The sequence below is a fragment of the Caloenas nicobarica genome, chromosome 1 (genome assembly GCF_036013445.1).
Source record: "Caloenas nicobarica isolate bCalNic1 chromosome 1, bCalNic1.hap1, whole genome shotgun sequence".
NCBI lineage: Eukaryota > Metazoa > Chordata > Aves > Columbiformes > Columbidae > Caloenas > Caloenas nicobarica.
Window position 1 is genome coordinate 110,140,154 of NC_088245.1, and position 132,676 is coordinate 110,272,829.

Genomic DNA, 132,676 nt, shown 5'->3' on the forward strand with positions numbered 1-132,676 from the left:
CACCATTTCAAACTGCTATAGAAACTCATCCAAAGTTATCAAGAACGTTTTTATTCACAAATGGAAAGGCTTGTTTTCTTTACTGCAAAAGACAGGCCATCTAAAACTGCTGACTGCTTGTTCCTGACCTATTAAAGTAAGAGAGCTTCCATGGTGGAGATAAAAAGGGGCAAATGAGAGAACAGAAAGCATGCAAGGAAAGAAAAGAGATGAAAAGAACAGGGGGAAAGAGAGGCAAAGAAATAAGTGGAATGGGAAAAAAAGGCAGAAAAAGAAGGTAAAATATGCCTTAGTGATGCCCTTGGTAGAAAGGAAAAATCAGTAAAGAATAAAAAGAATATTGGGAAAATGCAGGGATGATACCAGATCTTAAAATAATTCTGAGAAAACAGAAAGTGATGTGAAATCCCAGTAATTGAATTTTTGCCTTGAAAAGCCAGTAACAGCTTTGCTTAAACGTTTAGCCACATAAAATCAAACTCCGCATCTCAATGAAGTCAACAAGAATCAATAGGAACAACAGCGTTCAAATCTATGTTGTTTTCATTATGTAAAATGTAAACACAACACTCTTTCCATACCTGCACCATTCTTCCTTCTCTTTGTAGCCTCTAACACACTCCTAATGTATGTCTATCCCAAAATCACAGTTGTTAGCCAGCCCCTATTGATGGTATCTAGCTGAAGAGAAGCCAGAAAGGGAGAGCTCACCTATTGTCTGTTCTTAATAAATAATCATTAGAAGATAGATCGGCAGCACTGCAACGTTCTCCAACACTTAGTCTATTTGCCTTGAGTCAGCTGCTCTGTACTTTCTCCCTGTTCTTGCATAATTGAATACAAGATCTTACCTTTTTTTTTTTCTTTTTCCTGTGCAAGGACTGCTCTCTGAAAAATTTTGTAAACTCATTCAAATTTCATGAATCCACACTGGACCTAGTGCAAACTAGCCAGGAAGTGGTACAGGAAAATCAAATAAATGAGTAAACCAACACCTCTCCACTAGCCATCAATAGCTCTTCTTTTGCTGTTTCTTTTGACTGCTACCCACACCTGCCTAGCCTCCCCCACCACCTTTGCAAAGTACACTGAAAAATTTATGAGTAGCCAAAACTTATTCATTTCATCCTCTTCAGACTTACAACATGCCGCATAAAGTGAGTATTCAAACGCTTGAATCGTCACGCTGAGACCACATTTCCTGGACCACTGATGTTTCCATCCATCCACCTGATGGGTCTGATAAGACAACCTGCAAACGGGGGCCAGACAAGGCAGCAATAGTGTCACATAAGAGTAAAGCTTCACTGATTGCACCAGTTCAAAAATTTCTTGACAGTTTAGACAAAAAGTAAACATTGCTACCCTAAGAGCCAATGAGCGAGCAGGTCTCCTTTCAGACACTTGTGAAACTCAGGTGTTGGTGGTGGAGGGCTGTGGGTAAGCACAGGGGGACACAGTGTCACGCGGGCTATGGACAGGGAGCCCACGAGGCCCGTGGCAATCTGGAGGGGGTGGCAGGTGGCCAGAAGGTTTCTGGAGTTTTTGGGGATGCCCTTTTCCCACCTTCCCGTTGACCTCACGGAGGCAGGAGCACAATCTCCCAGCTGATATCTCCCATGTGAGATGGGAAGACAGATAGTAGACAATCATGTTAATTAGCCAGAAGGAGTGACTTACAGTTTTGCGTACTCTGTGCTTCGAATTCTGACCACAGCTAAGCAAGGGAACAAATTCAGATATGTTCCTGAGTGGCCTATACAATCAAACATATCTATATCTAGGCCCTAAAACAGGAGGAAGATTTCTCTCCCTTTAAAAAATCAAGGTCTCCAAGCACATAATACTGAAGGAAAGAAAACTTAATATTTCCCTCTAGAAGTCTTTTAGCAAAAGAATATGTCACAATGATGTACAGCAGGTATGGCAAGAAAACAAATTTGATAGAATAAAAATACTGAATAAAGACTATTTTTAAGGACATAGTTCCGTAATATTTTTTGTTATGATGCAAAAGTATATCTTTGTTCTGCATGATATGAGCCTTTCCAGAAATACTGCATTAGTTGTAAAATGTTGGGCAGTAAAGCAGAATCATCCATCAAAAAGCAGAACAAGCAGGTTTCTTATTTAGAGAGGGATAGAGTTCACCAAAGCTATGAGGTCAGGTCAAATGAACAAGTAGAATTCTCTGGATTTTCCAGTCACTGGGGTTATGAGCAAAAACCCTTTCTGAATTGTTCCCCTTTATGTGCCTGATATGTACCTGCTCGAGGTTTCTTGTACACAGAAAGCAGGATGCATTAATCATGAGGAACAGAGGGCCTGGAGCTGCAGCGTGGCACTCCACATGAAAAACCTCTAAAATATGCTAGTGTCAGATCTGCTTGGGCTGAAAATTACGTACTGTACATAATGTGGCATCTGAAAAGAGTAAAATTAGTTGTATGCTCTCAGAAATTTTGCTGCACATCTACTCGCAATTTCTTTCCATTTCTGCGCTACCAGAGCATTGTTGTTTCAATCTCTGTTTCAAGCGTGTGCCTCCTGTATCTTTCACCAGACCTGCATGGGCCCTGCCTGCCTTTCTCGTGCAAGTTTACCTCAGTAAAATTACTGACACAAATGAGGTGAGCAAGATTTTCCCATTACCTCATGGGGAAGTCACTTGCTGAGGCTTCACTCTCTGAAATGTGCGGCTTCTGTTGCTGGCCCCCTCCACATGGTTACCCATCTAGGCACAACGATAATCTGACTTTTTGATGCACTGCTTTCTCTTCGTGTACACCTGCCAGATGGTGGTGTGTATTAGCTCTGAAGGCGAGCACTAAGCAATGAAGCCTGCTTGTTGTCATACTGGAGCAAGAGCAGCCTCAGTCACGTTCCCAAGCATCTACTCTTTGTCTGGAGTTCCTCAGATATTTCAGTGCCAGCCATACATCACAGCTTTAAGAGCTGAGGTGACAATTCAAAATATGAAAATCATTGCAGAGTAAATGAAGCAAATGATCATTTTTGACAAATACACATGAGTGTGGCACTCAGAAATCTGGCTTGAATGTCTCTAAATAATTAAATTTGTCTACCTCAGTAACTACATTTGAATTGCAAATTAATTCTCCAACTCAGCCCTGCCGTGTATGTGCGTACCTGCCGCTACCCTGAGCTCTCACCCGCTGCTCTTTCTAAGGTGCACGAGCACCTTTGGGCAAAAGCGTTTCAAAGCAGAGGGCACCCAAGGGCGAGGACACTTGGCACAGCTTGGCAGAAGCAAGTGAGCACCAACACATGGCATTTAGTCGGTCTCCCTCCTTGCACTTTCTTCTGGTGCCTTTAACTCAGTGCTGCATTGTGCAGTACAAGCATAACCCAAGGAGCAGCTGGTAGTGCTGAGCACAGGGCTCCCAAGGCAAGATGCCTTTGCAAACCTAGCTTAGCTCCATCACCTGTGTGTTGTGGTACCCTTTACCTGAGTGCCTATACACTGTCCTCTCCGCAACACTCCTGGCTTTTCTCTTTTTACACAGAATAGACAGGACATAGTTGCTCACCTGATATTCCTTGTAGGGAGAATGATGAAAGAGCATCTACCACTGTTAGAGTTAATTCCTTATATTGCTTCCATCTTTGTTCGGTGCTCCACTAACGCCTGCCTTATGACAAGTTGCTCAAATTCCATTGTAGAGACAGAATTATCCATCTCCCTATGTACTCCTCAGCATATGAGCATTTTCCCAAAAATTATGACTTTGTTCTCCCAAATGACCCATGAGATGAGGAGACTTCCTTACATCCATGTTACAAATAGAGGCTTGAGGCACAAATATACTAAGGTCAACAGGGTTAACTCATTTGAAGCATTTACAGTTTGACTTTTTTAGGGAACCTGGCATTTTATTGCACTATATTTCTCCAGAGCAAAGCAGAGCTCTCCTGGTCTCTACTGGAAACTCCAAGCATCCTTCATTTCATTTCAACAGATCAGACTGAAGGGCTCAGATAAGAAATCCAGAAACTGAGGAACACACAGACATCACCTGTGAAAAATGTCAGTGAAGTGAAGTGATTTAAATCCCTGTGGAATTCAGGCAGCATCAGGAAGGAAATCAAGTTCTCCAGGGCAGTATTTAACAGCACATCCCAGGAGACATCCCCTTTCTCCATCTTATTCACTGCACACTTTCCCAGTTCCTGCAGCAAATAATGCAGAGGTCCTGGAGGCGACAGCCTTTTTCTCCCCATAGCTATGATACATGCCCCAGCCCACATACACGGAACTATTTGCAAGTCTGTGGAAAATGCTGCGTGTGAACAGGTAACTCAAGACTGTACTTGCTACCATTCAGTTTAGCAAAGTCAGGTTTGCAGAAGCAACTCAGAAACTGATTTTTTTTATTGTCCCGTGTCTCCCTCTGGTGCTGTAAGCAACCCCCTTACAAGTGAGGAAGGGGCTAGGAGCTTCCCAGGCTGCATGCTTGCAGCCCCAAACTGTTCAATGAGGCAGGAATAATCCCCTGCTCAGGTGTCACGAAGATGCCAATGGGAAATGGCCACTGGTTTTTAGCGAAAGGAGCTACACTCGGCAATGGTAGTAAGTGAATTTTTACCCCTGCACACATTACCCTGACTTCTTCTATTTCTTGGGCCAGGTTCAACCCTCCTGGCAGCTCGTGACTTCTGGTGCCTCCTGCTCAGTCCCGCCTGAGACTCCTCTCCAGCCCACAGGGCTCAGTCCTGCCTCCTGCTCCTGCCCCCTCATTCCCATCCATCCCGCACCCACTCCCACATCCCTCCCTGCCATGGACACCCAGCCCCTGCATGCAGAATAAAATAAGACAACATAAACTATACTCTTTCGGGAGTATTTTCACAGGGAGAGGAAGGAACAAACCCTGACACAAGCCCAACTCCCCACCAAATTTCAGTCCTGCTCTAGAGCTCTGTCTGTGCTAAAATATTTGGAGCTTTTCCACTCAAGCAAGGCAGACATCACTTTCTTTCAAGCAGCCAGATTGTTTCAGAGAACAAAAATTGCACATGCGTTTTGACAATGAACACTTTAAATATAAACTCTTAAATTTTGGAAGTTCTAAAACAGAAAAATAATTATATGAATATTGCTCTATCCTAGAGTAAGCCTCGATTCAGCTTACTTTATTTAAGGAAAGCTTTTACAAACAGAATGAATATCCATATGGGCTCTGGATAACCAGATAAGCTCAGCTGACTGAATGACGACACTATCTAGTGTAATTTTCTCCATCAGGTAGCCAATCCTCTGCTAGTCAGAGATTGCGGGGTAAATTCTCTATATAATGCCCTTTCTCTGTATCTGAAAGTAAAACCCAAAGCTTTTTAACATCACTTCTAATTTATCCTCTCCACTAACAGGTATCACCCTCTCCAAAATCTTTTCATCTCTCTCCACAATACTAAATTACACGGACCTAATCCCAACTGAATCAGATGACTGTACCCATCTGTACTGTGGAGGGACTTACCAGCAGCTTCACCCAACATAAGCAGCATCTGTTCTGCAAACAACATACCTACTATCCACACCTAAAAGTGGTTACGGCTGACTGATGAACATAATTTTTATAATGTTAGTCCAACTGTATACTATTTATTTATATAATCTATTTTCTATGTATGTATGTATTTACTCATAATTAATAAATAATATATTAGAATAATATCATAGCATAATGAATTATCTGGTAGCTTTATTTATTTATTTGTATAATCAATTTATAATCTGTTAACCCATCTACAGATTTAGGTGTATATGAATGTATGGGGCAACTATAGGCTACGTGGTACCATCTATCATAGCTACTGATACCATGAGTTCTACAGAGGTCATGGATAGCTTTGGGGAGGGGAAGATGTTCATGTCTGTGTATTTTTAGGAGGAGTTTCATCAAATCTGTCAAATCCATCAAATGAAGAAAGGATGTTACGCTGATTCCAAGTGACGTCCTTACTGCAGCTGAGTACGAAGTGCTGGGCAGCCACACTGCCTGATCATGGCTCACACTCCTGTGCCAACCAGGTTGCAACATCACCTGTCAAACCCAGACAGACTCAGCTTTCTGCAGCACCTCTAGATCACCTTTTAGGCCCAAGCCTGAGGTGTGGGACCAGAAGCCAGCCTATCAATAGCCAAACTAATCAGCACCCACCCAGCTTAATACTAGCTGATGCTCCAGCTGTACCCGTGTGCCCACAGCTCCAGGTGGCCTCCAGCAGCACAAGGGAAGCTTTGGAAAATGGCTCAAGTTGGACAGACATCTGTGAGCAATACAACATGCAAGAAGCTGAAGGAGCTGCTGTCCCAACAGGGAGCTCCTTCTCACTCAGCTGGGATGCTGTGACCACCACTGAAACAGCTCAAACTCCTTAAACAGCTCCAAACACTTTCAAATGCCAGTACCCAAGCCCCAGGTTCACTCACAGCTGGTGTTTTCTGTCCCAGCACTGCAGGCGTATTGTTTAAGGAGATATTTCAAATTCCCTGTGTGTCGCCATGGGGGCTGGTCCAGCAGGAGCTGGAAGGCTCCACCCGTCCAGCAAAGACCTGCAGCCTTGGGCTGGCAGTCTGAGTGGGAAACCAGATGTGGGGTCTGCAGCCTGCTCTCAAATTCAGGGCAAACTTGCAGCGCATATTTCCCTGAATTATTACTGTAATGGCCCCAGCGCCAACTAATAATAGAAATGATGACACCTTGACTATGCTTATTATATGCAATAAATATGTGTCCCTTAATACTGGCCAGCTCTGGCTCTGCCACATTTCTGAGGATGGTGGGAGGAGGACTGCGTCGTAAGCACGGTAGCAAAGCCCAAGATGAGCCATGGCTGCAGGAGGGTGCCCCACATACCTCAGCCCTGACAGAGGCAGGGGGGCCAAGAGCAGGTATCAGGAGGTGCCCGGTGCTTTCCCGAGAGTTGTGACTGCCTGTTTGGCTCGGGGAACCAGCCCCACAGCCCCATGCTTGCAAAAATGACATATCGGGCCACACAAGATGGTCCTTCAGAATTACAGGATTTTTGAAATAGAATGCATTCATCTTCTTCTGCACTCTAATTTCTGAGTCTTTGGAGTCCCCCATCCAAGCTGGTCTCTTTGACTATGAAAACCTACCAATAACGCAATATAGTAACGTGACTTCGGATACGGAAGCTTCAAGGACAACACCAGAAGCTGCAACTCCCGCAGCAAAGCTCCCAGAGCTGGTGGCGCTGGGAAGGCATCGCAGGCAGACTCTCAGCACACTGTTCACCAAGGGCCACCCACAGCTCTGGCCGCCAGCCCCTTCACTTTTCTTCCAGTTCCACTTCACCGTCTCTCATCGAAGTGACAGGTGTGAGACCATGGATCTCAATTAACGTCTGTTAACTGCTTGGGTAGGAGTTGATAAAGTATGAAATGCTATCATTAAATGCATCAAAATAACTAAAGGGAGGCTGAAGTGCATATATATATATATAAACCCATATATTTCATATACATATATAATGTTTTTTCTCAATAAGCAAATGAAAAATTATTTGCTTTTATCCCCTCCTGAGATCGTTACTTTCTAATTAGGTATAGCATAGGCAATTATTCCACTACTTGTTATATGAAACACTAGAATGCTTCATATGTAAGTGATGGCTTTCTGGAAATAAATTATCTTTTTGATATAATGTTATGTATATTCTTCTTAGTTTAAGGATCCTGCAGGTTAATAAAATCAAGAGCCAAATGCCTTGAGACAAATTAGCTGTTTCCTGTCAATAAAATGTAGTGCTGCACACTTAATTTATAGGAAATACCGATGCCTTTAAATGCATTAGGCTGCCTTTGCTATTCATCCCAATGATTATTGCAGCCTTACTACTACATGGCATTAGTCCATAAGCACAGAAGAGTTTATCTGAATAAGAGCTTATCTAAATAAGAGCCACGAGCAATATAGGATGGTTCTGCACTGAAAGGATCCGTCTGACTTTCAATTTGCTTAGTCAGTCTTTAATTCATGCCTCATCTGCAGGATTCACTATATTCACTCATAGAACCAGGACGTTTTTACAAACGTTTGAATAAGGACAGTGCTCTGCAGCTGTTTGGTACTGCTTCTGAACTGGCATTCGTGTTGGTGAAGATGAGTCTCTGATGAGACTAAACGCCCATCTAAGCAACCACACAGTTGTTAATAGACAACTTGAGAGAAGAAACATTCTGAAAAAGGATAAAAAAGTATAAACCCTCCTATCATCCTATATTTTTCTTGCATATTTATAATTCATATAAGAGTCATTCCCTTCTGTAGACTTTATCTAAGAAACATTCATGCTCCAGAATAGTTTGAAATAAGTCCATGAGGTTCATTTGCAACTGGCACAATTAATTTTGGAAAACGTGTTGCCATGCCATGGTTAAGATACATTATGCTTTGTCATGTTGTTTAACATGTAAAACATGCAGTATCACCCTCAAATGTTTACCACATACTTTTTTAAAAACTTGACATTTATGAGACGTTCCACAAAAAACAGTAATTTAGGCTCTAAGTGCCAAGTAGTTAAAAATTAGTCAAAAAATCCCCATGTTTTGAGTTTCGTGATTTTTTGAAGCCCTTCTACCTTGTCAGAGACAAAACGGAGAAACAGAAAACATGTAAATACTGCAAGTTTGGTGGATTTTCAGTGGCTTTGCACTTGTGTTACTAACACAACTTCAACTTTCAGACTTTCAGCAATCAACCAACAGAAAATAAATCTTCTGACAGTTTCTCCCATGCTTCAACATAAGAAACCATCTTAACCAGGTCAAGAGAGAAGTATGATGGGACCCACTCACTCAGGACCCTCACTAAGGCTCCCTGCCTCCAAAGCCAAGTAGTCAAAAAGAACCTTCGCTGGGCTTTTTTTTTTTTAATCAAAAATATTGATGAGGGGACATTTGCTGCCAGATTTTTGAAGACAAGGTGGAAGACCTGAACTGGCTAGCAATAGGTTTAAAGGGAAATCAAGAAATCTGTTCATTCATCAAAACTTATGACTCTTGTGGAGTCCCCAGCCCACCCGCCCATTTCCCTTTGATTTATAGCACCTCAACTAGTGCCTTGAAACAGCTGGGTTCTTTGTCCTCCTGTCTTGAAATGACTGAACAATAACACCAGCCAATAAAAACAAACAAAAAATAATCCCCTTTTTTACACAGTAGTGACCTTTTCTCGAGAAAATAACAGTTTTGATAAAAGCTTATTGTTTTTCCCAGACTCCTGGTGACCAAGGAAGGAAAGGTCAAGTTCCCACTAGAGCATTTTTCATGTGAGCAGCCTTGAGAGGACAGAGAGCTCAGCTCGCTGAGGGGGAAGTCCCAGAGGTGACCACGTCACCCCGAGCGCTGCTTGCCACCAGTGGTCCAGCCCCCTCCCTCCAGCCCCGGTGCCACCACCGCCACCCCCCAGGCTGCCTCCCCTCCTACCGCAACATAAAGCAAACCCACCAAAATGCAACCTCTCCTGTGCCACCCTGCCAGAAAGCTCAATGAGAGTTTCCAACAGGGCAAAAGACCCTTTTTTTACACAGAACAGAATAGTCTGCTATGAACTGTGTGGCTCCATGAGGAAAACTGGACACTGGGCAAAAAAAAAATCCCAATTTTTTTTCCATCTAGTGATAGTTATGATAAAATGCCCCGACTTGAAAAATTACAGTATGTGGCAAAGATGTGGTACCATAATCCTTTCAAAAACATTGGTGGTCCTAGAAGGGACCTCCCAGAAGCCTGAGTTGACTCCCATCCTCCTCCCAGTTCTCCTATGCCCCCTTTACCCCTCCCATGGACTGGGATACCCCTTGTCACGGGCCATTCAGTGATGGACTCGTGATGGTTCATTTACCTTGATCTCGAGGTGCAAAATTAAGGCAACCAAAATGCCAAGGGGTTATAATTCAATCAAGCAGTGTTGCTTTATTAATTTGCCCGCAAAGCGGCACGCGATAGAAAGAGAGTAGAGGAAAAGGGAAAGGTAAAAAGAAAAGGCTGAAATGAGGTTGGGTTTACCACCGAACGAGCTCCAAAGGCGTCTCTCTGGTCTTGGGTCCCGTGACGAGAGTCCTGCCGGTCCTCCGTCGTGGTTCAGGATCCTCCGGTGGGGAGATCTCCATGATGTCCCGTCAGGAGTTGTCTTTTATGCTTCTTCACCCCGCCTCACTCCCGTAGGTCGAGGCCAATCTCCGCCTTTATTGCGCAATCCAGGCCTAACTGCACAGGCCCAAAAAGTCCCCGCTGCGCTTGCCAGGACCCGTCTGCGCCTGCGTCGCCTCGGTTCAGGGGTCTGTTGCTGGTCCGTTGGGTGACCTCAAGACCCTTGGCGAGCCTCTGCGCATGCTCTCCTTTGTTGGCCTTTGTTACAGGGAGGAGGTGGGGGGCAAGTCTGGCTCAAGCAACAGGTGAAAATCCATCTTCTGGACAGCAATTATTGTCCTCAGGTCGGAGAGGCCTTTGCAACACAGTTCCTCTCAGGTGGTGGGGGTGAGTTTGGCTCAGGCAGCAGGTAGAGTCCATACAGCACCTGTAGCCCCCAGGTCGGAGAGACCTGCACAACACGATTCCTTGCTTCAGGCCTCTCTCCAAATCTTGTCCAGTTCTTTCTCTCAGTCCATATGTTCTCCAAGTCCCTGATGGCGATGTTCAGGCAGAAACTGTTCTTCGGACCGACTGTCACACCCCTGTCCAACTCCCTGCTCCAATGCAGAGCACTCCCGCACCTTGCACTGGAAACAGCAACAGCAGAAGGCTTCCCAGCTCACCCACCTGAGCCCCGCAGCCTGGAAAACAAGGAAGAAAAGCAGGGATGAAGAATATAGCAATGTGGATGGAGCAGGTGAACATGGATATTAAATTGCAGGAGAATACATATTAAAAGTGGTTGAACCTGGTTTGGCACAGAAACTCATCCACTTCTATTGCTTCTGCGAAGTTGTATTGGGCCAATATGCTTGTAGTTTCTGGTAAAGTTTATTTATAGGCCACCTTTTGTTTTTTAATGCACAGTTATGAAGTGCTGATGGCTGAGTTGCAGCAAATGGAATTATAAACATCTTAAGGGTGGGTGTCAAGAGGATGGGGCCAGACTCCTTTCAGTGGTGCCCAATGATAGGATGAACGGCAACGGGCACAGACTGAAGCACAGGAGGTTCCATCTGAATACAAGGAGAAACTTCTTTACTCTGAGGGTGCCAGAGCCCTGGAACAGGCTGCCCAGAGAGGTTGTGGAGTCTCCTTCTCTGGAGACATTCAAGACCTGCCTGGACATATTCCTGTGTGATCTGCTCTGGGTGAATCTGCTTTAGCAGGTGGGTTGGACTAGATGATCTCCAGAGGTCCCCTCCAACCACAAGCCACTCCGTGATTCTGTGAGTTCAAACTGAAAGGCAAAATGCCTTGTAATATCCTGTGGAAAATGAGTTCCTGGTGTCTGCAGGAGGAAGCTTCTGTTCAGCACCTCTGCATGATGCATGATATGCTTTGCTGATAGGTGATTCCTTTCTACTGTTGTACCTCTGCCTTTTAAAGTTACTAGGGAAAGGAAAAAGCTTATCAGTGCATTTTACAAAATAACCGGCATTTATTTATAGAACCTGCTCACACCAGTCAAATTTCAGTATAAAAAATACATACACAACCCGACAGGTTGATTTCAAAAGTCCAGAAGTACACAAGGTACAAATGGAAAACATACGTATATTTGCTGCATGTTGTCACAGTGCTCAACTTGCTTCCAATTAAACTTTCCATTTTAAGGAAAATTAGAATGGGGTTTTAATTCAACAGCAACTCCAGAAAAAAAGATTTATACTTCATAGCTTCATATTTACCCTGTCGATGAGTAAAAACAAATTAGCATTGTCACATTCTGTCACTGAACAAAATGTCTTGAAAGCCAAATGACACATTTAGAATTTACAAATTTTTATTCCAGGAGAGAGGGAAACTGTTAAATACAACTAACAAAAAAGTAAATAAATCAAAGCAATGAAATGGGGGCAGGGAGAGGGGGACGGGCTTTATTAGCTCTAGAATTCCCACCTCTTCTATCCAACAGTCAGGGAGACAAAGACTTGCCATCTGCTGTCTTCACAAATCTGACCTGTAAATACAAACTGAGCACTTGATATGATGTTGAGGTATTTCTGTTTTCTATTTAATACTGTTTCATGTGTTTGTGCTAATAAAGGTCAAACTAGATGACCCTTCACACCACGCTCTACACTTTACCTGCCAGAGTTATAAAAGCCAAAGAAAATTGGTGCATTTAAATTGTGAAAAGAGGAAGACTCCAAACACTGTAGTGGAGTATGGTATTTGTTCTTGCGTATCATTTCAGCAGCAGTTGTTTACAACAAAAACACTTAGGCAGAACTGGATTTTTAAGATAAATCCTCATGTGTTACTAATGTTTTGCTGACATCAGTTTGATTCCCCTGGATCTTTCATTTCCTCCTGGTGAATCACCCTGCTCATAAAGCAAATTGCCTTGTCCCGACTTTGACTTTTAGTGTGGCTTCAGGTATATGCAGCAGTTTACCCCTGATAAAATTCAGCATAGTCATGCTAGCACAATCTTCATCCTAAATTAACAGGCACAACCATTGTACAAAGAATAAAATAAAATAAAATAAAATAAAATAAAATAAAATAAAATAAAATAAAATAAAATAAAATAAAATAAAATAAGGGGAAATTCATTCTTAAACACTTCCACTCTAGACCAGCCTTTTTGCCTCAGACTCCAAAAACAGAACCAGATGTGAAATAAGATAGACCACATAGCCACAGATGAGAAGCAGACAGAAGCTTATATTAAAATATCTGCTTGTCCCCCTTGACTTTACAGCCTTCCTTTCAGCCTCCCTAAAAGATCAGTTAGTCCTGCTTCATATTGCAAATACACCAGCTCCTTTTTAACACTCTAAGTGGTCTGAAATACACACCTAAAAACCCCTCTGTGGAGTCCCACAAAGAGCCCATAGGCAAAAAAGCAGCTGACTAAAGTCACCTCTTCAGATCTCCACATCCTTCAAAAGATAAGAGCAAGGTCATGAATGCAAATGGCTGCCTTGACTGAGAAGTGATCAATTTGGATTAGAAGTGTCATAAGGAAAAGATTTAATGACAACCTTTACAATACGTAGAAAAAATCTCAGGTTGCCCTATTGAGAGAAAGCCAACAAAAAACATGGATAGAGTAGCAGGGCTTAGCACAAGTGTTTCCACTGTTTCCCCAAATAATCTTTAGCTGAGGTGAACACAAACTAGCAGATCTTGATGTGTCCACCGATCAGGCTAGAGAAAGAGTTGTTATTATTATAGAATAAATGGTATTCTCCCTTGTGCAGAGTTGGCAAACAGCAGTCTACAGGGAAGCAAAAAAAAGCATGTCCATTGCAAACAAATTACAATAAAAACCCTTGTGTTACTATAATGTTTTGTGATCACACAGGATGAGCCAGCACCAATTAAAGGCCAAATTCTGCTTTGAAAGTACAATCTAGCCTCCCATTTACAGCAGCAACAACAAAAGAGGCAAATTTTGGCCATGACCTCATCTTTTATTATGTCCTAAGCACCAGTAGCCAGAATTACAAAGGTATTTTTTGAGCTAAAATTGCATACGGGCCCATTGAAACAAAAACAGGGATTTGCAGAAAATCCTTGCAGGATGCCTGAAGTGGTTTTTTTAAATTTTTAATCACAAACAAATGAATTGTGTTAGAAAAAGTACACACAAAGGGAACTATTACCATTGCCACCAGCACTGATAGTTTTAAGAAACCTGAATTAATCTTGCCGATTCTAAGCACTGGAAGTTCCTTCTCTCTGTCATTTGTATGCACAGATACAGTCTGACAGAACATCCCCAAAATTGAAACATAGATTAAAAATAAATAAATAAATAAATAAATGAAACTTACACAATGCCAATTGTTAGAAAAGTACAGTAAAATTATTCATTATTTTCTCTTCTTTTCAGTTTAATCTGAAAAATATACATCACATTAAGCCCTTCTCTCAATAAGTTTTCTGTATATTCAACATACAATAGGGACTACTCTCTTTTAGATATTTTAAGATCTACAATAGAGCTGAATCTGAGTTTTTCCAACATAATTATTCTGAACTACTTCCGTCCTTTTTCATACGAATATATTGACTTAAGCTGCCTTCTGCATTTGAATTGGAACAACTGAAATTGGAATTGAGTGAAACATTTAATTTTCTTAAGTCAACAGATTCTTAACACTTTCCAAATATGCTTCTATTATTTTAAGGGAACAATGTGAGCTATCCTTACTAACTCAGACTGGTCTGGTGATTTCCCTGTATGGCAGGCTAATCAGTGCCTCTTCAGTCTAGAAAAAAGCTCACCTTTTAAAATATTGAGTTATGTTGTTTGAATGATGTATTTTGTCGCATCACGCTGTTTTGGGGTTTTTTTGAAATGTCTTCTTTGAACACTTTTTGACCTAAGTTGGTAAACTGTAGATTATCTAGGTGTCTACTGTTGTCTGCATCCTTCTTTTTATTTATTGTAGTCTACAGATCGTGAGATTCTGCATTTGACAGCAGTACTGTTCATCCAGGCCACTTAGATAAAAAAAATATAAAACTACAAACTCTGAGGCTACAGCAATATCTTGAATCCGTGTCCTAGAGGGCTTTTGCATTTGTTTGCATAGCTATTGTTCTTTGGTTTGAGGTGGTGCCTGCAGTTCCCAACAGCAAACTGATCCCTTCTACGTAGCAGGTGATATGTAATGAAAACTGAAAGGGAAGTTGAGAATAATAACCTGTTGACTGGTATTTTTTTCCCGAGCTGTCATTTATGCCCACACCCAAGATTTTTTTTCCGTTTCCAAGTTAAATGTTTTAATTTCAACCAAGCTTGTGCTGAAATTCAACACAAATCTCTATTTAGGGCCAAATCTAACTCCTATTCAAGAAAGATTGATTTAATTTCTCTAAGACCTGGGTTCAGAATAGAAAATGTTCCTGTATTTCTGCTGAGACAATGGCCAGAGCAATATGTCAAGCTGCTACATTCAGTCATGTCAAAAGCATTCCCTGTGCATGTCTTAATAAGGCAGCATACTGATGAACCCAAAAGCCCTTTTCCCACACCAGTCCCATCCCAAGCTCCTCCTCACTCCTTCCTGACCCAAATCAGTTGCTCAGTCTTGTCCACATTTTTTCCATTTACTTTCCTTGTATTTACTGCCCAATTTAAACCAGGCTTGCAATGAAATGCTAGGAAAGCTAAGGCCTCCTTAGAGTTAAACCTGGCAAGAGGGGTCAAGGACAACACAAAGAGCTTCTTCAAATATATGGCAGATAAAACTAACACCAGAGGCAATGTAGGCCCACTGATGAATGGAGTGGGTGCCCTGGTGACAGAAGATACAGAGAAGGCAGAATTACTGAATGCCCTCTTTGTCTACTCTGCCGGAGGCTGTCCTGAGGAGCCCTGTACCCCTGAGCCCCCAGAGGAAGGCAGGGCAATGGAGGAGTTTGCCTTAGTTGATGAGGACTGGGTTAGGGAGCAATTAAGCAATCTGGACATCCATAAATCCATGGGTCCAGATGGGATGCACCCACGGGTGCTGAGGGAGCTGGCTGAAGTCATTGCTGGACCGCTCTCCATCATCTTTGCCAAGTCTTGGGAAATGGGAGAGGTGCCTGAGGACTGGAGGAAAGCAAATGTCACTCCGGTCTTCAAAAAGGGCAAGAAGGAGGACCCGGGCAACTATAGACCAGTGAGCCTCACCTCCATCCCTGGGAAAGTGATGGAACACCTTCTCCTTGGTGCCATCTTAAGACATATCAAGGATAAGAGGGTCATCAGGGGCAGTCAGCATGGCTTCACCAAGGGGAAGTCGTGCTTGACCAACCTCATAGCCTTTTATGAAGACATGACAAGGTGGATTGATGAAGGCAGAGCAGTGGATGTGGTCTACCTTGACTTCAGCAAAGCATTTGACACCGTCTCCCACAGCATCCTCACAGCAAAACTGAGGAAGTGTGGACTGGATGACCGGGTAGTGAGGTGGACTGCAAACTGGCTGAAGGAGAGAAGCCAGAGAGTTGTTGTCAATGGGGTGGAGTCTCGTTGGAGGCCTGTATGTAGTGGAGTGCCTCAAGGGTCAGTACTGGGACCAGTACTATTCAATATGTTCATCAACGACTTGGATGAGGGAATTGAGTGTACTATCAGCAAGTTTGCTGATGACACCAAGCTGGGAGGAGTGGCTGACACGCCAGAAGGCTGTGCTGCCATCCAGCGAGATCTGGACAGGCTAGAGAGTTGGGCAGGGAAAAATTTAATGAAATATAACAAGGGCAAGTGTAGAGTCTTGCATCTGGGCAGGAACAACCCCAGGTTCCAGTACAGGTTGGGGAACGACCTGTTGGAGAGCAGTGTAGGGGAAAGGGACCTGGGGGTCCTGGTGGACAGCAGGATGACCATGAGCCAGCACTGTGCCCTTGTGGCCAAGAAGGCCAATGGCATCCTGGGGTGTATTAGAAGGGGGGTGGTTAGTAGGTCCAGAGAGGTTCTCCTTCCCCTCTACTCTGCCCTGGCGAGACCTCATCTGGAATATTGTGTCCAGTTCTGGGCCCCTCAGTTCAAGAAGGACAGGGAACTGCTGGAGAGAGTCCAGCGCAGGGCCACAAAGATGATTAAGGGAGTGGAGCATCTCCCTTATGAGGAAAGGCTGAGGGAGCTGGGTCTCTTTAGCTTGGAGAAGAGGAGACTGAGGGGTGACCTCATCAATGTTTATAAATATATAAAGGGTGGGTGTCAGGAGGATGGAGCCAGGCTCTTCTCAGTGATGACCAACAATAAGACAAGGGGTAATGGGTTCAAGCTGGAACACAAGAGGTTCCACTTAAATTTGAGAAGAAACTTCTCAGTCAGGGTGACGGAACACTGGAACAGGCTGCCCAGGGAGGTTGTGGAGTCTTTTTCTCTGGAGACATTCAAAACCCGCCTGGACGCCTTCCTGTGTAACCTCACCTAGGTGTTCCTGCTCTGGCAGGGGGATTGGACTAGATGATCTTTTGAGGTCCCTTCCAATCCCTAACTTTCTGTGATTCTGTGAAGCTGGCCAAATGGCTCCCTTTTATCTTGAGAAGAACAAGGTGGGATTTTTTTGTAAATGATTTTTAAATGAACAATATTGACAGTCCTAGAGATGAACTGAAAAATCTACTGTAAGAACTGACAATTACAATTAGCAGCAGTTCTTAAATGAACTTGCTTGGGTTTATCGCTGGTGCTCTCTTCTTCCTTTTTCTCTCCTCTCTCATTTTCTCTGTCACCAGCACCAGCCATTTTCACTTCTGACATCACACTGTAATTTAAGAAAGCTCTTATTCTACTTTAAAAACCTATTTTTATGGCTGCAACTATTCAGATATATCTTCTTCAGGTCTTTGTGCTATAGCTATTGAAGCAAGTAGGAGTCTCAAAATGTCTCTGAAAAGTGCTTATTAAAATTGTTATATCTAAAAGAGACTTGCTAAGAAATCTTTCACAGGCTTTGATTCCATGAAGCATCCATGATCTTCCTCCAAAATGTGATGATCAGACTTTGAGACAAATTTAATAAAAAGGGAAGGGGGGGAATAAAAAAATACAATACAAAATAACACTACTCTGAAGCAGAGCTCACATCTCAACAAAGAAGAAACTCCAAGGATTTAATAAAATTTGAGAGAAACAGGGCAGCACCTGAATCCTTTATTTTAAGCATAGACTTAAGTATTGCCCCGCATCAGGCCGCACACCATCAGGGCAGCTCAGATCTTGACGGGGAGCCTGGGAGAGCCTTCTCACCATGCTGCATCAGAGGCTCCTTTCCACACCACAGGAGAGGTGCCCTTTGAGATACGATGGCAGGAAAGCTGATTGTGTCTCTTGCATGAAAAATGTTCAGCTCTTTAGTGACTATCCTGTCACATGTTATGAGTCTGCGAACTATGTATCCCTACATGTGAAAAATAACACGGAGTCAGAGTCTTGCGAAGCAGGAGCAAGAATCCCACGGCACAAGCGTCCCTCAGCCGTGGTCTCCCCACATTGCCAGAGCAACTTCTTCTGGATCCCAACCCAAAAGACAGTACCCCAGAAAGGAAGGTCTTCGAAGAAGCTCCCAGAGCAAACCAAAGCATCTGAGGAGATGAGGGAGAGGAGACCAGGCAGGTCCAAGTCCCCAGGTGCTCTGTGATCCCTGCATGCAAACTGAAGGAAATCCAGAGCTCACATCTACCTGCAGCCCCGTGTCCCCTGGTATCCTGCTACAGTGGGGCAGCTTTGCTCTGCACCTTGCACAGGTCTGCAAAGCCTCATCTGAAACAGTTAAGTACAACGAAGTATAATTTTAAGTTCTATCTGTAACTCACACTGAGCTATTATTAATTACTTATTAAAGGGGGAACATTATCCATATTATAAATGCTGCATGAGTAAACGAGGAATATGAATGAGTGAGATGTATTCATCTCAATGAGCACATCTCTCCCGGAGAGTGTTACAGAGCCACGGGATGTCTCCAAGTTTCAGATTTGCATTCCCACCTCCGGGTTAGATGAAAGACTTGCAAAAGCGTATGTATGTAGATAGCTCCTTAATGACTCTGTCTCTCAGGGGAGTTTTGTGCATTGCTTATGCAGGAGAAAGACGGCAATAGGTTGTGCCATGCACACTTACCAATAATAATTGCTATTTAAAGAGCTGTTTTCTTCTGAAAAAAAAAACCAAAAACTTAACAGTCGCCTACTGTCAGTCTCCAGAAAGAGGGAAAGCTACAGATCTTCCAAAGATACAGATAGGGAGCTGTGGGGTAGCAAATGAAACCATTTCTGCAGCCTAAGGCTGTTTCTACATCACAATTAGAAGATACATGTGGAGATAAACAGCTGGTGCCCAGGACCTAATGTCCACATTAATAAAAAAACGGGGAGGGCGGGAGGAGGTGGAATTTACTTCAAATGAGCTCTAGGCTGGTCTGTTGGACTGAATGATCATGAGCAGTGGGAGTGCTTGTCTCATTTTCATCCAAGAGGAGCCAAGTTCATGAGCTCTGAGATCGCCTTGTAAAGCAAACCAAATTACGGTAGTGCAAACAACTGGAAGAGCCGTTTCAAAATGCATTCCTGATCTGAACAAAACTACTAATGCAAATGCACACTTCTTCATCCTGTTCCTCAATGCCTTTGGAAACACCGAAATACGTCATGCACAAAGGCACAACTCAAAGGGAAGAAAGGTTGCACAGTCATTTCTCTTTTGCCCAAGCTCTTACACCGTTCATGTTGCTGAGCTACATGTTGCTGAGAGAACAAAAGTCTGAGGCAGAGCTATTCAGCTAAAATACACTACATTGCCTGGCTCTGAAGAAAGAAATTTCAAGCTTTCCTACCTTACCTATTGAGTATTCCAAGACAGAAAATCTTCTTTAATTTTAAATTTTTTTGGATTTTCCTCTGCTTTAATCAGACACTTCTAATTTTATTTCTCTCTAACAATTCAGCACTTTTCTCAAGGTAACCATTCCACTTTCAATTTCTTTAATATACCTATTTCTGCATGGCAGACAAGTGAGCTACTTTTTGTTAGGAAGTGTCTTTCCAGTAGATGCTGCCTCTGCAGTGCTGAGCACCTCTCACAGCAACATCGAACTCTTCTTCACAGACCTTCAGTGCCAAAGCTGTGCATTGATTTTGCTGCACCAGAATTAATGCTCCTGAAGAATCCTCCCTGAAGCATCAACAGGAGGACCTCTGTTCTAGTGCAGAAACTATAACAAGGGTGGGCAGAATTGCAGCCTCTCTCTCTCCTGGGTTGGTTGGAAGGGCAGGTACTTCATTTTGCACCTTTCTTAAACTACAAATTATTAAAAAAAAAAAAAGATACTTCTTCTTTTTCCAGTCTAGATGCTCACAGCAACACCATTTCTTGCAATATAGGGAAGGTAAATGACAGCTTTCAATCAAAGTGATTCTGTTTCAGACAAATACATTTGTTTTTTTCCCTGAAACTACTCACTTGCCCTTCCACATGCGCAGCCTGGTGGAGCGAGGTCAGGCAGTCGGTACAGAAAGTGCTCCCTGCCAGGAAGCTGAACCACGGGCAGATGCTTCCAGCCTGGCCAGCCACTGACCAGGGGAGAGAGCACAGAGGAGAGCAAGCACAGCAAAATCTGGTTGCAAACCACATCCAAGGGACCTTCAAAGGTCATCCAGTCCAACCCCCTGCACTGAGCAGGGACATCTTCAACTAGATCAGGTTGCTCAGAGCCCCGTCCAGCCTGGCCTGGAATGTCTCCAGGGATGGGGCATCCACCACCTCTCTGGGCAACCTGGGCCAGTGTTTCACCATACTCACTGTAAACAATTTCTTTCTCATGTCTGGCCTGAATCTCCCCTCTTTTATTTTAAAACCATCTACCATTGTCCTATCTCAACAGGCCCTGCTAAAAGGTCTGTCCACATCTTTCTTATAGGCCCCTTTTAAGTACTGAAATGCCACAATAAGGTCTCCCCAGAGCCTTCTCTTCTTCAGGCTGAACAACCCCAACTCTCTCAGCCTGTCCTCACAGAAGAGGTGTTCCAGCCCTCTGGTCATTTTTATGCCAAGCTAGATTAGAAAGTGAGGTGGAGAGTAGAGTGACATTTTCATCTAGGAGTCAAAGGAAGGGACAGGTTTGGCCCTGCTGTGAGAGAAGCAAAGGATGTGCACCGCCCTGTCACCAGGTCTCTCCGTGATGCCAGCCCGAGCTTTGCGAAGGAGTGGGGAACATCTCCACTGGCTTCACATGATCCCACCTCAGCATCCTAGGTCCAGCTTTTCTATGTTTTAAAAAAAAATAAATCGTTTTTATAGGATTGGTCTGTTTCTACTCCTTCATGATATGCATGGTAGCAACATGACAGAAATATAGTACATGCCCTTAATTTAGTCTCTGTAAAGCTCTCATGTTTCTGCTTAATGTAATCAATTACTGAGTAATCTAAACTGTGCCCACAAAATGAGCATAAATTGGCATCAAGACTAGGACAATGCAAGCAGTGTTGTTAATTCCCAGCCATCTATTGTAATCCTGTATTCGTTGGAGAGATTTCTCTCCTGGTAAAATTTAAAAGCTCTTTATACAAATGACAGCTTCCTTTGATGTGGAACAATAGGAAATATCTTTTTGTCACTAAAATTATAGAAAACACGCTATACATATATGTACACAAGCAGAACAGAACAAACAGTATTTACATAGATTCTGCACTCATTTCCTTGAGTGGATAAATACTGGGGTTCTTTAGGTAAAGCCTATATCCAAAAGTGCATGACATATCTGCATTATACACATTCCTTCAGTACAGAAAACCACCTTAGGATTTTTTTGGAATTGCACTTTGCATTAATTACAAAATAAGCCACATCACTTGCAGACGACAAACCGCAAGGGGGGAATGAATTGTGTTGTTGCAGAACAAAGTAAGGCGAGCAGCCTGGGAGCCCTGCTCTCCTCTCAGCTCCGTTGTCCCAGGGGAAAGGACGGAGCGGGTGATGTTGGGAAGATGACACGGCCGCACTCCCGCGCTCCCTCTTCCTCTCACTCTCTCCACTCTTTTCCTTCTCACGTCGCCGCAGAGCTTTCCAAATGAAGAAGCTGTTTCCATGACACCAAACCCTTAATTTGAAGCATACATATAAACAGCCTAGGATTGTGATCACAATGCACCATTTCACATTTACTTTATTCTTTTATGGTTCTTCTTTGAACAGAGACAGGCAATCCTTGTGACACCCAACAAAAATTACTGGTTATAACCAGGAAGCAGTTTTACCTTTAGTGTTTTACAAATACTTTGATTTTGCTCTCTATTAAATGCCTTGTCATGTTTAATAAACCTAAGAAGTAGACTAGTTGATCAGACTGCATTGTGTTAGTACTTTGTACTTATAGCCAGATCCATCTCCCTGGTGCTTTTTTCTTCTGGCAGGGTCTTAGCTCAGCACATCCTTTCTTCTTGGTGCTTACTTTTTCTTGAAAGTTATTTTTTGGTCACTGTCTTCTCCAGAAAGATATTTTACAGTCTTCTGTCATGGCAAGCATACAGTAAGAAACTGCAAATGTAAATATTATTTTATCTTATTTGTCTAAATATCTCTTTCTCTAAAAGACAAATAAAAGGACATTCTTCTTGCATATAAAAGCTGTAAGAAAATACATGCCACATTAAGAAAGACTTAATCTCGAACTGAGTCGTGAACTGCACTACCATCAATGGAATATACTGCAAAAAGCCACTTTATTTTTTAATTCCTTAATTGTATCTACTTAATCACACAGATTTCTTAGTTTCTTAAAGAATGACTTCAGTCAAAATATCCTCCGATTAAAACACTGTAATTGTTTAACTCCTAGCAGAAGCAGAAAGCAAAGATGGCAGGAGGATTAAGGTTTTGTGCATCCATAGCAGCATCCCCTCTCCGACCCAGCTATTGCTACAAGTAAACTGCGCTGGCAGAAGCATCATGCAATACCAGCTAAGTGTCACTCAAAACCTTAGCTTTGTTAACAAGCCTGAGACACCTGCAGCACAGACACAGTCCCCAGTGAGGGAAAGTGTGCATTTGCTAAATGCATTGTTTCCCATTGCTCGGCGCTGCCAAGGTGGCTGCCCGCGGGATGCCATGCCCTCCACTCGCTTCTCAAACACAGCAGCTCGAGTCCCACTGCTTCAGGGTATGAATTAGGCTGCGGCTGCAATTCACCTGGTGTTCCTGAGTACGCAGGGGGGAAGCAGGGAAAGCGATGGGGTGGCACATCTCCATCTGGCCTTCATTGGTATGCTTGCTGTGGAGTAGAAGCTTGTACCCTTGGGCCAGACGTTTTGCTGTCCTGGAAAACACGAACCAACAAAGAACAAAAACATTGGGAGCAGCATTTTAATATGAAGGCCTGGAGACTGCTTCCAAAAGCAGCACACAAAAGACAGCACTAAATAAATCAAGCAACTCAGTGTAAGAGCAAAATCAGCACTATTCCTTTCCTTGTCCCCAGATTATCATAGAATCACAGAATCATTTAGGTTGGAAAAGACCTTTCAGATCATCAAGTCCAATCGTAAATATAACATCCAGAAATTCCTGCACGCAAAGGAGCAAACTCCATGGCTTTATGCGGCAAGACAACCACTAACATACTTGCAAGCAGAGTGGCATATTCAGGTACAGAATGCAGGGGGATTTCAGAATTGGAACAATAAATTATTTAATCTTTTCCCTGTCCATGGGGACTTCCTTACAATATAGACTGTTCCCCAAGAATCAGCCGGTTCCAAAGGCCAAGGAAGGCAGCAAAACTCCCTGCACTGATGACACTGGACTTCCTACCAGGTGAAAAGTGCTGCATGTGACATGGGCAGGTGGCTGTGCCACCACCAAGTGCCCATCCACAGAGGCTTGCAGAAAGCAACAAGATGAGTAAAGCCTGAAATCCCCTAAATAGCAGAAAAAATGCAGGATGTAGAAATGCAAAACACAGGAGCAACCTGCAAAGCCTAGAGGATGACACCCAGAGCTGAAGGGGACAAAACAGGTAGGTGACCACCAGAGTACCTTCATGCTTGTGCATGATGGTGGCTACTTCAGCCAGGCACAATCTCCCCTCCAGCCCAGTCACAAAGAGGTGACAACAGTGGACAACATCGTCTAGTCCCAGTACTGTCACAGTGAGCCTGGCACTCGCCACCAAGGGGCATCTCTAATTTGATAACCTCTTTCCTAACACAGCACCTGCTTCCCTCTCCAAGGGGAGTTCCTTCAACCCCAGGAAAAAAAAGCTAGCCAGGAAAGAAATGGTCTTGGGATGGCAGCAATGGACCATCAGCCCCATCTCACCATCCCCTCACACAAGGGGCTGTATGGTCCCCAGACGCTGTTGTGGAAAAGGGTCAGTTAGGCACGATCTGGTGAGTCTATATCAGCAGCGTTGTCCTCTCCAGGCAATTCATGTCAAGCTAAAGGCTGGTGAGCCACTGGCCCAGTAAACATCACTCTCTAAACCTGTCCAGATCTGGGACACAATCACAAGTATTTCTGGGCATTGTTACCCTATATATATTGACAACTACTGGATTATTTAGCCACGGCTTTGTGGGAAGGCTAAAAGGAGAGGAAGAAGGTTGTGGTATTAATATTTAGGGCACTAACATCAGACCACGGAAGAGCCAGGCTCAAGCCCCACTGAGGGCTCTGAACACCAGGGCATGTGCTCAGGGCTTCTTCATCACTTGAGGAGAACAGAACAGTCTCTAAAGATAATTTGGGATGTGACAACAAAATGAGACAACAACACGTTTTGAAAGTCAGCTGTAGGAAAGAGACAGAGTGACTAAGGAAGGACAGAGTTACTTGCTGGATCGCACAGACAGGACAACACCAGAGATAAGAGATTTGAACTGCAGAAAAGGCCTTTTCAATTGTGGGTTAGGGTTCATAACATGAGGATGCTTCCATTCTGCATGTTATTCTTAGGGCTATTCATGCATCTCTATCTTTTAGTTGAATTATATTGTTTTCCTTTAATAAACTTGCTTATTAAGTCTCACTATCACACCGATGGAGTAATTTGGATTTAATTTATCTGCCTCCGTGTGCTTTCTGCAGCCATTGCTCCTATTACTTTTTCTCCTCTATCTGCCAGTCTTTTTAATTCTCTGTGTTTTGTGTGAGCCTTGTAGGGCAAGGATCATACCTACTTCTATTTTTGGAAACCACAACCAGGGAATAAATTATGGTAATTAAGTCCAGCAGAATTAGATTGTAGTGACTGCCAGACACGGAATAGTCACTGTCAGATATCCTCAGAACAAGATCATCTGGTTTTTGCCTTCAAGGAGGAAAGAAACAAAGAAGATGCACCAAGTCAGTATTATGAGAGTGCCTCTATCTCTAATCTCTGGAAAAGTACATGGTGAAAGCTGCCTACAGCCAGGGAATCACGGAGAGAGCTCCAGGCATTTGAGCTTTACCACAGAAAGGATATCATAATGTTAGTCACTGCTGAATTTAAAACTGAATTCTACTAAAGTTCCCATTTGAAGCTACACTTATTCCCTTGCTCAAGGTTCTGGGCAGGGTAAAAGGGTGGAAAAAAGCTTTGAACGCAATTTTCATTTCACACATTTCTGATATTTGAAATATTTCAGAATTATTGATGCTCTATGTCTGGCCTCAGTCCAAGCACTGGCTTATCTAATATTATGTTTAAGAAAAAATTGAAAATATGAACATACTATTTCCCATATAACTAAAATATGACCATTTATGTAACAGAAAAAATGGTCGAGTGTCTTAACATCAAAGTAAGTGTACGGCATAGACCTCTCAGAGGAAAAAAAAAAATAGATTCCTATGTGAAAGTGCTCAGTTCAGTAGTTTTAAGGTGAAGGATGCTGAAGCTGAACAGTGTCACATTTGACTCAGATACTTCAGGCTGCATCAGTGTGATGGTCTAGAGGTAAGGCAGTTTGAGAAGACAAGGTGCAGACTGAGTTACCCTAGCTTACTCTTGACTGCTTTAAGCACCTTTCCTCTCCTGGTGCCTCTAGATGTTTAAAGATGACCCATGAGGAGAAAAAAAAAAGGATGTTTGTGCCCTTTCCTTGCTTCTTCTTGATGTATTAAAGACAGCTTCAAGAGCTGGGAGTCTGGATTGTTTTCTGCTGGCTTTTTGTGTCAAGAATGCAGTTTTTGTTTCTTGTATGAGCGACAGTTGTTTGTAACCAGGGCCGTAAGAGTCCCGCCAACACCTGGAGCCTGGCTTTCAGAGCTGCAGAGCACACTGTTACCCTGCATGCAGAGCAGGTCTGGGTATCTGCACAGATGAAAATCAGATTATTCTGAATATGTTTTGCCTTTTTGTCTAACTGATGCAACCATGATAATGTGGATTAACATTTTTGTCTTCCTGTAGAAAGTATCAGTGTAAATTGCAGAGCTTCACAAGCCTTTACCATGGTGGGTCTGTTTCTGGGGCCTCTCTTCCCAGTTAAGGAACTAGTATCCCTGGAAGGGCTTTTCTTTCCAGTGACAAGCCACCCTGCCGCTGTAAAAGTGAAACACTCCGAGTATTTTTCTCTGTGGTGAGAATCAAGATACACAAGTGACATTATTGATGAAGCATCAGGAGAGGAGAAGGGAATAGACATGTCGCGTACGTGCCAGATCATCCTTTAGTCTGTGGCCTGCCAAGGGTGGCTCCTCTTCTTCACCAGAGCTCCACAGTGCAGTGCTCTGAATGAACCCAGGGTGGAGCGGTAACCACCTGGAGTCCTCCCAGCTCAAAGAAGCTGCCAATATCTGCCTAAAACCTAAAAACTTCTAAAAAAACAGAACAGATGGGGAGATGCATCTCTTTTCGCGCGGGATTTATATTGTCTTGCATTCATATTGCAAATGTTTTGTTGCAATCAACCCCTTTGAGATTTCTGTGATGGTTGAAATAGAGAGGATTTTGGGCGACACTTGACTGTTGAAATCAAGGGCCTAAACCCCACAGTCTCCAAGAGGTCAGCGCCTTCCCCTGTGGATCTGTGATTGATGGCAGATATTAACACCCCCTCAACTGCCCCTAATAGCCTTGAGTAAGGAAGCATTTCAAGACCCTCAGTAATTAGCCTCCTGTATCATCTCCTTTAAAGGGCATACACTGAGAAGGAGGCAAAAAAGAAGTTCAAATAAATCAGCCCTTTTTCCTATATGTTTTCTCGTTTCCTCAGGCCGGTCCTAAGGAAAAGACAAATTTCCAATTGATGGGTGACAATCCTCCAATGGTTGAACCTTTGGTCATCTACTGTTTTCCCTCTCTTAACGAGGATCTAGTTTTTTGGCACTTGTGTGATATGTCATAGATGTTTCTTTCAAGATCTCTTGGCTGAAATAGCCCTCCAATGTTTTCTTTCCTTATTCCAACATGCTTTCAGAATAGATTTGTGTACACCTGGTGAAGCAACGTGTACAGCCAAGCAGCTTGAATAGCTCTGCCCAGCAGCCCTCTCTTCATCACTACTTAGCATGGGGAAGTCTCCATGATATCTACAAGATACATATCACAAAGATTTTTACCTTATTTGTTAGTCAGGATTGGTGAGTAGTTTGGAGGAAAGCAGCCAAGGCTGAAGAGTTCAGTAAAAACTCCCCTGTTTAATGACAACTCTTTACCAATCAGAGATTTTGGAATCACTCTGTTTTTTCTGTCTTAATCCATCTTCTGGCTCCATATAAGCCCAGCTAAAAAAGCCTATATTGGATACGAACAATGTATATAAGCAAACAATACATCTTACTACAACATCATAGTTTGCATGTGTTTGCAGATAAGGAGCTGCAAGAAACGTGACATACAATTGATAAGAAAGCAGCAGCATCCCCACACTGTGCACACAAACACTCTCTCTTCGGAAACAGGAATCCCCAAGATGCCATCGTGTGAGGAACCCACAGCTCAGGCTCTGTGAGAAAACTGTGTGAAAATCTGTTTTCTCAAGAAGCTGATACAGTGTCACTCCCATAATGGAGCTATTAAGTGGCAGCTACCTGTCTGGTGAGCAGCACCAACTGCATTTTTACACTACGAAACCGTATGGTTTTTTAATTAAAAAAATAGTTGTCTGCTGAGGCCATTTGTATCCATATTTCCTATGCGAATTTTAACAGCCAAGCAGCAAACAACTAGATAAAGAGATTTATAATAGACCACTAACTATCCTAAACCTGCATTATAGCAAGCCTGTATTATAGCAAACCTGTATAGAAGTTTCTGCACCCACAGAATTTCTGTCTAAGCCCAGCTCTCTGGACTGCTGTATTCCACTTTTCAAAGAAAATGTAACAATTATCTGGATACAGAAGGATAAACCTAGACAAGTTACATGAACATTTTAATTAAAGTACATCTTGACACAAGATCAAGAAGAGAATAGTGAGTTAACATCCATATCAAAAGTGCGGAGAGAGCTCTGATATATTTTCCAGTCGTAGAAAAGGTAATTGGATGAAGTGAAGGGGAAACAAATTCAATGTGATAAATGTAATAGATATTTATTACTACAAAAGATTAGCTGAAATTACCTTCAAGCATGAGCTTGATGCTAGATTTGATAATTTGATAAGTAGAAACTGCCTTTCCCTTTCATACTATATAAACTTATTTTATTATGATGTACCATAAAGAGAGGAAAAACAAAACAAAACACCACATTATGGATTTGCTTCTACAACTTTTTTTCAGATCTCCAGGATGGGACCAAAATAGTGTTGAAAGTACGTGGAAGACTGAGATGAGGCAGAATTCTGTGTGATCTTCAGAGTGTGACCTTTTCTTTGTGTAGAGAAAGCTGCTGTGACCTCTGCTCACCGGGAGTGAAGGCACAAATGGAAGTGCCTAAAGGGAGGAGAGAAAAAAACATACCCAGAAAGACAGCAAAACTTTCTCAGCCATGAGCATTCCTTATTGAATGAGAAAGTGTTAATTTAAAATATCTATACGTACTATGTGTATGTAAATACGGGTGATATATTCATTTCATACCTATACTAGTTCCTTTCCACAGGTTGTAGTGAAGCATGTCGCATTTGCCATTGTAAATGACTCGTGCTATCTATAGCAGAGAAGGGTGGCACAGTAACTACAAATATGGAACAAATGTGTGGGGTTTATAATTTCTGTCTTCTTATAACTATCCTCTTCTGCTCTCCTTCAAGCAAAAAGTCATAAGTAGTAGTTTTGCCTAAACAAGGAGTGTTATAAACAAGTGTTACAAACAAGGAGTGTTATAAAGAGTTGAGAACCTACATTTTATCAGCAAAAGACTCTTGCTGACATCTATAACATTACAAAGTAAATGGAACCTTTCTAGACTGCAGGTTGTGCAAAGATGGGACCTGTGTCTGTAAGACTGTCCCTGGCACAGTGGAGTTGCTTCTACAATATTAATAACAAACTATATACATAGCCCAAAGGGTCAGACCTTTTCATTAAACTGAAAAAAAACACAGAACAAGGGTATGACACCATCAGACACACTCACTCCAATTTGTTCTAACTCAGTATTGACATTTTTCTCCATTATCCATCCCATCCGTGATATTTTAATATAATTATTTCAGAACATTGCTAAGCTCTTGTCTGTTCTTGGAAATATACCAAAATAGCTACAATTATTCTGAGACGGTTTATTTCAATTTAAATCCCAAAGCGGGCACTCTTATTCCAAAATAAGAGTTCCTATTTCCAATTTAATTTAATCTAGTTCTAAAATATCCTCCTGGGAGCTTATTCTGGAATAGCTATTTTGGTACATTTCCAGATGTAGGCAGGCCCAAAGTCAGGGATTGGAGACTGGAGTTTGCTGAAGAGGAAACTCTGTTTCCACTTAAAAAAAAAATCCAAACCAAATAAGCTTAAGAAATCCATCCATTTCAGAAATACAAGCCCTTACATAAATAGGATAGAGATCCTCTTTCAATAATAGCAGCTACTTAACTGTGCACATGTTGATATCAATTAATGTTTCACAACAAAGATCCTCATCAAAGGAGCCACTCACAAACCCCCACCAACCCCTTTTTTTCATCCATACATCTACTGTCAAAGAAAAAGCAGAAGAGCAAAAAATAAGAGACTAGGAAACTCAACCAATAATAATCTACATCAGACAGTCTTCTGACCCTGAGAAAAGAGAAATGCCAAAATCTCCACTACCTCAGCCAAGGCCTTCACATCAGGTGCTAATTTTACACAAAAGGGATCCAAACACTGAAATGCTAGGCAGTATACAAAACCTACAATAGAAAATCTTTAAAAAGAGTAGAATGAAGCTTATACACCTAAGTGGAAAAGAAAGGATATTTGTTGCTTTTGAAAAACAACTATAACTTTTACTGCACTGAAGCCTAAACTTTCTAAAATGTCTAGAATACAAAAAGGAACTTGCGGAAGATCTCATTTTCTGTATTAGCAGAAGACTTTTGCACTAACTTAATTTCTCATACAACCCTTCTAAAGTCTGTAGAAAGTCATAAGGTATTAAGTTAAATATTAGGCACTATTTCTCTAGGATTTCCACTATATTGCATACTTCAGACATTTAAACAAGCAAGCAAACAAAAAGAAATCGACAGAGCTTCTTAATTCACTACGCTATTTCTATTACATCTGTCCCACAGATGTTACTAAGAGCCATGATCTATCCTTTATGGATTTTGAAGACTGGTAACAACACACCTGTTTTGTTCATTTTCTACTCATCAGCCTAACAAGATAATTCAATGCTTTCTTATTTTCTTTAGAGCTTTTTCTACAGCCTGACCGTGGACAAAACATGCACAGCGGCCTTAACCAACACTGTCACCAGCACCCCACAGAGCCAGAACACATCAGATCTATCCTGCATCCCATGGTCAGCTTTGAAATCTCTCCTGGGTACCACCGATGTGTGGATCCCCTGTGCTTGTGCCTGTGCTCTTCCCTGGGACTTCCCGAAGCCCACCCTGAGCCAGTGGGTCCGCAAGGGCCTGCAAAGGCAGCAGTGCCGCCCCTGTGAGCCAGCCTTCTCAGCAGCCCGGCTGCACCCTGGGTCATGGGCAGTCAAGACCGTGGTGTCGGGGAAGGAGTCTCCTGCTGTGAACGATGTCCCCCTTGGCAAGCCAAACACGTGGAAAGGAAAGGAGAACAAAGAGTAGCTTCAGGTCCCTTCCCCATCCCAGAAAATACATTAATGACACCTGCAGCAGCAATGCTTCAGGTTCCACAAAGGCAACATGCCATGGCCTTGATTGTCCCTCTTCCGTGGGCAAGATTTGTCCCTTTTTCCTCCAGCTGCAGAGGAAGTGCAATGGTTGTCTCCTCCCCCATGATACTGAGCTGTGTTTCACAGCCCGAAGAGAGACCTCAGCATGTCCTGAGTTGCACAGACCACCTCTGTCTAAGACGGAGACCGAAGAGTGAGAAATAAAAAAAAAAAAGTGCAGGCTGCCCCACAAGTCCCATGTGACACCCTCTAATCAATCCCCTCCTTGGGATGTCACCGTCCCTCCTTGGGATAACTTTAACCCAGAGTTACCACCACCTCACGGTTTGCTACTGGGCTAAATGTCTCAGGAACATCAACCACTTCGCCGAAGCTCTATGGGGTACAAAGACTTGCAAAGTGAGCAAATATCCCCATCTAGCGTCCCTGGGCACTAAAGTGCCTACTCTGCTCGCTTCTGTCTCTTTTATCCCTTTGCAGCTGCCCTGAGTCTTGGTAAGAAGGAAGTCGGTGGATTTTTCTTCTCATCAAATGAGAGACTAAAAACTACCACTGCCCACCAGATGGGCACTGTGCAAGCTCTGGGTGTGCGAACAGCTCGGCCAGCGCGTTGCTAATTACATTTCTGCAGGTCTAATCCGAGCTTTCTCTTGAGCAACAGCCGCTTATTACTCCATCTCACATGGTCGATCTCTGTGAGGTTTCTTTCTTGGCTCCATTCTGCTAATCTGACCACAAGGAATTGGCAAATTAGTTCTAGAGGATAAATCAAAGGGGGTTTTCATGTGCCCCTTGCCCCCTGTTTTGCATACAGTGCTTCCAGCTCATGACCGTCTCCTCAGTTCTTCTAGAAAAGCTCGCTGGCTACAGTACCATGTTATTTGAGGGTGAAATGCATTAGCCTCTGTTTGCTCCAAATTTAATTCATCTATTTAAATAATTTAATACAGCATCCATCAGTATGAAAGCTGGGCAAATTGAATCCAACGGATTTGAAGACACATAGATTAAATAAACTACCTTCAAATCCTGGCTCTCAAATTATCACTGTCCCTGGATTAATACTACCTTAATTAGACCAGATAATCTTCTCAAACTGATTAAATTAGTGAAATAAAGATGAAATAAACATAAAGCAAAAGCAAATGGAATATAAACAGCCAGAAAGCATATGCCGTAATACAGAGCCTTAAATCATACACCGAAACTCATTCCGTTTAGGTCGTCATTATAGTTCTATAAAATCATGAGTGGCATGAAGTAGATGAATAAGGAATTTTATTTCTCAAAATACAAGAACTAGGAGGGGCATCACATGAAATCTTCAGCTGGAGCTTTAAAACAAACAAAAGCTAGAGATTTCTGACAGAGCAAATCATTAAATTGTCAAACCCACTGCCACAAAATTCTGCAGATGCTGAAAGCATAAGTAGGATTTGAGAGAAGAAAAGTTCTCAAAGGGTTATTAAACACAAAGATCAGAAAGGCCATAAACTGCGGAGGGGTGGGAGAGCATATTGGGGAAATATCACTCAACACTTTCCTTGCTGTTACACCCTTTCCTTAATTATCAGCTATGGTCAGAAACGGGATACTGACCTCGATGGGCCTTCGGTCCAGCATAATGGAGCTATTCTTATAATCGGACAAGTCCTGACTTGGATATACTTTAAAATGTTGACACTGGCTTCAGAGTCTTATATCAGAAGGTGACTAAAGAGCATCCAAGCTAAACTCAGCTAATGGAGTTCAGGATAACAATTAGTCCTTCAGGCTTATCTAACTTGCAAGAGTTGTTCATGTTGCAACTCCAGTTAATTGTCAAATCAATTAAGTATCACTATTGTAAATGTTAAGGCAGGCATTTTTTCTATGGCAATGGCTCATGATGACAGCTAGTCAGCACATTACAACAGAAAAGATAACATTACTCTAGAAAAGGTCCCAGGCAAGCAGCTCTATCATCAACAATGAGTTTCAGGACAAAAAAAAAAAAAAAAAAAAGAAAAGTAGTAGTATCTTCAAAAAGACCCCACAATTTGAGGACAGCATCAGAAATACGTTTGTGCAATCCAGCCCTCAGAAATTAGAGGCAGAGCAGGTCACCACATAAGAAGACAGGGTAGCCTCAGTACTAAATTTAAAGAGATGTAAGGAAATGGTCCATTTTTACACCTCTGCAGTTAAGTGGCGTAGGCCTACACCCCATCACTTAACAGGCACCACCACCTGGCACACCTATCTTCCCCTCTTTGACCCCCAATGCCAAAACTATAAGGCAGTAAACACCAAGACAGCTCAGTTTTAAGTGAGCTAGCCTAGATAACACTAGCAGGAGAGTTGCTGGGACTCTGAGAGCTTGCAGAAATATCTGTCCTGCTTTTACAATCTGTGCTGAGTTCCTTCTTACTGTGCACCTTGCCAGCTGTACCTGAGCTTGCTGAAGCATGGACTTACAACCGGCTCCAGTGTGGGAACATCATATGACTGAATTGCAACCAGTTGATTATTTTGGTCAAGGAGAAAAAGTTTTTCAGTCCAGGGATGACTCTGAGAGGATGCAAACCACACAGTGCTCCCTCAAACCACAAAATGGCCTGAGAACAAATGCAGCGGCTGATAATCAATAGTGCCATGCCCGAGGTCTCCTGCCAGAGTTGGATCACCACAGCAGCTGCATTTTTCAGAAAAGCCAATGCTTCCATTTCAGTTGCTAGAAAAAAATTGCATATAATAGGAAAAACCCCTAGCTTGGTGCAGCCTGCAGGCTTGATTCAGTTCTCATTCTCTTCAACAGAAAGACCAGGATACTCTCCCAGGACTGGAGTTCAACCTTCAGAGTCACCTGGAAACATAAAACCTGACAGGACTATTCAGATACTGAAGCTGCTCTCAGAGGCCAGATGAGGACAGTCCCAGGCCTCCTCAAAGCACATGGAGAAAGAGTGATTACCAGGAGCACCAAAATGAGCTCACTGCCCTTTTTGCCCACATCAAGAGTCCTCAAAACCCAGGCAGGCGAGTGTTCCCGAAGGCGGCATTGGGGGCTGCAGGCTGATGGCTGCTATGGGGTGAGCACCTCACCACTCTGACACATGTTCGCAGCGGCAGCAAAACAAGCTTTTTCTCCTGGTTTTCACTTCTTCCTTCCTCGATTCCCTATGCAAGGTCTGTGCCCACGTTCTACCACCATCTTGCCATAGCAAGAACAGCCAAATACCTTAGCCCGGAGCCAGCAAAATATAATATAATGCCTACCCTGCTGACTGCCCTGAGTCAGCTCTCTCCTTGCATCTTCCTTGGGGTAACAATTCTCAGCCATACACCTTTCCTCCACCAGACCAAGCACCACTCTTACTGGTACTCACCCCTCCTCTTGAAACAGCCTTCAAAACCCTTATCAAAGGCTTCCCTCTATCAATCACCATCCCGACCCCTATTCACACAGCCTTAAAATGACAAAGCCTGAATCCCTGCCAGCTCAAATAATGCAGATCCAAATGACTTTAAACCTCTCTTTTTTTCTCCCTGCATTTTCCATCCAGGGCGTTAAGATCCACAAAAGAAAAGTCTGTCTCCCTGCATTTTTCTGTAATTTGCAATGCCACCCACCAAATGGTAAAGTAGAAATAGTTAATCATACAGGCTTGGGATATGCATAAGCTGTGCTAATAGATATATTTGAATTCAAAAGCGATCTGAGAGGCAGAAAATAATACCTTATTAGTATGCTACATGTGTGTGCAAAGCAGCAGCCTGTTCTCTAAAATATGTGAACAAATAGTAGAATCAAAGCTTTCAGCCTCTCCTGTAAGAACTCATTAAAATCTGTAATCTTTATCACTTTTCTCATTAAAATTATTAAATTCATTGATTTCCATATCACATCATTTTGGACCATTGCAAAAGCATTACACATAGTAAATCTGCATTTCTGTATGTTCACAACCACTCATATCTATTTCTGGGTCCAGCCTCAGGTATCAGTATCTCACTGTTTCCAAACACCTTGAAGTTTTTCAGACATTTAGTGAAATGTGTTGAACCTGGATCAGCATAGGAATCGAGCCCTCAAAATGAGCTGTTAGTTCATCTTCTGAATACGGACTGAAAGAACGCAGCACAGTTTCATCTTCAACTTCGTTACGTTTTTTTCCGAGAACAGATGTTTTCCTCAAATAAGCTTAATTTATGTGAACTCCTGTATCTGTCTTCAACATGCTTCTGGTTTGAAGGTCATTTTCTCTTATTCTCTTTGCTCATTGCAAGAGCAACAGCCTGCACGGGACATTTCCAATTGCATGTATGACTGAGAGCCCATTTTAAGGGGTCAGGGACAGAAGTTCTCCATGGAGGTATGTGACAATAACAGTAGAGCACGTGAATTATGGTAAGGCAGGATCCTAAGTAAAAAAAATAAATTAGACAAAAGCAGTATACCCAAGCAACTAAACCAAGTTTCATTATGACTACTTAATGTGCTCTTGTTAGTCAACTCAGTACATCCATCACATCCATCACATTTACATCTCAGCTACAGGATATGGAAATGATTCTGCAAGATACAATTTGAAAAAGAAGTGACCATTTCTTTTTAAATTTTGATGCCTGAGGGGGAGGATAAATACTAGGTTATTTGTACTTAAAGAGATGTTTTCGTCGACATTGGGAGGCATAGGATTTCAATGTGTTCTCTTTTTCAGCTGAATTTCACCATGAAAAATGGATAAATGGATTGTGCCACCCACTGTCACAGCACACAGTGGGGACGAGGAGCATGACTGAATTAAAAAAAGCATTAGGATAGTGCTGCCTCTAGATATTCTCCACCCTCAACCAGTTCTCTAATGTGCAAACTGGTACAATGAAACATGCCATAGAGATGGTGTCTCCACAAGGAAGGGGTTACTCTTGCAGTAATCCCTCTTGGGTAATCAGGTCTCAGACAGCAAACCCAGGAGAACTGAAGGTTGCTCCCATGGGCCTCTACATTTGTTGTACTTGCATTTGTACCTAAATAAGTAAAACAAAACAAAGCAAATCCCCTCAGACATATTCCAATCTCTTAGCCAAATCCACTTCTATTTGGGCTGTTCATCATCTGATCTCCCAGGTTCTTTAACATGAGTCGCACTAAGCAACCTCTACCAAGACGGCTGGAAGACACGTGTGCCATGAGGCTGCTGTGCAGCATCTCCAGGGCTCATAGGAAGACACGACGGACCCAGTTCCATTTCAGATGCGTTGTGCACGGAGGACAGACACATCACTAACACTGCAGCCCAACTCTGGCTTTGCAAGCCCAATCTTTCAACCTAACATTGTCTGGAACAGCAAGGAGTTTGTATCCATGTTGTATCTCATACACTAGCTGCCTCAGGGATACCAGAGCAAAAAGATAACAAAAACAGAAAGGCAAAATATCTGTAACAAACACTTTCATTTCTGTAATCACAAAAGCTGTAGAGAATTCGGAGCTCTAGAAAGTGAAGCTTCCAGTTCATCCTTATCTCCTGGAAACAAGGTGGAGCTTCAGCAAAGCATACAGCACACTTTACATGAAAGGCAGAGTCACACACTAGATGGATAATATGAAGCACAAGCTTCTACTCCGTTCTCCAGAGATCAAAACATCCATTCCCTTCTCCATATCCTTTTTGTAAGGAAAAATCATGCCTGTAGCAATTGTGTTTTCATTAATTAACACTGAATCTGTCTTTCGTGATTGATGGGGAAAAACAAAACAAAACACAAATTCGTTTTTAAAATTATGATTAAAAAACTCTGCTTTTCTGCAGGACATTTAAACCTTGCCTAATCACGTGCAAAACTCTAACATTTACATAATGCTTGACTTATCACTTTTTTAATTATTCAGGCAATTAAAAATTTTATTCTTCCTATACTGGGTCCTCTGCATCACCTTCGGAGAGTATTCCACAAAGTATGAGTGAGTGTGTGTATATTCTAAACATACTCGCATAAAACCTGTAGTGCAAAACACAAAACTCTCAAAACTTGTTCGTGTACATATGGGTTTTCAGAGTTGACCTTTATAAAATCCCAGGAGAAATGCAAAACACTGAAGACTTGCTTACTACTTTTGCATTAGTACAGCTTCCAGGAAGATGCAATATTTCCCATTAGTATTTTTCAGTTGAATCTTTATTGGCAACATTATTATTTTGCTGACATTGTGTACTGGTTATCACCTGTCCACAGAGGTTTCCATTTGGGGTTTGTGATTTTTAATGTTAAAGATGGAAATTGTAGGATTCCACCTGCCAGAGCTACCATGGAAATTATTTGACACTTCAAGGTTCTTCTGTCTCCAGGTTTACAGCACAGGCAGCTTCACCCTAGAATTTAGGATCTCCTAAAAAAAAAAAAAAACAACAAAAAAAACACCCAAAACAACAACCAGTGAAAACTATTGCTGCTGGGAGAGCTCAGTGGGTAACACACACACTAGTTCAGAGAGAGCATTGGGCATAACTGGAATTGGAAACAATTACATTAATATTTCAGTTCCGAACTATGCCTGTTCCTCCAATCCTCTCTGTTGCAACTGTATTTGCTGCTTAGCGACATCGCGTTTAATACCCACTTCCTAATTAGTGTTATCAAGCACCTCTCTCTCAATTCCATTATGCAGAACTGGATGAAATGTTAGGTCAAGTGTAACCCTCAGGTGAGCTTATATTACAGTTCACCTCCCGGTTCCTAGAAGCGCTCTTGATGTTCCACCTCAAGCAATGGCAGATTCCTTGTAAGTGCTGAAATTGTTCAGCTGGGTCCCCAGGGCACCCAGAAACACAGCAGACATCACAAAATGATTGTTACCACCTTGATTTGAGGAGGTATTTAGCAATGACAGTGCAGCTGATAAAAGTGAGTAGTCAGCCTATTAGCCAATAAATGCCACCTGGGTTAGCTGGAAAGGAAAGTTTGGTAAAAAAAAAAAAAACAGAAAAAAAACCACAAATCATCCTTCACTTAGTGTTCTTCCCATTCGTTCCATCCTCTTTCCTGACAAACACTTTGAAATTAAAAAAAAAAAAAAAAAAATTGAAGTTCCCATTTCTGCTTCAACTTACATAAGCAAAAACTGGTAGTTCGTGTCCACGGCAAATTATGTGCATGAAATATGTGACAACTTTATGTATTTACAAGGCTTGGAGGAGGCATTCAGATCATCAGGAGCCTTAACCACATGGTTTTTAATGTGCAGTTCTAATTCTCATGGATATGATGAAAAGCGTTTTGCTGCTGGCTGAGCAGTAATGGATGTGGAGCTGTTAGCTGCAGTCCACAGGCAGCCTGAAATGGTGAAATAGCGTGCACTTAATTTTGCTCATTCAGTTTTAGCAAAACCAGGTTTACTTATAAGTGGTGTCAGCACAAGCAACCTGGAGGTTGAGCACTGTGGGAGAAAGGAGTGTGAGTGGTCAGTGAAACCCTCAGAGAAGGGGAAATTTCAAAAGAAGCAGATGGAGAACAGAAAAGAAACAGGCAGGGAAAATAAATTTAAAAAAAAAAAAAAAGTTGGAGAGACAACAGCAATAAAAGCCAGTGACAGAATAAGCACCAAAAGGGAGTCTTGAACAAACATCCATAAGTCTTGTTGCTGGGTAAAAACTGGTGCTGCCGGGGTGCTCCCTGGAAACATCTCATTAATATCAGTGAACTGAGAGATACCAGCATTCCTAATTTAGATCTCAGCACTCAAATAAGGTTTTGGGTACTGGATTCTCTCCTGGAACAAGAGCAATCCTGAAGCCATTCTGTTAGTCCTGGAAACACTCAGGAGTTGCATGGCCATTATATTTAAAAACAAAAGAGGAGGAAATGGTTTTCAGGGAGGAAAGTTAGCATTAGCTAATTTGATATTTTACTGTGGACTTTCACCTCGAAGTTTTGCAAGTAATAGCAGTCTGGTGGGATGTCAGCACAGGAGCTAAAGGATGACAACCCTGAGTATGTACAGAAAAACAGGATCTTTTAAGGCTGGCAGGAGAGTTGCTACCAGCAAGAACAGAGTCCAAGGAAGCAAAAGGCTAAAAAGGTAAAAGGAGTGAAGACTAGAAGATCTGAGCAGCAACGTCTCTTCCACAAACCAGGAATATGACCCTCTTCCTCTTCCAGCTCTGCACCTCAGGTACATCCCAGCTCTGTAAGGACCTGAAAGTGGACCCACATTGCTCCAAGCTGTCTGCCCTTCCTCCTACACACCTCCTGTCCACCGTGAGAAAAGCTGAGAGTGCATTGTGTGCCAACAAGGCTCGGTCTGGATGACCAAGGGCTTGGGACCCCAGGATGTCCCACGCCACACTGCAACAGGCCACCGTTAGAGATCAGTAGACCCAGCACCAGGGAGAGGAAGGATCCAGCAAAACACAAGCAGAAAAAGGTGCCTCCCCATCTACTGCAGGGTGAAGGAAAAGCAAGAATGGGTACCATGTCCTAAGCTGAATGCACAAACCAGTAACAGGGCTAACACCAGTTCAGCCGACTGGTGCCAGCACCAGTCAGCATACTGGCAGGCAGACCCTGAACCAGCCACAGCCTGAACAGCTCTTGGCATTAACAAATGCACCAGCCGCAGAAAATCACAGTAGTTCATTTTCATCCTTATAAATATTGCTACTAATGATTTCACATCACTTCAGCAGGGCCTTCCATAGCTCCTAGCCTGGCACAGCTTGAAGCAAGGCCAGCTCTGAGCAGACGGTAGACATATCCCCTAATTTTTAAGACTAACTACATAATATAGTTCTGTCATCACCAGCAACAAGGACTGTCCCAACAGGCAACCTCGGAGAGCCTGGGAGGGACTTGTAGAATCACATTAAAATATCCCATCTTTACCACTGGCCAGAGCTTCACCAGTTTCCTGCAGGAAAGAAAACTGAAGAAAGAACAAAATCCACCACTCCTGAGTGACTTGCAACAAGCACTAGTTTAAACTGTAATGTCAAATATACAAGTTTTTACCTGGAGTGTATATTCAGAACCTGCTGGTAAATTAATATTTAACAGGAATCTGAGGACATTAGAAGTATGCTGCACACTACGGCCTTATTTATAGTAAAGAGTCTAAATACCAAGTAAAGTTAAATTCCAAGTTCATATACTTGCTTATAATGGGACACTTTTGCAATGCACACGCATACTAAAGTACTGTAGCAGTTTATGCCAGGTATGAGCAGGGCCCACAACATAGGTGTGCTGCTTTCCCTCATGCTGGAGTCGCTTCTTGGCTGGGTGAAGAACCCACCTGAAAGCTGTGCGCTGCTGGGGCAAAGCTGTCTCCTCTGCCCAGTCAGCTCATTTGGCTTGGGTACCCTGATAGTGTTTTGCAATCGAAATTGCAGACAAATCCAGAAGGATTAGTGGCTGGAGAGCAGGAGCTGAACTGAGAAACTCGTTCCTCCTGCCAAATAAATGTAGCAAATGAGTCCTGGGGAATGGAAGTGGAGGGTTCCGTGCAAAAGGAATGCATATCACTGTCTCCTCAAATGAGGCCCCCAAAGGACTGGCTGTACCAATTAAATTAAATCGACTTCATAGCCAATATCACACTATTGCACAATCATCTGTAGACAGTGTTATTTAAATTAAGAGCATTTTCTCTCAGTTTAGATTAATTCAATTAACAGTATTTTTTAAAATTAATATAAACCATTGCTGAGGTGAAATGAGAAACCTGACAGCACACCATCAGCTGATTTCATGCAAGCCTTGAAAAAGCAACTTCTCAGCAAGATACATAAAGTTACAAGCAAGGTTTTTGTTTCTTGTGAGAAGATTTATTATGACCACTATTATTTCTGAAATTAATTTCTAAAACATTGTTAAGACTTCACTTTAGCATGCCTGGCTTTTTGCTTGAGTGCTGCAAAGCTGCTTGTCGGAATACTGAAAAGCTTTTGCTGATAAAAGTTACTGAGAACCTATGTCCTCTTAAGCTTGGACCATTAAATAGTCATTGAAGATCTACCACCTTCTGAGCACAGGTTTTTTTAATTAACTTATTAATTCGTATGACGAATCATTAGATAGCATTTTAAAAGCTTCTAGGATAAATTATTATTATTATTATTATAGGAGAAAGAAGTTTTTGAACAGTGAAGCCAGAGGAGATGTTGATAGGTGAGGACCATCCATCAGAAGCAAGAACATTCAGAATTAGCATTAAAGTGTTCAGTCAGACCGACATAGATTTACTGCAAAAAGTGAAAGCATACAGCCATTTGAGTTAAATTGCCTACTGGGAACATCTATTGGACTTTCCCTGTAGTGGGGGTTTATTGTCACCTCATCTAAGGTAAGGAATATTGGAATATTTGCCAGTATAATAATCTCCTATGTATATATGGGAAAGGAGGGAGTGAGGAGGGGAGAAAGGGAGGAAACAGGGAGAGAAGAAATGACATCATATGATGTTTTTAGACGTGACAGCATAGATATATTTCTGTTGGAAAATCACCTTAGCTAACCTCATTTGATTTATTCATATACATGGTATTATATAAATAATAATGCCAAATATAAATTTTTGCTGTTAGAAGCTTATAAAGAGTCCAGCTGTATTACACAACTGTGAACAATGAAATTACTACTGCTCAGCTAGAGGTTATCTGAGATATAGTGAACAGTTTTGCACATATCCTCAGTCCAGTTTAGTACAAAGTGCAGTGGGCTGGATTATTCCAACTTGGTTTGAGATAGCACTGATATTGAGGTAGAAATCATCACCCCCTCACTCTGAACCGCTTCAACAAACAATTTGAAGTCGGAGAGCAAGCTAAGAAGTTGCAGCTTCTGCCTCAAAACCTTTTGAACCACTTCCAGTCGGGATTTTGCATTTGTTTAATGATACCAGATGAGGGCTGGGCAGTAAAGCTCTTCCACTACACTGTGTGTCTTCTAGAGTAGCCTATGGCCATGACCCAAGAAGATACATCCTAGGGCTCCACTTGCATCACTTTGTCAGGATTTATGGTCACTTCTCCATCCCTCTTATGAACAGGCAGAAGTAGCAGCCCCCACACCACAGATCAGCAAAAATTCAGTCCTGCCCCTGAGACCCTTGCCGGTCTCAGCACCGTGGCCGTAGAACTTCTTTGAAGCCATACTGCTATGACTTCTGTGAGCAGCTCCAGCCTCTTAAACTATCCTCTGGGGAGTCTTCCTCACATAGAAAAGCCAATAGTGTCCTTATTTCAGTTGAGTGTTTGTTAGCTTTCTATAAGCAATCCACTGAGCAGGCAGGGAAGAGCAGAAGAAAGGATGTCTGTTGAGAAGATAGAATGTTCTTCTCTGGCAGTGGGGACGGATTGGCACATCATAACACTGAGGAATAATAAATGCATCTCTAGCACTTTTACTAGCTACTTGATCAACAGGTTCAACATACCAACGTATTTGAAAAGTAACGACCAATCCAGATATACAGCTTGTGTAGGTCAGGATAAAGGCAATGAAGGAAACCTCTTTAAAACTACGTGATAAAAAATTTGATTGAAAACTGTGAGTTGAAAAGTGGGTTACTATTTCTGACTTTTGCTACAGAAAAGCAAAATCTCAAATTAAAAATAAAAAATATTTTTTCATTAAAAACACCAGCAAAGCAAAACTTCAAACTGTCATTTGAGTGGCTGGCATTGCCCTTGCTGTAGGCCAAGCTCTGTGGTCCAACTGCACGTCCCGTCATGCCTGAGGGCATCATTTCACCTCACTCATGTGAAAATCATTGCTTCTGGGAAACCTGGCTTACAGGGCAGAATAGGAGCATGAGTACAGCTTTCCTCAGGATTTGGCACAGCACTACCAAAGCCAAAGGCACAGGTGTTGGGTGGACTACCTCTGTTTTCAAAGAAAATAAGTATCTATTTCTGCCAAAATACCATTGAAGTTTGAGTGATTATTTTATTACATCTTAATGACTGAAAATGTTGCCTGCTCAGATTTTGTGAGTTACCCTCCTTGAACCACAGGAAACAATGATGGACTAATTTTTCTTCTTATATTAAAAAGGAGAAAATGTGGTGCTACACAACTTGACTAATTTTGCCAGACTTTCAAATCTGATAATAGCATTCTTCATAATTGATTTAGTCTTTCTCAATTCCACTTAAATTAGCTTTCTTCTTTAATTAAATCACAACATATTTTATGCCAGGAGAAAATTGGTCATTTTGAACTGCTGGTATAATTATGAAATTACGCCACAATGCACAAGAGAGTCCTGAGGTCTATAGCTATAAATAAGCTTAAGAGTTAATTTCATGCTTCTGTTTTCCCTACAATATTTACAGCATATTTGCATTGCTGATGTGTTTTACGCTGCTATGTTTTATAATGTTTTGCAGACAGTGCTGCAATTCTCAGCATATAATAATAGGAATTAAATATTTATGGCTGTGTATAACGTCAATTCTCTCTGCAGTCTTCAGAGTTCCTCTTAGAAGCCAGCACTGTCAGCTCGGAGCCTGCGCTGGCATCAGTGATGGTTGCTCTGGCACCGCCTCTTGTTACAGCAAGGATGCTTTCTAACCCCAGCTCACCCGTCATTTCAATGCGTTTCATCCCATCTTCTTCACAGAAAAAAGCTATCAAAGACAAGAATGTTGCCCTACTTTTCAAGCCCGAAAAAGACACAGCCAGAGAGCAAAAATTGCGCTTTGATTTCCATGCATCTCATGTACACCTTGGAGGAGGAGGTTTGACGCCGTGTGGGACACTTGTAACTCATGCCTCTGATCAGGCCAAGGCTTCAGACTTCTCTTCACCTGGCAACAGGTCACATAAAACATGCAAGGAAGAGAAGTACATCCACTCTCCAGGGTATTTGAGTCTTACTAGAGGCTGCAGAGGGGGACCAAAGGAGCAAGCTTTCAGGGACAGTGTTTCTTCTTCCATGCAGAGCCACAACAGGACAGGACCACCAGAGTATCCAACCTCTCAGGAGAGCCAAAGCTGTGGCTGACACATGCAACAGTTGAGACAAGCCTTTGCCTACCTCTGTCTTGCTCTCTCCTGGGTCTGGGTGTCATCCTTAAAACTGGTTCTGGCAATGTTCCTGAACTTTGAGTTCCTTTTCTAGCTAGTAAACAGAAAAGCCACTGAGGAATGTAGATGACGGGACAAAAAAATGGAGAGAGTAGCTTCAAGGAGACACATAATCTAGCTACGGATCATTTCAAGTCCAGGTCCCAGCAATCACAGGTACCATGGAAGACCACAGCTTCTTTCCAGTCACCACAAGCCATGAAGCACTCCAGCAAGTTACACTGAACTCCAGGTGCATAGAAAAACAAAAGAAAGCAAAAACAAAACCAAAACCTGTAAAGGTTTGGGGCTTTTTTTTGCCTTGAGATGCAGTCAGAATGATCAGGATCATCACCAGTGTGAATGGCACTGGCATTTGAGCTACTGGCCTTGCCCTGTTAGTGGCAGGCCATCCCACATATTTATTCTAGAAATGTAAAAATTAAATAAGAATCAAAAATCAAGTGCTGTTAACATCTGTTAAAAATGTCTAGACTTTCTATTACTTTCTCTGTTCCTTTATCTGACCATCTGTTCTGCCTTAAAAACAGGAACTCAAGTTACTGTTATCTCCACTGTACACTGTTGAATAGACCTCGTAAATCTGCAGGCCCCTCCCCACAACTTTGCCCTCTGCTATGTTAGTGATGTTATTTTATGAAGTTATTTTAATGCTAATAGGATACACTTACATTGGGCTTAATTTCCTTTCAACGGGGCCTCAAAAAGGGGAGCTTATTTACTGTGTTCAAAAGTACTTTTATTTCCATATAGCCTGAACCTTTCTAATAAGAATTCCTGCAAGACAGAGGGAAACATGAATTATCTGTGCCTGTATTCACTCATGGACCTATGAATATTTGCATCTATTTCCTTCTTGCTTTTTCTCCTTGTTGGGTTTGTTGTTTCCTTCTCAACATAGTCAGTTAGGTAACTGGGAAATCATTTACATCAGTACATGTTGCCATTTTCAAAATTCAGTGTAACCATCTAAAGAAAAAAAGAGGTCAAGAAAGCCAAATATTCCTGTACTGTATGTACTCTTGTATATTGTTCCTAATGTGATTTCCATTTTTATCTGCCAGAATCTAGGAAGGAACAGCAATGATTTCTTTTAAAAATGACAAAAGCTTAACAAATTATGGAACAAGATTTATGCGTCCAAAGGCCTATTCCCTCAAAATGCCCACTGTATCTCGGTATGAGTAGAGTTACATGCCTTCTCATTTGGACATTAGACTCTTTCCTGAGTGCTCTCTCTGAAAGAACATCCAGTCTGTAACTCAGATACTAATTAAATAGAAGGGAGGAAATCCTGTTTATAACAATGTGCATAGACATAGAAAATTATCCCTTGTGTGTAAATGCATATGACAATTTCTATTTTTTGTACCTGTATGTTTGTATGTACATGTTTGTGTCTATTTTCCATATAAATATAATTACATAAAGATATTATTAATGACTTACAACTAGAATGCTGCTGCCTATTCTGGTGGTAAATGATTTAAGAAATTTCCCACGGGATGTTGTCATTGCAGTGGAATTGGACAAGTTGGATGGACAAATGCTATTGACAACCCGCTCTTCATACGGAGATGCACTGACATTATAGAACTCTGTAGGTTTCCATGGAAGATCTCTACCTATAGCTGCACCAGCTCTTTACATGAAAACACAGAGAAAGCATTCAAATCATGTGAAGACTCATAGCACTGAAGTATCTGAAACTATTTTATGAAAATATTAAATATTCTAATGAAATAAGACTGTGTAGTAACTGAACTGGTTCAGAAGGTGCTTGATGTAGTCATGTATGCATGGCAGCGTTCTACAACATCTATCTGAAGATCTCTGTCAGTCCAAAATTAACTTGAGTTTTAACAAGGACTGCAAAATGAAAACAACTAATTAAAGGGAAAGGAAAAAAGTTGCAACTTCTTAACTTTTAGTTTCTACAACTATGATCACAAACAAGTAGATGAATTCAGTCATCGATCTTACATTTCAAAACACTTAGATGTGAATAGCTGAAGACAAAAGAAGTAACATGAAGAAAATAATTAACCGAGTCAATACATTACTGCTATACAGAAATACAACATACAAGAAAAAGAAATCACATTAGCAAGAACACACAGAGGAGCATGAGGAATGATGCACACAGATGCAGACAGAGACGCACAGACACAGAGTTCTTGTTAGCAGTGAGAGCAGAGCCAGGCAGAGCTGAGCTGAGCTGACTTTTATTAACAGTTCTAAATTTATAGGTTTACGGATACGGGCCTGGACGAAGAGTTTAGACAGGATGTTTTTTCAAAAATTGTTATTCCGAACACACCGCACTCATCTTGTGACTGTTTTCAGTCACATTCCCATGCATATGTTGTGGGCAGCATTCTGACCCACTCATTCACACGCCCAGGCCCAACATTCACACATCATACATACGGGTGTGGTTTTCCAGCCCGAGATATCATTCTCGCTGGCCTGGCCCATCACTCCTTACACTTATAAAAAACATACTTCTGTATAACCTGTCCAAGGCCCTTTAGCTGGAACCGCACATCCTCCCGTTCCCACAGAGGAGACCTAGTGCTTTTCCTGAAAAATTATATCAACTTCTCTATGTAAATCTTATTTTGGAGCCCAATGGCTTTTAAGGCAAATGTTTCTCATATATTGATAGTGTGGAGACATTGATTTTCTTCATTAAGTCAGAGCTACAATCTATAGGACTAACAAAAGAATTCATGGTACTTAGTCCAATTTTCAACTGATTATCATCCACTCCAAGCAAAGCTGTAGTAAGCAAAAAATTAACTGACTCATTCAAAAACAGACCAAACTGTATTCTATCAAAACCTAAAATGTCCTTCTCTGGGAACACGCTGACAAATTTAAGCAAGAAACTTATTTGTCCATGATCTACTCAGCATAGGACTTATTTCACATATTATTGTTTACTTGAAGTAAATCAGTTTAAGCATTTCTAATAATCAAGTCTTTACTTACCAGGCTTGTATCCAAAAAATCCTAATTTAGTTGGAGAGTCACAACTCTTTTTAAAAACTCATGCAAGTCTGTCCTCTACCTCATATAGAAAGGACAACTTTGCTGTAATCATTTAGCATTATTAACACGAAGGAACTATTCAAGTTTAAAAAAATGGTGCTGATTTATATAGAGGGGTGATTCTACAACAACTGTTATAATTTCAGTAACAAGCAACTGTGCATAAAACAAGAAGGCCCACTGCACCCTGGAATGGACACTGTGGTGACACTGTTAAGTTGGGTCAGGTCAATGTCAATGCAGACCATGCACTTCACTGCAGGGATGGTGACCAGACCACTTGCTCTTCTGCAGTGTCACTTTTAACATTTAACATCTGGCCTTCTCTGACTCGCAGCTCCAATTGCACCTCCAATGGGGCCAAGAGCAACATTTCTCACAGAGTTTGAGGTGATCTCATGTACCATGGGCAGGAGAGATCTCAAGGATGGCCTGTGACGCACAAGACGCTCAAGTGTTCCTCTCAGCTTAGGGCTCTTTCTGCAGTACATCTCAAGAGGCTTTTGGTCTGAGGGTACCAAACCTGCCCACAGACGTCAGCAGGCTTGCGATGAGGAAGACCCTAAGCATTTGGGAGGGTATTCAGGGATGTATCCCCGTGTACTTTCTCTGATTTTCCTTTCTCGCTCGAGTATCTGCTCCTGGACAAAAGGTGGGATATCTGTTTAGGTGGTCCCTGGTCTGATACAGTGTGTGTTTTCTTGTGTTAGGTGGGAGCACTGGCTATAATTTGACATCCAAAATTCAGATAAAGAATGAGACAACATCAGTTTCCCTACATCTCTTTTTTTCTTTCTTTTTTCTGATATTCCAAGGAGTGCAAATAACTCACTATTTTTAAGAAGTCAATAAAGACTGTCATGTCCTTGCAAGTAAATGAATGACATTTAGACTTTCCACTATACAAGTTTGAATATCTAATTGATTTTATGCTGGAGAATTTAGTTTAGGCAAGCAGTATCACTAAAGCCTCATGCATCAAAACAAGACAGACTTTCGTTTGAGATCTCCTGAAAAACAGAGGGAAACTGTGTGTCTAAACTCTTCAAGTACACCTGGATTGCTTGACCTTGTAGGGAGCACTCCGAGAGCTACTTCTGTCGCCCAGGGAAGTGCAGCGCAGAGTGAGGCTATGGTTCCATCTGCATGGCCTTCTCTTTGCTGTACAGTTCTGTATGAATTATAGAAATTATCTCAGGAATGAAAATACAGATTAAAAACTGGGGCCAAGATGTTCTCAGAACAAGAGCATTAACAGCAGAGCAGCAGCTGGCAAAGTTGACAAACTTTCTGCCATCAGAAAAAAGCAGTGCAGAGACTCCTCAGACACAATCATAGAATCATTTCGGTTGGAAGAGACCCTCAAGATCATTGAGTCCAACCACAACCTAACTCTGGCACTAAAGCAAGTCCCTAAGAACCTCATCTACATGTCTTTTAAACACCTTTGGGAATGGTGACTCAACCACTTCCCTGGGCAGCCTGTTCCAGTGCTTCAAAACCCCTTCCATTAAGAGACTTTTCCTAATATCCAATCTAAGCTTCCCCTGGTGCAACTTGAGGACACTTCCTCTTGTCCTAGATAGCAAACTCCCTGGGGAAGTAAGGTGGGCAGTGGCTGAAGAATTTGTTCAGACCTCTGGCACATCTGAACAGGACTGGCCCCAGCCGCACCGGTGACTCCAGAAGGCCATGGAGAACTACAGCTTCCAGCCCAGTACTCAACTGCAGCTCTCACTCATCCTGGAGATTTCTGCCCACTGAATGCTAAACCTAAATCCCATATTCGCAAACTGCAAAGAAGAAGTTGGACTGGACCCCAGTTTGTAGTAAACTCATGCTTAAACCCCTGTGAGGCAACCACAGGTGATCCATTGGGAAGAGAAATATCTAGGCAGGGAATGTCTTCATTGCTTGTTAGAGAGTAGCTTTGAAACTTGGATTTGAATCATCTTTCTGTTAGATGTTGGTGTGATCTAAAAGCAAAAAAATCAAAAAGCAAATTGACTTATTATTACAAATTCTAATTAGACTGGAAATTGATAGACAACTTACTGACTTGTAGAGCCCAAATTCTGTTCTTGTGCATTTTCACAATGATAGTCCAGCTACTTTCTTTAACTGACCAGTCTACAGTTCAACCTCAGCATCTGATTTAATTCTGAATTTTCAGATTAATTTTATCGTTTCTTACTGATGTTCTGTCATTTGACTGGACTTTCTCAGCCAGCTTATTAAGGAGAGAGTTTGACTTGAGTATTAAATTATTACAGCATTATTCCCTGGGACTACATGCTGATAATGCTATGCAACTTCTGTAACCATTTTTTCAGACACTAACAAAAGCAACAATTTTATCTGAAGAGCACAAATAAGTCTGAGGTGACCAACAAAAACAAAACAACATTTTATTAACTTAAATATTCTACAAAGTCAACACAATAACAATGGGTTGACTGAAAAACACATCAGTCAATAAAGCAACAATAATAATTTCAAATCACTCAGGGAAAAACATGTTTATCTGTGGCTGCTTTTAAGAGTGGAAATTAATTTAGCCCAATTTCAGAGGGGAATAAATGACCTTTTGACAGAGCCACCATAGCAAAATCGTATTTACTTTCTGACTTCTAACATGGCAAAACCCAGAATTCCACACAGCATGTGAGTGCAGAGTCCCATCAAACAGAGATCAAGGAGAGGATCTTCTTTATAAGCAATGCTAGTCCCTTTCAGAGGTATATATATTTATAACTACTCTGATTTTATAAGAAAAAAGAACACAGAGCAGGATGAATGAATGTGCTAGCTCAAGTCCACAATAAGGTGTGCTTCTGCATTTTGAATGAATTGCAAGTGGCAGGTCAGTTTTACCAAACAAGAAGGAAGTCACAGGCGTTAAATCTCAGGAAAGCACAGGTTATTATTGCCAGATCAATACATGATAAATAACAGTGTATCCCACACAGACCATGTATCTTAAATCAGCCCTGGCAAACTATGTCTGTTGAAGCAGAGCTAAAAATGACATTGAAATTTTTCATGCAGCTTGTACTTCAGAGTGAATCCATTCAAGCTGAGGAGACATAAAGCAGGAGCAGATCCTCTCAGAGAAACTGCTCTTATCTAGCAGCAGCATTCCTGCTTTGCCAGGGCTGAGGGCATTTTTAATGCATCTAACCAGCAGCGTCACTCAGGCATCCCTTCCCACATATCTTGAGTCCTAATTTGACAAGTACGTGAGGCATAACATACAGAAGTGAAATCATGACAGCTTTATATCCCGTGCCCCGCTCATCTCCCCAGACAACTTCACTTGTGCTTTCAGTGACTAGTTTCCAAACTTTTCTGACAAATGAGTCACTACCCATCCACCCCTGTTTCTTTTGACAGAAAAAAAAAAAGCACCTTGTGCAATTTCCAACATGCTGAGAGACAGCAACACAGCTGCTGCAAATGGCCCTTGCTGGCGGGTTGCTGCTGAGAGAGAGCATGGGACCAGCGTACGGACCCACGCACCAGCCTCTCCCAGATCGCAGCGACTGCAGAGCACCCCCAGGAGCCCCCACCTCAATCCGAGGGAAAGGGCTGGCTCCCCAGGTCTCACTGGGTCAGGTGTTTGGGTGCTGAGAAAGGCTCGCCCATCGCAAGTGTTGGGCTCACAGAGCTGGAGCTGCAGGGGAGCAGGCCTCGGCGCCACGGCTCCCATTGCCGGGCACAAAATACTCTCAGAAAATGGCTGAGGGTCCCCACTAACACAACACTGCTCCTAACAATTATCTCATGCATCAGAAGAGACAACTTTTAAATATTTTCCCTGAATATTTGAAGGAACCATCTCCTAAATACCACCTTCCTTTCAACCTCTGAGTTTACCCACATTGCACCTGACTCCATGACCACCTCGCCCCGCCTGACTCCAGTTTTCCGACCTTCATTCCCTTCCCGATTTGTCTTCTCTATTATCAGTGTGCTTCTGCTTAGTCTCGTTTAAAAACTAAGTTTTCGTGTCATATAATTGAAGTATCTTGATCTAAGCTTGTTCTGTTGAAAAAGAAGTAAATGGCATTAAGCACACTTGCAATTTCTTGTGCAAAGTATAATCTGAACTGAAATACACCTCCAAGGATTTCAAAACTGTTGCAGTTTCTTGTCATATTATATTGATAGTAGCCCTATCAGCTAATTAAACATTTTACCCTCTTTGAAAATGTGTGCCTTTTTCTTTGCTTTGTTTTCTCAGACACGAAGTTCTGATTTTTCTAGTAGCACCTGATTTTTTCTGGAAGACATCTCCTCCAGACAGACATTCTGGAAACAGCAGCAATAACTTCTGACCTATTATGGGCAAATCAGCAGTACTAAATGATCTTCGAAACACTTCTGTGCATGGTGCAAAATGTATATAAGCTGCTACCGCCAGTTATTGACAAAATTATCTACCTTCTGGTGCCATTACACAGAACAGCCTAATAAGCATAATTACAGTAATTATGCAGAGTACAGCACAAACAAAAACAAAATTATATGCTGCTTCACATTGGCACTCTGTCAGCCAAATTCATTTTCACATTTACAGTATTGCAAATATGGACAACATTATTAAAGTAGAATTTTAACATAATTATGTGTACCGACTCCATTAAATTGGTGGTTTCCATCTTCAGTATGTTGTAGGTAGCTGCTGTGATGTCATTTTCATGGTACACTAAACCACCTGAAGTCTAACAACATGTAAGACTATCTCTGCTTTTCTTCCGACGGTATCACTGGAAGTTAAATATTACAGCACCTGTAATTACCTGCTGCCTTCAAGCTGACAGCCCTTGCTTTACATGGCAGAAGGAGCTGGTAGGAATTACCGAAGAAGAAATCTTGACTTTGGGACCAAACAGGACCAAAATCACATCTCCAGGTAATTCTGAAAAGAAACATCCTGGCTGTTTTAGAATTTAAAATATACTTTTTAATTTCCCCACAAAAAGGAAAAAATCTAGAGAAAATATCCTAAGCACTATTAATTTCAATTATTTTTAAGCAAAATGAAACCTTGGAGCCCAAGCTCTGAGAGAACAACAGCCTGCATGAGCACAACGGTTTCCAGAACCTACATTCCTCTACACCCTCCGAAAAAATTTCGAGCTACTGCTATTTTAAGCATGTGGTTATACAAAAGGAGAACCCCTGTTGGGACACAAGACTGCTCCGACTTTGGGGCTGCCACTTTGGCCAGTGGTTTGCTGCTGGGAGCCATACTGGACTTTTTCTTCCTGCCAGCCCCAACAGCTGGGCAAGGCTCCAGGACAAGGACAAGAGGGAGCCAGGGTTTGCTGGCAAGGATTATAGGGGACAGTATTGAAGGTACCTGCCAAACACTCATCAGGCCCCAGCAATAAGACACTGCTGTGGCTGAAAGAGCATCCAGAACCTGTCTAGAAAAGCAGTAAGTGATTATAGTGCTGGCATGGGACTGTAAGTGGCGAGTTATTCCCAGCACAAAATACCTGCACTTGGAAACTCCGTAGCTGGAAGAGGAAGAATAAAGGATGGCCTAGTTTAAAGCCTCCAAGGAAAGAAGCTTAATACCAGCAGCAATTATGGGAGTCTGCTTCACCTAACTATTTGGATATCAGCTCTTTTGATACTTGGGAGCAGGAAAGGGGAGAAAGAAGGATCATTGCAAGCAAGCTGCTGAGGAAAGGAAAACTCTGAATATTTTGTTAAAGGACTAAATTAGAAGAACATTCTTCCACATTGACACATTAATGATGTCCTTCCTCAGCTCAGAGCGGATACCCTGGCAGACATTAAAACCAAGACCACCAGGAAACGTAGAGTAAGAGAGGGTCAGCAAAGATTGCAAATGGGAGAGGAAACCCATGAAGCCCTGCCATGGGTCAGCAGGTCAGCAGGGACAGGGCGATATTCAGGCATGCCCAGACACATCAAGCAGGGGAGAGGAGACTTTGACACCAGCAGCCAGACTTCTTCAGCCACTGACCTGTCCTTGAAGGTCCCCAGGTTTGAAGAACCGCGTGAGCAGAAAAGCACTCTTTATTTCCAGACATACCTCCAGTTATCTTTGGTTCTCGTTCTAAGAGTGAAAGGTAAAATGCTAATATTTCTTAAGGAAACAAGGATCTTGGTGTCTGCACCCATGCCCATTTGTCTTTTGTTTAGGTGTCTCTTCTCTGACCTTTCACGAGCCCATTGGCCACTTTTCATCTAATAAGACAGGCAAGAAGTCTCAAAGACATTAAGTTCCTACACATTTCCGGAAAACAGTGTGTGGGTAGAAGAGAAAGACCTCATTAATGCCGCCTCTGAGGGAAAGGCTGTCGAACAAACTCCCACCTCTTCAGAAATCAGATTGCACATGACAGAGAGAAAGCAAGCAGTTACAAATATCTCAAGTGTGGGCAAGACTTCACTCAGCACTCACACCTTAGTAGGCTGCAGAGGACCCAGACACAAAGCCCAGAGCCACAGGAATCCAAATTTCCTCTTTCATCTGATTTTCAGTCTTACTGTTTGGGATAATTCCATCTCTTTTTGTTTCAGGACCTGAAATGAGAAGGGGACAAGATGTGCTCGAGGTCTAAGTGTGCACATCTGTGAGCTCACATGAGCTTCATGTGGGAAGGAAACACGCCTCAAGTAACACACAAAATTAGTCCTGTATTTTTAACTGTCCTGAAACTGGGAAATTGCCATCTGTTAATTGCTGATATTGATGACCATTGATAAAACTGATAGAGCCCTGGCTGTTGAGTGGACTGTACTATACGGGCAGAGCAACAGCTTACAGGAAAGGAAAGGAGAGGCAGCGTTTTGTTACCATAAAACAACTTATAACTAAGATGAAAGCTTTATAATCAGAATTGTGGTTGTGGTTCACATATTAGAAAAATATTCTGCTTCTGTGTGGAGATATTATCCAGCTCAATAGATCAGTTTTGACTCTTTGACAAAATTATCTATTTAATCAAATTTAGAACCAAATAGCAGCCAATTTCTTATTAACTTCTTCACTGTGAATATGGATTTTTTTTTAATATGTTAGCATGTTGCTATCTATGTGGTCTCTGACTGGATCTCCACCAGGTGCAGGAACTTGAGCTTTCACCTTTCTTGGCAGAAAATCTCCTACAATTCCCCTGAAGTTCAAGCCTCAATTCTCACACTCCTACAGCACTCTGACTATGTAAGGGTCTTCAAGTTGCCACCTAGGAGCTATGGCAACCACTTGAAGAAAATGACCTGAAGCAGCTTTTCAAACATCTACTTTCTTTATCTCACATTTTTTTAAATCTTAATTTCTAGAGAAACAAAATACAAAAAGATAAAAATATTTTAAGTAGGGCAGATGATACTTTAATTTAATTTCTTTAATCACAAGGTTTTCAAAAATGTGTCCATTTCAAAAGAAAAATTTCCACTGTAGATACTTGGAAAATAAAATGCATTACATTGAACATTTTCAGTTTCTGTCTTAGAGTAATGATATTTAATTTCTGTACCTGATTTATTTTGTGGGAGTGTTCTGTCCATTTTACTTTATCCCATGATGTTGTTAGAATGAATTGATTTTATGCTTAGATCAAGCCACCATCCTAATAGGTTCGTTTATCCTTTTGGCCACACTCCAGAACACAGTGCTGAAACTGCTGAGTCAGCGCAACACCTGTCGGCTCCCAAAAACCAACACAGCCACAACAGTCCAGCACTGCACCTGGGCCAGGTGAGGTGAAACAAGCTAACATGGTGCCCACACTGCTGTCACAGCTCCCGATCTGCAGCAAATGTGACAATCACCAAACACTGGCTTGGGCATTTCTGCATTTGCAGAACAGAACAGAGAGGTGTTTCTTTTGGAGTAAGAAAAAAAAATAAAATAAAATTTAAAAAAAAAAAAAAACACATAAAAAACAAGCAAACAAAAACCCCCACAATACGCAGCACTGTGTTTGGGTTAGATGAAATTAGCTCTCTGCTGACCCCTGTAGGCAATTCAGTCCAATACTGAGAGACTCAAAAACTAAAGCGTGAGAGTTTCACTCACACACTCAATGTCTAGTGCTACATGCCTGTCTATAGGCACCTGCATTTTCAGCTTTAAAGCTCCTCTGGCCCTTGAAGTTCAGTCCCTGAGCATGCCCACACAGTGCTGAGCAGACAGGGACTAGCCCACACCTGGCCTTCCACCAGGGTCTACAAACGCCAGCATTTGTCCATTCATGTGCCTCACTTCTGTCATTTGCAGGCGGTGCTACCAGGGCCACTTGAAGATCCATCAGCCCACAGGGGTCAGGGACACAGCAGACGCTGAGTACATCCAGGGCAAAGGATGATCGCACAAGCACACCAGTGGGAAGCCACCATCCTGTGTTAGGTCCTGGACAAGACGGAGTAGCCCAAGCTTCTTCCCTCCGCACCAAGCAGACAGTGACAGTCGGGTGATGCATCACCGAGAGACAGTCACTGGATTTCATGCTGGCCAAGAAGGAATTTTCCTAATCAGCCTGATGAAGAGAGACTGGAATGGTTTTTCTGCCTCCCTTGTGGTATCTTAAAAGATAAGGAAAGCTGGCATTAGTATTTACAAAAGTCTGTCACGAGATTACTCTGAAATGCAAGTCACATATGGCCAAGGGCCAGTCTTTCACAGTTTGCATGGTGGCAGGTTGATAAATCTCAAATCATGGTCAGTCCCTGGGAGGAAAGCTGTCTCAAAGTTGCACGGGACTTTGTTTTTCAAGAGAAGAGCAAAAAGCTGAGGATCTTGAGGAGCTCAGTTTGATTCAGCAGAGATAAACCCTTTTTGGATTCTTCTTCAGTTACCCCTACAGGACACCTGGGTTCTGCTGGCTGCTCCTGTTCCCATGAGAGTGTCCTAACTATGGAGTAAAAATGTATTCTGGGTTCATGGAATCACAGATTGGTTGAGGTTGGAAGGCAGATCATCTAGGCCAAGCCTACGCTCAGAGCAGGGTCAGCAAGAGGCAGTTGCTCAGGGCTGTGTCCAATCAGTTTTTTGATATCTCCAAAGACGGAGTTTCCACAACCTCTCTGGAAAACCTGTGCCAGTGTTGGATCAACCATAAAATAAAATAAAAAAATAAAATAAAATAAAATAAAATAAAATAAAATAACATAAATAAATTTTCTTATGTTTATATGGAATTTCCTGTATTTGAGTTTGTGCCTCTCATCCTGTCACTGGGCATCACTGAGAAGAGTCTGGCTTCATCTTTTTTACACACCCCATCAGGTATTTAGACACATTGATGAGGTCCAACTTTGAGCCTTCTTTTCTCCAGGCTGAGCAGTCTCAGCTCTCTCAGGCTCTCCTCATATGACAGATGGTCCAGTCCCTTAATCATCTTCCCAGTGTTTTGCTGGAGTCTCTCCAGTATGTCCATGTCTCCTCTTGCACTGAGGAGCCCAGAACTGGACCCAGCACTCCAGGTGTGTCTCACCAAGTGCTGAGCAGAGGGGAAGGATCATCTCCCTCACCTTGCAGGCAATACTTTGTCTAATGCAGTCCAGGACACCATTGGCCTTCTTTGCCACAAGGGCACGTTGCTGGCTCACATCCGACTTGGTGTTTACCAGAACCCCCAGGTCTTTAATGCAAACTTGCTTTCCAGCCAGCAGGTGCTGGTGCCTGAGGTTATTCCTCCCCATGGGCAGGACTTGGCCTTTCCCTTTGCTAAATTTCATGAGGCTCCTGTCGGCCCATTTTTCCAACCTGTCAAGGATTCTCTGAACACCAACACAACCGGCTGGAGTATCAAGCATTCCTCCCAGTTTTGTAGTGTCTGCAAACTGACTACACTTGGGTACTTACGCCTCCTTCTTGAAGCAGTTCCAATTGTATTAGTCAATCACCTGAAAGCACCATGAAAATTTCTTTCTGGGATAGAATATCAGTATTTACCTGCCTTTTAGCAGAAAGGCATGAGTTTTGCCTAGGGGTACATTTTCCTATAAAGTTCAACAGTAAAAGAAGCAGTGTTACTATAAAACCTGTACCGACATGCTTAATAAAAGATGCCATCTCTCCCTAAAATGTCACATCTCTTATTAGACAAAATTGTTGCTACTAGTACTACTGCTATTGCTACTATAAAATTTCAATCTTCCTATTTGGGTTTTAAAAGGAGGTTTTATGGATTCTTTACCAGTAGTTAAAAACTCCTGCCTCTTACCTCTGCGTACTTGAATAGATTGCCTCATATATTCTGTTAAACTCTTATTAATCACATTTATTACTTGAAGGTTTAAGCCTTCATTTGAGAGATCCATATAGAAAGTAAGGAGGTACACGCTTTTGGAGGGGCACATTGCTAAGCTGTCTACTTATTCCATTAACCAAAGTCTCAAAGGAAAGATCTCCACCAAAACAAGCTATGCTAGTTCTCACCAGGCAATGATCTCCCTCTAACGTCTGAAAAGCATTTCTTATTTAACAATGCCAGATAATTAAATAATCAGAGAAGCATATGCCTATAGAGAATCAGAGAAGTATATGCCTGTGGAGATTGTTCAGTCCCAGGCACAAATGTGAGAATGAGGTTCTTTCCTTTAATTAGTGTCAAAGCTCATTTCCTCCTTAACTCTATCTTACTGCTCATTTGAATTTCTCAGAAGCATTCATTTTGACTCTAAGAAAAGCCATGTTTCAAATACTTGCACCTTTGCTGATGCTCAGATTAGATCTCCCTGCAGAGCCAAGCGTTCCCCGGAACAGCTCTGCTTAGCAGGAGGTGGGGCTCAGTATTTGTGTGAATCAATCCAGACCATTTCAGGGTCACTTTTAGCAAAGGAAAGCCTGCCTGTTAAGACCAGATAAGAGTGAGGTCATTGATTTATTTTTTCCTCATTATCTGGCAAGGTTTCAGTTGAAGCCTAAACTCATTATCTCTGTGGAAATACAAACATAAGTTGGTCCCTTGAAGCAAGTTAATTTAGTTTGAAAACAGTTAGGGAGTTACCTTCTGAATTCAATTAGCTAATAACTCCTGACGGGTAAAAGCCAAGGCACCATGCTGGTTTAAGTTAAATGCAATTCCAGGTAACATCAGAGGAGCACTTTTCCCCTTCTGAATCATGGCTGCAGCTTCTGGCCACCACCTCCAAATTCTCCATCAATAACAGAGCAAATTTATGCCAGAAGGGAACACTTTTGGGGATGAGAACAGCGGCAGTACCTTTGAGCCATAGCTCCTTCAAAGTCTTCCCTTTGTGCAGGAAGGAAATTGACAGGGGAAGACCTCGCCCCTTTCAACCACACCGAATAAAGCCCCTCTACTCACCTACATTAATCAGAATAATGTGTACATGAAAATCCAAATCCCTCCCTGCAGCAAAGTTGCATCCAAAAGCAGGATCCATTTTCTACTTCCAGATGTAGAGAGGTTTCTTGCAAGGACCCGTGCCACAGGAGAGCCTGCGTTTCTGCAGGACATAGGACACTTCCAGATCACTCGTGGGCCGCAGAGGCTGTTTCAGGCTGTGCTGGGAAAACATTTCCAGCTTAACGGCCAAGTTAGAAAATACCACTATGATAGAAACACTGACAAGCTTGATCACAATACAATAACTGTTGGTATCACTCTAATGAAGGGGAAGTAAACGGTGCGAGGGCGGCACATTGTAATTGTTCTCTCTAGAAAATGCCAGGCTCTGAACTACCCCAGGCAATCACCAGCTACAAGCAGCTCCCTCTTAGAGAAACAATTCCTCGTGTTACAATGCGAAAGCAAATTTCTTGCCAGTTTTAGCTCAAGTCATTAGCTGGATTGTAATTCTTGTGGGGTTTTTTTCCAAACCGATTTCCACCTTAATTCCATTTTGAGCACCTGATTAAATTTACCCTCCCTGAAGAAACAGGCATTCAATTTAACTCCAGGTCGACATTATCAATGTAGCAAAATACAGGTCTCATGGTTGTACTTTTAGCTATAGAGTAATTTTGATGCAATTTTACAGTGGCATGCTCTAACCAATGACAGTATATTGGCTTGCCCCTGCACGCCTGTATTATACATAAACCCAGAAAGCAGTTAGAACAATAAATTGTGCAATGCAAAAGGTGGCGCAGTAACTCCTCAGAGAACTACAAAACATTGAATTACAGTATGAGGAAAGCCATGTATCACGCATTGCTCAACACGTTACCTTTCCCAAGTGACTCTTTTCGTCCCACCAAGATGCCCCACAGCATAACATACAAGGTGCAGCACCATTATTCATTTTATTTCCTTGTCCCACAAGGACCTGAACTCAATACCCAAAAGCATGAGTGTCTCTTTGGTTCATTACAACAGTCCTGAGGGCTCTCTCCTCCTCAGGTAGCTGGCGCAATGAAACCTTCTGGATAATTTCTCTTCCAAGACTCCAAGTGGACACCCAGCCTAGGTCTAAATTCTTTAAGTAGAGATCAAGCCTCGAGACCCTGTGCATCTCCAGGGTATTTTATGTGCCTTTCTCCCAGACAGATTCTTCATAAAAACATTATGCAGAAGAATTATATCAAATCAGATCAAAGGTCCACTTAGTGCAGTATTCCTCCACTGGCAGGAGTCAGCAGTACATACCAAGGGAAACAACTTTTAAAAGGAGTAACCACACAGGCATTTTCTCCGCTGTGTTCTCCCCACACCCAGCAGCCTGCCACGTAGGCAGTTCTGCAGGCAGGAATGTCATCTTGCTGCCTAATAACCCCTGACGGATTTTTTTTTTCCCATTAATTTGTCGGGTTGGTTTTGAGCCCGTCTAACCTCTTGACACCCGACAGATATTGTGAGCCTGGCTGCAGCTTAATCACACGCTGCAAGGACCAAGTTGTTTGCTGTTGTTTGCTTAAGCCGCTACCCAGTAATTCCACCTGATGTGCCTTGTTCTTGTTCTGGGAGAAACGCAAATAATCATTTGCTACTTATTTTCTCCATGCCACTCATGATTTTAAACACCACTATCGCATGCCTTTCTACCTTCTCTTTTTCCATCTAAAGAGTCTGTTTAATCAATCTCAATTCAGAAGCCATTCTGTATTTCTGAAAACACTTGTCAGGTTTCTCTGTCCCTTTCAGGCTCTGCTGTAGCTTTTCTTAGATGGGGATACCAGAACAGCATGCAGTAATCAAGAGGTGAAGGCACAGATTATTTTGTTTTCTGTGTCTTCCCTAGCAATTTCTGACAATCTATTTGCTTCTTTGAGCATTGCTCTCCCTCGTGCCAACATTTCTCAGGATTACTGACAGCTACTCTGAGCTCTCTTACCTGAGTGGTAAGAGGTAGTTTAAAGCCCATATTCAGCATCATACAGTCGGGTTTGTTTTTTCCCATGTGCATTATTTTGTGCTTATTGGCACCGAATGCGGGCTGCCATTTTACTGCAAAGCCACTCAGTATTGTGAGATTCTTCCACATTTTTTAAAGTAGATTTTTATTTTTCCTGTCCTGAATAACTCAGTTTAAGAAACATTCAGCATGTCACTATTTAACACATTTTCCAGGCCACTTATGAATATGCCAGACATCACAGACCTTAGCACAGATCCCTGTGGGATTCCACTTGTTATCTCCTACTGAAATACCTGTCTATTCCTACTTCTCACATTAGTTCCAGAGGGGATGTTTCCCTTCATCCTGCTACAGTTTTACTTCTTCAGTATCTTCCGACTGAGGAGCTTAACAAAAGCTTTCTGGAAACCTAAGCACACCGTACCAACCAAATCACCCTAATCCACACGCGTGTCGGTGCTTCAGACGAACAGCAGCAGATTTCTTTCAGACACAATACTTCTTGACAAAAGACGCATTGACATCTTTCCAAAGTCTTTTATTAAAAATTGGTGTCAAATTGCCGTTTTCCTTCTCTGCAGTCCTTTAGTACAGTCAGTCTGGGGGGAGAAAGTGTGGGGGTGTTCCTGCTCTGAAAGTTGGCTGAATCAGAGTACGCTGGGGTTGCAATGACCAAAAGTCCCTCCAGCGCTAACCAGGCAAACAAGGCAGCACTTGCTCATCCGAATGATGCCAAACACCCCTTCTTCTCCTGGGGATTCCCTGTTTGGTAGCTTCAACAAGCAGCCACTCATGCTGCTTACAGCAGCAGTCTCCCTCCCCATCGCGGTGCTTTCCCAGCCTACCCAAAGGCACCCTCTAACACTCCTGTTTCTTTTTTTCCTCAGGTGCTCGGTTCCGTGGACTGTTTCCACTCCTTTAATGCCCTAAACACCCCCGGCAGAATAACCTTCCCCTCAGCAGCCAGGCCTCTCCTGCAGCCAGGCCGCCCTGGCCTTGCCAACTCAGGCCCTTCTGGAGCTCACCTGGAGGGGCTGCAGATCTGGTTTTGTAGGGCTGAGGCCCACACCTTTCTCAGCCCCCCTCTGAGGAACATTACATGACAAGCTGACTTTTAAGAAGGGCTAACAAAAGCCCAGTTTACAATTCATATGGGTTACCCGGTGCTGAAAATTTTGAACAGACACAACCATGCTGGCTCTTCCCTTTACAATTCTAGGAGGTTAATCATCTTAGTGTTACAGCTACGCATCTAAAGCTTGAGACATTAATTAAATTAATGCCGGTGACGGAGTTCTTCTAATAGCATCCAGCTATTTGTCAACAGATCTGATAGTTACTCCAAATTGTCGGGGTTATTCCAAATAAAATTTAACTGCGCAAACATACTTAGTTCTTTCTAATTTTACTTATTTTTATGTTAATGGCCTTATTCTTATCCCTTTTCAGATTTTTCATTCAATGCCTTGAAAAATGTAAATGTGCAAGTTTCAGTGGCAACTTAGCTTTTCAGAGTATGTCACAAGTTCTTAGAGCTTTATACATACAATCAATGAAAAATCCACTGGGATCTTAAGCACTGCTTTGCGTGTATGAGGTGCTATCTGTAAAATAATTCAATCAGAAAATTCATTACAAAATGTAAGAAATGGCCCAGAACCTCCAGTCTAGTGTATGCAGAAGTTTATGAAGTAGCATAAGGGGAAAATTGTTTCCAGAAGGCATCAGACAGGTAAGATAGCAAAGATAAAGACTTCCAGACAAAAAATAGGAAAACAGACCACACAGTGATGCCCCAAAATTATGCCATTATAATTTAAGATATCAAGGCTCTGGTTAACAGGTAGATCTATATCCACTCATGGGAATCAAGTCTGGGGATTAAAAATGTTCCCGTCTCTGAAAACAGATACTATGAAGTGTGTTAATTTTAATGAAATATTCCCCACTAAAGAGGTAAAACCTTCCAGTGGAAAAAAAATCATTAATTTTACTTTTCTCACCAACAAATGTATGTGCCTGTGTGTGTACGTGCACATAAAGACAGCCATATGAGCTCATGGAGCACTGTGAAAACACATGCTTTGAGCTTTGCAGTATTTTTAATATTGAAAAGTGAAAGAGGTAAGGTGGCACTACTTTCCTGTGGTGAAACATCCTCAAACATTTCATTTCAGATGAAAAGTCTTTTCAACAGGACCATTTATGTCACTGGGGCTACCGTCTGTAGCACTAGGCAGTAGCTGGTATCATTTACTGCAAAATTAAATGTACAAAAAAAAATCTCCCTCTGCAGCACTCCAGATGCCAGGAGGACACATGTATGACGAACTTTTCACTACTTTGACTCACAAAGGAAAATACAGTAGCCCTAGATCCCAAACCCAATCATATGAGGACAATCACTGCACAGAAGCAGAGTTTGAATGAGCAGTTTCCAACTAATTAAAACCTAACTGCCATAGCAATGTTTCCAGCTCTGCATGCTTCACTAATGCTTCGTTTTTTCCATTAACGTTCATTTAATTTCATATTTTAGCAATATTTGTGTCTCTTGATACGTTGCTGACGCCCACACTCAGTTCAGCTTCCTCAGCTCTTTATTCCACATTAATTCTCTCAGGCGTCTGAGTTTGACCCTTCAGAAATCGCATCCCTCCAAACCCAGGCCTGGCCCAGCTGTTTTGAGGTATTTTACCAGGGCAGCGGGGCCCACTGGGCAGAGCAGGAGCAGAGTAACGCCAAACTCTTCCCCATGATGCCTGCAATCCCCATTTCTGCGCGCGGCCTCCGAGAACAACAGAGCCCTGACCCTGCTCCATCATGTCCCAGTTGCGGTTGCTTGCTGGGGAAGGGAGGGTGGAATGAGGTGCTGGGCTCTCCCCCAGCCAGCCCAAGGTGGGACAAGCCTGCAGGCACGGCGGGGGCTCGGTGGTTGCACAGGTCCACATGCGCTTTGCCGTCACAGCTGTCTTGTGTGAGAGCCAAGACCAAATCTAACCCCTAGCAAAAGAAGGAGACTCCTCCAGGCTCTTCTGCCTTCAGCTACCCAAAGGCTGGGCGCTGTTCTTCAGGAGCATCACAATATTTGCTTATTTTCCAAAAATCCCTCCTTCGAAAGCCTCAAAATTACATGAAAACTCATCTTCCATTTATTAATAAAACAAACCACAGTTTTGGGCCTCCATGGGAGCCCAGATATGTGAACCCTACACACACACAGGAGGAACCAGACAGGTTTAAAGATCTCCAAATCTATTACTGTTCCCATGTCCCCACTTTTTATCATCTGGATTTGTCAACACCACTCAAAAGCTCACAGCATGTGGCTCATCCTTTCCTTTCTCCCAGGCTTGGGGCTCTTATGTGCCACTGTGAGTGAGGGAAAGGGGACAGTTTTGGTGCAGGGACTTCCCCCACTGGTCTGGCAAAAAGCAGATCACTGCTGCCTAGCAGACCTCGTGCTCATCACTTATGGGAGCACCCCTGCCACCAACAGCAGGCTTTGCACGAGAAGTGTTCAGACCAGAAGCAAAATCTTTACAGCTTCTGAAAAACAGCCAGCACCTGTAGCTACAGACAGGGCAGACTTGCATTTTCTTTGAGTGGGTGCAGAAGGATTCAGCACGTTTACTGACCAGGCTATACGTTCTGTGGTCTGGAGCCTTCTTGATTTGTAATTTTTAAAAAAAACACCCATCTAGCATAGAAACAGGTCTAGGTGACATGTCCCCTTGGTGAAGAAGTACATACCCTGGGTGACAGTCTTTCCTCTCCCTCCCACAATAACAACCCCAAAGCAGCTCTCCTGCCGTTATCAGAGGCACCCAGGAACACCAAGATGGGAACATGGATGCGCTGAAGCGTGAAGCAGCGTGGGATTATAATGAGCTACAAACCCTTAACAAATAATTTGGTACTGCCCCTGCCTGGTAAGGGAAACAAGTACGAAGCCTGTGGCACAGCCACGCTCATTCAGTATCGACACCAGCTTGCCACAGGTGTTTCTGACTGTATCCATGGTTTTCCAGTAAGTCAACTGACCTTATGAAATGAAATTAAATTAAATCATGCAAGAGATGTTGTCAGCTATTTTTAATGAGGCGTTTTTTAAGTATTTATTCCTTGCTAAACAGTAAGAGGCTCCAGTCTGTTGGTAATGTGGCTGCAGACTCACCAGGACGAAAAGCATCATGTCAGCCCTCTGCAAAATCACAGCAAATGTTGGAAATGACCTTGAAGTCTGTTTTCCTACAGGATGATCAGGAGATATGGAACCTGAGTTTTCTTTTTTTTTCTTTTTTACTTTTTTTTTTTTTAAGTGCTGCTTGTTTCATTTCCATTAAAAATACCATCTGGCAGAAATCTTCTCTCTGAAATCAACACCCCAGTCTAAGAGAGGAACTCTGGCCCACAAACTATTCTGTGTTATCAGCTTTCTTAACTGGGAACTTCAGCTCACTCAGCCAACTTTTCATAACAACTGTTTCAAAGCATAGGCCTGAGGAATAATCCCATGTAACAGCTAGCTGTGCAGCAGGTCAACATGTTATTTTATTTATCTCAGCAATGGTTACCATCTTCAAAATCTTGGGAAAAAAATCTTATCTTAAAATCTTGTCTTAAAATATTTTTTTTTTAATTGGTGGAATTATTTAGCAGGGCTTCGCACCCAGTGAACGGCAGAGATGGAGATGACACAAATTTTGACATGTCTGCAGCTCCACAGCATCTCGGACCTGCCTGTCCCCATGCCCAGGGACAGGCTTTGCTGCCTGGACCAGCATGGGGAGCAGCCCTCAGTGTGCACAGGAGGTGTGCACGGGCTCAGCAGTACGATGCAGAACAGCTATTTAATTTTCCAATCACCCGATGGCATGAACGAACCCATTGTCTTATTTACCACTTTAGACTCGATACTGAAGAAAACTGTCAGAGTATTTTGGCTTTTACTCCTTTATTTAATTTAAGTGCGTAAGTTGCATACCGTGCTTTATTTTAGGCCTCCAGAGGAGCAGTTACAAGAAAATCAGCTGCACTCAACAGTAGCAAGTATAGTATCTTCTAAACATTTTCCTCTGTTTTTTGTTCTGCAATGGTGACTGAGATTGTAGGGTACAAACATACAAATGCTTTGCACATAGGTAGGATACTTTAAGTGTACTATCTTCAATATGTGCAGTATCTTGAAAATCCTGTGCTTTCACTTAAGGGTTTGTAAACTTACAAGCCTTTCTAAACTTCTAAGAATGATGTATTTCTCAAGAAAAAGTAAGCACAGAGTAATAAATAAAACTCCTAGCTGGAAAATATGGAGGTTTTTTCCCCCTTTAATTATGGGAAAAAATCAGAACTCGATTTCAAGTTTAGATGTGGTAGATCAAATATTGGCTCTTGCACAAAGGCATGGCTTCCCAAGGCCCCTTGGAAAGCTGATGATCCAAACAGAGAAGGAGCTTTGACACAAACAGCGGTTATGTTAGTACTGACCTAAATTAACATACAGTTCACTACCAACACGATTTATACACTAAATTAGACTATAAGAGCTAACTGAAGGAGATTCAACATATATACCTCTGGTCTGGGGAACACAAATATTAGATCTATTTCAATTCTGATGACTAAGAAATTTTGCTTTGCAAGGAAACCTCTAGGTCCTTGCTGTCTGAAATGCAAGCAAAAGTGAATTGGAATGGATGTTACCATAAAAATTGTAAAGTCTTTATTTATTTACAGCAATTCTAAATGGAGCATAGAGATTTCTGAAGCAGCGGAGAAGAGCAAGGACCTGTACACTCCACTCAGTCAAAGCAGGGACGATAGCTTTCTGGACTGCTATTTAAACTCCCAGAAAAATGTGTGTAGCTAGCAAAAAAAAGGAAGCAGAAACAAAAATCCAATATTTATTTCAGTACTCCACAGTGATCAGGTTAAAACCTTCTGTTAAAAATTTCTACCTCTCTCACCACAAGTTTTATGGTTGTGTTTTTCTTATTTTGTCCTCCTTTTTAAGAGACTACTTCAGTATCCCCAGCATCTTCACTCTCTGAGGCACAATAGAGAAAGCTTCTTACTGAAAAATTATACAAGGTTGATTATCTTTATTGTTGTAAGAAGTTCACAGGAACTGGGGTTGTTTATGAGTAGCGAATATAGATTTCATCTTGTATTTCCTTCACCTGTGGACCTTGAATTTTACAGAAAAAAAAAAAAGGCGTGTTTCTGACACCAGATCCTCAGATCTTAGGAAATTTAAGGCACCTGGAGAATACATGACTTAAATTTTTCTAATCGGTGTAACAGTATCTTACTGCCACCTAGTGAGAAAAGTAAAAGCCACTAACACACCAAGGTGCATAGATATTTCTGGACAAAAGGCATTTTTCTCTTTCACAAATAGAAGAAAAAGGCAAATTTAGATATGAAACAGTGCTAGAAAACAGATATACAAAAATCTTTTCAAGACAACTGAAAAGGGGCAGGCAGGTAGGCATAAGGAGAGGAGCTGGGAATTTTTTAAGACCGCGTTATCCCTGTATCATGGGAATGAAACCTCCTCTCCACCACAAACCTTGATGCTTCAGGCAGTAGGGCCTACTTTTTCAAAAACAGCTAAACATTTCATTTTCCCCCACTTAGGCCGAATGCAAGGCAGCTAACACAACCATAAGCTTGTGCAAGGTTTTAGTGACTACCCACGGAAGAGGCCTACCCAGGCATCATCAACAACCATCAGCAACATCTGTCTCTCTTCTGGTTTGAAAGAATATGACACTGGGCTGCCACGGGGCTCCCTTCCACCCATGAGGCTGTGGTGGCGGGCACCTGCGAGGGCAGGACGCAGCTTTGCTTTTTGTCTGAGCTGAGGTGACAAGTTTTCCACCTTTTCCCAAAGGCTGACTGAGCTCAAGACTTAGACCAAAGTGCACTAGCCTCAGCTCAGATCTGAGAAGGAAGAACCAAGGGTGGGACCCCGAGGGCAGGAGCCTGTGAATCCCCATGAATGACACTGACGGAGACCACTATGCTTGGCATGGTGGGATTTCTCCTCTGTGAGTGAAGGTCTCTGTTGGTTAGCAACACCAGATGAAGCTAGCTAGGTTATTTTGGCTAGCAAGCTCCTAGCTGTGATGGTCTCAGGGCACGTCAGCAGAACACCGCCAAGTGTCCAGATGTCCAGCATCGGTTTCTACGTGCAGCACCTCAATTGTTCTTCATAGTCCACTGACTTATAGAGGACAGCATACGCCTAACAGGTATGGTTCAGTGTGGGCTTTCTCTGTCCTCACTGTTGTCAGTGAGACTGTCCAAAAACTGTGCTAATGCTCAGAGACATTTTGAGCACTTTCTTTGAATACATGCTTGCCAATGGAAGAAAAAATGGGATAGAGCATAAATACACTTGTAACTCATCCCTCCAGGTGACAGACAAAGGAACACTGACAGGGCTGCCCAAGGGCTACATTATTTATTAGGTCAAGAAGGTTGTTTCACAATATTTGTTTATATTCAGCAACTTGTAGATTCTGTCAGCACCTACAGAGGCAGAAGAAAGCTTGGAACGGGTGGTGCTTTAGGAACCGTGCTCCCGCATCACCTAGTGACCAGCAGTTTTGCTTGCCTTTTTATGCCATGCTCAGTCAAACACACGAAGACCATGCTCCGTCCTGTTCCTATCACACCAGCCCCACAGGGTTTCTGACACTGATGCTGCAAGAAGCAGAACCAGCTGGAGGAGAAAGGGAAAGAAATGAAGCAGAACTTTTCTATGGCAGGTGTGTTTGAAGAGGAAAAATATAAATTCATCTCCAAACACTAGCACATTCCCCAAAGGCAGGTTATGGGAATGATATAGGAATATCTATTACACCTCTACACTGCCAAGTGGCAGATTTGAAGAAGCTTCTGTTTATATTCAATTAGCCATACCGCTTCAGCTATATTAGCAGCAGGCAGAAGTCAGGATGAACTTCCCATCAAAGCAAATGGAACCACCCAGCACTTACCAGCCTGATACACTTTTTCTTCAGGGACCCTTTGCAATCAGTGCACACACAGCTGATCCCCCCAGGCTAGCCTAATCAAGAGACAAAAAGGAGAGCTCTAACTGGCGACTTTAATTATGGTCATTCCGATCCAATACCACTTACCAAACAGATGTTTTCTACCCTGCTTTCTCCAGCAAAGTTTTCTACACTGCAGATTTTCTGTCACGCATGACAAGCAATGCAATATATTTGTTAAAATGTCCCTGTAAGCCATAAGGAGGATAAACCCAACTGCTAGTTTCACCAGCACGATATTGAGCATCTGTTTCATCTGTCCCAGGAAACGTGACAGGCATCTTGCTACAATATACTATGTTAATTTTTCCAAGATATTTTTATATTAGGTCATTTAAATGATAGTGAGGTATTTTATTACTACAAGCAAGGACAGAACCTCCATAACCATCTCTAAACTACTTTAGTAGCCTAAATCACTCCCTGCTCCCACAACTCTAATGCCACTATGGCAATGACACCCTGCCACAGTCAAGCCCTTTGCCAAAACCAAACAACCTTGTGGGCCTGAATATGGCATGACATGCAGTAACACAGCCTGTTAAAAGAAACGAAGGATTTAAGAGCTTTCTCTTTGTGTGTGGTAAACCCTACCAACTTCAGAGAGCTGTGCAACTGGAGCCCTGGAGCCCTCAGCACAGGAAAGACATGGACCTGTTGGAGAGGGTCCAGAGGAGACCACAGAAATGATCAGAGGGCTGGAACAGCTCTGCTGTGAGAACAGGCTGAGAGAGTTGGGGTTGTTCAGCCTGGAGAAGAGAAGGCTCCGAGAAGACCTTATTGTGGCCTTTCAGTACTTAAAGGGACCTATAAGAAAGACGGGGACAGACTTTTTAGCAGGGCCTGTTGCAATAGGAGAAGTGGTAATGCTTTTAAATTAAAAGAGGGGAGATTCAGGCCAGACATGAGGAATAAATTGTTTACAATGAGGGTGGTGAAATAGTGGCCCAGGTTGCCCAGAGAGGTGGTGGATGCCCCATCCCTGGAGACATTCCAGGCCAGGCTGGACGGGGCTCTGAGCAACCTGATCTAGTTGCAGATGTCCCTGCTCTTTGCAGGGGGTTGGACTGGATGACCTCTGAAGGTCCTTTCCAAGCCAAACCATTCTATGATTCTGTGATTCTATGGATGAGTGTAGCACAGTGATGAATGAAGCGCAGTGTTTCCCATATTATATACTAGCAATGTAACTTAATTTTATTGATTTAAACACAAAAATCAGTATTCAGTTCAAGTATTTCATCACTGGGCAAAGAAAACAGGCTGTCTGTGCTATCCATTTGGACACTGAAGCATGACAGATATTTGGATTTCATCTGGAATTTCATTTACAGATTTTTTAATTTTTAATCACTTGCAGAAGCTTTGATAGTACATCAGCAGCCAGAAAGTCTTCCTTGTTGCTCATCTGAACTCTGTTCCATGTCTATATATACTTAATCACATATGAACCTCAAATTAGTGCTATCCAACTAACATGTTCAACAGACAAAACACATTTCTGTCCTTCAGGATTTTCTCCACTCACAAGAGACCGGATTCTTTTCTATTTTTATTGCATTGATTTTACTGGTTTTCTCTCACATGTATTAGTATTTGTGAAAAGCTTTCAACTGAGGGATGTTAACATTATGCAAAGTGCATACCTCTCAATCTCTCAATTGTTTTCAGCTTTACTATACAACTACTCTTCAAATCACTGTTCTTCCCTGTGGTTCAAAATACCAGCAGAGAAGAGCAGGGACAACCAAAATAACTTCGTGAGGCCATGACTGCCACTTTCCTTACAAGCAGTGAGATTTAGGAAAGCTTTATATTAAGTTCAGAATGACTAGAATTGGATCACAGAAAACAGTGATCTACCAGTACATTTTAGCAAGCTTAAATGTAAGGCATGCCTGAATCTGAAATCAGTGCAAGTGCAAAGATTGTTCAAGTGCTTTTTTTCCACCAGGGCCAGAGTGCTTAACAGAAGTAAACAGATTTTGTTCATCCTCACTTTAATGGCATGCCCTTGACAAGGGAGGAAAGTCAAACCTAAACAGCAGCACTGAAAAGAAGATCAGATTTTATCCTGCTTCCAACATTTTAGGAGGTATAATCAGAGACTGGCCACCATCAGCTCACTGTGGAAAAAACAGGACAAGGGGATCCCATGTGCCGTAAAGTCCATTTTTTATCATTTCACACACTATGTAGGTATTTTGCTTCCATAGCCATGAGAGGGCTGTTCCAGAACCTTACCCTTCTGACCCTCAGTAATCTTCAACCCCTACAGGTGGGCAAATATGCCCAAGTAAGATTACTACTGTGACAGTAACAGTATGAGTGGCATTTTCCGAACATGATCCCTAACTTGTAGAATCTAGACTGGAACTTAAAGGCAAACATGACAAGAGATGGGAAAGGAAAGGAGCTCCTTCTGAAGAGGAGTCAGAGCTTCGGGAGAAAAGAACACTAAAATCACAGGGTAAGAAGTCCAAACAAGCTTGCAAGGTCATGTTTCTCCCACTTCCGTGACTTTAATTTTGTGAAATATCTTTTTAAAGGGTGGATTCTGTTGTAGGAAACCAGAAAAATAGCAGGATTTTTTCAAGACACAATATATCATGATAGGTGCTTTGCTAATCCCTTTCTTCTTTTACAGAGCCTATATTCTTTGAAAGCAGCCCTCAGCATTTTCTTTTCTCTCTGCTCTTTACGTGCCTGTTCCGTACCATTTTTAAAAGAGAGAAATTGTACTGTCCATTCTGGCACGGGTACCATATCATCCTGAAGGTGCACTTACCACAAATCATCTGCAGATGAACCACCAGTTTCCCCAGAGGATGGCACCCACAGTGCTGCAAGCACAAAAGGTCAGTGGTCTCCCCACTTTTGATAAGGGATAGCTCCAGCTCTTTCACATCTTCATTTTTAAGGATCTTGGTTACGATTTAATTGATCCACTTGACAGATGACCTGAACTGTCCCAGTCAATGAGGTATGCCTAGCATAACTTAGTTCAACTGGGCATTGTGCTGCAAAGCCTCACCTACTGCTTGCCACAGCCTATTCAGCATCTCCAAAATTTTGCTTGTTATTAAATGCGCTGCTGAATTACCTTCTAGCTATGCTTATGTGTGACAAATATGTAACTATTTTGTGATATGAACCACAATCTACTGAGCACTGAGAAAAATGAGCTCACGAGGCAAACTTGAAACAAGACATTTGTGCCACAAAGCTCATCACAGGGCTGGAGCACTTCTTCTGAGAGGACAGGTTGAGACAATTGGGGTTGTTCACCCTGGAGAACTTATAGCAGCCTTCCAGTACCTAAAGGGACCTACAAGAGAGCTGGAGAGGGACTTTTTACAAGGGTATGTAGTGACAGGCAAGGGTTAATGGCTTTGAACTGAAAGAGGGTAGATTTGGATTGGCTCTAAGAATAAATTATTTACCATGAGAGTAGTGAATCACTGTCCCAGGTTGCCCAGAGAGGTTGTAGATGCCCCATCCCTGGAGACATTCCAGGCCAGGCTGGACGGGGCTCTGAGCAACCTGATCTAGTTGAAGATGTCCCTGCTCAGTGCAGGGGGTTGGACTAGATGACTTTTAAAGATCCCTTCCAACTCAAACCATTCTATGTTTCTATGATGCTATGAATTAAAAGGCATTTAGTAGTCTCATTTCTGTTTAGCCACACTCTTAATGCAGCCACTTGCACTACGTGGTGCTCATTCATGAATTTCAGACCTATGGCAGTTCGCTTTTCCACATTTTGTGTATTCATTAGGCCAGAGTGTACAAGCTGCTCTTGGCATAGGCTGGTACGGCTGTGAGTGATGAAATGCCCACAGAACCCACTCTGCCACAGATAAGAACAGATAGAGACAGGATTATCTCACATATTGCTAGCGAGTTTCCTTCTGCAGTCACACACACTGGACTATGTGCACGCTCCCTGTCCACATACACGTGTATTTTTCTTTTCTCTTTTTCTCTAGGCACGTACGCAATTCACCACTTGCTCCGGGACTTAAGCCTGAGGCCACGGCCCGGCCGGCAGTGCCCGTGTCCAGGCGGTAGGCAGCGCCCGCCCCACCGACAGGCCGTGCCCGGGGGCGGCTGTGCCGGGCGGCGCCGGGCCTCAGCCCTCCGCCTGCCCTCAGGCAGCGGCCGCGGGGCGGCGGCCTGGCCGTGCGGCGGGCGGCGTGCGCGACAGGCCCGGCCAAGCTCCGCCCCGCCGCCGCGCCGCGGGGACGTGCAGCGGCTCGGCGGGCCATGGAGGCAGCGCGGCGGCGGCTGCGGGCGGGCGGCGGGGCGAAGGCCGGGGGCTGCGCGCTGCTGCTGCTGGCGGCGGTGGCGGTGCTGGGAGGCGAGGCGGCGGAGGCGGAGGAGCCGCGCTCGGCGCGGCAGCGGGGGGACGAGCAGTGCCATTACTACGCGGGGGGGCAGGTCTACCCGGGAGAGGCGGCTCGCCTGCCCGTCTCCGACCATTCGCTGCATCTCAGCCAGGCCAAGAGTAGGTGCCGGGCGGGATCGGGGAGTGGGAGGCCGGCGGGTGCCGTACGGGTGCCCTCTGTGGCGCCGCCGCCGAGGGGCGGCCCGGGGCCGGGAGAGGTGCCCGCAGTGCGCCTCCGCCGCGGGGCGGGCGGGGGGCGGCGGCGGCCGCGGGGCTCGGAGCGGCGGGAGCGCCACGTCAAGCCGAGCGCCCTGGCCCTCCGCGGTGGGACCGCGGCCCTCCCGGGATCCCCCGGTGGCTGGTTCCCAGCCGGCCGCCTTGCCCGGCCCTCTGCACCGGGAGCAGCCCCCGGCTCCGCACGGCCCCCCGCGGGTGACCGGCTGTCCCTGCGGCTGTCCCTGCGGCTGTCCCTGCGGGTGTCCCTGCGGGTGTCCCTGCGGGTGTCCCTGCGGGAGCGGCACTTGCCGCTCACCCCGCTGCTCCCGGGTGCTTTCCCTCCCCTCCCTTCGGCTTCTGGCCGTGGCAGCGGGGGGCTCGGGAAGGCCCAGCGTCCCTTTCCAGGCCTGCGTGTTTATCGTGGTAAGCTGACAGCGAGTTAACGTTCCACAGACATTCACCGACGTTTGCGGTTCCAGAAGCAGCGAAGGCGGCCAGGGGAGCGCTTTGAACAACGTGCGGGAATGCCTTGTGCTCACACGGTGGTTTAGAGAGAGCCCGCGGCCGCCGCTCCTGTTCTTACTGGTCATACTGGGCTCGGTTTGTCACTTTTGTGCCGGCCCTCTCCTTGTGCTTTAAATGCTTTATGGCACACCGAGGTGCAAGCGTCTTTCATTCAGTTGCAGCGAGATGTTCGGGGGCGCCTGTTCAAGTGCTCAGCTGCTCCCCGAAAGTCCTGCTTTTGTGGACTGGAGAAAGGAGAGAAGTCACACAAAACATGTCTTTGCTGTGAGAATTTATAGCTTTTAAATCCTTTTCCTATGCCAAACCAGGACATAACTTCTGTTATAAACATTTGCAAACAGATGCTAGGAGAAAAATGGAAAAGCAAGCAAGATACTTGTAACCAATTCTGTTCTTTTTTTTCCTCCCTTTGTAATGTTATTACAACCTTTTTGGACAAGTCTTTTTCAACCAAAAATATCACTTAAAACCAGGTCGAGATGCAACATATTTAATTTCTTTTCCTTCTACCTAGTAATCTGAAGGTCAGTTGAAGAGAATGTTTTGCTCTGAAGAGATTAGATTACGAGTGTCACTGTTTTGTGAAGAGCAACATTTGAAACATTGTGGAGAGCTCAAAATAATTTGAAGATTAATCCTTGCTCTCACTTGAAAACAGTCGCATACCTACAAAGACTCAATAAAAATTTAAAAAAAAAAAAAGTTGGAGGTCTGTAGCTTGAAATCTGGTCAGAAAGAATTCTACAGAAGACTTGAGAGGATTTCATCAAAAAAAGTAAACTGAAATTATCAGTCATACCTACTGACTCTCTGTACTTGTATTGCTGTGTCCCTTGTGGGTTATATCATGAGAATCCAAAGCCAACTGCCTTCCCATTCACGGGCACGATGTGTCCAATGATTTGGGGTTTTTTTTGCAGTCTTTGTTGTAGATGCTCAATAATTAACAGCCGTGGGTTGTCCTAAAAAAAAGGAGAGACCAACAACATAGTCCTCATCCAGATAATAATGAAGATTCTTTATATTCTTCTCAGCAGCATTTCCCTAGTTCCCTCGGAGTGTATGTCAATGTCCTTGACATCACAAGTGTATTCAGATCACCTTAGATCTCCAGCATACCCTATTCTTTGTCTCAGAGCTCACATTGCTATGAAAATAGTACCTGGCAGAATAATTTTTAATGGTTTTAATTCAAGGTTAATCCCTTTTGGTAGGAATAGTAAATACATTTCATGCATTTTAATTGGATTTTTTTTGTAAAACACAATTATCATCAAGTTACAATTTGCTCAGGAGTTGTAATTTAATAAATATACACTGTGCTTTTAGGCATTTGTCTCCAAACATGTTGCAGCATGTATTCTTTTTGTGGACTTGAATTCCAAGTAGATTTTTTTATGGCTAAAAACTAACAATATGAATTTGAACTGAACCATCTTATGTTTCAGATTCGCAACAGCTATTTGTAACGAAGTAGTGAGGGTTCCTGAAATCTTAAACAGCTTCCCCTTCAGTCTAACAGATGTTTTGCCATGAGCTGATAGCACACACAGGGTTTGTTCAATACACCCAGATAAGGTTTGCGTGGCCTTGATTATCAGTGATTCAAAGGGTTTATGTATAAGCACAAGTTGGTCAAATTATTTACTTTCCATGTGTACTGAACACTATGTTTATTCATCATTCTGTAGCCTATGCCAGCTGTGCACTTTTTAAAGCGGTAAGAAAGTTTCATTTTGTAACTGTGTGCAGTAGATTGTTTTTCAAGCAAAAGGAGGAACAGTTGGCCTTGCAGGCAAGCCAGCTAGTGAACAGCTTGCTTTGAACACGTGCTTCGTATTCTGACTTTTAATTGAACTTTCTTCATATTTCAGTCTCCAAGCCAGCACCTTACTGGGAAGGAACAGCGGTCATTAACGGAGAGTTTAAAGAGCTGAAATTAACAGATTATGAAGGAAAATATCTTGTCTTCTTCTTCTATCCTCTTGACTTGTAAGTAAGATCACTGTAGACATAACAGGACTGAGTACAGCTATGCTAGACTCATAATTCATTAATTTTGCCCTTTCTTGAGGTCTTTGCTTTTTTTGTTTGGTAGGGGTTTGGGGGAGAAGAAAGAAGCAATGGAAGAAAATATGTTCTTCTCATTTGTGTTTTCATCATGCATTGGTAAAATTGTAACACAATCTTTGCCCTAATAAATGTGTCCACTAATTTGTGTCTCTACACACACAAAAAAAACCCCTCCCCATCTGTAGCAATCTTTACGTTCTGTGTGATGCTGTAAATCACTGCTGCAAACAGAAGACAGCATCCCGTCTATATTTTCCAGAGTGTATCAAGGACATTAAAAGATGACATTTTCCCTTTAAGTTCTTCCCATAATACCCTAAGAACATCTGACATTACCCTCCTTTATTTAGATTGCGGTTGAGTGGAAACACCTCAGCTTTCTACCAGACAGTCCCATTCATTTCCACAAAATGAAGACAAGAGGACAAAAATGCATAACTACCTTGACATTATAAAAGAAATAACATGGCTCTTAGCTGTTAGCTTCAAGGCCCTAGAAATTGTAGTCTTTATTTCTTCCGTAGTGGAAGTCAAAGGTCAAAATAGTTAAAAATAGTTAAAATTTGCAGACATGCACAGTAAAAAGAAATTATAGTATATTCCTCTGAAAAAATGGCATATTGTGCTTAAATTCAGCCACTTAATATTCATAAAGTCTAAAGGAAAGTAACAGTAAAAACATTTATATTCACATTGTAAGATACTGCAGATTCGTGATCTTCAGTAATAAACTGTGTGTAACTAAGCTAGAAACTGAGGCTTAAAGATTTGTCAGGCAACATTTTGGTTAAATACTTGAAGAAGCAATGAAAAATCAGTAAAAGCTGAAATCATTTATGATTAATCCACCGTTTTAAGTTAAACAAAATTTACTGAATGTCTCATGAAATTTTGACTTTATCTTGTTTTAAATTATCTAGTACATTTGTATGCCCAACCGAGATAATTGCCTTCAGTGACAGAATCGAAGAATTCAGAGCAATAAATACCGAAGTAGTAGCATGTTCTGTGGACTCAAAGTTCACTCACTTAGCATGGTATGTATCTTTTCCTTATCTTTTACTAAAAATTATTTGTGGGTCCATCTTAGCTGAAGAACTGTATCCCCGGATTTGTAGCCTATGTAGGCGTATCATAATCTGTAAAAGCATGATACTATTGGTATAGCTGTTTAAAATATTTTTCAGTAGTAAAATTTTTTAACCCTAGTGTGTGAAAGTGCCTTTATCTTTGAAGCTTGTTTGATACGTACTGCTTGAAATACATCATGTCTCAGTCCAAAAAATATTTCAAATACAAAGAAAAAAAGGGATAAGGATGCAGGTGTCTGTAGAGGCGTTACACTGTCCCAGTTCATGAGCACATTGGTATAAAGTGACTGTGGCTGATAAGAAAGAGGTCACTGTTAATATATGTGGCCAAAAACTGCAAAAGATCCACTGAATATTTTGCTCCAAACGTAAGTAGTATTCATCTCCCTTGTATGCAGAACAAGGAAAATGTCACTTGCCCTAGATCTGTTCTGGTTTGTGACTTTTAACTTTGTGTAGGGAATATAAATCTTTATGAGAAACACATCTGTATCTCATTTCTTTTGAAGGATTAATACTCCTCGAAAACAAGGGGGACTTGGACCTATGAAGATTCCGCTTCTTTCAGATTTGACGCACCAAATTTCAAAGGATTATGGTGTATATTTGGAAGATCAAGGACATACACTTAGGTATTTCACTTGCTTACTGTTCATTTTGTTCTGCTGGAGTGGTACTGACTACTTCATGTCTAAAGAAGCTTTTGAAATTTTTCTTTGAGAGCAATTACTTGGGGATTCAGGCTGAGAGACAAAATATATATTGAGGAACACAAAAAAATTAGCCATGATGAATCAGAACAGGGGTGGAGGTTACTATCCTGTTTAACGGCAGATACCAGGGGCAGGGCAAACATGCAGAATATCCCAAAACTGCAGGGACCTCCCAAATTCAAGTGGAGTCAAGACTAAGAGTAACTAATGGCTTCAAGAGATAACGTTTCATAAATTTGATTAGTTGCTTTTGGGATCTGTGTAGTGTCATAGCATCTGCAACATCCCCTGGCAGGGCCTGCCAAAGCCTAGCTTTATGTTCTGCAAAAAAATATCCTTTTTTGGTTTTAACTTGCCATCATCTCATGTCATCTGATGTCTCAGGTAAAGAATCGTAGGTTAGTAGTATTCTAAGGTGATGGGTATTGTATGGTGTTTGCAGAGATCAAATTCTTCCCATCCAACAGACATGAAATAGTGTGTAAACACATCACTGTAATTCATTCTGTTTCCTAACACACGCAAAAAAAATGTTTTCACAGAGGCCTTTTCATTATCGATGATAAGAGAATCCTTCGACAGATCACGATGAACGACCTTCCTGTTGGGAGATCCGTGGATGAAACGCTTCGTTTAGTACAAGCATTCCAGTACACAGACAAACATGGAGAAGGTGCTCTTTCAATTATTATGCTTTGATGCTGAAGATTGTTTTACTTAGAGTGGAAGCTGTATTTGTAGCTTTTAGGAAGAAAGGTACTCAGTAACTTTAGAGACTAATCTCATATGGGGAATGAAGTGGTTTGATTGCCCTGCTACAAGATTCTGTCGTCCCAGTGCTTTCATAGCTTGTTTCTAGAATAGTAATACATGTTTTGCTTCACATCCATGAGAATGCAGAGCATAAAACATTCCTTGCTCTGAATTAAGGCATTAGGTACCATCTGTCACAAGCATAAATCTGTACAAAATATGAGGCCGTGACAAATCAGGCCCAATATTTCAGTACATTTTGACATACTAAAATAATTGAGATGCCAGTCATCCTTGTCCTGTGTCATTCATTGAGGATCCGTGATGAGTAATTGAGAGTGCTTCATGCCAAGATACATGGTGATGCTGTGAAAGTTAGACCACCATTACTTGTGTTTTCTTTACAAGTGCTATGGGATCATCTTCCCCTGACAAAGCAGCTTTCACTGGCTTCAAATCATTACTTTGTCTCAACAATTCATATCCTCCTCAGCTCAAGCATAGAATGAACTTTTCACATTTCTTTAATTAATGTGTTTAAGTAAACACATGCTTTTATTTAAAGATTTGTTTAAGTATTAATACACATGTTCAGCAGCTGAACTTCCATTTCAACTCAATTGAGTTGTGAGATGGCGTAACGCATTGGGCTCAGGCCTCAGAGGGAGGTGGTCACAGGGCTCTCTGCCATGCTGCATGTTAACCACATGCTGTAATCCCTTTACTCCTGAGCAAGGCTTCAAATAAAATCACTCAGTCTCTTGTGGAATCTTTGAACTGATTTCTTTGCTAAAAAATTTCCCCCAACATTGGTTTTAAAGAAAGAAATGTAGGTCTCTGAGTAGTCACCTGAATTTTGTTGGGAAACTTTTGTTTCTGCTAGAATAGGTGTTCATTCTCAGACAGTGCTTTGCCAGTACTTTGTCTAGAAGGGCATGAGAATTAAACCAAGGCATTGACATCCATCCAAAGATAGCAGAAGTGGTAGCTGGTAGCAGGTATCAGCTGTTACGACACCATCCTATGTATAAAGCAAACTGCAAGTTGCAGTTATTTACATATGACATTTGTGTGCTGTGTTACTTCAGGTTCAGAAAGATAATATTAAGTGCACAGAAGTAAGTGTGTGTAAAAATACTTTTACTAACTTGTCTTTTTGGTTTATTTTCCTCCAGTTTGCCCTGCTGGTTGGAAACCTGGCAGTGAAACAGTAAGTCACTGTTTAGATGCATGTACTACTAAAAAGCTCCAGTAAAGCCAAATCCAAAATCTTTGCAACTTTCAGTGAGATTATATGAGTAAACTCACATTATTATAGTTACAGCTTTTGGATTACTACTGATTTCATTAGGAGCTCGTTTCCCTCACGCTATTCCAGTTGTTTCAAACTCCCTGCATGTGAACAAAACTCTCTTGAGCAGCAGTTAGTTAGTGATCAAGAACTTTTTTTTCCTATTAACACCTGATGAGAGGAAGTTGGAAGCTCTTGAGTGTGTCTTCTCGGTTATTTGTCCATATAAATTTTTGGTTCTGTCAGGTGCTGCTGTGGATCCTAGCTAGGCACTACCCAAAAAAATGAAGTTCCCAGGCTGCTGTAGTATTTGGCAGAGCCAGTGTGCCACTGTCAGAACTCCAGCAGAGAGCACTGCTTTGCTGCGCAGTAGCTCTTCCTCCTGTGTTACAACTCGCCGACATGTGACTACAAGCAGAAGAGCGAGGGCGCAGATGAACACCCAGAACCACTGAACTCGTTTGTGTTCTCTGGCTTGGATCAAGCCTCAGCAGAATGATGACATTTTTACTAGGGGTCTGAGCCGCCTAGTTCAGATGAGATCACTGCCATTTAATTGAGCATGTGGCTTTCTTCTGAACCATCCAGTGATGACAGTGTCGTTGTTTAAGAGCTGTCTCAACAAAATGCAGGTCCAAGCAGCCTCTAAGCAGAGTAGCGAGCATTGTAATTGACAGTTAAACCATGTTTCTTTGCTGGATGTGAAAACTGCCCAGGATGACTGGAGGCTCAGAGTCACCTCTTTCAAGCAAGCAGAGTGTCTCAGTGGGGCAAGCCGGATATTAAGACTGCAAAATGAAAGAGGGCTGGCTGGCCTAACAGACATGTTTTGGCAACTGGAAAGTTCTGTCCTCTGTAACGATGGATCACCTAAATAATATGACATTAACGTAATTTCTAAAAAATAGTCTTACAATGCTGAGATCAACAGCTCCAATACTACCAGTGTGAAGATCTGAAACAATATATAAGCTTTCTCTTTCTCCTCTGTGCAAAAGATGCAGATAATTTAAATAGCATAGTGGTTCAAAAAGCCTTTCTCGAAGATGTAGCCATGCCTTCTAAATGTGTTTGATTTAATTAGATCAGACCAGAGGAAGCCATGAGAGTGTGGTGGCCAAGGGAAGAACTGTAAGTAAATTCTAAGAGTCTTGATTACAGATATTAATTTATTACAGTGTCTTGCTTTTGGGGCAAGCGACATAGATGTATGTGCTCCCCATTGTCAAGATTCTTCCTTTGGTAGGCTGCACTCTCCCTTTGCCCAATTAGTTAAATCTTTCTGCTACTGTTGTTAGGTATCTTTAGAGATAAAACAGTAATCTAGGGTCAAGTCCGCTGATAAATTACATTTCGGTGTTGCTTGTGGGTTGGCCTTAGCATCATATTATGAAATACTATGTTGTTCTGGTTTTACAGTTCGCTGTGTTTATGTGGTTTTGGTTTTTGACTAACATCTTCATTTTCTTTCTTGCACAGATAATTCCAGATCCAGCTGGAAAACTGAAGTATTTTGATAAACTAAACTGAGGCTTGCTTCTGTTGAATTACATAGGTCATGTTCAGCTTGATTTTTGCCAATAAAATTTCATTAATTTTGTTACTTTCATGAGTTTGACTAATATGTAACTGCAGTAGACCATTAAAGGTCTTGTTGCTTAAATGGGAGTCTAACCTTTGTGAAGCATGGGTACCTAACTAGTTATCAGAAAATATTCTTATGAAATACATGTTTTCCCTCTAAGTTTGTTTAGATGCTTGGTTTTCCCAAAATTTACTTCTGTTAGCATCTCAGGCTTAGATTCATGACTTTTGCTATTGATAAGATTACTTAATTTCTGCAAAAATCTTGTCTTGCTTGGTCACATTCCAAGAGCTACAGCTAGAAAAGAGCCACTTGGTTATGGTACATTAGTCTGTAGTCCAGAGGCAACAGCAGCTAACCCGAAAGCCAGAAATAAATTACAGTTGCTGAATTAAAGTTCCAGTCTGTCCAAAGCTGAAAAACATTATTAAACTACTAAGAACATATTCTATGCTACATAAATCAGTACAACTGCACTGAAAAAAATACAGCTGTGCCGGTTCATGTGATTCAAGGGCTGAACCAGTAATTTTTCCCATGCTTGTATTTGTAGTTTACAGGCCGATAAGATCAATTCCATTTCACACGGTCTGAATTATTTCCCTGGCCCCCCACTATTAACAGATGTACGTGGTGGTCAGTGTCACGTGCTGATCCATACAGTAACCGCAGCTCCTAGTTTTAAGGCCATAGTTGTGGTCTTTCCCAAGGTTAGTATTGATGTGTCCAATGATCTGTCAGAAGCTCTTGTGGCTCATGTAGATGAATTTCTTCTTTCACAGGAAAGGAACATCTCTGTGTAAGACACGCTTTGTGCTTGTGTGCTCTGGAGAAGCCTTTCAGAAGAATGTTTATTCTTGCTTCTTCCCACCTCTCCCTCTTTTTAATATGGTGTTCTGGAGCCTGTGCAACTGGAAAAACGGCACTTGAAGTCAGTGTCAGCTCCTTACCAGGGTCATCCTTGAGAAGGCCCCAGACAAGGCTTCCTACTTGCTCCGGTCCAGCACCGCCACGTTATTACTCTTGGTTGGAGCCCACGCTCTTGAAAACTTGTTTCCCCTTCCCCCAGCAGACCATACAGTTCCCTTCCCTGTACACAGACGCTTCGGTTCTCTTCTGCCAAACTGGACCAGCAGTTGCATTTTCACTGTCCAGTTACCTGATTTTGTAGACTTTGGTGAATACTGAGCAGCCCTCTGGATTAGTCACTGCGGACAGAGAGCAGAAGCGGCTGCTTGCCTTATGCTTCAGCTTTGATACAAATATCACCAAAGCACAGGCCTAGCGCAGAGGCAACCATGGCCAGAGCAAGCAGGACTCCAGCAGACCCCAGCCTCCCTGCCCCTGTGAGGCGTGGGGAAAGGAGGAGCTCCCCTCACTGCAGGGAAGACATTGAGGTGCTAGGGAGAGTTCAGAGAAGGGCAACGAAGCTGGTGAGGGGTCTGGAGCACAAGTCTGATGAGGAGCAGCTGAGGGAACTGGGGCTGTTCAGCCTGGAGAAAAGGAGGCTGAGGGGAGACCTGATCGCTGTCTGCAACTGCCTGAAAGGAGGGTGTAGCATGGAGGGGGTTGGTCTCTTCTCCCAAGTGGCAAGTGATAGGACAAGAGGAAATGGCCTGAAGTTGTGCCAGGGGAAGTTTAAATTGGAAATTAGGAAAAAATCTTCACAGAAAGGGCTGTCAGGCACTGGAACAGGCTGCCCAGGGAAGTGGTGGAGTCACCATCCCTGGAGGGGTTTAAAAGATGTGTAGATGAGGTTCTTAGGGACATGGTTTAGTGGTGGACTTGGCAGTGTTACATTAGTAGTTGGACTCGATGATCTTAAAGGTCTTTTCCAGCCAAAACGATTCTATCATCCCATCCAGAGGGCAGAGGCGCAGCAATCAAACAAATCTGTCGCCCAATGAAGGCTGCACAGAATGTGCAGTAAAGCCAATTAAGCATGCAGAAAGTTTAGAGCAAGTTTCTGAACTATACCCTCACTCAGTGGCCCATGTTGTACCAGCTCCAACAAGCTTCATCCCAGAATACTGAACCTCATGACGTGGCTGCAAAGGAATCACGCATATTTGAAAAAAGGCTATCGAAGGCTGTTACAGTCTGAGTAATATTTATTTTTTTAAAAACACGTAAAAATAAACACATTCAAAACAAAGTGCTTTTTGGAGCACTGAGCTCAGCCAGTCCCACAGAAACCTCCTTTTCTATCATCACCATTAAGTGAGAGGGTTAGGGGAGGCAATCCAGCCACCACAGCCTTCCTCCTCCTCACTGTACTCCAAGACACAACGGGCACAGAAACATTTACTTCCCACTGCAGAGCTACAGCCAATTACACAGATAGGTACACTATAAATAAAAAGATTTTTCTACCAATACCTTAAGGCCTGTGTGGTAATTATTAGTCGTTTACAGCAGTGATGGGCTGGCCATTAAGTTGCCACATAAACTTGACATTAATTACTATGTTAAAATATTTCAATTCCCAATGTGAGATCTGAGAACAATTTTTATCTCACACACAAAGGTATACAGCGACACACATAAATAATACCCTTGAAAAAAGATACATTTAGCCTATTATCAAAGAGGGTCACAACTTTGAGTTACCTTTTCAGATTAAAAAATATATGAGCACGTACTCCTTGTCTGTTTATTACTATATATATTTTATATCTTTTACATATGTATATATATACACACATATTCTGTATTCTATCAAGTACTGTGTTTGCGGTACTTGATTAAGTTATCATGAACTTCATTTGCGGGACTCGTTTTCTTCACTCTGTCCAGCGGTTCTGATGCCATGCTTTGCTCCCTACTCTATTACCTCTTTTTGTCCTGTCCAATCCCTTCCCAAAGGCTGAATTTAGAAATTATGACAAATTAATCTTTAAATACAGCTGAAAAGGCAGTAGAGAAGGAACTTGGTATCTCCTTAACTTACAAGTGCTATACAAAAGTGACCCAGGTAGGACCACTGGGTCAATGGTAAAAACCTGCAGACAGTCAGGAGTAACACATAGTTCTGAAATAGATCCCCCTACCTCCTGCCTTCCTACTTATTTTTTAACAGCCAACAGTGACCCATGCAGCGAGAGGGGAAGAGGCTGGGATAGAATTTCTGTTCGTAATTGGTGTGGTCAGTCAAGTACACTCAGCTTTCAAAGAATTTTAAAAAGGAGAAAGCCAGAAAATACAAAATATATGCACAGTCTCATTAAAGAAAAACATTATAACATCATACAGCTGAATCGGCAGTGGAGTGTGGCTGAAGAGAGAAACTCTGTGTAAGGAACCAAGAGCTTACTATGACTTCAGCGCATTAATCTGATCCGGATCAGGCAACACCGCTGTGCCTCCACTGGAAAGCAACCTAACTGAGACATCCAGGCAGCCCAACCTAGAAAGGACAGGCTGATGTATAACACATTGGTTATTATAATACAATGCTGCTTCTCCTCACATGAACAGCAATCAGCTCTCAGGAGCCATGGACTTCACGCTGCCCCCGCACCTAAGGAAGCTGGTCCTAATAGTGAATTCCTGAAACTTTCTTACTCAGAAATAAAATTTCAACATGTCACTTTATTTTATCAGCCTATTGCATGCATCTGTGCTGATTCACATAGTTTTTACTTGCTGCTTCGTCATTTGATTTTAAACCTAGCAGAGAAGCTACAGTCTATTCTTGTGTATTACAAGACATCATATTTCATCCATTTAACCTACCATTGAGCCCAACTACTCCTCTGTGAGTGTCCTGCTCAGACAGGATATCAGTCTTGATTCGAAGGTATCAGAAGTCCAATTTTGCACTTGTGACTAATCATCCTCACTGCTAAAAGGTGATGCCTCCCATCCACTCACCTTCTTAATTTCAGGATGTTGGGCTTTATCTGCCAGATATTGGAGACATTAAAACTTTCTCCACTACATCAGAAGCACTTCAGTACCAAGTACTTTCTTCCTGCTACGTACATGCTGTGGTTATGTCCACTGCGGTTCCCTCTCTGTGGTGAGGAATTACTCTGTCCTTCACAGGTAAACTTGACAACCTTTAAAGCTGTGCAATACTCTTATTTCCTTACAGTCTACCGAGGAACCAGACAAAGAATCCAGTTGAGGAGGCTGCCCTCTAGCTGTGCCACCCCTCAGCGGGATAAAAATGCTCCCACCATTCAGCAGCTGACTTGGGAGCTGCTCAGCACAGATTCTCTGCACCCCTAACTCCAGCATCGAACGTAACCATTATCATTTACGCAGCATTTTACTTTTCCTACTCCCATTCCCTAACAAACCAAAACATTCTGCTCTACAATGCCATTTCTCAGTCCCACCCAATCTCACCAATCAGATCTCTACAGGCCATGAGAAATAACTCATTAAGGAACTCACAGTTATATCCCCCCCATTAAAAAAAAAAAAAAAGCTAGAAGAGGCAGGGAAGGACTGGCTGTATGCAAACAGAATCCCAGAAGAGACCATCTGGCCACCTCATTTCATTGCAAAAATCAGTTTCCTCCCAAGGGACCATGAAACCATCCAAAATAGAAGCTCCAACAACCTTGTAAAATCCCAGCTGATGGGAAACACCTACTTGATATTGTGCACACACTGGTGACTTCTGAGCTTATGCTGCTGGCCACATGCATGTGTCCTTGTTAAAAAAAAAAATAAGACCCTAAACTTAATCTACACAAGAATGTAGGTCAAATGGGTTCATCTGTCTCTATCTACTTATTGCACACATTTTTCTGATAGAATTTCTATCCCTTACCAGGGAAATACAAAGGAGAGCTGCGAAGGGAAAGAAGGCAGATGGTGACAAGACAGCAAAGGTCATAATGAGAGCTCTCAAAGCAGACAAAGAGAAGCTATGTAAAGCTTAAGATTGTAATTTTTCAGCCTTTTTTCCTAGCACTGGCATGTAAAAGTAAATTTTAACAACTCCTAGTAGAAGAGTATAAAAAAATCCAAATATATGCAAATACATAAATAGCACTAAAAAGGTATTTTTTGTTCTGGGGTTTAGGTTGGTTTTGGGTTTGTTTTGGGGTGGGTTTTCAGTACTGCAAGCACCTGTCTGTGAGCCATCTCTGGTGACAGCTCTTTCCAAGACAGCATGCTGCTACACTGCTGATGCAGCATTCACTGTGCGTCAGATTTCTTTCATGGTTGCAGCAAAGTGTCGCTTCCCGTCTAAATACAACATGGACTCTGAAATAAGGCGGAGAAAAGAGAGAATCACATTAGTAACTCAGTATCAATACTGGGCAACTACAGAGAAAGGTTAAAATTAAGCAACAATCCACATTGTCATCAAAGCATAAGGTATGGTTTGCCATGAAATCCTGCTAAATCAATCAAATGCCAATAGTTCACCTATTAAAATGACCAATGTTCCAACAGAAAGTCATCTTTTCTACAAAGCTATGATGATAATGTTTTAACTGGATACTTGCCTCCATACGTTTTGGGGACAACCCGTGGGACCTCGTTTTCCGATATAAAAGTAAAATGGAAGATATTGGTTGTCTGGTGCTCCCTGGTATCTGCATCATAAACCTCACTGTGTACTCGAACCTGGATGTAGTTTTTTTCTGTGTAACAGACCTACACAGTTAAGACAAGAGTCGTAGCTCGTAATTTGTCATTGGCACTGAAAAACTCTGACAGACTTCATTGCACTGTTTAACAGGAAAATCACACGCTCTCATAATGCAGTGTTCATTATCAGGGATTAACAATGACTACAGCAAATATAAATTCTTCTTTTCAAAAAGAAATCAGCTCCTACCTGTCCAGAAAGCAGTAATAAGGATCCAACCTCAACTGGCCTCTGAAACATGATATCGTCAACAGATACAATAAATGGTCTGGAACCCCTGAGCAAGAAAAAAAAGAAATCTCTTCTCAAGAATAATGAGGGTGTTTGGAGAAATTTAAAACATTTCATCGTCAGCATTTTAATCGAGGGTTACTAGAAAACAGCTCTCTCTCCTAAACACGGGCCACAGGAAGCACTAAAGAATTATGTCATCGCCCAAGACAAAAATATCTAGAGGAAACCTCTCACGCATAAAAATACACACTCTCTAAGGACACATTATTGCATCATTCTTGTATCTTATGACTTACACATGCTAGGCAACCTTCAGGCTATCATTGCTTAGGCCTCAGTTTTCCAAGCACTGACAGGAAACACTTCACTTTCTGTCGGGCGATACAGCCTCCATTATACTTACACACTGACCTCGGCTGGTGATGACCCCAGTCACACTTTCTAAGCACAAGTAGTTACTAGAAGAAGTTCAGAAACCACTCCTCTTGTGTACAGAATGAGAAGACGTCACATTTATTTGATAGAATGTCTATTTTATATGGTTAGAAAGAAAACATATCTTCAAAGGTCAACCTCAGAAAAAGGATGTATTTTCTAACTTGACATATAATGCTTAAAAACCAAGCTCCAAGGAGCAAGACGCAAATCTCTTCGTAAGTACAACAGATGCTCTAAGGAAAACAGTGTTGTGCCCCAAGAGTGCAAGATTCTACTAGACACCCAGGTCTTTTCTACTCGGGTTGTCATTAGCTTGCCTCCCTGACCTACGTATATGTGCACAGTGCTCAGGATTATATAAATATTGCAGGTCTACAACTCACCCATAGCTGCAAGCATTTGCCCATCCCAGTTCAAACGCCTTTCTCATGAGAAAACCCCCGAAGATCCTATTGAAGATGTTCCGTTCCTGTATGTGGAAACAAAACCAAACTGCTACATTATACTTATTCTTTTCAAAGCATTGTGTTGAAGTCTGCACTTCTGTTCACAGTATTTAACAGAACTCGCAGCATCTCAATGTATAAAAACCATGACTGAAATATATAAGCAAAAGTCCAAATGGCTGAGGCAACTCTACTTAATAGGAGCTCAACTGACTTATCTGACAATATAAGATAAAAACTCAAATTGAGACAGCAACCAGAAGCCCAACTTAAACAGTTTGCAAAGGAATTTCTTTACACAAAATGAGCAGTCTGGTAAGAAAACGAGGTAATTAAAAATCTTCTGGTTTGCAGTGGCAATCCATATAGATAATAGAAAAATGGCAAAAGAAACGAAGATCTAAATACATTGCAAGAACTGCAGAACCAAAACAAAATAATGGATTGACTAGTCTTACAAGACAATTAATAAGTAACTATTTCTGTAATTCATTGATATTTTTCAAAATACCTGAGGATGGCAAATCTGTAGGCCTTTTAGCTTTGCATCTTCCATCCATGCTGAATTGGGTGGTAATTTACGACTCCGGAAACTTACTGTCCTTTGGAAGAGACAATAAAGTTTATAGCCCAAATTAGCAGAATTCAGCAAGTCAAAAATGCACAAAGAGTAAAGGCAGACACGCACTAAAAAAAACAAAACGCCACACGCACACACAAAAAGCCCAGACCAAACGGAAATGCTGTCACTAAAAACTGTTCCAACTGACCTTGAAGACTTATCTAATGTGATAACTTTGATTTGTTACTGCAGTAAGCGCATGCTCCTGATCTTTCCAAAACTTCTGCTAATGTTCGAGCTTATGTAAATGAACAAGCTCGAGAAAGGTATATGAAAGAAAAAATGAATCACAACTACAAAGCACACACTTTGTCAGAAAAGCCTTACTCTATTTAAGTCATAGTATGAATGAAAAGCCCACAATGAGCTAAGAGTCATTCAACATCAAACATGCAGACGGCTTGAGGTTTTCAAATCCAGACAGAACGTGCACAAAATACATCTGCCAATTTGAAGGGAAAGCATGTCTCGCTTTGGTGAACAGCTTTGAAAACAACAATTGTATAATGTTAGTAAGCTAAAGAAATTATAAATTATCCACAAATACAATATTGCACTAATGTCATTAGGCAATGTTCTATTACCATTGGCACTGGACAATTTCACACAAATCTCAAGTTTAAGAGAAGCACGCCAACAACAGTCTTCCTCAAATAATGTTGTCAGGTATGACATTTAAAACACATTGCAAAGTTAACTGGTCAAAACATGGCCAATTCCTGCCCTCATAGTTTTTTTTTTCTCTAGATATAATGGCAGAAAATTCTTAGGTTGTGCAAGTCACATGGCTGCAAAAGCATACCATTCTCCTGTTTGGTTAAACGTCATTAACCTGTTCGTCAACATTATTTCTAACAGCATGCTCGGAACAGTTTGTGCTCACACTGTCACTTTCACCACCTGGGCACAGCTAACACTCTTTAATGACAGAAAAGTCTTTTAAGAGATGCAGATGGCACATTAAAGTTTGTACCTGTGTTTCAAATAAAATTACATGGAATTTAAATAGTGAAATGGGAAAACAAAATGCGTGCATTTATTTCAGACTACCCTCTTACGAGCACCTACTCAAAAGGCACATCACTTTTCTCTTTCATAGGACTTCAGTTCTCCTCCACCCCTCCCCTTCTTGCCTTGTGTCCAGTGTGTTAAGGAATATGTCATGAATAATGTTTCTTTCTTCTGCAGTGGGAGCCATTTTCAGTAAGGAAGCAGTGCTGAAATCAATCCTCTTCAGCTTGTTCACTAAACATAAAAAAAAGATATCAGAGCTCAAGGGAAAAAAACCACACACACACAAAAAACACACACACATTTGGCTTGGCTCTGAACATTTTAACCTGGAAACAGCTTTTTCCTCTTTCCTCCCCTGTAAGTTAAAAGCTGTAACTTCACAGCCCCATAAATTCAAACAGAAATTTGGCTTTTAAAATTGACTGTATCAAAGAAAAAATAAGGCAGAAGTTCACTGTTACCAATGTGATGAAGACCTTTTATCCATGTACCATGATATTCACCCATGACTCCTACAGAAAACTTAAGAACCCTCCTCAAAGTAAAAAAAAACATATCAAATAAGAAATCCTACAGAACAAACAATCTTCTTGAGGTTTTCCCCATGGTAAAAGAATGCAAGTTCATGATAGAACTCATTACCATAGACCACAATGATTGAAATTTTAGCTTAAAAGAACTTTTCTTCAGTTTATTCAGTCTTTAATGTCTCTCTGATTCTCTGCTTTGAAATTCCAGCTTGAAACAAAAGACGGAGCTACACACTCTTTCCACTGCTCTCCCCGCTTCTTCTTCAGAGTTTCTTTCCAAAAAGAACGTGAGCACCCAGACAGGCGAGGAGCTGCGACGCACCCAGCAGACCCACCATGGGGACAATCGACCAGCCAGAGCACAAGGAAAGCCCATGCTGCACCCAGGTCTGAGGTGGAACCAGCATCCTGGAAACAGAGGAGTCTTGGGGGGCCGCAGGGCACACCAGGAACACCCCTGTCTGTCAGTTTAGCCAAAGCGTTTCCAAGAACGTGAGAGCAGGCTTTTAAACTATCTTACACTACTGACATCCATAAGACAGAACGAAAACCTGATTTTAAACAAATTAGGAGCATTTCTAAGCAGCGGAACTTCCAAAGTCTACTTCCTTCCTGCTGCTAAGCTGAGCCTGAGGCAGATGTGTATACTACCAGGAAGTGTGACATACATTCCCCTTGCTTGAAGATTTCTTCCTCCTCAGGGGTCTCAGGAACGAGTGGATTAACAAATGCTGGCCTACGGACAGGAATTATTTTGAAGTTACAAACATTGCAAGAATTTGTCTTGTGAATACATTATAACAGTCTTCTATGTTTGCTTACATACACATTACAAGATGAAAACATGTGCACTTCGGGTTATGTGGCAGCTGCCAAGAGAATATCATACTAGCTTTAACTCTGAAGCAGCAGTTAAGTGATCCAACCACTACTTAATTGAGAAAGAGTAAGCGATGCATTTCTGCTTCTTAAAGAGCTAAAACTGTACCCATACATTATAATGAAGATTATTCAAGCAGAAAACTGCTTAGAAACTCAACAAATTAAGGTGTGATGACCAGGATAGTCTAAAAGAGATACACAAAATTTGAATGGTGCTGTTCCTTGTGGAACAGAAAGAGCACGGTGCTGCAGCTGGCAAGCGTTGTTATAATCTACACATTCCCATGACAGCCTTATCAACAGCCAAAAGCTGTTTACCACACGTACCACTTATCAAAGATGATACAAGGCCGCCTCACGTACAAACTTGTATGTGTACTGCATAAGGAAGTTTAACCTAATTATATAACATTTAATTATTTCTTTTCAGAAGGCAAGGCAAATGCTTATTTTTAAGAGCCATTCTTCCCCATTATTTCCAATTATTAATTTTGCTGAACAGTTTCACCTCTCCCCCAAGCCTTTACTTGAGCTGGTGACAAGAGGTGTGCAGAGAGGACCTTGCCCCTTGGATCAAACTGCCCTTTCCTGGTTTGCTTAAGCACTGGATTTTAGAGACACACCAGCTCCTTCTCCTCAGCTCAGAAGACATCTACATCAGCTCGTCTACCCAAGACCTGAGCTGCTGAGATGCAAGTTTGCTGTGGTCCTCAAGCCACACAACCACACTTCTGTACCACTATACTCAACCTAACATAGCCTGTACCTCTCCAAAAAGTTTTTTTCTCACATAAATACTCTGCTGATATGGACAGAAGGCTTCCAAAACACAGCTGGCTTGTGGACCGCTGCCTTGAAGGGCAGCCACTGAAGTTTTTACCTAACTGCACAACTCCATGTAGACTCATCCTTAGTCAATCTGCTAGCATACAATTACACCAGATTTGATGCAATTCTTTTGCAGAATAAGTCCTTGAAATGTGAACCATAAATATAAGTTTGTGTATATACATATATTTAAATGTACAGTATGTTAAGGGGTTCGGAAAATATCTCACGAGTCAAATGAAACCAACCTAATAATTATTTATAATATTATCAGGACTAAATAATTATGTCAAGCAAAAGCCCTTCATTAAACACATGCCTCTTAATTAAATACAGGCAATTATTTGAACTAGTTAGAAACAGAAAATTGTTTATTACTTTTGCAGGCTATATAAGAAAGGGATAAGAAAGACAACTGATTTTTTCTGGTGCTGGAGTCATAAACCAAAACTGAAACTGAGCAGCCTGCTATTTTAATGACTGAAGAATTACAGAGAGAGTAAAACTAGAAAAATAAGAAAGTCTGTGGATTTTTAAAATTTCTGTGGGGACTCTTACCAGTTCCATGTTACTTACATAAGCAAGTTTTAGGTCGAATTACTCTGATGACACCTATCGTGCCTATTAGGAAATCAATGGCTTTATTCACTCAAAGACTAACCATTGAAACTCAATTTTTTCCATTTTTATGGCAAGAAGGCAATTAATTCTAACAATTACTACAAGGCAGGTGGGTTTCTAGCAGGTTCATTAACTTCTGTGTTCATCAGGACAGACATTCAAACACAGGGAAAATTGGTTAAAGAAAAGGGTCAGATCCCAAGACTAACACCAGCTCCCAGTATCATCTGACTGCTGACAGCAATGCTCTGAAGCTGGCCCCAGGGAAGTAACACTTGCCAGCAGAAAATATCAACTACGTGATTTATTTATCATCTACACTAGATGGCTTCTGCACATACATAGCAAGCTGCCACGTTTGCTATTTTCACCACAGCAGGAGTCTGAAAACTATTTTCCTGTCCTACAAATTACCGTTTATTCTCTGGATCCCGGGCCACCATGACAAACGTTGCATCTAACACAGGGCTGTAATCACCATCATGTAGCTAAAAGAGACGGGAAACAATTATATTTTTAACTCTAAAATTGTAAATGTGCTTAGTTGATGTCAACTGAATAGCTTGCTATTTCATCACACTGTCAATGTGGTTTACTTTCATGTTTTGTCATCCCTTCCGAGATCTCTCACAACAGGTCGAAGAGAAGGAAATAACACAAATTAAAACTCTGGTTTCATGAATTCTGCAATGGAAACATTAAGCAGGGAATGCTTGTTAACTGCTACTTTCAGCTGGGAAGGGGAGGAAATCAACACAGGCATTGTAAAAGGACCCACTTACCCTTTATTCTGAGAAATGCCAAAGTGACAATTTGTTGTCAATACCAAATTGCCACTAATGCCAGCACTGCGAAGAGTTCAGACAATAAAGGTGTAACATTATCTTCTACAGCAGATACTTTACTTTAGGAGACCAACTGAATTTTAAAAAATATTTACTTGTTTATCTGAATTATAGCCACTAATACCACTTAAGTGTTCATAGCATATCTTTGTTACTCTACATAATTAAACAACTGAATTAATGTTTCAGTTAACTAATCAATTGTCAGTAAGTATTCAACAAAAACGTTAAGGACCTTTTACTTGAATTATTAATATTCCTTTTGCTTCCTGCACAGTGTAGCCTAGTTACACCATTCATTTAATTTATTTTCTATTATTTAGTATTTAATAACTTATTACAAAAATTATGCTACACAGTAGATAAGATGAACACAAGAGATACAATTTAATACTGAATGTGAATACCAACATTAAAATTTGTAAATCTACAAATGCAAAGGTATAAGGAAAATGAAGTTTTTCAAAAGCAGGGAGAAACTTATTTAAGAACATGCAGAGCACAGCCAGCAATTTTTTTCTGTTGGAGTACTGTGTTGCAATTTAATTTAAAAATGTTGGTTAAGAAAAATGCATGCCTTGAAAGAAAGAGTAGCACAAGAGCATCTTGCTGCATCTAGATTATTGGAAGTCATCTTGCTCTTGAAAACTAAGGCTGTCTTGAGCCCTTCAAAAACTGTTATTCTAGAAAATAATTTAGGCTGCTAATGTCACCATCCAGTCTTCTCCCTGAAGCACTTCATGCCTGTTGTAAGACAGAGAGAAGTCCCAGGAACCAACCTGCAGCATGTGCATCTTCACTTCCATTGAGGTCTTCCCAACCCAGGAAACATTGCCTGTGAATTTGATGTCACAGTCTGGATATATAATCTTCTTGCACAAATCTACAAGACAAACATTAGCGGTTACTGGAGACAGATCACTCACATCTAACAGTAGAAAGACTCGATTCTCTAAGACCTTTTTGTGTTCTGCAAGTGGCAACACATGCCAAGACAAGCCAGAAAAGACAGCTGTTGCAAGGGAGCAGAGCGCTAGCCTGCAGTTTCTGCCTTGTCAGACTTCTAAAGCCAGAACAGGAGGAGGACGCAGGCACACGGGTGGCACACGGGTGCCAGACCCACAGACGTGTTCAGCAGAACACGTGACGCAAGCAAGGTCCAGCTCCACCAGAACAAACACTGTTCAATAATGACATTAAGAAACTCACGTGCCAAAATAAAACTAAACACATAACTGCAGAAAGCATGAAAGTTGTATTTTGAAGGGAAGTGAAATCCGAAATGACGAAAAGCATCTCAGAGTTAAAAGCCAAAACAGGATGAAGTGAACTAAGCAGAAGACAGAAGAAGGTCTCCTCAGCAACAACCACGAGAAGGCAGTAGCTGCTGGAAAAGACAAACAGATTAAACCATTTCTACTGACCAAATTGCCACTTACTGATTTTATCCACCAGAGCTGTAACTATGGACAAGGGAGACCTTGGCTGCATTTCCTGCTTGGTGTGAGTGTAGCAAATAAGAACTGTGGAAAGACCAAAAACTGAATCAGCTCATTAACAAAAACGGCAGTGGAGCAGATCAACACCATCTTTGTGAAGCATGAGAATTATCTGCAAAGCACAACCTAAAATATCATACTGTAGGAGTGCACATGAATTCCACATTTTCATGTATATGACTCACAGGATTGCTATAAAGAAACCAGTGATTCAGCAGCTGTCTCAGTTATGTGCATATTTATTTACTACAAAGAGAAATTTAGCTGAGCAGTCTAAATCAACCCATCGCTCCACTTCCAGCCCCACATAATCTTTTCCCTCTACCCCTGCAGCCCACTGTCTCAGATCCCTCCTACCTTCTATTTCAATTTCATGCAGGTTGTCCAATGATACATGCTGTCTGAGGACTTATTTTCAAATACTGATTCCTTTTAGGAGGTGCAGATTAGATAAACTGTGCCTTACAGGCATGAAAGCATCATAAGAGGTATTTATCACACTGTAATTACTACTAGCCGAACCACGATTTAAATTAATTAGCTCTGCTTATAAGAGCATGTTCGAGTAAACAGACTCCTTAAACTAATATAAGGCTGTAAAGATTTTTTTTCTAGTACTCATGTGATTTTCACTCAACACAGATTTCCATAATCAGAAGTATCTGTTTGTACTTGATGATATAAGACAGAAAGAAGATATCTGTCCTTTTAGGTAATCTAAGATTTGTTTTACCCAAAAATGACTGAAGCCACAACTCTAGAAACTGTTATACCTATCAACTCATGCCACCAATGTGATTAGTAAGAGTCTGAACAGGATTTATCAGAATCCTATTGCCAAAGACAAAAAAGTAGAAGTCAATCAGACCTTCATGCTGAGATCACAGAATATACTGGGAGCAGGAAGCACAAGGGTAGATGAAACAGTACATTCTCCTATGAAAACTGCTGACCAGCATCCTGAATATTGTGTAATTGGGATAAAATATTGATTAACCCAAAAAGATACATCCCTAGTAGGACTGGCTGAAGCCCACTATGACTACAAACAAGGCAAAGACATTCTGTGCTGCAACAGGGAAAACCTAAGCTTCACAGATTTCCAGGGAAAATAAAGAAGGCACAGAATGAAAAACAGGCTCATCTCATCTACCAATGGAGGGCAGTCGATAGTTTCAAGTCTTCTTTTCTAATTCAGGACAGGTACTGAAGCCACCATCTTCCAAATCCCAGAAATAAATATTAATCATCTAGCTACCTTTTCTATCCTTGATAGGTACGCGACATGCATTCAGTTGTTTCTCTGCCCTCCCCAATTTTGCCCACTTGGACCCACAAAAGGTCTTTCTTTCCTGCCAAAAAACCCCACGCAAACCTGTTCCATTCAGAACTTTCCCTTAATAAGCACTTCTTCTTTGTCAAAAACCTCCATCAAAATGTTCTCAATTAACATGAGAACCCTGATGACGAAGGAACTCACCTGGTGACATTCTAAAACTGTCTCCAAGTTATATTAAAAACCCAGCACTTACTCAGCTGCAAAACCAAAGTCAAATATCTTGAACTTTTAAAGACCATGAATGACTGAAAAGCGGAAAAAAAATAAGAAAGCTAACTCATGAAACAACTGAGTTGTTTTTACCCTTAACATCAATTTGGAGACAGGTCCCAAGAATCTATCTCAAGTATTTTTCATTTGTTCTCAATGGTCACTTTCTGTTCTTTCCAGATTATACACTCTTCCCCCTAAACAGAAGATTAAAATATTTGCACCTCACTAAGTGTTGGGTTTTGCAACATTTTGGTCTGGGTTTTGTCTGTTTGTTTTTTAAGAGAAAAATCATATATTTTAATTTGAAATGGTGCGGTCTGCAAATTTTTTCTGATTTAACAGTCAATGCAGATTCACAATCTAGGATCCTTTGTCAGTAAATGATTCTGGTCCTTCACAAAATTGACAGAGGCAGGAAGCTGAGCTGAGCAATTTTGCTTCTGTCTGTTCTTTATCATCCTTCCTTCTCTTTCAGCATCAGTATCCTGTCATTTTTCTTTCCCTTTGAGATAGCGCATTGATGTGACCCCGTCCCTGAGGTCATACTATGTCACACCAAACAGCACTCAATAGTACTCAAACTCACTTTGTCTGCATTACTTGTGCATTCTTTTCAAGTGCACCGATACATACCTCCTAAACTGTCAAGATCTTCAAGTATCCTTCCAAACCTGTAAGATATATTTGGTGATAATTAAATACCTACATTCATACTAAATGAAATTTAACACTTTCCTGTACGTGTAACATGGTTGCTTTGTTACCTTACACTGTTGTGTACATTCAGGTACTTTTCTCTTATTTCAGGTTGACTTCCTAGAGGCAGAATAACTTCCAAGTAGCTGTCCTTCATTCTCCTAGGAGGGAGATCTTCCTGTCGTTTTGCCAACAAAGTGTGAAGAGCTTTTCTTTCTTGCATTGCTTGCACATGATCCCTAGTGAGAAAAACACCACTCTGTCAGGTGTATGGCCATGGAACTGCAACCCTACCTAAAAGATGTCACACTCAATATTATCAAAATGAAAACAAAGAAGAAGTAAAAATAGCAAGACACAGTAAATGTACCTTGAAAAGTAAGTGAAATGCGCATAATGAGATGTGCTAAGCAAGACTACGGCAGAAAACTTTTAAATAGTTTTGTGTAGAAGTAGCAAGGACATACTTTGCTCTAAACCGATGAACAAAATTTATCTAATTCTGAATGCTACCAAAATGGCTCCCCTTAAAAAGAAGAAATCAGACATAATTTAACGTATGAGGTTTTATGCATGTTCATTCCTTCCATAGCTACTGTATCACAACTCTTTCTACAGTGCCAATTTTAAAGGACTGACTGTGAATTTAAAATCTCTCCCTCTTGAAAGAGCAGATGTAAAGACGTAAAGAAGCAGATATATAGTGTTGGTTAGTGCTAACAATAAAGAACTAATCTGCTAAGACCTGCTATCCTCCACAGGCAAGTTCTCCCTTTACAGCATCAGTTCATATAGCATACACTCGATCAGCAAGCTAAAAGAAAGGGAAAATTAATCTATTTCTCTTTCAATTCCTACCCAGTCATCTTACAACTCTACAGGAAAGTTACGGAAGGACACAATACCGAAAAGGGAGCACTGCCCCTTCAGAGCTGCTTTTCCAGCACCACCAAGTCAGAGGCGTTGCAACTCTCCCAAGGGAGTAAAGGCCAACTCACTGTCACTTCTTTCCAACCTACCAAGTCAGTTCCTTGAGCAGGTGTCTACCAGACAGAACAACTTTGCCCAACATTCTCTCTTGCCTGTTCCTCCAAAGTTCCCTCCCCTCGAAAGTGCAACCTGACTGAACAAAGCAAGTATTCCATAACATCCCTAGAATCAACAACAAAGCATTAAAAAACCTAAGGGTTAAGCATGCAACAGTTCTGATATAAAGCCAAGAAGTAAGCAAAACGATTACTTCATTTCATAGAGCAAGAGAAGGCATAAAATATCATGTAACCAAACTGAATTTTAAACTTGTGGATACGTGCCATTCATTCAGCTGTGCATGCTGCATTGCTGAGATCTGAGCGCCATTGTGTTTAACAAAAACAATTAAAAAAAAACTTAAAGAAAACAACAGAAAGAACCTTTTCACCAAAAAGAAAGTTTGTCTTAAGTTTTGACTTTGGATGAATCCTGGGTATTAGCCATTTAAGACGAAGACTTTTTTGGCATGAGTTTTATTTCTGTAAGAGGAGAGGTATAAAGCAGTCACGCTTCAACATATTTATATTCCCTCTTCTCTGTTTAATAACTTTGGGGGAAAGATTAATAATCCATGATCAAAGAGAGTAAACGTCTACCAGAAAATTTCAGTTAGCTTTGTTCATTTGTTTGTTTTAAATACGAAATACGGTTTACCTCATCTGGGCAACATGACTACTGCAGAGTTCAGACAACAACCTCCTCCAGAAGGTTACTGTTTGAAGTTATGCCACTGCATAGAAATACAACATACTAGATGACTAAGGAAAGATGCAACGTCTAAGATGACGCACTCTTATGCTTTTAAAAATATTTGTTTCCAAGGCCTTTCAGTGAAAGGTTTAAGAGCAAATAATCGGAGAGTAAATCAGAAATTTGTCTACAAACACAGAGAAACCAAACAATAAAAATGTAACTATATTTTCTTTTCACTACTCTCATCCTGGCTCCTCTGAGGTCAGCAGCAGAACGCTTCTTGACTTCAGCTTCAGAATGTACTCGTCAATGTATGGAAGTATTTGGCTCCAGGCAATAATGTTTTTTTAACAGATAAATACTGTTACACACTGCAGTACCAGCCATACAGTAGCAATATTTCATCTAAGTATTAACTGATGTCTGCCCTAAACATCCTGAGAAACTACATTATCTATTTCTGAAATGGCCACAACTCTATCTAGGCTATAATTAGCAATGAACAGATTAACAGTTTTAATTACAATTTAAGTACAAAATGATAATAAATATATAAGCAAGATATTTCTTGCTAACATGAAGTGCCACTGGCACTTAGAAGAGAAATCACGAACCAAAGTTTCCTTTTAGCAAAATTAACGGCCAAAGGCGTTCCTCCAACACACAGCACTCCCTCTCTCCCAGCAACCCAGACGTACGCGCATCAGTCCTTCCCTAGTTCCCATCTCAGGACCCCTATCAAGCTGTTCCCTGAGGTTTGTCCTCTTCAGTCATTCCCTGGCCGAGCTCAGTTAAAACACCAGCTGTTCAGTCTCTGCATGTGTCAACTCTTTGTCACTCCATTTTAGAAGTGGGATCTCAAAGGCCGCATGATCCGTGTCTTCCAAACCTCCCCATATTAAACACATCATTCTCAAGCACTCCCAGCTATGGGCTCCCCAGCTTTACTCCTTCATGGAACCTGAAGCATCCAGCGCCCTGCAAACCATTTCTGCTCTATTTTCTACAGCACAACAGACATACCTATCTAAGAAAAACGCTGCCGTGCTGATCCTGGCTTCAGTCTGTTCTCCTGCCAGGGTGGGAGCAGTGGGGGAAAAGAAATGGGTGGAAGATGATATTTGACCGGAGCCCTCTCAAATCTCGATCCTCTGACGGCATTTCCATATGGCGCGGCTCCTCCCCAGCCATCCTGGGCTGCAGCAAAGGTTTTTTTAAAAATCAACTTCTGGAGCCCTTTTCAGCTGACCTGCTGGAAATTTCAAGCCCCCTCATGCTTAGACACTAGTCTTACTAAGCAAAAATCAGCTTCCCCAATTCAGGCATTTTCTTTAGCATGCTTATAATCCTGCTTAGATAAACCTTGTCTGAAGGCCTGGACACATCAGACACTCAACCCAGGCACACCTCTCTTCATTTCCCTATCAGTGCACAAAGTGAGAAAGAAAAGCTCAGCAAACACAGCCATAAGGAAATTAACAATCAATACAACAAATATGGAACCAACCAAACTGCAATATGTCATTCTCCCCAGACTGCTATACTTTTTTCAGAAATATCAACAATAGAGAATTACAGTCAACTTTGGCTTATTCAGCGTAATGGAGGGGGTGGAAAGTAACCTGAATAAAGCCAAAACATCAATGATTTGAATTATATGTAAATTAATTTAAAATTAAATTACAGCAGAGAAAATAAATGCCAAAGATGCTCCTGACTAAGGAGACCTCAATCCCAAGCTGACAGTTTTCCAAAGTGACATGGGTGCTGCCAGGCTGTTCATAACACAGCCTGCTTCACACTGAACCAGCTCAGCTGCCTCAATCCAGTGCAGGATAAATTTTACCACATGGATAATCCACCAACAGACAGCTCAAGAGGTAGCAGCAACATAATATTTCCAGCCAGACTCTACAGCTCTTAAATTTTCATTGGATTCAAAGCTAATGGGAGAATCTTGTAAGCATCAAGATCACCTTTTTTTTTTCCTTTGGTGCTGAAGAACTTCTGCCAGAGAAACCCCAGAAGTCTGTGATCCACAAAGTAACAAATCAAAAACCTTGTTTCCATTACATTTTAGCTGGATCTTTTTTTCTTCCCCAGTCAGCAAGCTAATGTTGTTAATTCCACTACGACAACCCTGAGCACTACCTGGCTTTTGCAAATAAAGTAAAATACATTTAATGTACACTGTACCTCCAGTTGGTAGATGCTCCTACTATATCCCTCAATCTGCTCCGCACTGAAAAAGAAACCAAAAATCAAAGCAAATCAAGCTTAGTTCTGCCAGCGATGAACACGAGGTTGCCTGGTGCTAAAAGGCACAATCCTCATCCCAGAACAGGAAAATTAAGCAAATTCATGCAAATAGCAGCCCAGAAACAAAAGTTTGGCCAAATTCACTGATGCTGTTAGTAGGCATATCACAATAATGGGTTGAGTAACACGATTCTGTAGCTTATTGTGTATAGCCAACAAAGAGTGTTTGTTAATGCAGTCAAACACCTGCAGTGCTAAGCAGCAGCTAAAAGAGACAGCGGATCAAGATCACACTGAGGAATTTTAATGTGAAAATATTTCAGCCTAAACACAAACAAACTGTGGAGATAACACAAATCAGAAAGTCATAAAAGAACATTAAAAAGAACAGTGCAGCTGGGAGACAGGCAATGAGGAGAGTAGTACTTAAATAATACCCATGAAGGCAGGCAATATCAGCAGACTGGCTGTTGCCAGCAGGGTTTCATAGCCTAAATTTTTAGCAGCTTCAAAGAACACAGTGTTAAGACACTGAAGGCAGGCCCATAAAATCGTTTCTGGCGTGGTTGGCACTATCAGAGTTAATAATAGTTCTGCATAAATTTTTTCCTAAATTTCAAGAATAATCTTCATGAGCAGTTTTTCTGCTCTTTCCTTGGATGAGGCTACTAACTGTGCTGAGGTCTCATCAAATCTATCAAAGTACTACATCACTGTTATGCAGGTGAAGGTATGCTGTTTGGAAACACCTGAAAACTAGCAGCAACAATTCCCAAGCTCAGAATAGAAGTTGAGAATTGCATAGTAGAGATTCCTTGCTTAGTTGCAAAGATGGTTATACAAGGGAGTTCAAATATTAGGACAAAACAGTTAAGGACGCATCAAGGAAGGGCTACCAAAAAAAATCCAAAATTTCGTGGTGAAACAGAAAGAGGGCTGCTGGTGACTCATGACCTGACCCTTTATATTTTTAGGCAATTAGACATCATCAGGCTTGGCAGTTCTCAAGCTAAATGCCCGGTCAGAGTACTCACAGTGATCAGCAAGCTGTCCTGTGAACCCTGGAGTGAGCAGAGCCTGATTTCCTAGGTATTTACATCACATACCCCTCTCCCTTAGCCAGATCCACTCAGTTCTGGCCCCCTCCTCCCCATACAGTCACTTCAGCTCCTGCTGCTTCCCTGCCCAAGTCCCCCACACCTCCAGCCCTGCAATACCCAAAAAGCTCCCCTTTCTCATTCCTTCCCCTGCAAGACCCTCAGCTCCTGTCCCTGCACGCCCAGCCTGCTCCTGTTTTGCCTGCCCGCTAGACAAGCACCGGCATGAGCTGTGGTTAACGCCTGGAGCAACGCAAGTGGCTGACGGACAGCCAGCGCATGGATCCCTGTCACTCCACAACTGCCAGCAACACCAGGGCCCATGATTTGGAAGCCAATTTTCACAAAGCTTACTGAAACACGGTTCTCTTCGAGAATCGTGTTCATCTACTGGGCTGACATCAAGTAATAAAAGATTCTGGAAGAACAGAGAGAAAAGAAGATAGGCAGACAAAGACACAAACAGATTACTTAGGCCTCATTCCTTTAGGAAATTAGGATAAAAACATGTTTTGAAACAAGAAAAGTTTCACTACTAATTCTAAGGACAAAAAAAATTCAATGGAAGAAAGTGATTGAAAATCTTAGAGTTGATTTTTTTTTTGAAAGAGGGAGGGTCTGATTTTTCTTAAGAAGCAGTGGGCTTGTTTACAGACTAGGTACTACTTTCCTGTTACTCATACTCCACCTGTGAAGGATGCCACAACATGCATTCTATCAATACAGTGTTAGCAGAAACACTGTTACAGCTTCTAGAATACAAAACCTCAATTTTCCAACAGTGTGCAGACTGTGCTGGGATGGAGGGGGAATAAACAGCACTTTCTCTTTGCTTAAACTAAAGTCATCTTCCTTTTCAACTCTGCAGAAGTAAAAAGCTCTGAAAAAAAATCTTGGGTCCAAACCTGCAAACGTGTATATACGCTGTTAGTCCCATTTAATACTTCTGATTTCAATTTCAGGCATCCGAGTAAACATTAGCTAGGCTGAGATTACATAATTTTTATTTTAACAGTAAAAGGGACAAAGTGTAAGTGCGTTTCTAAAATGTTGCCAAGCTAAATCTAGTCCATTTTACAGGCTCATAAGTACATAGTTTTTCTCTTTTTTTTTCCCCTTGGGGAAACTATATTGCTCTTCTAGATATTAGTTATTTTACAACAGAAATTTAAGTAAGTAATTAAGCATAAAAACACATAAACTCTTCCTCTTATTTGGCAAATGTCTAAGAAGTGCAAAACGATTACAGCAAATGGGGTTTACCAATCATTACCATGTTGCGTATTTCACAGTATCTCCTAAACTGTGGTCAGTAGACCATCAATGCCAAAGCAGCAGGGCCTGGGTTTATTTGCACTGTGCTGTGACGAAGGACACAGGGCAGCTGGACGCAGTCACCACATTCATCTCCGCCAGCGAGACCCGGGTCCCCTTGTGCTGCTGCCTCCCGAGGCTGCATCCAGGTGCAGGTAGACTGCTAGGATGTATTTTACCACCAGTTTTGGTGCAGAGCTGGGTCTGTACTTCAGCGGAAGGTGTGGATTCAAGTGTCTAAAATAAAGCTAAGTGCTGCAGGAGCTGCTGCATACGAGATTTTGTATCCCACAAGCCTCTTAGGAATGGGTTATCCAGCACGCCTCCAGAAATACACCGTGCTGACAGAGATCTGGTACAACAGTATTGCTACAAGTAAGATCAGAGCTGTTCACTGAAGGCAAAGAGGCTTTAAGTAAGTCGACAGAGAAGAATAATAGCATTTTTCATGAACGCTGAAGTAAGGAAAAATAGTAGCCGACAAAGTTTAGTGTTACAGCAAATATTAAAATATACACAGATTACCACAACACACCATTATTCACATGAATGGGTAAGTGTCCTGTGGAGTGGAAAACACAGGTTAGATTAACAATTTAAAGAAACAATGCAAATTACTTCTATTAAGGGGTTACCTGATTATGCTACCTGCTTGAGTTCTATTTATGCACACGATCCTTAATTTTAGTAAGCAACTGTAGGCAACTTGTCCTTGCCTGATTAACAGTCAATATCTTTGTGTTTTCAACTGGGTTTGCCTTCTCCTTCAAAGCCAGCTCTCCAGTTCCTTTGTCTCCTGGCTCTGTGTAGTATCTGCTTGCTATCATGTAATGTTGACAAACACTATTAACTTTGGGAAGAATATTTGGAGCATTTTTCAGGAAGCAGGATGAGAGTTATCTCAGAGGAGACTTCCAAATTCCTGCTTGGTGTGCCTTTGGGAGAGCCATGGAAGAAGTGAGGGCATTCACAACTGGGACCCAAAGTTGGGAGGAAGCATGTGAAAAGCTAGTAAGAATGAGTATTTGGTGTTTTGTGAAAGCGTGGATACCAAATTAAAGGAAAATAGTTTACATGTCAGCATAAGTTTGTATAACATCACTTTAATGTTACAATTTTGGAACAGAATCTCGATTATCTACAGTTACTATAGTCCAAAAAATATTAGCATTCCTTGGAAACAAATCAGAGGCACAGCCAGGATGGCCTCACTGCTTCATTACTTTTATTGGGCTTCTAGGTGGTATCATTATGAAATACCCAAATAAAAGAGTGGGGTAATATTTTCAAGTATGCAATATTCTGTATCTTTGCTTCTCTCCTTTAACCTCTCAAATTGCTATTTATTAACAATTACAAAAAGAAAAGTTCTGTAACAATCAATAACCCTCATCTTCTCTTTTACTGGATTACTCGAGGTTTCTATTTAAAGAACAAAGACGAAAATAAGATCTCAGAAACAAGCAGAACTCCATGAAGGAATTATTTGTACCTGGCTCCAGTCCTTTTCCTCCTTCCCTTTTCTCAGTAAATGCGATTAGAATGCAAGAAAACTTTTTTTAAAGCTTCTGAAACAGGAACATTACAGTGTATTACCATTAGAGCGCTAAAACAACCTTTCAACACAAAGCTCTATTGACACGAGCATTTTCATGAGGCAATGCTGCTGATCTGATTAAAATATTTCTCTAAATTAACAGTATTGATACATTATAAGCTCTGTAAGACATTCTTTCCACTCAGTTCCTCCATTCCTTGGCCATTCTCTGCACTCATTATAGTACTTTTCTGTGCTTTGTTGACTTTCTAACTAGAGCCAACTTGAGAAGCAGTTGTCCCTCCAGAAAAGAATCACACGCTCTTCCAAGACTAAAGAACCAGACAGCCCCTATATCTTCAAGTATTATACATATTTGTTGCCATTAGTCTCCAAACACACACAGTGATTTTCTGCTACTTCCTAAATACTCACGGCTGTGAGCTAACAGTCAAAAGCATGTCCATTATCCAAATCATATTAACACATTAAGGGCCACCACCTGAAAGAATAAACTCCTTAGAAACATTTCTAAGTCTTCTGAAGTACAGCCAATTACTTTACCTTCAGACATGTCAGGAAGCACAGAGGAGCCACTGGTCCCAGAAGTGAGTGTCCTAGCCAGAAGAGAAGGAAGCTTCCTCATGGTGCACAACCTATAGACAGAGCAGAAGAATTTAGTGTCATTAAAACTAATGCCATGAAAATAACTTGGGATTTATTTGTGGAGTGGCACTGATTACTTCAGAAACTTCATTCTTTATTTTTAGCTGGACTTTTAGAACAAGGTACAATCAGTAAAACAGTTCAAAGCCAGCTGAAATTCCAGCTGATACCTGTCCTATTCTGAAAACAGGAAGAATGACTTGCTGGTGGTAGCTGTTTTCTTCACTGACTATTCAGATGCTCTGGGACAATCAGCTTAGACAGAACACCAGCTTCTACCTTGTAGACACCCTAACAGAGACAGCGTTCATGTGCATTTAGGAAATCATCCATGACCCTAACCATGCACTTCTCATGCGCTTGGCTGGCATGCATAGTGGTGGAAGGTGGAATATGCCAGGAAGGATATCACAAGACCTTCAACACAGTCCCATTCAGCTTAAACCTGGTCTTCTCCTCCCTGGCTTAGTACTGCTGCAACTCAGAAAAAGTCTAAAGTGCAGGACATAATTTGATTAGCTGTTCAGCAAGACAGGACAACCACAAAACCCCTCAGAGGATGCAATCCACCCAGCAATTCCGTAAGCGTTCAACCAGGTAGTAGCCAGTACGACTCCTCTAGGCAAGCGAAACTGTGACAACATGAAAATACACACAGAGGGTCAGCAGGAGTAAAATCCCTTGTGACAGCCCACAGTGTTATCCTGCCAAGGAACACGGGTTGCCTGTCCCTTAATTTTCTTCAGCCGAGGCAGAGGTTTCACCTCAAAAAAGAGGCAAGTCCACAGCTACCACTGGAAAAGTAGGGCCATGTGTATCTCTCTATATATGTATCCCTCATGTACATACCTACACACATATATCATGCACACACGTTTCCTTTGCCTGCAGGTATACCAGGATCAGCGAAGAGAGTCAAAGGGGACACAAAAACCCCCGAGGAGCCAACAGAGCCTCGTATGCACCGGAGATGCCGCGAATGGACACGGTGACAACGTGAATGGACACGGTGACAACCCCCTGTACCTGCTGCAGCCTCTGGACTCAACTCGTGCCGCACGGCACCGCCGGCAGCCGCCCCGCCCGCCCCCGCAGGTCCCGCAGCCGGGGGCGCCCAGCCCCGCCGAGCCCCACCGAGCCCCGCCGAGCCCCGCGGCCGCCGCTCCCCGCGCCGCCGGGCGGGCGCTGGCAGGACCGGGCGCCACCACCCGCCGAAGCCGCGCTGCCCGAGTGCGGGGGCGCTCCCCCACCCACCGCGCCGAGACCCGCACGGAGGAGGCGGCGGCAGCCGCGGGGCGCGGGCCGGGGCACGGCACCCCCGGGCCGGGCGGCGAGCAGGGCCCTGCCCCACCGCCCCGCCGGGGGAACCGCCACCTCGGCCTCGCAGGGAGCGGCCTCTCCGCCGGCCGCCCCCCACCCCCGGCCAGGGGCTGAGCGGCACGGGGGCAGCCTTACCGGGTGCCCAGCATGGTGCTCGCCGCGCCGGGACCGGGACCGGGACCGAGACCGCGATGGGGCCGCAGCCGCAGCCGTCAGCGGGGGCGCCGCTCGCCCAGCGCCTGCGGGGCCACGCCCGCCACAGGCACGCGGTCCTCCAGCACCATAGACTCGCGGCTCGCCTGGCACAGAAAGTGCTCCCCGCGCGGCCCCTTCCACCCCGCGCTCTATGCCCTCCCCACGCAAGGACCGCCTGGAGCCGGCACTCCCGGCACTTCCCGCCCCCGGGCGGCTTCGGGTGCGCCGGGCGCTCCCGCTCGGTCCCGCTCGGTCCCGCTCGGTCCCGCTCGGTCCCGCTCGGTCCCGCTCGGTCCCGGCCTCCTGCCAGCGACCGCGGCTGCCGCACGGGGACGGGCCGCCGGCCCCTCCGGCCCTCTCGTCCCAGCCGCTCTCAGGGGCGGAGGTTCACAGAGTCACAGGATGTCAGGGATTGGAAGGGACCTCAAAAGATCATCTAGTCCAATCCCCCTGCCGGAGCAGGAACACCTAGGTGAGGTTACACAGGAAGGCGTCCAGGCGGGTTTTGAATGTCTCCAGAGAAGGAGACTCCACAACCCCCCTGGGCAGCCTGTTCCAGGGCTCTGTCACCCTCACTGAGAAGAAGTTTCTTCTCAAATTTTAGTGGAACCTCCTGTGTTCCAGTTTGTACCCATTGCCCCTTGTCCTGTTAGGCATCGGGCTCTGCGTGGGAGTCGCTTTTACTGAATACCGTGATTTTTAAAAATTATTATTTTTCTTTAAACACTCGCTTTTTCCCCCAGGCGCGCAGCTGGGCGCTGCCGGGGCCCCAGGCAGAGGCGCGGGCGTTCCGCGGCGCCGGGACACGGCGGGACTCGGCCGCCTCCCCGGCCCGGCACTCGGTGACACCGCTAGGGAAGGTAACCAAGGGCCTTGGTGTTTTCTAGGGAGGTTTAAGAAAACACCGCCGTGCTGAATAAGCTGTCCGCTTTCCGCAGGTGGATAGTCAACGAATTTAATGGGGAACCGAAGAGTCCTAGGGCAGAGAGGACAACCCGGTCACGCTGGGCTCCGCGGGCAGCTCCTGCTCCGCACACAAGCACTGTGGAGCCGGCCAACATCTACCTGCCTTTGGGAGAACCGGCCACCGGCGGTGTCGGCGCCTCCCAGAGACCCGTGCACAGGTGGCCAGTGCAGCCTGCGGCTTTCACACTCACCAGAGTACATGTGGCCCTCGCTGGTCATTGCAACTTGCCAGCAAAATGATGCTTATGGGAGGTGGAAGTTAGCTACGAGGTTGTGCAACATGCCTTGCTAAAGACCTACCCACGACACCACTGAGATTGTGCGAGGATATGAGAAAACAGATGTTCCAGCAATCAGTGAAAGTACGTTAACCAGATTATTATTTGCAAGAGTAACACAAAAGGCTGAATGAGCTGGATCTCTTTAGCTTAGAGGAGACGGAGGGGTGACCTCATCAATGTTTATAAATATATAAAGGGTGGGTGTCACGAGGATGGAGCCAGGCTCTTCTCGGTGACAACCAACAGTAAGACAAGGGGTAATGGGTTCAAGCTGGAACACAAAAGGTTCCATTTAAATTTGAGAAGAAACTTCTTCAGTCAGGGTGACGGAACACTGGAACAGGCTGCCCAGGGAGGTTGTGGATTCTCCTTCTCTGGAGACATTCAAAACCCGCCTGGACGCCTTCCTGTGTAACCTCATCTAGGTGTTCCTGCTCCGGCAGGGGGATTGGACTGGATGATCTTTTGAGGTCCCTTCCAATCCCTAACATTCTGTGATTCTGTGGTCAGTCTCTTTTTTTTCCTAATATTGCCTTCCTTTTGATAAATTGCTTCCAAACAAACTAAACTAAGGCTATGTAAATTGAAAAGTAGAACTCATGTCTTTTTTTTATAGGAGACTTGTGATAGATTGCAGATTTTTGTTTTGAAAGACTGAGCGGCTGAAGTTACGTGCCTTGCACACCGAGCAAAACCCGCCCAGAACCAGCCCTCGCCACTAGCACGGTTTTTCTGTCATGGATGCGGTGCGAGCGCTTCCCTTCTGTTTCATGGCCGCGTAACCAGGCACAAGCGAGAGGCCTGGCAGATGATCCTTGTTCGTGGAGCAGGCAGGGTGGCACGCAGGGCACAAGAGGGGAAAGGCTCTCCTCAGCCAGCCCACACCCCCTAACATCTTACTCACAAGTCCCATCCCCAGCTCCAGCCCTGGTACCCGCCAGCCCGTGCAGTCACGCGCCACTGTTGCAAAGTTGCTCGTTTGTTCGGGCATGGGAAAAAAAATCTGGAAACCTGTTGCAGGTGTGTGCCATAGGTTCAAAAATCAAGATGCCATGAAAAGAATCACCTCTGGACAGTGCAAAAGACCATGCCAAAATTGTGATTGTGACATGTAGGAAAAGCACCTGCTCATCCTGCGAACCCCCATTAGTTCTAAGGAAAAATTTAGATTCCCCAGGTTTCTTTTTAGAGCCTGAGATAGTGCACCCAAGGACACCAATTTAAGTATGTTGCAGGATCAGAGACAAAGGGACTTCTACTGTATCCAAAACATAAAAGTTACAAAATTAAGACCTGGCTTGATTTTTTCCCAATATTTATTTTTGTTACTTTTATACCTCAAATTATTTGCATGCATGATACAGATGATTTGTGGAGGCAGGCAGACAGCTATGTCTAAATCTCAGATTCATCAAATTGCATAATTACACATGACAGATGAGATATATTAGCTTACAGGAGTAAGGTTCTAATGAGCTAAAAAATGCCTTCAAAGGCAATAAAGGAAAATGATGGTCCTTTTGTTTCCAGCATATGGAAATTCATGCAGTCTTATTATGTGAAACTTAATTTTGCATTTGGTCCAACTTCTGAGCAGTGCTACTGCGGTATTTATTTACTATTCTGTACTGTTCTGATAGAAATGAACTTTTTCTATGTATGTATGTGTTGATAAAGTATAAATTACTTGAAAAAAATACCTGGAAGCAACTGCAAACTCATAAATATCAATGCAAGTTCTGAGTATCGGGAATAAATTATTCAGTTGAAAATGCTACGAGAATTCTGAATGTTGTCTAGAAACTAACCTGGGAAAATTACAGGTCAATACTGAATACTAATTGCATTTTCTGTATTTTGCTCCAGAGATTTGACAGGAGATATAATTTGGAGATACAATTTAACGGTTGGACTCAGTGATCTTGAGGGTCTTTTCCAACCAAAATGATTCTATGATTTGGATTGAAATACTTGAGAAGACTTAATAGTGTAATAAAAAATTATTAACTCACTGCATTTTAATGTGGAATAAGCAGTTGTTCTCCTTCCCTCTTTTATTTATTACAGAGAACCTTTGAGGCGTGAGAGAGGCATTCATACAGGAATTCAAGGAATCTTCCTAGCGAAGGAGGAAATCAAAAATTAAAATACGAGAAGTAAAGCGAGTTTGATTAGTCGAACAGCAAATAAAGAAAACTTGTGCCCACTTTGAGCCTTTCCATCCAGCCTCCAAGAAAAGAGGATATTCAGAAATTTAGATGCAAATAAAAATATGCTACCAGTACAAGTCCAGCTGAGGTCCCGTAACTCTCCGAATAAATCATTCAGCTGCATCGCCGTGAAAGGTACTCAGGGAACCGGCCTGGCTCTTTCCTGTGGCTTGAGACTAGACAAGACCTCCAGCTCTGGCGAGGATGTGGGGAAGACTTGCCTCAGGCAGTTACGTAGCGCTCTGTGTGCTGTTATTAATACCAGTTCCTGTTGCATGCTGAAAAAGAAAGTGCTGCTTGCTATTTTGCATGACATTTTCTGTTGCCCCAATTACAAGTAAGATTTAGGGAGGAGATAAAATGAGAGTAAGAACAACAATACACATGGTCTTTTTAGATAATTCTAACCATTCTACCCCTCAAACATGGAAGCAGCAGCCCTCCTGGTGGGAATGGAGACAGATTCATCCAGGTTCTGCACAGAAGCAGCTGCTGGCTGGTAACAGAAAAGCAAACTAATCCAGACTTCAGTGCATATTTCATTATAACAGGTTATTTCGACCTCAGTTTACCTCAAACACACCTGCTAACCGCTTTCCAGCATGCACATTTGCATAATTTGAGAAAAGCTTGATCCTTTTCAGGAGACTTACCACTATGCATTCCCTTGGAGACAAGTCCAAAGAAACAGGCTGACCGCTCAAGGATAAAATCTGAGCCCTATGCAAGTCACCAGAGATTTCACCACTGACCTCAGCTATGCCAAGATGACACAAAACCTGCTCAAAGACAAAGAGATCTGAGACAAAAGGCAGGAGCTGTAAAGTACAAGGCCCATCAGTTTGATTCATTCACAAAACTGAGTTCTTTTAGAACCTCTTTGTAAAATATTCTTACAATTCTTATTAATCTTAGTTATTCTGAAAAAACACCTATAGTATAACTAAATAATTGCAGCATAGTCTCACAAATCTAGGTATCTTAATTGGATATTTTTCTTTTCTTTTTTTTTTTTTCCTCTGGATTTCCTATTGTCCTATTGTTTCGTGAAACTATTTTTGATACTTTGGGGAATTTTTAAATTGTTTTTTCTTCTACCTTGTGAATTTGAAAGCCAGCTCTAATGAACTGTATTCTCTGGGGTGACACAATATCAGCATATTTCTGAGCAAGTTAAAGCAGGACTTTCAAAAACAGTCAAGGTGGACAATGCTTTTTTTTGCTGAAACCTCAATTTCTAAAAATCATATGACTTTTTTGACTTGGGAATGAAAGAAACCAGGCACTTTCTGCTCTTACATAAGAGTAGGTTTCCTGACAACATGACTTCCTCACTGTGAAATACAAAACAAAAAGTTGACACAACACAAATACTGTTGAACCTTTCAGAGAGACAGTATTCCCTATTGCTGATCCCATTCGGATAATTTCTAGGCATTGAAAAAAAGTATATTCATTAAATATTTGTAGTTAGGCTATGTCTATTTGCTAGTTTATTCAGATTCAGTCTCCCTACCAAAAGACCTATCCTGAAGGACTTCCGGATCCATAACTCCCTCTGAAACAAATCTTAACTTTTCTGCTATCAGTCATTGGCTGTTGGTTTGTGCTTTGGAAATGCTTCTGTGCTTTGGGCATCTCCGTTTTTGCTCCAATAGAGGATACACTGAGCCAGTCAGGGTGTTTGCATAAATCCTAAATCACTGTTCCAGAGCTCCAAGAGCTTTCCACTGTGGCAAAGGATTTTTTTGGCCAACACCAGCCACCAGAATACACACCTATATACAATTCTCTTGCAGTGTCATGTTCCATGCTGGCCCTCTGTCTAAATGAAGGTGAATTTTGTTGGATACACTGAAAAGCAGGGCGTGAGTGTTCTAAGACTGTTTGGGAATCCAGGTTTTAAGGACTGTTACTTTGCAGCAGTAGCATGACTTAGTGTCTTCCCATATCCCAAATCACTCTTAAGTCTGATTAAGCTAAATAAAGAGCTCCTTTACATTACCTAAGAATGGACATGATGGTTGCAAAGTTTATAGAAGAGGGTGAAAAGAAAAATCATGCATATGCCAAATAATTCTTTCTATACTTCTCTGGGTGGCCTATAGATATGTGTGGTCAGGATGCAGCTCTCATTCTGCAGCAGATACCTACATCTGTAGGTGATGTTCATACGACGAGCTGGGCTGGCGATAATTCCTCCTGCCTTTCATACTCCAAAGCCAATTTGGAGAGTTTATCCAGACTGGATTTCTTCATCACTTCATCCATACCTTCATGGGGAAGAAGTCTTGGCCTCCTTTATGGCAGACAACTGGCAGACCCCTCTCATTTTAAAACACTCCAGTCCTTTGTGCTTCTCTCGGCACTACCCCTTCTGGTAAAGCGGGTCGGTTATCGTGCGTGGGTCAGGCTGGAAAGTGCCCAAAGCCCACAGTGAAACTCTGACCCCTTCTCCATCAGGTCGCTCCTGCCCTTGGTACGAGACACCGCCGCCCCGCAGGGTGCGGTACGGATCACTATTGACTATTTCAAAGAAATACAGAGCCTTTTTTTTTTTTTCCCTCCACACAGCGGTGAAAAATACGGTGCCGAAAGCCGCCGTCCGCGCCGAGCGCTGAGCCAAGGCGGCGCCACGGCCCCCGGGATGGTGCGGCGGTGCCCAGCGCCCCTGCCCCGCCCGCACCGGCACGGCCCCCAGCCCGGGCTCGGTTTTCGGGGAACCCTGGCAGGCGGTGCCGGGAGAATCCCGCAGCCCCGACGGGCGGCAGGGCGGGCTCCCCGGGCGGGGCTGGGTGAGCGCCCTCAGCCCCGGCCCCGCCGCCCTGCACCCTCCCTCCCCGCCGCTGAGCGAGAACGGGCGGGTCCCACCGGAGCGCCCTGCAGCGCCGCCCGCCTCCGCTAGGGGGCGCCACCGTGCGGGAAGGGGGAGGGGGCGAGTCACGAGACGTCCCGCACCAGCTGTTGCTGGCAGGCTGGGGCAAGATTCCGGAGAGGGGCGCTGTCATTGGCTGAGGGCGAGCACCGCGGGCGCTCCCATTGGCTTGCGTGCCGGGAGAGGAGGAGCGTGGGCGTCTATAAAGAAGGATCCCGGTGGCAGCAACCGGCACAGTTCGAGTGCGGGAACAGCGGCTGCTGGTCGGAGGTCGCCTGTCTGCTGAGCGCCGCCGGGACATGCTCGGAGCCTGACTGACCGCAGGTGGCCGCCGCGCCCGGGACACGAATGAAGAAGCAGTTGCTCCTCCTGTTCACACATCGGGGACTCGTCAGCCGAGGGGGCCGCAGGGGGAAGCGCCGTCGAAAATGGCCTCGTTCAGCATCCGCGCCGCGCGTCCTGAGGACTGTTCCGACCTGCTGCGACTGATCAAGGTGCGGGAGGGGCGGCGGTTGGGGGCGTACGGGGTCGCTCCGGCGGCAGGCGGGACCGGCCGTTGCGTGCGTGCCCCCCTACCCCTCCGTGGCTGCCCGGCGCGGCGGGCCGAGGCCTTGTCTGGCGCCGCTCTCCCCGCGGAGCGGGGGCGGGCGTGGGGCAGATCCGCAGCCGTCATGGGGTTGGGGGGGGGTGTGTGCAGCTTGTCCTTCGGCGTGAGCAAAAACAAGCTCTTGCGCAAGGCGGTGGCGGGGGGCGGAGCGGCCAATGGGGACGCGGCTGCGGGGAAAGTCCCCTTACATGGCGTTGTCTTCCAGGAACTGGCGAAATACGAGGACATGGAGGATCAAGTGGTGCTAACTGAGAAAGGTATAAAGGCGAAGCGGCACCTGCTCACTGCCTCGGTAGCCGAGTGGTGGTGACTGTAGCTCAGGTGCCGGTTTATTCTGTTTCTTTTTTCTAGAGCTGCTTGAGGATGGCTTTGGCGAGCACCCCTTCTATCACTGTCTGGTTGCTGAAGTTCCAAAAGAACAGTGGTCATCTGAAGGTGAGACTTGCCGATGCTTAAATTTTAAATGCTAAATATGTGAGAGCCGTCTTATACTTAATGTTATCATTTATACATAAGGTTCCACCAGTAAATTGGGGTAGGAGGAATAGGTTAACCATTAAATGCAGTAACATACAGTAATACTCAGCTGAAGTGGTTGCTGATCCTGGAGGCATGGAAAGATCAGGTATAACTTAATGTACTTGACTCCAATTAATTAAATGGCTTTTCTTGTTTGACCCTAACTTACCTTGATGTAATCCTGTTGAATCACATTTTTTTCTTTAATTTGTCCCCAATCTTCAGGTTACAGTCTCTAGCTTCGCCATGTACATGGCCCTTCTGTGTACATGGATGGGCGGGGAGGTAACTAAAAGATCCGTTACTCAATAAAGTAGATGATCATAATATGAGGTAAGGTCTACAGGGACAAGTGCTGTTCCCAAACCTTTACCAAAGACACAGTAGAACAGAAATCTGTTTGCACGCTTCTGTTACAGTATGTGCAGAGTGTTATGGCAGATGTGGTTAAAATACTTGAGATGTAGGTTTGAGTGGGTTGCTGTTGGAAGAGTAGATTTCTCTTCCCTGTTGAAACACAGTTATAATTGAAGCTTGAGCTTTGCTTACCTTGACTGTAGGGTGCTGAAGGTAAAGAAAATGGTGTGGTGCTGTCAGTGGAAGCATAAGTTGAGGTGCTGGAAATGCTGCTGTAAAGGTGTGCTGTGAGTGTGCATTCTCACACAGTGTAGTTGCTGAGGAATATGCATTGAAAGATCAGTGTTGTGGAGTTTCATAGCCTGTTTTGGTTGCTAAGGAAGCAGAGTTGGGGCAGTCACCTGGGTTGTGAACTGCTGTGTAAAGCTTTTACCTGAGTTCCAGAATGGAAGTACTGATAAATCAGTAGGGTATACATTTCTTTGTAGAAAAAAGCTTTGTGTTCAGCCCTTACTATGATAGTGCTTTTGAGGATTTCAGGGTATGGCAAGGGCAGTCTTCATTCTGTTAGGTTGATTAAAATTAGCCAAACTCATGTTTTCAGTTGTGTGCTTACTTGTAAACTTCATTCTTAATTCTAACCTAGTAGCCAATATCTGCATGTCACAGAGAATCTGTATGTTTAAACATGCATGTAAGACTTAATATTTTTGCCTCTTAAATTCAGACTAGCTGAAGTTACACTCTTTGTTTCAGAACACTGTATTGTGGGATTTGCCATGTATTACTTTACTTATGATCCATGGATTGGAAAACTGCTGTATCTTGAAGATTTTTATGTGATGGCTGAGTATAGAGGTATGTATTACAGAATTACATGAGTTGCTTCCTATAGGGCTTTTTTAAGATTCAAACTTAGTTTCTTATTGTGTTGGTTTTGGTTTTGTTTTCTAGGACTTGGCATTGGGTCAGAAATTCTGAAGAACTTGAGTCAGGTATGTCTAAGTGATAAGTCTAAACAAGCAGAACTGAGAACACATGATAAGGCAGTGTTCTTGCTCTTCCAACTGCATGAGAGCTTCTCCTTCAGCACTACTCAAAACTAAATTAAAGGAGGTGACAGAATATTAGACAGTTTAAAACACTGTCCAGAGTCTGTTGAACAGTGACAAGTGCTGAAGTGACTGACAGAATTAACTTCATGACTTGTGGTGATACACAGTTGCTGAGTAGTCTCACCAGTTCTTAACTGGGCTCGTCATCTGGAGCTGTTGATGGAAGCGTGTTGTGTTGCACACTTTTGCAGGTTGCTGTGAGGTCCCGCTGCAGCAGTATGCACTTCCTTGTGGCAGAGTGGAATGAACCGTCAATCAGGTTCTATAAGAGAAGGGGTGCCTCTGATCTGTCCACTGAGGAGGGCTGGAGGCTCTTCAAAATTGACAAAGAGTATCTCTTGAAGATGGCAGCAGAAGAGTGAGAGATGATTCCAGCAAATAAATTCTTTCCGTGAATGCATACACTCTCTAAATAAACTCCTTCTTGCTTTCTGTGTACAGTTTGTAGTGGAATAAAGTAGCGTGGATGCTAATAATGAAAATGCTGTGCAGGTATGGTCATAGAGTAATTGGTACTGTGATCTGGACTTGAGGCATCTGTGAGGTTGGGTCTATGTGCTTGTGTGCATCCTTTACCAGTGTGGGCTTGTAATCTTTGTATATGGAAACTTCATTCTTGTAAGTGTCATTCAAATGTGTACAATGTACACACTGGTAGGGTTTGTTTTAATTATTGCCTTTTATAAAAATAAATAGTGTTTTGACTTCATGGCAGTGGTTTTGACTCTAATTCTCACATACAGTTTTCAGTTAAATAACACGTGGATTTTAATAAAAGACTCTAATTCACCCTAACATTTTCATGAGCTTTACTGCAGTCCTAGCGTGTTGAAAGGTGCGCTGTGTGCCTGCAGGACCTAGTGGTGAGCTGCTGGGTGTTCAGAGGGGTTTGAGATCAACCTCTACTTAGTGTGTGGTGCAGAGCATCCTCTCCAGTGAACACGCTCTACAACTGAGCTATGTGTGAGGTGCAGTTGGAGCCCCTAAATTACACTACTGGAAAGCAGCTCTAGAAAATCTGGAGCCTGCAACATCACCTTCTTGGGACACCTAAATCACAAAACTAGGTTTGACTGATCAGGAGTAGGAAAAAGTATTTTTACCATGGTGTCCTTTATGTGATTGTTAAAACATTGAACCACAATGCTTCTGCTAATCTGGGTTTATGTGCATGATTGCAGATGCTGCACAGAGTTCTTGCATGTGCCTCAGTGCGCTTTAGTCAGGGGCAGTGATGAGATGCTTGAAATTAAAGTGCTCTGTTAAGCAGTGGAAAATAGATGTGTGTTTAAGCCTCTGTACTGTGGTAAGTGTAAAAAAATTGATGAGCAGCATTCTTTTCTCAGCTTTGAAACAAATTTATCAATCTCACAGTGCTGTGTCTGCCCTTCTTATGAGCTGATGGTGAAAGTGGGTGCGTGCCAGTTTTAAGCTGCTCTCCTCTTGCCCTATAGTAACCCCACAACAAGAGGCTTCTTTTGGCCAGAGTTGCTTTCACTTCAAATGAAAGGAAGAGGCTTACCTGCCTTGTAACACACACTGATTTAAATAAAACGAGGTTTTTAAACATATTTTAATCACTGCAGTAATCATGTCATCTGGAAGATATTTTCTAATCCTAGAGAGTGGTGGGCAGTGACTGCTTCAACCATGGGTAGCGCTAGGCTAATATTAAAAGCAAGAAAGTGTTTAGCATGAAAGTATTCTTGGTTTCTGGTTTGTTTTTATTTTTAACTAAGGTGTAAGCAGCAGTGTGCCACCTCTCCCCAGGTGTGAGATACAGCTGCCAGCTGTTGCCTCAGGAATGAGAAGACCAGTAAGAAACACAGGAGCTCTTGGAAGCAGACGGTAGCATATGTCCAAGTGGTCATCTGGACAAACGTGCTGGACTGAGCCCAGAATATATCACATAAATAGCCTGATTTAGCAGATCAGGTTCTGCATAACAAACAGTCATTTCCAGCCACCCCCTGTGTCTGTGCAGCACCTCAGCTGTGGCAGCTTCATACCACGCACAGGAGCCTGAGGCTCAAATCCATCTCCTGCTCAAGGGGAACAGAAATCTGTGTTTCTCACTTGACAGCAGATTAAATGCCAGGCTACACACCTCCCTGCTTGCTCTTGCTGAGCCTGTGCTCTTCTGCATGTCTGTAGGCCAAAAGAGGTGAGAATAAGCCCACCTGATGAACTGGCCTGGCAGCTAGCGCTGGTGGTGGCATGGGAAGGATGACATGGTCTCCAGCAGCTCTCACTGAGCATCAAGGTGTTGTGTCTTCTCATGGGTGAAGCTGCAATAACTTCTCTGGTAACTACAGTACCCTACCAGCTACAGTAACCTACCTGCACATCTCAGTCCTCCTGCAATCTGGTTTGAAGTTATTTTAAGCTGATGCTTTTGGCCCCGCGTCTCAGCCCAGAAGGTGATTACTAGTACAGCAGTTTAAGAATGTTTTATTTTCGAATTAACAGTTCATTAGATATCTAGGACAGACCTGCTTAAATCTCAGGCCCCAGACTTCTGGAGCACAATAAGGCTATCAAAGCTGCACGACTGAATGGAACAAGCTAACTAATTAGGCATAATTAGAAAAGTAAGCAGCTTAGTAAAATTCTCAATCAATTTAAAAGTGCTTATCATGTCTTGTTCATCATCTTCTGCTGTTGCATTTTCTAAATGAATTCTGCTGAAACAGATTTTTGAACAGTCACAGAAAACAAGGGAGGCAGCGCTAAATAAGAAGACCTTTTGTAGCCAACTGTGATTATTTTAAACATTCACATGTGAAAGTAAAGACAAGGGTTAACCTTTCAGATGTGACTTTCACTGACATACTGCTCAGAGGTAGGGTTTTAAAAAAACAGCAGAAAAATTCTCGCAGTTCAGGTAACAGAGCCTCCAACAGTGATGTGGTAATGCCATGGCTCAAGAAAAGACTGATTTCAAATGCCCTCAATAACTTTTTCTCAAGCTACCGGGGGACCAAAGTGACCCTGTAACTACAACCGAGACATACAGTAGTGTATTTTCTGTGGGTTTAGAGAGGGGAGAAACCTCGCCTGGCTTGACTTGCTTTGTTTCCAGGACCATGATCACCCTGCCAAGCTGTAGTGTGAGCGTATGATGGAGGCTAAGCCACACCAGCAGGCTTTGAGCTGGTCACTGGTCTCACACCAGTGGGAGTCTGTCACAGCCCAGGCACAGGGCTGGCGTGGGGCCTGCAGGTACATCACCGTTCCACGTAGCCCCGGTTGCTTGCTGCAGCCTTGCTTGCCTCTGGGGAAGCGCCGGAGCGTGGGTGTTACGGCAGCGCTGATAACATCTCCGGGGAGGCGAGGTGCAAAGAACCTCCTGGCTCTCAAGCTCATGACCCAGGAAGTCCTCTTCACGCCGAGCCAGCCAGCAGAAGACTTTGCAATTTCAGCATTTCTGCGTTCCATCGGGTGGGGATGGAAGTGGCCTCAGACAAACTTGAGATCAGAGGACACGGTGGAGGGTCATACCCGGCTGCAAGAAGAGGGAGCGCTGGGCTCGCCGCCCCCTCTCCGCTTGGTGTTTTCCTGCTTGCAGGCTCCCACGCGATGATCCGAGCTGTAGCCATAGCGACGGCATGGAAGGAGGCTTTTTTTGTCTACATAATTTAAGTCAAAACATAATATATACGAGAAAAACAACCCTTCCCCCTCCTCTCTTCTTTTAAAGAGCCTGTTCTCTCAACGTAATTTTAAAAGCCAGTGCAAACTTCTCCCCCAAAGAGCATATAGGTGCTTTAACACATTCTTGCGAACAGCAGGAAGATGGGAGATGTGCCATCTGGAACCTGGCCAGGTGAATGCAGAGGTGTCTCTGACGCAACTTCAGGGAAAATACCAGCTACCTCTGGAGCAGGGCCTCAGGAAACCATTCCATAATTCACTGTCACACAGCATTACCTCAGGCTGGAGGCTAGCACAGAGATGTGCTTCATGCCTCCCTTTCTTTGAGTTGAGCACAAGGTTTATTAGGTTTATTTCCTTCAGCTTGCACGAGTTCCCTCCTCGCAGCGCTCGCTCCCTCGGGCTCTCCCTCCACACGCCTTGAGGGAGCAAAAGCTGAGCTGAAGGTGTGCACACACACAGCCATGCACACACACACGCTCGGGGCACGCAGCAACTGATGGCAGTGCCAATGAAACCTGCACAACACAGTGGTTTGCCTCGGTTTAACTAATCTGCCTCACGTAACAGGCTCAGCTTTGCCTAGTTGTTTTGCTTGCCTGGGCAGGATTGCTTAACTCTTTGTTTGGGGTTTTGGTTGTTTTTTGGTTTTTTTTTAGAATGGGTTTCACAGAAGTGGCTGCAATTTAAATAGAGGCATTAGCTGCTATTGGAAACAAAACAACACACAACTAGTGTGGCTGCAGGTAATGTTCAATCTCACCACAAACTCAAGGCAGGCCGTAACTTCACCATCCAGGTGTGACTCCCTCCCAGGGCCCTTCTTTCTTCCCCCCAAGACCTAGCTAACTTTTTTTTTGCTGTTGAGCAGGTTTTTGGGAAGTGCAACCTTGATGGAGGGCTTTGGAGCCCATCAAGAAGTCAGACTGGTCCCTGCAGGGAGGCCCTGGAGGAGAGGGCGTGAAGCTGAAGATGACGGACAAATATCTCAAGGGTGGGTGTCAAGAGGATGGGACCAGACTCCTTTCAGTGGTGCCCAACCATAGGATGAGGGGCAATGGGCACAGACTGAAGCGTAGGAGGTTCCATATGAATACAAGGAGAAACTTCTTTACTTTGAGGGTGCCAGAGCCCTGGAACAGGCTGCCCAGAGAGGTTGTGGAGTCTCCTTCTCTGGAGACATTCAAAACCCGCCTGGACACATTCTTGTGCAATCTGCTCTGGGTGAACCTGCTTTAGCAGGTGGGTTGGACTAGATGATCTCCAGAGGTCCCTTCCAACCCCAACCATTCTGTGATTCTGTGATGGATGTGCGCTTTGGGGTAGGAGTACAGCCAGATGCACTTCTCCTGTTGCCCCAGCCTCGCCCTGCCGTGTTCTAGCTTTTTTCCTGACAGAAACACTCACCGTGGTTGATAACCGAATAAAGCACAAGTACACACCTCTACCAGGAATAGGGAGTGGGGGAAAGAAATCCATCTTCAAACCAGTTTCATTTCACAGATTTACTGGAGGCTAAAGCAAGAGAAAAAAAAAAAGGCCCCAGGGGATAATTAGCTCGTGAGGATGAAAAACAAACACCAGTTGCAGAAACTCCTCTAGGTTAAGTAGTTTTGTTTATCTGCATTTGGACCTTGGTGTATTTCTGTTGTTCACACAGCAGATGTGAGCTGGTCACATTCACTCAAAGGGAAAAGGCATCTCCATTTTCTTAAGCTCTGTTTCCTTTCTCCACCAAAGCAGGTTAAAAAGAATGTGCTCTGGTAAGATGAAACCAGGTGCCCATCCTTCCCTGCAAGTTTGCTGTACAGCACCATGAGGTAGCTTCACGTCTTGCAAAACACCTCCCAGGAGCCCACTGTCCAGGGAAGGGACATGAACCCCTGAAATTCCTATTAGAAACCTTTTTCCACCTGGGGAAAAACACATGAAAGAGATGGTAGCTTTCCACATGAAAGCTCATACGTGTTTCCAGGCACCCTGGATATTGCAATGGTGTTTTCAAAACACACTGGTAAAAGTGCAGAGTGAGATTTTTCAAAACCAGTTACTATAATTAGGCATCCAGATACCACTGTAAAGATACCTTTGAACAGTCTTCTTCTAATTGCTCTCATGATGAGCAAACTCCAGTCTGGCCTCTTCACAATCTCCTTGAACTTTCACATTTGTCCAATATCAGTCACTGATGTAAAAATGCCACTGTACAGCTTGCACAGGAGGAAACGAAAGGACTCTTAGTTTTGGCCTATAGTTCCATGCCTTTTGCAATCAGTTCATATGGCAGGATTTTGTTGTTGGTTTGGGTTTTTTTCTGCAGCCAACTTCCTACCATGGGCTAACACGAGTGTACAAGAACATTTCCCACCACATAGTTTTAGCTACAGTTGCAGGCACATGGGTCTGTTTTCTCCCCATATTTTCAGAGCCAACGTGGAGGGAAGGATCAAAAATCTGTGTTGGCTTCTCCTACAGATAATTACCTCTGTACACACCTGTCATTTTGCTATTGGGGCAGAAAATGTAAGGAAAAAAAGAAGCAGGAGAGGCCTGCAGCAGTGAAGAGACGCTGGGTGCAGAGGCTGACCACGTAAGCTGCCATGGGGAGCCATGCACCCCATGGAGGCCATGGTACCAAGGGAAATGGTTTAGGCTTTATTCTTTCCAAGTAAATGTAATCAGAAGAAACTAGAAGACTCTTATTTCGCAAAATCATAAGTCTCAGAGGTAAATTCCTGGGAGACAGTAATACTTTCTGGATTATTTTTAACCTCCCATCGATCTCATTAGCCATAACTCCATGGATTAGCAAGCATTGGATTTAGCAGTGCAAGAGCAGGAGTTATTTGCTGCCGAAAAGCAACAGGCAGAATTGGCAGATAGAAGCAGCAACAAGCACTAGCATCTAAGAAATAGCACTATACTAATTGGGTTTTAAACAAAACTAGCTGAAAATTCAGGGGCTAATGGTAGTCAGTGTTATACTGTTCCTTAGGCAAGGAAACACACCCATTTCATGTAACCGTATATCTGTGATAGCTGGCAGACTGTAAATAAGACTGATAAAACAAAGTCCGCCACATTACAAAGTGCAGCTGGTCCAAATGATGGTGAAGAGAGGACAAGGTTAAAGAATCCCAAAGGGAAAAAAAAAAACAACCTTTTTATAAGCAAATACTCAGGATTTATAGGCATCAGCTGACTACCTTCTCAGCACAGAGAAGTAATAAAATGATTCTGCATTTCCATGCTGAGTTTGCAGTCACCAAGATTTGACTGAAATTTGATTACGGAAGTCCTGTGGGGAGTCATGCCCAGGGCAAACCTTGCGTGTACAAGGAAGCTGTGCAGCGGCCAGAACCCCAGAACTGCTTTTCTTGCCATTTGGGCTTGACATCAGCAAGCTATTGTTTTCTGCTGTTAAAAGCCAAAGCACTTTTTCACGCCTGCAGTTCAACACCCTCGGACATCCCTGCTTCACTCCCAGGCGGGACCAGGTTTGCCTCTGCCACCCAATCTGTTACCCATAGCCAAGTGCCTCCCCAGCACAGGTCAGGCAGCTGGGGCTTCCCTTGCACACACCTACGTCTGGTTTCTCAGCTAGGGTATTCTCCTGGCATAAGCACAGGACTGCAAAAGCCAAAGGTCCTCTTACCACAGGTCTAAAAGCAAGAAGGGTTCATGAGGTTGTGGCAGATATACCCACCCCAATAAAGACCAGGGCTTTCAACAAGGCAGCCACTGGCTCTTTCATGCCCTTATTTTTGCGCCTTTTGCACCACACCGTGGCTGTTGTCATGCACACGCTTTTGTCGGGCATTGACTACCCTGTACCCAGGGCACAGTGACTCCAGTCATGTAAACCCCTCGTTTGCAGGAGCAAGACAGGCAGCACCCCCTTGGTCAACAAGCAGGGTCCTCAGCCGAGGCGCCCCAGCCCAGAGAAGCTTCTGGACCATGCTTATAGATGACCACAGCTCAGATCTGGCCAGTTTACAAATGGGGCCCCTGGCCAGAGACCCCCTTTTGAGTGGTTTCCTTGGAGCAGTGGGACTGTGATCAGAAACTCTCCCCTTGGAAACTGGGACACTGTCCAAGGAAACTTCCCGGAACTGAGTGTCCTCACCACCTCTTTCCCCTCAACGAGTGATTATATCTTCTGGATATATCCTTTAGTGAAAGTTTCTCTTGGTGATTGGGTGCGTGCACACTTTGGATCATCATTCTTGTGTGCTGTCATGTAGTGACAATATCCCCAACTGGTACGTCGAACTTACAGTTTGTTAAATGTTAACAGTGTTAATTGATTTTGGATTACCCTGTCTGCTCGTCGTTTTTTGTCATTTGGTTTTGGTTTCCATTCTGAATTAAAGTTGATTTAAGCTTATCATTTGCTTGGAGTCATTTTGGGATGCGTCCATGACAGAGGTGTAGAGGAGGACATGACATTATCTCCTTTCTTAGAGAAGCTGTTGACTCTTTGGAATCCAAGAAATGATGGTCCTTTCCTTTAAAATATAAAGCATCAGGTGCTTCTGTTTGCAGGAGTAAAGAACATAAAACAAATGTAAATCTGCCTAAAACTATGTGCTGCTTGCAACAAAAGGACTGGAAACACAAATATACCACGGGCTGTTCTGGCTGAGGTGCAGCCCCAGCAAGGCCCCAGTGTTGTGGGGACAGTGGCACTTGCAGCTAGTCCTTCTGTTTCATTATTTTAAGTTCAGCCCTGGTGGTCTTACTTTATGCAGTGCCAAACAGCACCCACATCCTCCACCTCAAACCCAGCACAGGCACTGCAGGACATGTTTCAGAGGAGCTTCTGTGGGAGCTGGTGCAGGATGGAGGGGCATGGAGGTGGCCATGAGCAGCTGGAAGCCCTCAGCCTCGGTGTGCAAGCACTTGCCCTGCACTGAAGGACTCACCGAGTACTCCATGGGAGAGCTGTCTGCCTGGGGACATGATCACAGACAGCTCCAAGTGTCAAAGTCACAGCGTCACCCCTGGTGCTACTGCAGGTAGCAAAACCTGCCCGGCTGCAGCGTGGGGAACATCGCCTGCAGGCTCGGAGCCTGCTGACACACCATGCGAGGGCTGGTCAAAGCCAAAACAACAGCCCTTTCTGCTGAGGCTGAGCCCCAGCAATCTCATCGTATCACAAACGATGCGAAGAGCCCAGATAGGTCCCAGCCAGCTCCTCTGCCGTGGGGCTGAGCCATGGCAGCCGAGATTGGGCACCTGCTGGGATGTGACAGCCGGAGTCGTGGCTGTGGGTCTGCGGCAGGAGCACGACGGAGGAGAAACATGCTAAGATAAATGTGGGAAAAATTGGGGACCAGGCACGGGTTTGTCCCTTGCGGTGGATGCACTCGACCCCCCTTCCCCAGCCAAACCAGCAGCAGTTCGGTCCAGGCTCCAGAGGAGGGAAAGGCCTGAGCCGCAGCCAGGCCAACAACTCCTTCCAGGAGACCCACAGGGAAGCAGACCGGCACATTGAACGCCGGTGGCTTGTGGGCGCAGGGAGTCTCGTGCAGACTTTTCCCACTGTATGCAATTTGGCTACGAGTCAACCACTTCATTCTATAAATACGACAGCCTGGATGAGCCCACTTTGAGCTCTCCCTGCTACATAAGTGAGCTGTATGGCAATGGTTTTACTACTCACAGGTCAGTGGATGAGCCCAATTCAAGTTCAATGTTGATCATTTAGCTTAAGTAGATGCATACTGAGTGTAACGGGTTATTTAAAGATATAAGGTTGTATGATTTTTGGTGTACTCTTTGATTCATGTTACTTGGTAGACTAGATTTGCTAACATTTTAAGCTGTATAGTCCTACTCGTATTTACCAAAAGCAACTGCAGACTACACTAAACGCCTGCAAGATAAAGTCTAGCTTGCAGTTTGCCAGGAAAAATGGGACTGACTGGGAAAGACAACGATCCAAGGCTAACACAGAGACATCACAGACATCCGGAGAGCGGGCCCTATTTTTGCACTTTGCTGAGAAGAAAGGATTTATCCAGACAAAACGGCACCTTCAAGGATATGGACCAAAAACAATGTCCACAACTGAACAAAACAAAGGCTCATGTGGAGTCAGGGAAAAAGGGTCCAACGGGGAGCAAGGGACCTGGTGGCGAAATTTTGCTATTGGACTTAATCTGAGTGTGAATGGTCTGTAAAGATATAAAAGTTTGTAGTTTTCTATGCATGGGCGGCCTCTGTGTAGGTACCCACCTTGAGCCAGCCCTTTTGTTATTTTACTCCATTAAATATTTTTCCTGAAAATTTTGCTTCCTGGAAGTCTACTTTGCATGCGATTATGGGTCTCCCCGGAAAGTTTGCCTTTGGAGCTCTAACTACAGGCTCCGGAGTGAAGAGTTATCAGGGGAAGAAGAGCCCTGAACGTTTGCATCATGACAGATACACACGTCACCTGAGAGTTTGCCTCCGGAGCTTCAAAACACAGCCCCTGGAGCGAACAGTCCTCAGGGAGAGAAGGCGCCTGAAGGTTCGCTTCGTGAACAAATACACGTGCCTGGAAAGAAGGTAAGTGATACTCGGTTTGGTGTATCTCCCCCATGCAGTAAATAATAGAGCAAACCCGCCACCGAACTCTTTAAGGTCACGCTTCTCTTTAAAAAAAAAAATCTAAGCATTGTTCTGCAGCAAGCAGAACCCTGAAATCACTCCCCCGTGACACCCCTCCTCTGACATTTAGCCACTTGACTGTCTGGCGGAGGGGCCCAGGCAGGCCGAGGGCAGGGGGGGCCGGCCGCTGGTTCACTCCACTGCTGGGCCCCCTCGGCGGCCATTTTACATCATGGAGGAGAGGAAACTCACACTTCTCCTTCAGGCAAGGAAGTGTTTTGTCTGGAGGGATGTTTGGATTATGAACGCGATATGCGAAGGGTGTGCTGTGGGGACACGGACACACACTTGGGTACGCGCCTCACAGGCTGCTGCCCAGCACACTTGGTTAAACATACACCAAGTTTTACAAGCGAAGAACTACAGCCCCCTGCAGCGAAACAGCAAGCGCTCCCCAAAACAGCTTTCTGCAACACGGCCGGCATGAAACACAAATGTTTTTTTTCCAGAGAGCCTCTTTTACGAAACCTCTGCAAACTCAGCCTCGGCCAGGCAGCTGCCGGCAGTTGCGGCTTGCACACCCGCATTTCGGCAGAGCACGGGGGCACGCCAGGGCCGGGCGAGCATGGCCAGGGGGATGCTCGCGTCTGCCCCAGAATCAGCCCTTGCCGCGGCACCTGCCCACGACCTCCGTGGGCATCTGGCAGAGCTGCCGCCGTTAACTCAATAGCCTTCTCTTCAGTGTGGCTCATTAAATCACAGAGCCTCATAGTTATGTGTGACTTGTATGATGTGCGAGTGAGCACGTGTGTGAGCTCCTCTTCTCTTGCTCCACTAAAACCATAGTTAAAAGACTTTTCCCATAGAAATACAGTAGAGTTTTACTTAATTCCCAGCAAATACAGCACCTGAGTGATAATGTGCATAAATAACGCATAAGTTGCACTTGGTCATTAGGCATTTTTGGGTTAATTTAATTAAAAGAGTAATGGTGAACTTCTAATGACCCTGTCTCAAGGAAGCCTAGAGAGAATGTGCTGAAGACACTAAACGCTACATTTATGTATAAAGTAATTTATCCTAAGTGTTTTATTATTGAAACGAGCAACTGTTCTATTAAAGCATTAAATAAGAGACTTTTACGACCACCACTAACAAGTGCGTACTATACCCGCTCTTTTGGAAATTGCCGCCCATTGCAACCAAGTGCCATATTTTGTGTGTCTTTTGCCCAGCTGAGAAAGACCGGCAGCCCCACCGTGTCCTCTGCTGCGTCCCGGTGGGGTGAGGACCTGGTCCCTGCAGCAAGGACCAGCAAAACCCCAGCACACCCTATTCCTGGCTGGTACCTGCCAGCTGTCTCCCTGGAGGTGCTACAGTGCTTTTTGGCATGGGAGGAGAGCTCGTGTCCCGCTGAGCCCCGCAATGGGGATGACTAATGGCCAAGCCACGTCTCTGGTACAGTCCTGTTTGGTTCAACAAGCCTGTCTCCCCTTGTTTCCTGGAGGACAGGGGGTGGCTGGGTGCCATTCGGACTCTTTTTCTTGCCTTTAATTTAGGAAAAAGGGCGTGGGGCCCTGCAGTGAGCCCCTGGACCGCCTGCATTGCCCTGATGTGCGGAGCACAGGGTGTCAGCATCACCTCAGGATCACCTTCCTTGGGCACAGCCTGACACCGTGGGTTCCCACCAGCGCTGCCTGCAGTACCAGCTTCCTGCAAGCGAGCCCTAAAAACACCGGTCGGGTACCCAAAACCTGCCAGTTCCTTTTTAGTCAGAGGCTCCGTGACACTTGGTTTTATCTGTCCTTTCCCGCCCTTGGAGAACCCCTCATTTCACTGAGTCATCTGGAGGTAAACAATGCCCAAGCAGCCGGGAGGGGCGCTCAGCAGGAAATCCTCGCCTCTGCTGTGGCTGCTGAGAGGTTACGAGATGCAGCTGTAACCTTCAAGCATGCACCAGGAAAAACATCTGGCACACTCTTCAGCAAAGCATTTAATAACATTTATTAATCCAAAACCACCAGTGGACTGGGATTATTATGTATTACTTCAGGGTGTTCACTTTTGTTTTCAGTAAGACAATCAACGGCTCAGGCTTGTTAATCTATAAAGAGAATTAGGGCACTGTAACTGCACAAGAATGCTTGGAGAGGCCCAGATAGTTTCTTAGTTTCTTCTTTGTTATAAGCACAGTTTTGCTTGACTCTTGTTCTTCTTTTTTTTTTTTTTTCTTTTTTTTTTCTTTTTTTTTTTTTAAGGACAAATTAAATAGATCAGCTGAATAAATCAATGACTCAGTCTCCATCCTGGGAGAAGCAAACAGTTCTGAACACCACAGTTTCTTTGCATGTTTTCACCATGTCTTTTCTGATCACATTGCACATTTTTGCTGCCCCCTGCTCTGATGTTTCTTTTTCCTTTGGTTTGTCATCACCCTTGTCCCCACAGTCAGCATGGTGAGAAGCTCTGGTCCAAGGAGCTCACCTGCCAAGGGTACCACCACATCCCACCAGTTGAGCCGGCTGTCCCCTATAACTGACTTCACATGAGCGGGAAATCAAGCATTTGAAAAACAAAGGCAATGCCAATCTCTTCATAAATAAATAGTCATAGAATCATAGAATCATTTTGGTTGGAAGAGACCCTCAGGATCATAGAGTCCAACCATAACCTAACTCTAGCACTAAACCATGTCCCTAAGAACCTCGTCTAAACACCTTTTAAACACCTCCAGGGATGGTGACTCCACCACTCCCCTGGGCAGCCTGTTCCAGTGCCCGACAACCCTTTCTGTGAAGAATTTTTTCCTAACATCCAATCTAAACCTCCCCTGGTGCAACTTGAGGCCACTAATAGTCTCCTTCAGACACATCCCTTTCATGCAAGGCATGCTATCGCACCCTTTCAGACGGTTTTGGCTTCAAGGTGCCAGAGGTGCTGCAAAGCTGCCATTGCCAGGTTTCTAGGGACAGCTGTCCAGCTCTGCAGCCTGTCCCACAAGGGAGGGGAGGCCACTGCTGTGCCAGTGTGGGGACACAATCTGCGTGTACCCACGTGAGCACTGGGTGATGTGTCATGGTCCCACGTATTTAGGAACAAAGGCTCCAGGGGCACCAGGAGTCCTCCAGACATGCCAGCACAGAGCCGAGGTCCCCCGTAATCAGGTCAGGTGAGAACATGGGGACAGTGCAGCCATCAGCGCTAAAAATTAACCTGGCTCAAAACCTTGATGTTTAAAATAAATTATATTTTAAAATAGAGTGAGTTTATTGTTCTCTGGCTCTCAAAATAATAACTGACCAGATTTTAAGGAAACACTGTCCCCAAATCACTGATAAAAGCTGCTAGCAGTAACCATACATGAGAAGGAGCTTCAGGAACCCATAAATGAGAAACCTTGAAAGCAGGGATGATGAGGCATCAAAATTCATCAAGAAAATTACTGAGGTGAAACAAAAATGTTGGGAAGACCTCAGCAGGGCCCCCAGGCCAGGGAGGTGCTCCAGGCGAAGCTGGGAAAGTCCACACGATAGAAGGGTCACAAAGAGAAAGCAGAGAAAGGCGAGAGAAACCAAGTTGGCACAAAGGACTAAGTCAATGATCAAGTATAGAAACATTAGAGTATCTTCTGCCCAGGAACCTCAGGGCTGAGTTCCTGCAGGTGTGGGTAGAATGGGTCCCTATTTTCCAGTTGAGAGGGATGGTGTTGAGCTCTCCTGTGCTCCAGGAGCATCCCTCTGGGGCTGGCAGGTGAGCCAGGTGTTTCATGTGATGCTCCTCAGCCTTCCTGCAGAGAGCAAGGCTGACCAGTTCTTCAGCTGGGGGGTAAGAAAAAAGAGCTCATGCAAATTAAACCACTCCCCTCGTGTCTTTCACTCTGCAAGGAAAACACAAACAGATCCTGCAGGACTAATAATTAAAATTACTGCTTCACACCTTCTTAACAGTTATAACTTTATTGATGGCAGTTTACTTAGACTGGTGGTTACAAGTTTATCCACAGTAGTTAACCCTGTCGCCTTTCAGGACAAAAATCAAGCTCTGGGCACAGCATGTGCTTAGCTCAGAGGCTTATGGCCTGAGGTATAAAACATGTTATACACATCTACATTACACCTTAGCTTACCCACCAGGGACCCCAAAACACTTGGTTTTTTTGCAGCCATTGTTCTGTTACTTTGGGGTGTGAGTCACCAGCTGTCTCAGGGCAGGTAGGGTGTTTTTACACCACTGCTCCTCTAACATTCCTCAAATGAAAGTCTCTTAGCAGGCTAACCTCATCTACAAACAGGAAAATAGTGTAAAAACAATAATGCTAAAAAGCAATAAATAATTATCTGTCTTTAAAGAGTTTGAGAAAAGTTGTGGTAGTAAAAGAGGATGTTCTCACATCTATGTTGAGCTACCTCTCTTTTCCACAAGCTAAGGCTTCTTCCCCTTTACTGTTTTCTTCTTGGTCAAAACACAGTTGCTGATCTTCGCATCTGTGTATTTTACTCTCTTGTACAAGGATAGATCGTCCTGATCTTACTCCACCAAGGCAAAAGTACAGCCAAAGGTTCTTTGGCCCCAGGGACATGTCTTTGTACAGTTGGATGCTGTACAAAAGCTGCTAAAAGGCAGAAGACTCCAACACTATGTATGAATTGGCTCACGCTCTCTTTTGGCAGAGATGGAGGACAGCTGAGCAGATGCACATTTCCTTCTTCCACCAGCCGCTAACGGCTCATCTTTTTATTATCAGATGAACCCAGAGGCGAGCACAGAAGGCATAAACACAACAGACTCTGCCCCACTGATCGCCCACCAAACCACAGATGCAGAAGTAAGCTCTTTGCTGCTGGTAGCAGCCGAGTTTTTCCCCAGCATCTTCATTCAGTCTAGAGTACCGTGGGTCGCACCGATCCTGCCGGTGCTTGCAGGCAAGGCTGCTGCGTAGGCACCGCGTGTGGCACCGCGCCTGGGGCCCAGGCTGAGTCACTCGCAGCTCCCGGTGCCATTCCTCATCTCTGGCAGGATACGGAAAAATGTGTCAAGCCTGGTACACAATAGTAAACATATTCTTTTGGACTGGCTTTGTTGCTTTTACCAGCCCACTTTAGATTGAGCAGTTTGTAAATGATGTTTTTATGATAGATCAAAAACCCCACTGGCGCAGCTCGCCAGTAAATGCAAAGATAACTTCAGTATGCTGCGTCGAATAACAAAACTTTTTTTTTTTATTTGCACAACGCCAAAGTATCGGCGTGGCAGTCGTGCTCTGAACGGAGGTTACCTTTATGATTCACAGCATGAATGAGCACTTAGTGAGCACATTCAAGAGCGCTGTATGCATCAGGAAATGGCTCTTTCAGGTCTCCCTACAAAAGGAAGTGAGTCCGAAGCTTGCTAAATTTACAGAGAGAACCTTCGTGAACTTAATCTAGGGCAGGGGATGGGGGGAAGGGAAGAATCCCTTTTCTTTCACTGTAGGTAGATAACTCTACATTTCTGTACAGAGTTTTTAACAATTAAAAAAGAAAGGGGTGAGGGCTGCCTCCGCAGCTGCTGCCCATGACCCTTAGCTGGCGTGTGTGTGCAGCCACAAAGACTCTTCTGGCTTCACGCTTCAGCACCCTCCCGGTTGCTGGGAAAACGAGTGAGCTTTTCTGCAGCCCTGGGGCAAAGCCACGAGTCAGCACGAAGGGAGCATCACCAGACACATCTGCTCGGGGCATCTATCTGTCTTTCCTCCGCTGCCTCAGTAGCCTGTGGAGTGGGGGTACAGGGGCTGGCAGGCACCTCCACACTCCCGGCCAAGTGCTGGACATGGCTCATCTTCAGTTCAAAGAAACAGGTTATTTCTTCAAAGGCACAGGTGCTGCACCCTGGAGTTGAGGGAAGGAACTTCAGGTTAAGACTCAGTGTTGGGAGATTCAGGTGCAACAGGACACAGAATACTGGATTTTGAAAGATTTCAGTATGGGAGGTGGTACAGTTCTATGGCCTTCACGTGGTAGCGGCCAAAGGAGGAAGAAATGAGGTTCTCCTCTTGCGGTTATCCAGTCACGCGGTTGCTGAACTCACTGCTACCTCAAAATCCACACTGAGCAAGCCCCTGAAGCAAGACGAGGTGCTCACACACGGACCTCCAGCACTCACCTGCATAGTGGCCTCAGGGCTGCAGGCCACCTCCCCTGCGTAGGACTGAGGAACCCAACGGGGTAAAGGACAGCAGCAACAGCCTTCCTGTCGTGGTTTAACCCCAGCTAGCAATGCAACCACGATAGCCGCTCACTCACCCCCTCCCCTGCCCCCCCAATAGGGGAGAGAATCGAAAGGGAATGGAGAAACTTGGATTGAGATAAACACAGTCTAATAAAACAAAATACTAATACACTACTAGTAAATATATATATAAAATAGAAATAAAAGATATTCAAGGCAATTCCTCACGAACACGCTGAGCAGCCAGTCCCAGGAAACAGCACCTGGTCACACAGCCGATTCCAGAGAGAGAAAATGGAGGAAAAAGGCAGAAAAGCCCAGAGGCCTCTGCGAAACGG

General features: G+C 43.2%; 3 protein-coding genes across 8 annotated transcripts; 2 read left to right on the forward strand and 1 right to left on the reverse strand.

Moving 5' to 3' along the window:
• The first annotated feature begins 72,544 nt into the window (after nucleotides 1-72,544).
• On the forward strand, nucleotides 72,545-83,166 carry PRDX4 (peroxiredoxin 4). Of its 3 annotated transcripts, none has more exons than XM_065629076.1 (8): nucleotides 72,545-72,892; nucleotides 75,388-75,505; nucleotides 76,507-76,623; nucleotides 77,187-77,309; nucleotides 77,933-78,063; nucleotides 79,319-79,353; nucleotides 80,914-80,989; nucleotides 81,802-83,166. In XM_065629076.1, exons 1-7 carry the CDS (start codon nucleotides 72,652-72,654, stop codon nucleotides 80,962-80,964), a joined length of 816 nt encoding a protein of 271 aa, XP_065485148.1. In that variant the 5' UTR covers nucleotides 72,545-72,651; the 3' UTR covers nucleotides 80,965-80,989; nucleotides 81,802-83,166. The 3 variants fall into 3 exon arrangements, with proteins under 3 accessions (XP_065485148.1, XP_065485156.1, XP_065485138.1); XM_065629084.1 differs by lacking the exon at nucleotides 81,802-83,166 and adding an exon at nucleotides 80,519-80,565 and having other exon boundaries at nucleotides 80,914-81,038; XM_065629066.1 differs by lacking the exon at nucleotides 81,802-83,166 and having other exon boundaries at nucleotides 80,914-81,038.
• On the reverse strand, nucleotides 83,113-107,004 carry ACOT9 (acyl-CoA thioesterase 9). 4 transcript variants are annotated; one of them, XM_065629027.1, is made up of 16 exons: nucleotides 106,894-107,004; nucleotides 105,337-105,428; nucleotides 103,771-103,797; nucleotides 100,762-100,807; nucleotides 96,909-97,079; nucleotides 96,778-96,815; nucleotides 94,533-94,616; nucleotides 93,873-93,976; nucleotides 92,663-92,736; nucleotides 90,586-90,653; nucleotides 89,507-89,618; nucleotides 88,263-88,353; nucleotides 87,689-87,774; nucleotides 86,823-86,910; nucleotides 86,488-86,638; nucleotides 83,113-86,242 (listed from the first exon to the last, which is right to left on the reverse strand). In XM_065629027.1, the coding sequence occupies exons 1-16, from the start codon at nucleotides 106,905-106,907 to the stop codon at nucleotides 86,184-86,186; spliced, it is 1,305 nt and encodes a 434-aa protein (XP_065485099.1). In that variant the 5' UTR covers nucleotides 106,908-107,004; the 3' UTR covers nucleotides 83,113-86,183. The 4 variants fall into 4 exon arrangements, with proteins under 4 accessions (XP_065485099.1, XP_065485117.1, XP_065485109.1 ...); XM_065629045.1 differs by lacking the exon at nucleotides 106,894-107,004 and adding an exon at nucleotides 104,728-104,803 and having other exon boundaries at nucleotides 105,337-105,416; XM_065629037.1 differs by lacking the exon at nucleotides 103,771-103,797.
• A 6,513-nt stretch (nucleotides 107,005-113,517) lies between these two features.
• SAT1 (spermidine/spermine N1-acetyltransferase 1) lies at nucleotides 113,518-116,592 on the forward strand. The gene is made up of 6 exons (XM_065626764.1): nucleotides 113,518-113,779; nucleotides 114,098-114,149; nucleotides 114,244-114,327; nucleotides 115,525-115,626; nucleotides 115,723-115,763; nucleotides 116,075-116,592. Exons 1-6 carry the CDS (start codon nucleotides 113,714-113,716, stop codon nucleotides 116,243-116,245), a joined length of 516 nt encoding a protein of 171 aa, XP_065482836.1. The 5' UTR covers nucleotides 113,518-113,713; the 3' UTR covers nucleotides 116,246-116,592.
• The last annotated feature ends 16,084 nt before the right edge of the window (nucleotides 116,593-132,676 follow it).

Coding starts and splice junctions, on each gene's coding strand:
- PRDX4 (XM_065629076.1), top strand. CDS start 72,652: ATGGAGGCAGCGCGGCGGCGGCTGCGGGCGGGCGGCGGGGCGAAGGCC. Junction 75,506..76,506: donor TTCTTCTATCCTCTTGACTT/GTAAGTAAGATC, acceptor TAAATTATCTAG/TACATTTGTATGCCCAACCG. Junction 79,354..80,913: donor GGAAACCTGGCAGTGAAACA/GTAAGTCACTGT, acceptor TTTCTTGCACAG/ATAATTCCAGATCCAGCTGG.
- ACOT9 (XM_065629027.1), bottom strand. Junction 103,798..105,336: donor GCTTCCTGACATGTCTGAAG/GTAAAGTAATTG, acceptor TCCACTCCACAG/GACACTTACCCATTCATGTG. Junction 100,808..103,770: donor ACCCATTCATGTGAATAATG/GTGTGTTGTGGT, acceptor TTTCTTTTTCAG/TGCGGAGCAGATTGAGGGAT.
- SAT1 (XM_065626764.1), top strand. CDS start 113,714: ATGGCCTCGTTCAGCATCCGCGCCGCGCGTCCTGAGGACTGTTCCGAC. Junction 114,328..115,524: donor AGAACAGTGGTCATCTGAAG/GTGAGACTTGCC, acceptor TCTTTGTTTCAG/AACACTGTATTGTGGGATTT. Junction 115,764..116,074: donor TTCTGAAGAACTTGAGTCAG/GTATGTCTAAGT, acceptor ACACTTTTGCAG/GTTGCTGTGAGGTCCCGCTG.